The sequence below is a fragment of the Prionailurus viverrinus genome, chromosome F1 (assembly GCF_022837055.1).
Source record: "Prionailurus viverrinus isolate Anna chromosome F1, UM_Priviv_1.0, whole genome shotgun sequence".
In the NCBI taxonomy this organism is placed as follows: domain Eukaryota; kingdom Metazoa; phylum Chordata; class Mammalia; order Carnivora; family Felidae; genus Prionailurus; species Prionailurus viverrinus.
Genome location: NC_062577.1, coordinates 59,823,741 through 59,967,919, shown reverse-complemented (window position 1 = coordinate 59,967,919; position 144,179 = coordinate 59,823,741). Strand labels below are relative to the sequence as shown.

Genomic DNA, 144,179 nt, shown 5'->3' with positions numbered 1-144,179 from the left:
TCCCCAGGAAAGCAAGTGAGCTTGGCTTTCACATTCTCCTAACAATCACTGGAAAAGGCACTTAAACTCCTAGGCGACCCGCACTTTTGAGCTTGTTGCCAAAGCCGCTCCAGTATCCTGAAGGGGTGCTCCCAAGAGAAGAATTAAGGTGCAGGCGGGTGGAAGTGAAGACATTCAGAACTTGGGGGAGAAGCTCACAGAAACAGGAAAAGGGATTCAGGAGAATCTTGTCAGAGCACCAAGGGTATCTGCTATTACTGTGTTCTCTTTTCGTTCTCGATATGCTCATAATGATGTGTTACTTCACATCTGCATTTTGGACTGGATTATAATCTCTGCGAGGTCAGGAATTCTATCTGTCTTGTTCCCTGGGTCCAGCAAAGTTCCCGGAATACAGTAGAAGTTAATTAACTATTTGCTAATTAACTATTTTCTCCATAAAAATGGCCAGAAATCCGCTCTGCTTATATGAACCACATCCAAATAATGTTGCCATTAATAGGAAGATGAGGACATTTAAAGAGACATACATGAGCAAAGCCACCCTCAGCCCGATACGCGTCCCTATAAATCCTTGTGTCGTCCAGCTTCCGCCTGCCTTTCTGTTCCCGAGAGCCGGTAATGGTATTTAGAGCCTGGGTGATGTGGCTGAAGCTTTATTCCATTTACTGCATTCTCACTGCTTCCAGCAGCCTCTTAAGGCAATCAACAATAATAGAAGCTGTCACTTCCTGTATTTCCATCCATGGCCGCAAGAGTTGATTCTCCACTTGTGATACAATAAAGGAACGAACCTAAAGAAATCACTGATCTCATCTGTTTTCTCCCCTTCAAGGGCTCCTGGCTGGTGGGTCAGCTCACGTGGCAAGAGCAGAGCTGCTCCCGTAATCACTGCCTTGTTCCCCCTGGTAGTCTGTTTGCTTTATGACAGAGTGGAAATCAGAAACTGGGCTTCTACATCAAATGACTTCCTTTCAAGTGCCCCTTCTGTCACTCACTAGTGGTGTGATTTTGGACGAGTCATTTAACCTCCTTGTGGTAGGCTTTGTTGTCATTCAAAACAATCCGCCGCCCCTCCTAGGGGCAAGATTACACTTGCCTTCCCCTTTGACATCAAACTTGGTTGTGTGATTTACTTTGATCAATGACATACTGACGGAACTAATGTATATCACTCCCAAGAAAAAGCTTTCAGAGAGAGTGTACAATTTGCTGTTTTCTTTTCCCTGTGCCACGAACACCAGCAATGTTCCAGACAGAGCTCGTGTCTCAGAGTCAAGAACTACAGTGAACCCAGCCACACTTGATGTCAAAGGACACGTGGAAAGGGCAAGAAAGAAGTCTTTGTTCTTTTAAGGGCACTTGGATTCGCGGCTGTATGTTACTTTAGTAGAATCGAAGTTATCTTGACTGACACACCTCTTATCTTTTATTTACTCGCTTGTAAAATGTATAATCGTTCTTACTCCCCAAGATCACAGGGTTATTCCTTCAGCAGCTCTTTACCTTAACCTTGTTAAATGCAAGATAAAGACTAGATACCAGTGAGCTCTGCAAGGATGAAATATGGTCAGCCTTTTATCATCAATGAGTTTATAAGACAGTAAAAGAAAGAACACGTGTGTGTGTGTGTGTGTGTGTGTGTGTAATTGGAATAGAAATTGCTCAATGCCATGATAGGTAGTGATACAAGGAAAGAGATCCCTTTTTAACTGTGGGCTCAAGAAACTTTCTGAAGGGGTATTGAGTTTGAAGATTGGGTAGCGAAAAGCAAGAAGGCTTTTCCTAGATAAAAATGACGTGGGTATAAGAAAGCATGGAGTGGGGCACCTGGGTGGCTCAGTCGGTTAAGCGTCCAACCTTGGCTCAAGCCAGGATCTCACGGTCCATGGGTTCGAGCCCCGCGTAGGGCTCTGTACTGACAGCTTGGAGCCTGCTTCAGATTCTGTGTCTCCCTCTCTCTCTGCCCCTCCCCCGCTCATACTCTTTGTCTCTCTCAAAAATAAATAAACATTAAAAAAATAGAAAGCATGGACCATTTAGAGAGAAAAATCAATATTTCAGAGTGTTTGTGAAGGGACTGGAAATTAATGCAGAAAAGGAACGTGAAGTCATGTTTCTAATAGTCTTGGCTATGAAACTTAAACTTTCTTTCGTAGAAAGTTAGTGAAATAAACTTGTTGAGGCAGGATATGACTATAATTTGTTACATGGATGAATTACAGAAAGAAGAGTTCATACGGAAGCCCGTCTAGTATACTTTTGCTCTACCGTAAGTAGGTCAGCGGCTAGCACACGTTTTGTTTTGTTTTTGTTTTTTGTTTTTCCTGTGAAAGGCCATATAGTCAATATTTTAGCCTTCCCGAGACAGATAGCCTGCATTGCAACCATCCAACTCTGGCACCAGAGAATGAGAGCAGATGTAGACAGAAAGAAATAAGTGAATGGGCGAGGCTATGTTCCAATAAAACTTCGGGGGGTTCCGAAGAAGCTCTGTGGGGGCTGAGAGCTGTGTCTGGCCAGCTGCTTCATGTAACTCTGTTCTATTACTGATGTGCTGCCTAAAGATTTCATTGGAATCAGGAGCACTCTTACTCATAAAAGCAATGAAGTATCTGTTCCAGGGGACACGCGAGGAGGGCCTGAACCAGGTTAATAAGGCCTGGAGAGGAAAGGCAGAGTAAAAACATCACAGGAGTGGACTGACGGGAATAAAGAACACCGAAGAGTGGCTCTCCGAGGGCGAAATTATTTCAATTTCGGACATATTGAGTTTGATGTGGAAAGCAAATGAGATAATGTAGAAAAAAGTGCTTCACAAACTGTGAAGTGTTATAGAAATGGGTTATTTTAAGAGGAAATGGCTGAGGTCATTTTATGACTCAACAAAACCCATCAACGCTCCTCAAAAACAATCAAGGCACATGAACTATATATTGTGGGACAGCCCTTCCGGATTTCTAGGTCAACACCTCGGCCCGATGATGCTATTTCAATTCCGGTTATTTCCTGTGAAGCGAGGGATAGCTGTCCCCGTAGACTGACACGGGGGAACACGTCCTCCTGTTCACACCTGAGCCCGGGTCAGAACTCCCACAAGGGTTGCAAAACCACCTCCCTGAAGACCTTCTGCTGGGTGATTTTGAGCTCAGAAGCGAGGGGTGGAGCTTGATCGCTGCTCCTCGGATGGGTTCTCATGTTAGGGTTTTGTGGCCGTGTCTCCTTAAAACTTGACCTTTCTAGAAACAGATACAATGATTTTTACACCTTAATTGCCAAGTCAAATGATTAATTATAAATATAAAAAAGAGGATACATTAAAAAAAAAAAAAGCCCAACCTTTCAAAATAAGACTTATTCTCAGAGGAATTTATCCTGGCAGGAACGACCACATGAATTTACAAGACCTCCAGAATTGTTCCTTCCTTCTTACCCAGCCTTCACTTAGGTTTTTTAATTATACCAGTGCGAGTGGAGGAGGGAAAATGAAAATCATTCAAGAAATCAGGCAGAGAAAGACAAATGCCATATGATTTTACTTAGATGTGGAATCCGGAAAACAAAACCAAAGCGCAGACAAACAAAAAGCAGAAACTGACTCAGAGACACGGACAGCAAACTGGTGGTCGCCAGAGGGGAGGGGTGGGGGTGGGGGGTGGGCAAAACAGGCAAAGGGGACGACGCGGCACAAACTGCCGGTTATAAAGTAAGTAAGTCACGGAGATGTTAAGTACAGCATGGGGAATACAGTCAATAATACGGTAATAACATCGTACAGTGACAGATGGTGATCACACTCATGGTGGTGGGCACTTCGTAACGTGTGTCATCATCAAACCGCTATGTGATACGCCTGCAACTAACATAATGCCGTATGTCAACTGTACCTTAAAAATGTTTTTAAATAAATAGAGTCGCTGTATTGAAAGTAGACAGGGGAAGTTTAATTCACAGGCGTGAGGGGCTGGCTCCATCTTCCTGGTTCCCTGGAAGAAAGGAAGTGAACACAGACACGTGAAATATCATTGGAACAAGCAAGCACAGGAGGTGAGAAGCTTCTGGTAGCTCGTGGCCAGGCAGAGAAGCCCAGCCAGAAGGAGAGGCAGTACTGCCTAGGGATCAAGAGCATGGCCTCTGGACCCAAGGGGCCTGAGCTTCATCCTGGCTCAGTTACTTCCTAGATGTGTAACCATGAAACATATTTCTTTCGTCTTTGTGGTCAGGTCCCTCGTGTGTGAAAGGGACATGCAATGATACCTACCCTTTGAGGGAGCTGGGCAGCATTTTCCTGCCTGCGAAGTGCTCCCCGGGGATTAGCTGTCATGATGAGTGGCTGAGAGCGACAGTGGGCACAAACCTAGAGGCCGGCCCACAGGTTGGAATGAAGGAGCATGGCCCAGAGGGAGCCGGTGATGTGTAGGTTTGGGGTACAGGACATGTCCGGTTTCAGACATTGCATGCAGTGTGAGAAACACTGAAGTACGAATCAAGAAAGTGCAAAAGCCAAACCTGAGGAAGGAAATAAATAGGCAGCCACCATAGGAAGGACACACAAAGTCTAGAGCTAGAGTGGGTCCCGCATAAATGCCAGTGCCACACGCTGGTACTTTTGAAGGCCATCTCTCTCTTCTCCAGGGGCTTCCTCGTCTGGTGTGGAATTATAGTCATTTAGGGCTGACTTCTGAGATCAACTTAGCTCTCTTCTTTGAGCTGGATCATACATTTTATTTATTTACTTATTCATTCATTCATTCATTCATTCCAGGATAATTAATATACAGTGTTACATTAGTTTCAGGTGCACAATACAGTGATTCAACAATTCTATACGTTACTTAGTGCTCATCACAGTGTACTCTTTTTGTAATCTTTTTTTTAAAGTTTTTAATCTTTTAAAAAAGTTTTATTTACTTATTTTTTTAATGTTTTTAATGTTTAATTTTGAGAGAGAGAGAGACAGAGTGTGAGTAGGGGAGGGGCAGAGAGAGAGAGAGAGGGAGACACAGAATTGGAAGCAGGCTCCAGGTTCTGAGCCGTCAGCACAGAGCCAGATGCGGGGCTCGAACCCACGAACTGTGAGATCGTGACCTGAGCTGAAGTCGGTCGCTTAACCCACTGAGCCATCCAGGTGCTCCATTATTTGCTTATTTATTTATTTTGACAGAGACAGACACAGCACAAGTGGGGGAGGGACACAGAGAGAAGGGGAGAGAGAGAGAGAGGAGGCCAGGCAGGCCCCATGCTGTCAATACAGAGCCAGAAGCGGGGCTTGAACTCACAAACCGTGAGATCATGAGCTGAGCGGAAATCAAGAGTCGGATGCTTAACCGACTGAACCGCCCAAGGGCCCCACAGTGTACTCTTCAGTGTCCTCGTCATCTCCTTCTGGATATCACATTTTAGTGCCTTCTATGCATGCTTAAAAAAGGAGCAGAAAGGTAGAAAAGGACCTGGAGGAGCAAAAGAACTTAGACATTCAATCTAATCCTTCCCCATTGCCAGCCAGAGCTAAACAGAGCCCAGAGCTCCTGCTTTTCAGCCAGTTATCACCATTTCGTGTTGTTAGGGATACTGTTTCTCTTGCTGTTATTTTCCATCAGAACATTCCAAAACCCTTCTTGGATCATACAGATATGAATTGCAGCACCACGACACCCATTGGGTCTGACTGTTGAAAAAAATTAAACGGTTTTATAACACAGATTCTAGAGACAGCTATAGGGAAAGGGCGACAACACCTCAAATTACCTACCAGGGGAAGCGGGTGCCGTTAGGTGGTGTCACCATTGCTAACACGGCCCAGGCCAATCGGTCTGGAGACCCCACTAGGAGCTTAATGCTGTGCAAAGACAGCACCAAGCACGTAAAGGATTCACAAGTTTACCCGAATGGTGAGGCCTAAAAACATAACCCAAAGCGGTGTATCATCTAAATCAGCAGAGATGGCAATTGCATAAAAGAGAAGCTGACATTTAACTGGAAGGCTCAGGGTAGGCGTATGGAAGGAGGTCTTAAGCTGGATGGTAATCGACCTGCCAGTGCTTTGGAAGCTGGCGGAGTGGGGAGCACCAAGGTCAAGTATGTGTGTCTTGCCCAAGCCTCCATGCTGTTTCCATCTTCCCTTTTCCCTGTCTTGTCCTGTCCCTCCATCGTCCGCTGCCTGGATCCCGAATCCCTATGCTGCTTCCTGGCCATCCTTACCAACTCCTCCACCCCACTGAGGAGTCATCTCCGGGCAGTTCCTGTGCTTGGGAACCTTCGTCAGCATTTGCCTGGCGTTCTGGATCCCTGCCTTACTCAAGAAACCAACATCAGGGCAGTGAGAGAGGTTAACTGGGGCGGGAATGGGGGTCTCCTAGCACACCACCCACATAAGCTACACCAAATGCACATGTGCAAGACTCAGTTCCCATCCATGACGATCGCATGCTCCCCTGGCACCCATGATTATCCCTGTTTGTGAATGTTTGGCATTTTCCTGGAATTAATGGTTTCGTGACTTTCTCTGCCACCAGAACACAAGCTCTTCACCGTTAGGGATGGAGTTTTCTCCTGCCTGGTGCAAGCAGGAGACATCCCTTCTCTAGACAATCTCTCCAGTTTCCTTCACAACCTGTTGATACCCTGCAGTCTCTTTTACATACAGGAGCTAGAGAGGTGCGCCTGGGTGGCTCCGTCGGTTAAGCGTCCGAATGCGGCTCAGGTCATGATCTCGCGGTTCGTGAATTCGAGCCCCGCGTCGGGCTCTGTGCTGACAGCTCAGAAACTGGGGCCTGCTTCGGATTCTGTGTCTCCGTCTCTCTCTGCCCCTCCCCTGCTCGCATTCTGTCTCTTTCTCTCAAAAATAAACAACAAAAACAACAACAAACAACCAGAAAGCCGTGAAATGTGAGTCATAAAATGCACATGTCACCCCCCCCCCCCACATTGTAGGGGAAATAAAATTCAAGCCTCTTACCTGGGGACCTCTCAAACTCCTTAACCTTGGCTATACAGTTCCTACTCACTACATCCTAGCCTCTGTGGTTTTCTATGCATTGGACTTTCTGACCTCAGGGCCTGCCTTGGTTTCTTCTGCCTGGGATACCCCATTACTTGCATAACTAGTACCTTTCCCGTATTTTAGCTCTTAGTTTAAATATTACCTTCTTAGAGAAACCTTGCTTCTTCATCCAATATAAAGTGGGATTCCTTACCCTTTTATTTCTTAAGGCATCCTTTGCTCTGTTTTTTTTTTTCCTTAAAAGCATTCATCACAATTCGTAATTCTTTTATTTATTTGCCTATATGCTTATTTTTGCCAGCCATCTCCCCACCAGAACGTAGGATCAAAGAGTGCAGGGTCTGGTTCTGTCCCTACTGCCTACGATGCTACTGAGCACACAGAGGGCATCTGTATGCATTTGTTGGATTAATGTCACCCGCAGTGAGAGCCTTTCCAGACCCGTAGTAGATGTTCAACATAAACGTTCACGTAAACCTTACAAGCTAAGGCAACACAGTCAGACTTAAGGAGGAGTTAAATAGAGGTTAGGTTCCAGCATGGTGCTTGCAGAGCACAAAAGAGGGAGCGATTGATGAGGATTGAGGGCAGAGGAAGACAGTAGGACAGGCAGGGAATTGTGAGGTCATTCCCGGTAGATGGCACAGTATGAGCCCAGGCGTGGAGGAGGGAAAATACACAGATATGTGGGGAAGCCTCGGAAGCCTGGGATGAATATGATGAACAATACAGGGGCAGGGAGGACGAAATCGTCACAGTCCTGGAGGGCCATGCTAAGAAGTTTACGTTTTCATTTGAGAGCCAGTGGGAGCCCAGGCTTGTTTTTTTAAAGAGACAAATAATGATCGTGATGCTAATTCATATAAAATTTGGTACTATAGTTCTGATAATAATTTATAAGTTTTGAGATTCCCAAGTCTTCCTGATCACTGTGGCATTGTATTGTACCACCCGAACATTTCATTCAGCAAGTACTACTGAGTAGGTCTCTCAGATCGTTTATTAGTATCCCGTCTTGCACACCAAGAAGCTGGAATTCAGAACATTTACCTTCGTTTGCAAGACCACCCAGCCAGTACGCAGAGGAGCTAGAATTAGAATCCAAGTCTGCTTGACTGTGAAGTTCAAGCACGTTCCATGACATCTTCTCTTTCCACTAACGCAATGTAAATGAACTCTTATGAAACTACTGTTACTATCTTGGGCTAAGCTCTGCATAAGAAAGATGAAATCTTTGGGATAAGGGTATTTTTGTTCTTCCCTTACTTCTTAGGAAAGAATTTTTTCCCCCAGCTAATGAAGTATGACACCACCCAGGAGACATTGAGTCACCTGGTCGCAGTCCAGGGTCAGGGGGAGGGGCTCTGATTTCCTCCAAGTGACCACCAAGCCTGAGGCAGAGACTGGGACACACTTCCCAGAAGGGAGACACGGGGGAAGTCCCCGTTCATTTTCTGGGTGGACAGCATTGTGCATTCGGTTATATTTGCTCTCTAGCCTCCAAAATCAATAACCTGAACTCTCACTGATGTCCCAGCCATTGTAGTAAACAATTAAGTGGGGGAGGTTTCTAACAGCTGAGGGGAAATTGTGATCTGAGATGTTGTGAATGTTGCCTAAGGCCCAGCTTCAGTCTGCATCCTGCCCTCCAGGACAGAGGTGCCCTTTTTAAAACCTGGGAGAAGGATCCAGTGCCTGGCACAATAGCTTATTTCCTCATATCAGATCCCCTAAGGGCTTAAGCAATGTTTTCTTATGTTTTCCCTGAGCTAACGGGGCATGGGGTGGGGGGGATTAGAAACCTACCTGGGGACCACACACAGCTCACATCCTGTGTGGTTTAATGTCCCTCAGTAGGAAACAATATGTCTACAGCGTTCTGGCCAACAATACCTTCCGGATGCTGAGCGTTTAGTATAAGGAGCACTTTTCATGCGTTACCTCATCGGATGCTCACATCAGTCTTGGGCAGTAGTATTTTTTACCATCATCATCTTTCACAAGGACTGTTGCAGTAGCCTTCAAACTCTCTGCCACTTTGTCTCTATTCCCTGGCAGTGCCTCCCAAATTCTACTTCTAGAACGCTAATATGATCTGTTTGAATACCTTGCCTAGCCCCTCCACAACTACAGGGTAAAGTCTGGTCTTCACTGTGATGAGAAACACCCTTCAGGTCTCAGAGTGTCCACTAGCTTCATTTCTCTCTCCCTCTGCCCCAGAGCCAGGGTTACACGTGACATCTCTGTGGTCACTGAACGGTACACTTTCTTTCATCCTTCGTGGCCATGGTAAGCATAGCAGAGACCCCGGGCTGTCTGAGCTGGCCTGTCACCACTACCTAGGAGGTATGTAACCTCAGGTAAGTTCCTCAAACCTTCTATGTCTCATTTGTAAAATGGGGTCACTGTAGGACCTTCTTTCAAGAAGAATTGTGAGGAATATGTGAGTTCTAATATACAGTGCTTACGACGGTGCCCTGTAAAATTAGTGCCCGATAAAATTAGCTGTTAATATTGTGCTCTCTATTGTAGTGCTCTTCCCTTCTTTATATAGACACCTGTTAAGTCTCTATTCATCTTTTAACATCCTTTGTGTAAACTGTCCCAAATTTCCAACGTTGCATTTACCTGTACCCTCTGTGCTTTCCTTGAATTTTCTAAAAACAAGTTTATAATAATGACACTCAACCTTGGTCTCCCCCATGAGAGTATGAGCTTCTGAAAAATACAGCCCATTTCTGATTCATATTTAGGTTACTATATCCTAGCAGAACGTCTAGCACACTATCTAAAAAGGTAAATGCTCATTTTGAACTCATGAGTTAGGATCCAAACTGCTCATTCTTCTCACTGGTCTACCTGCTCCCATGTTCTTTCCTCAGTCCATACTTCCACAAAAGCCACGGTGACCAGCTCATGCCTGTCATCTGCTTCAATCCCGTGAGTGGATTTCCACTGCATGGCCATAAGGTCCAGTCTCTGGACCAAGTCCTTGCAGGATCTGGCCTCTACGCCTCCACCTCTGTATCATGCTACTCTCCCCTTGTCCTCAATCTTCTAGCCACGCTGGTCCCCTTTCGGCATCTCCCAATTGAGAGAAAGAACATTTTCCTCTGCTCTGATCTCTATTTGGAATGCTGCTTCCTAGGTGTATCTCATTGCTCATTTCTTCTCACCCATCACATCTCATTTCAGATCCCACCTCTTCAAAGAGGGCTTTCTGACCACCTTGGCTACAAGAGTCCTTTGCCATCCAGTTACTCTCTGTCACATCACTTGCTTATTTTCTCCATGGCATGGGTCAAAATCTGGAATTAGCATTTATTTTTTGGCTTCTTCCACCTGGATGAAGACTCCCCTGGGGTGGGGACTTGTTCCTTGTTCACACTAACCACTGCTCTTCAAACAGAACCTGTCACTGAGCAGGTGCTCAAAATACAGGTCTTAAAGAAATGAATAAATGCAAAGTAGATCTTTTGAGAATGAAGCTATTCCGCATCCCAGGAATCATCCAAGAATGACAGATCATAGAATAATAGAATGAGAGGCTTTGTGTATGTCAGAGAAAGAAGGCAGAAAATTGTCAAGGTCTCATGACGTACCCGTTTTCGCCTCCTCAAACACCATCAAGTCCCATATCGTAAAACAAGTGAACTTATATAAAGCTCTCCCAAACATTCTTTAAACCATTAAGGCTCTTAAGAGCTCAAGACATTAAAGACATTAAAGAAGTGAATGAATATGAAATGCCTTGACAGATTAATGGGTAATCACAAAGTTCAAAAGACTTGGTTTTGATAGAGAACCAGAGCAGTGAGGTCTGAAAGCAGCTCCCGCTGTCACAGAGCAAGAGAAAATCAGGCAGAATCTCCTTGAATGAAATGCCTAATACTAATACTGCATTTTGTTATCTACTGTATATAATCTAACAATAAAAAAATATTTGCCTAGCACTTTCCATTTTAGAAATACCTCTGTTGACATAGTTTATCTCATTTGATAAGACAGTGAGAAATACAATAGCACAGTAGACAATCCATATAGCCTGGTTTCAGGAACCAGGTCTATTAGTTAGAAGGCGTGACCCTGGCAAGTCACTTGCCCCCTCTATTTCATTTTTGGTAAAATGAAGGCGTTAGCCTCGATGATCTTGAATCCCATTGAACTCATTGATTGGCACTGTTTGTATTTATGACAAATCAAGCTTCTCTTTGACCTAGGTCCAAGGTATAAGTTCTTATGGGGTCTTCCTTCATGTTCCTAAAATGAAACTATCTGAACAATCACTCTCTTAGGTGCCTAGGTCAACAAAGAAGGGCTTCGTCTACCTTTGGGTGACTTTTCTCCCTGTGAGTTATTCTCTCCTCTTTGATGCCAGTTCTGATCGGTCCATCTCCCTGGGTCTACCTTCCTTGGTCTGATGGCCTCTGTCACTCTGCATTGCACTGTAGTCCCTTCCACAGCACAACCTAGGACAGCCGTCAGCTTCACAAAGAAATTTATGTGTTCTGTGGTACACCCCAAGGAAAAGGTGTCCAGTAGCTAATCTAATTTTTTTCCCATTTGCCTTGGAGAAGGCCAGAGAATTTTTCCTATAATTTTACACACATCTTCTAGATGCATACTTCCATATTTCTCTGGCGTCTCCTTGCTCTACTAGCCACGGGCCAGGGTAAGGGGGTGGGCAGTGCGGGATGTCTAGGGGTTATGTATGTGGTAGGCAGATTGCTCGTTATCACTCCCCCTTCTATTTTCGCAGGTACCTTTGCATCTCACTGGAACCCGTCTATTTTTCACCTTCTCCACTGAAACCATTTGATGTCCCTGCTTCTTATATGTAAAGCACAGCTCACTATATTGCTATGATCAGGAGCCCGTCTACTGAAAAAATGAAAGCTGTTTGGGTCTGACGTAGCAATTAATTCCCTCCTTCCACGCATTGCCTTCCTGCAAGGTGAAGACCCCTCTGTAACTCTGGTGTGGGTACCAGAGCTATGACTACAGGATGCAAAACACCTGCGTGCTCCTTTGAACATTCAGTCTGTCATATTATGTACAGAAGATACTAATTGTCCAGGTGTCAGAACCACCTGTAGGGTCAAATGTTCTTATGTTCACTCAGAAGCCTGGTAATATGCATGCGAATTACATCTTTTCTTGCCCCTTTCTCTCTCTCTCTCTCTCTCTCTCTCTCTCTCTTTCAATATCTTGATACACCAGTTTGGAGACCTGAATTCTGTAAGACATAATAATATATACATCTATTTGCAAATAAGAAAGAGGGTGTCTATAATTGTTCATTCACTCCCTCCTCTGGTCCTCAAGCTGCTGCCTTGCAGCTCTTGGCAGGAGGCATGGACGTATAAGAGACCGTCAGTGCTAGGCTGAGCTCTGTTCCTAGTAAGATTTCTAGAGAAGTACTCCACAGTCAGGCTGATGACAGACGTGGCTAATCCACTTTCCCTAAGGGGAATTTTCTGTGCTGCCGGGCATATAACTGCCTGCCATCCAGCTTTTCCTCTCCACATCCCTGCATGAATGTGACTACCCCCCGGGCAACTTCTGCACATCGCTGCCTGGAAACTGTGCTCCTGCCAAATCCCTTCTGGAAATAGGATGAGCTCTTGGACCACGTGCGATATGCTATTTCTAATGCAAAAAAAAAAAAAAAAAAAAAAAAAGGAAGTGCATTGAGATTCGGTCCCAAAGTGAGCTCACCGAGTCTTGCTGCCAGCTTTCCTTCCAGGAGGCAACTTTTCCTTGACATTGTTTTTATATTAGAATGAATACACCTATGTTTCGTAGCATGTGACACTCTCCCTCCCCCTCCCCCTTTTCTAGGAATTCAAAACCCCATACCGACATCGGTAGGGACACTGAGCACATTTTTCTTCTCCTTCCTCCAGCCTCGCAAAAGGTTTCTCCCGGGCTGTTCACTTAGCACGGTGATGCGTCACGTACCTCCCTGCTCATCTCCTGCAGCCGGGGAGGCGGGCGCTGCGGGGCGGGCGGTTTCAGAGCTGCCGTCTGATTGGCCGAGCGGCGCGGAGGGGAGGGGGCGGTTTCAGAGCTGCCGTCTGAATGGCCGGGCGGTACGGAGGGGGGGGCGGTTCCAGAACTGCCTTCTGATTGGCCGGGCGGCGTCTGCTGGGCTATAAAAGGGACCCCTCCAGCCTCGCTAGCAGCTCGAAGATTTCTGACAGCGTCTTCCGCGAGAGGAGGGCCAGGGAGCTCAAAACAGAAGCCGCAGCGCCTCCTGCCTGCCGCCTTTCCTCCCCAGTTTGAGAATCCCACGCCTAACAAGATGTGCAAAGGACTTGCAGGTCTCCCGGCCTCTTGCCTGAGGAGGTAAGATCATTTTCAGCCACTCCCTGCGTTACACTTTCGGGGAGACTTGCTTAGTTGTTTACCTATACCACATGCCGACCTCGTTCTTTGGAATCAGAAACAGTGTGGTCAGGAGAGCCTTGACCTGCCAGCTTTCCTCCGAGACCAGCTGGACACTGTAACTGGAGGAGTGTGCTCCCCAGATGTTGGCACCTGTGTGTTGTTTTATATTGACCTCGGTTTCGAGGACCGTCCCGATCCTCTCACCAAGCTAGTTCGAAGGAAGAAGTGATCAGAGGGTTTCGGACTCAATGCGGTGGTCTGTGATTGTTGTTATTATACTTAAGCATCGCTGGGGTGTGTGGAATCATGGCTCTGAGCTTTCCCGATGGCGGGGGGGGGGGGGGGGGGGTAGGTCTTGTTTAGGGAAAGATACCCCAGAATGAGGCTTGGCTCCAACATGGGCACACTGTGCTTTCTGTGTGGTGCTGCAGTATCTAACACTCTTTACGCTCTTATAAGCAAGTGTGACAATACAGTATGAGTTTCAATACTGGGTCCCCCTGCTCTGGCTGCCCCTTCCCCCAGCTCCTGAAATACCTTATGTGAATGGTGGTTGAAAAGTATTGATCCTAACAAATCGTTAAGGGTTCTGTAGAAGATCTCATCCTACCTTTGTCAATGTAGTGTCAATATACTGTCTCTTGATTTAAATAAATAAATAAATAAATAAATAAATAAATAAAGCAAGCTACTTCATAGGTCCTTGTATGCCTTTGGCTTTTAAAAAGATAGAAATAAATGCTTTCAGAGAATGCTTGTATATTAGCCAGCTGAAGAAAAAGGCAGAACTGGTGCATATTACATTATTTCATCTTACAGTTAAAGGTAGAAAGTCAGTCTGTAGGTACACCATCCCCTTGTTTCCCTGCAAATACAAATCACCTTAAATTTCAGTTTAGAAGTATCCCAGAAAGCACAGTCTTCTGTGCAGTTCTTAGAAGTTTCCCTTCCGAATATTCAGGAGTGTGAAGGAATATTCTTTGTAAAAATACGCTTTCATGGCTGCTTTTACAATGAAGCACCTATGGGACGAATGCCCCTGACCTCCACCATTCCTATCCTGAGCTGAACGGAGCGAATCGTATAGAGCTACGGTTAGCTCATTTGTAAAATTACCCTCACAGAATACAGGACTGCCAGGAAAGAGTTACGCTCTGGGAAGGATTTTCGGGGACAGATGAAAGATTGCACGAGTCTGCCCGAGGAGCTAAGGGGAGGTAACCTCTGATCAGCAAGGTGGACGGCTCTTCCCCCTCCTCGCTGGTCAACTGCAAGTTAAGTAGTCCAGTGCTCCGCCCTAGCATCAGTGCCTGAGACTGCAGAAGGGCATGAACTGCCCAAGGTCACACAGGCAGTGCGTGGCAGAGTGCTGATCAGATCTGGTTTCCTGACTCCGGTGACCTCTGAAGTCATGCTGGTCTTTCTGCTTATGGTTGCACTGTGTTGGAAGGACAGATGTCACATACCTGCTAAGCCTACTTCCAAGTCTTTATGAGACGACTTGCACTGATTAGGAACGCAGGTCTCACCCTGACCCAGCACACGGAAAGGTGAAATCAGTTCTGTTTGGACCGAATCACAATGTATTTCTGTCTTAGAATCACGTGAGCCTTCGTGATTATATATTGGTATCATTAAGGAGGATTTTTGCATCCCCTGGCCAATTGGAGAAGCAGAGGAGGGGAGAATGGGCTTGTAAAGAAGAGAAAATACCATTTTAGGGGCAGTCCATGAACATAATGGAATTCAAACTTTCTGGGGCAACATGCATAGAGAAGCCACTGATCCATCAGAAGCCTTCCTAAAATGGCTCTTTATCCTTGTGACTTTATTTCTCTCCCTCTCAGGAGGAGCATCTAGCCTCTCACTTCTTTTACAATGACATTTCTCTTTTAACACTAGGTCCTGGTTTTATAATAAAAGAGATCCAAGCCAAAGAATAATTAACAGAGAGAGAAAGTCGAGCTTAAAAACTTATTAAAAGCTTCTTCGTTCTGAGTGAGTCATGCGCCCGGCCGTCCCCTCGCTACCTATTAAACAGGGACAAATAAACTGGAAGCTCGGCTCGAATGAGACAATCACTAGCTGCAGTGATGACTCTGGCTTGCTTCCCTTTACGGTTTTTAAGTCTCGGATGCCCTTTATCGTGTAAATGGCCTTACAGTGTAGATATTAGACAGGAAAGCGGCAGCAGCCCCGGAGGATTGCTCTAGAAGCAAGCCCCGAAGGTGCTCAGGTTTCGCCAGAGCTGCACACCCTCCCCCTGCTGGAGCTGCACACCCCCCTGCGTGGTGTGTATCCCGCTGTGAGAATTGCGGAATTGCTCCGCCCACCTCTTGTAAGGTTGGGACCGCGCAGCCCTTTCCCCTCCGGAGGGGCTTCTGCAGGGCCCTCTGAGGCAGGTGCAAACAAGCGACCCCGGGCCAGAAGGTGGCGTGCCACATTTCACAGTTCCTGCTTGCTTTCTGAGGCCCACAGATCACCTGAAGAGCAGTCACGTTTTCAGCGTGTCTCTATGAGAGGCGCCAAAGCGTTCCATCGGTCAACATGACAGGCGTACAGAAGGGGCTCCTGGCGCCGACTGAGGGTCAGAACTCTTGTCGCAGACAGAGCAGGCTGGGCCGTGACTCGGGCCCCGGGTATTGTAGTGAGTCACGGGCAGAAACAGAAGTGGGATCTCGTTTTCCTGAGAGTTCACGTCACCGTCACCCCCCATCTCCTAAATTAACCGCTCTCCTGTCCCTTTCCTAGTAATGGACTCTTTGAGCTCTGCCACGAGGGCATCTGGTAAAGCAGCTAATTGGCTTTATTCTTTCTCCTCTTCTTCCGTGCAGTGCAAAAGACATGAAACATCGGCTGGGTTTCCTGCTGCAGAAATCTGATTCCTGCGAACATAATTCTTCCCACAGCAAGAAGGACAAAGTGGTGGTTTGTCAGAGGTAAGAGAAAAGGCCTCGGGGAAAACGCATGGGCTATAAACTCTTTAATGTCAGAGATGTTCTATGAGGAAAGAAAGAAGGTATGGTCCTAGTGAAGCGAGATTTGCATTTGAAATGTCCAGGCATTTAGTGGAAAGACTGCCCTCCTCGGCAACAGATCGCATCCTCAAGATGGAAAATAAAATATCCACATTTTTCTCAGGATCTTAAGTTTCTTGCGTAGTTTTGTATCACAGCATTCAAAGTTATTATTATTATTTTTTTGTCTCTGTAATGTCTCCAGGGTGAGCCAAGAGGAAGTAAAAAAATGGGCTGAATCACTGGAAAACCTGATTAGCCATGAATGTAAGTCTGATGACTTTCTTCCCCCCCCGAGAATGAGGACACAAGCTCTCTAGATAGCCAAGTTGTCTCCCACTATATTTGATCTAATAGGAATTGCAGAAAGGGTGGGGTTTCCTCTGACTTCCAGACTCGGGGGAATCAGTCTGTCTAAAATTTTCCCGTGCCCTAGAGCGTCGTGATACGTAATGAGAAGTTCGTCCGGACTCCATCTCTCTCACCACATGGAAAAAGGGTAGAGGGAAAAAATATGCCAAATATTGACGTTTCTTGCAGAGTCGACCTCAGTATCTCCTTCTCCAACTGACTTTGGCAATTGGTAGCTGCATGGGCATTTCAGAAACACCATTTTCTGGAATGAGACTTCACCCCTTGAGCAAAGAGCACTAGGTATAACTGGGATCCAATAGATATCAAACAGATTAGGGTTATCTGACCCCACGTGACGCCCCAGAAAGTGGGGAGAGAGGGGCCTGTTTGAAGTCTCCATGCTTTATTCTCTCAAGCACGTTGGCTTTTCCTGAGATATGCTGTCCAGGAGGCCGGTCAGTGTGGTGATGAGTGTGGGTCTCTCTCCCCCATCACAGGTGGGCTGGCGGCTTTCAAAGCTTTCTTGAAGTCTGAATACAGCGAGGAGAACATTGACTTCTGGATTAGCTGTGAAGAGTACAAGAAAATCAAATCGCCCTCCAAACTGAGTCCCAAGGCGAAAAAGATCTATAATGAATTCATCTCAGTCCAGGCCACTAAAGAGGTAGGTCTTCGTGGCAGGGAACTCCCTGGGTCTTGGTGAAATTGCCTACAAGTGGTATTGAATGGCATGGACCTTTAGATGACCCGAGTTAAAGGAAAAGATAGAGCCGTGGAAGAGGTCATTACGGTCTCGACCACCTCAAGTAAATCATCAAGAGAAAAAGCTCTTTTTTTTATCCGGGTGACTTGGATGACCTCCCTTCACGAGTGTTTTGATAAATCTCCCCAATTTGTGAGAAAGAATGAGGGTCGTGCCCTGCCTGCCCAGAAGCAGATGAACCTTTTATAGTCTGTCACTCGCAGGTGCCAGGGTGGCATGGAATGTTCTGTTTTTCCATTTCTGGGGTATGGAAGCCGCACACTCCTGATTCACTACGAAGCATGCGGCCTCCCGTCCTCCCCAGGGCAGCGTGCCTAATACGTCCCGGCCTTCGCCCTGCAGGTAAACCTGGATTCTTGCACCAGGGAGGAGACAAGCCGGAACATGCTGGAGCCCACGATAACCTGCTTTGATGAGGCCCAGAAGAGGATTTTCAACCTGATGGAAAAGGATTCCTACCGCCGCTTCCTCAAGTCCCGATTCTATCTTGATTTGGCCGACTCCTCCAGCGCTGGCTCGGAGAAGCAGAAAGGAGCCAAGAGTCCCGCAGACTGTCCTTCTCTGGTCCCCCAGTGCGCCTGATTGTCACACGGCGCCGGAGGCTGACGTACCAAGACTTCTGCCTGGAGAACCTGAGGCCGAATATTGATCTGTATTAAGCACGAGGGCTTTTAACCCACCTTGTAGCTTAGTGTTCGTGCTGCCTGCCATGTGTGAGTCACTCCCATGTAAGAAGTAGATTTAGTGTTGGTGTTGCGGTGTCCCATCAGGGCAGGACCTCATTCCCGTCCGGTTTTCCCAGATTTCCTTTAGGGTGCCACGTGAGCAAGTACCCACATAATGGCTTTGTAGGGGTGGCTTTTCAAAGACGTGGAGCTCTCTCCTCCCAACGGCTTGACCTCAGGTGTGTTGGTTGGTACATTTCATGTGACATCCACAAGCACATGTATTCTGTTGGCACTTTCTCTAAACTCTAAGTGTTTAGATGAGGTTGACCTATTATGTGTATATGTGTGTGTGTAAATATATGTATGTAGGCACATATATTTACATTTATGCGTATGCACATATTTACACATATACATATATTGGCACACACATACATACACATTCTATGTATATGTGTCTATGTATATTACATATATATTTCTGCAAGGAGAGAGAGGAAAGACCCTAGGTGCTCATCACTAGAGTGGGTGCACATACTTATATGCACGTTCTGATCCCTGGCCTTTCATCCTGCAATCAAACAGGCAAACGGAACTGGCCGCCACGCAGGCCAAGAAAGGCATGCTAATCTGGGGAAAGTTGATTCTGTAAAACTCCATAGATCTTGCTGGAGAAGCAGCCAAGGGACTTCATGCGTAGTTTACTCACGGAGAGCCTCCCAGATTGAACCGTATTCTAAGGAGCAAGTATCCTAAAGAGTCTTATGCCTGACTGCCGCAGCTCTGTCTTGGGCTGGTTATTACTAACGGCACTTTCCAGCCCCTGAGCCGCTGGCTTCCCCTTCTTTGACTGGGTGCTTGGTGCATAATTGTTGGCAGGGTTGGTACAGAGTTGGGAGAGAAGATGTTTGAACTGAAGGAAGAAACGCAGGTGGGGCCTCGCCAGCTCTACCTGCTGGATGGTACTGGCTGAGCGAGGGCACAGAACTTCGGAGTTACTTTTTCTCCTCGACTCTTTTTCCCTCTCCTGACCAAGGTGCTCTCCTCATTTTGTTTTTGCCTGAGGACTTCAGCCATCAGATGAGGCCCCTTTCTTCCCTGGGTGCCTGGTGGTTTCCCCACCATGGGTCCAGGCTCTGTGCCTGCACCTGGAAACCAGCAGCCAGGGAAGGACTGTATTTTATAAAGGGATACATGTTTGCACAGACTGAAAAGCCCTTGTAAGTTTCTCTTTTGAGCGCAGGATCTTGTTCATTCCATTCCCAAACATCAGGGCTAACAGAGCCTGGGGGTATCTCCTTTTAGGCTCTGAAGACTAAATGAGAGAGAAAGGGGAGAAAAAAGAGAGAGAGAGAGAGAGAGAGATCGATTGTTAGAACTACTGTTCGGAACTTTTCAAGGTACATGAAATACTTGAAAATTTCTCATTTATGTTATTTATGATGTTTTGTACAATGTTTTTATTATTGTATTGTTTTATAAATGGGGGTGCAGGATATCACCTGAATTATTCATGAATGGCCAGGAAGTAATTTTCTTCTCATTCTTGTAAAACCACAGCCTCCGAAGCACACACGCACGCCTGCATGCACAATACCGATTCCTCCAGCATAGACGACACACGTGAGCACCTTGTGGCTCCTAAGCCAACAGGCCGGGTCGCAGAGTGAAGACACCAGAGTGTGTATATGCAGATCTCACTGTATCGAAGATCTAGGTTTTCTCATTGGAGCCCTTCTTGTCTCTCTGGCAGTCCTTGCTTTCAGTGTTCCTAGAGTCCTTCGTCCGTGTCCCTTTTCTCCCACCGTTTTGTCTCTGGTCGACTCCAGGATCCAAACGTGTAACTCCGTTGATCTTGCCCTATTTTAACGGTCATGACTTTCAGATTGTACCTGTGCTCCTGGACTGCTATCTCACACAGGTCCAGAAGGTCGTTCTGAATGAGAAGTAAATTATTTTATGTAATACAATTTTCAAGTGTGTTTTTCAGTTGTATTTTCCTCTCCCTTTATCACCGCTGGCCATGCTGAGCTTACCCGCTCACAGCCCGTGGGCGGAATTCTCCCGTTTGCATGCCTGCTTTTATCATGTGCTTTTAAAGGCCTCAAAGCTGATGCTTCCGGTGAAACCCACGCATCTTAATAACAAGGGTAAATAAATGCTTCAGACAAAACCATGTGCTTGTAAACACATTAATGATCCACAGAGAAGCAGCAGGATGTAGGGTGATGATGGCAGAGGGCTCACATCCAGCCTTTGATTGCTCCCATGCCAACTCTGGAGAAGACAGCAGAAAGTAGATGTTGTCTGTGTGAAGTTCCTGCCGCTGCTCCGCCTACCCCTCATCACGGAGCCGGGGCCGTCTTGGCTCCAGGGACTTTGCTAAGAGACTTGGTGCCGCCCTTCCAGGTCCTCAGTAACTGTTCCAGAGATAGAGCCCATCTTTCAGAGCTCCTCGCCTTCTACCTCCAATTATCTGCCCGATGAGAGAAGGTGGGAGCGGAGGAGACTGACAAGGGTGGAGGGGAGCTGTGGATCCCTGAGGGACAGATTCCTGCCCAAACTGCTCAAAAAGCCCTCCCTCCCCCTTACAGATTCCCTCCCCTCGAAAAGAGGTGTAGACTGTTCACATTCACGGTCACGGGTACTATATCCATTATGTCATGAGACCCCCAGTTCCTGAACTGTACTTCTCCCGTGGCGAGGGTCAGCTGACAGGGTGTTGGGGACCATGGATTTTCAACTATTTTGAGGAACAGATCCTTTTCAGGGGTCTGATGAAAATTATGCACCATCTCCTGAGAAAAACACACAGAGGGATCCGAACTTCTCAGAAATATTTAGAGGAAAGCTTTGCAGCCTTGCCTCAAGACGCCCAGGGCTGCCCTTTCCTGTCTGCCACGTAGACGGGTCAGACTCGCCACAAGGGCCTGGTCGCTGCTCTTGGGTGTAGTGCCATCTACCAAGTGTGGTGGAAGAATTCAAGTCACTGCTGTTAGCAAACGTGAGCAGTGTCCTTTCCTTCAGCCTCTACCTTGCTCATCCTTTCTTTCTTCTTGATGGTCGGCCATGAAATAAACACATACGTGCAAACTCTTGCTGACCGCCATCAAAGAGCACGTTTTAAAAAACCACTCATTGGGGCGCCTGGGTGGCGCAGTCGGTTAAGCGTCCGACTTCAGCCAGATCACGATCTCGCGGTCCGTGAGTTCGAGCCCCGCGTCGGGCTCTGGGCTGATGGCTCGGAGCCTGGAGCCTGTTTCCAATTCTGTGTCTCCCTCTCTCTCTGCCCCTCCCCCGTTCATGCTCTGTCTCTCTCTGTCCCAAAAATAAAAATGTTGAAGAAAAAAAAAAATTAAAAAAATAAAATAAAATAAAAAACCACTCATTATTGCTTATTATGGGCCAGATACTGCCCTAAGCACTTTGCGTAGGTAAATAATTTGATTCTCACTCCAACCCTAAGATACAGACGCCAGTCACGGGCATGGCCTCTGTGAAACATCCACCACCTTTTGCCGAAGAGGAGACTACAGGGAATTATGTCCCTTGTCAAGGTCAAACTGCCATCAAGGAGCAAAGCTGAGATCTGACCTGAGTCATCTTTGCCTCCAGAGAGCGTGGCAGAGACACGAAGCGCTCACCAGATGCCCACACGCCAAGAGATGAGCAGAGGGTCACTTTCAAGCCCACACGCCTGGGCATAGGGCCAAGTGCATTTCCATCTCTCTCTTCTTCTCCTCTGGCAACCGTGGGGGATTATATGTTTCAGATTATATAGCTGCGAGATGAAGGACCCCTTGACTCACTTCAGAATATCAGATGAAGGCCTCCTGGGTGGCTCAGTCAGTTGAGCGTTCGACTTCGGCTCAGGTCATGATCTCAGGATTTGTAAGTTCGAGCCCTGCGTCGGGCTCTGTGCTGACAGCGTGGAGTCTGCTTGGGATTCTCTGTCCTCTCTCTCCCTCTCTCAAAACTGAATAATTAAACTTAAAAAAAAAAAGAGTATCGAAGGAACAAGGAAAGGTCCTTGCTGATTTGAGTCATTTATTTCCGAGGCTGTTGGTTGCCGCGGCAGGGCATTGCTTATCCTGGGAAATACAGAGACTGTGTCCCTCATGATTCCGCCCTGTGGTACCTCCATGTGCTTGTCCTTTTATTGCGGAGGTGAGGGGGCAGGCACATAGGGATGGACTAGGAGACTCATTTATATGAATAGCAGTTTGCAAACTTGACTTTGGAGAAACTTCACGACTCATGTGCCCCAAGCTGCATTCTGGCACTCCATGTTAATAGTGCTTGAATGTTTAAGATTAGACATGAAATCATAGGAGGATAAAAGAGGGGGAAAGAGGAAAGAAGAAAGAAGCATTTAAAAGGCTGCCTCCGGGGCGCCTGGGTGGCTCAGTCGGTTGAGCATCTGACTTCGGCTCAGGTCATGATCTCAGAGTTCGTGGTTTCGAGCCCCGTGTCGGGCTCTGTGCTGACAGCTCAGCTTAGATTCTGTGTCTCCCTCTCTCTCTATGCCCCTTCCCCGCTCATGCTCTATCTCTCTCAAAAATAATAAACATTAAAAAATTAAAAAAAAAAAAAAGCATGAGTTTACTTAGGCCAGTAGACTGCATGATGGCCACTCAACTGTTCATCATTAAAACCGTTTTTTTTTAAGGTTTATTTATTTTTGACAGAGAGGGAGAGACAGAGCATGAATGGGAGGGGCAGAGAGAGAGAGGGAGACACAGAATCCGAAGCAGGTTCCAGGCTCCCAGCTGTCAGCACAGAGCCCGACGTGGGGCTCGAACCCACATACTGTGATATCATGACCTGAGCCAAAGTTGGACGCTTAACCGACTGAGCCACCCAGGCGCCCCAAAAAACTGTTTTTTTTAAATGTTTATTTGTTTATTTTGAGAGAGAGATCTAGAGACTGTGAATGGGGGAGAGGTAGAGAGAGGGAGACAGGGAATCCCAAGCAGTCTCTGTAGCTCTCAGTAAAGAGCCCAACGCAGCATTCCGACTCACGAACCTCGAGATCATGACCTGAGCTGAAACCAAGAGTGGGACGCTTAACCAGCTGAGCCACCTGGGGAAACCTTCCAAACAAACGTTGTTTTAATATGCATTGCTTTCTAGATGTCACACAGAAAAATGACGCGAGAAAGGAAGATAACTGGGTTTTGTCCTTTTTGTGGTGTTAGAATCGAGGCACAGTTGAGTGAGGTGACTGCGGAAGAGCTCACCTAGGAATGGTGAGCAGTCTTTTAGATTTTGTGCCCAACGTGATCGTGGCGGAGCTGAGGCCAAGAACCACTGAATTTCTGAAGCACGTGGATGGAAGTCCGCTTGCCTGGCAACAGGACTGCGCTTCCAAAGCGGAGCAAAAACTGAATAGCGGTAGCGCCTCACATTGATGGCGTGCTTCTTAATCGCCAAGTTTCTGTGGAGTGCTTTCCGTGATCGAATCTCACCCTTGGACCTAAACTCCACAGTAGATGCGGTGATTGTCGCTCCGTTATGGGTGGAGAGCATGTGACACAGGCAAGTTCAGAAATGTACCCAAGATCATACGTCGACGAAGTGACAGGGTGTGGGCCAAACCCAGCAAACCGCTTGCAGCACGAACACGTTTCTGTGCTCTAGTCAAGGAGAAGGGGAGAGGAGTGAAGAGAAGGAAGAAGGACTCAACAGGCGAGGGGGGGACTAACAGGAAGAAAGGGAAGTGGGCGGGAGAAGATGTAAAAAGATGAAAAGAGAAAGAAAAGGGAGGCGAGAAGGGACAGAAAACGTGAAAGGAAGGAACCTGATGGATGGAGCACAAGAAACGAAAATAAGATGCATGTTGTAAGGCAGGACCCATTACCAAACCCTCGCCCGGGCCGGCATCCGGGTGGCTCCCTCCCCAGAGCGTCCTGCGCCCTGTCTGAGCTGGGGCAGGTGGAGGTTCTCTCTGGGACTGGGGAAAAGGGGTTTGGGAAGCAGGAGATAAACGCCGGGTCAGCTTCCTCTCTAAGAATTACTTTCCTGTTTCCTCTTTCTCTTTGTAAATTTCCCAGACCCAGAGCAAGTCTTAAGAAAAAAATACCAAACCCTGAAGGAAGGATTGAAAAGGATAGAAAAACAGCTCCACTCTCTTCTGGCTCCAGCGCACCCCTGCTTTGGGGTGACCTTGCGCAGGGACCACACATCATTTAGCCTTAAGGGTCACACAGCGACAGGACCCCCGACGGAAACAGGCATTTGGCTCATGGTCCTGGTCCCCTGGCTCCTGCCTCCCCCTCTGGGAAGGAAGCCGACGATGACCGCAGGGTCTAGGTTAAAGGCAACTGCCCCCCCCGCAGGAGTCTAGTCAGGACACCGGCAAGTGAAAATTAGCAGTGAGTCCGACCGTGGGAAGTAGGCAGTGGTGACCTCTTGAGAGCGACTCTCCAGGGTGGACTGTGGGGGCGTTGCTTTTGAAGAAAGGCAAGCAAGAGTTTTGTTGATTCTTTAGAAGGATTGTTTGTAAATTTCCCAGATTTTTTCCACCGATCCATCTGGCCTTCGGGTAGCTGTCGTCTCCCAGGACAGTATCGCCCTGAGATGTGCCCTCAAGAGCAACCACAAATCGTGGAAAGTAAATTCTAGCCGTTTCACGTCACAGACAAGGCCGGCTCATTTCTCCTCCGACCGCCATGTCTGTATCCTCTGCCTCCCGCGTCTTTTCCCATCTCTCCTCTGTGGGACTTGGTACTTCCTGCTATCCTTGCCTCGTTGCGAATGACTCCATGCTTTGGAGCACTAGAAAGGACAGCTGTTAGAGCAGTTGGCAAGTTCTAGATCAGGTCTTCTGAAAGAGCAGACCTAGGCCAGTCTATGTCCCCGACATGGCCTAGTAACTATGTCCCCAACATGGCCTCAGAAAGAAGGCTCAAACCTCAGACCACGCCTCCTCCCCTTGAGTAACTTATGTTTCCTAAGAAAGCAGGCTATCGACTCGTGCATTCTTCCGAAGTCTGAGGTGGGAGGAAGGGGAGCGTGAGAGGCGTGGAAAGTGTGAGTAGAAGAGGGAGGGCTTCTCTCAGGTAGGGGCCAGAGGCAGGAGCCCTCAACCCTGTCTGGGCTTAGAATGACCTGGGAGCATTTTACCCCTTCCCAAACCAATTCATCAGAGTCTCTGGGGATGGTGTTTGGTGCTAGGTATTTATATAGCACAGCAAGGCTGACAGCCAATGGTTCATAGGTGACCAGTGAGAAACGTTATGTATACACTGAGGCCAAACATGTTAGAGACCCTCAGACACGGTGGTTCTTAAACTTCAGGTGCATCAGAATCTCCTGGAAGACTTCTTCAAACACAGATTGCTGAGCCCCACCCCCAGAGTTTCTGACTCAGTGGGTCTGTGACCACCAGGCCCAACATTTGCATTTTTAACAAGATCCCGGTGACGCTGATAATTGCTGATCTGGGACCACACCTTGGCAGCCATTGTTCTATCCTTCCCCAGCCAATCGGCTGAGGCCACGACCCTTCCCCAGCCAATCGGCTAAGGCCATGATCCCTATAAAACCTCTGTGCTCTTGAAACCCACTCTCTCTCTCCAGTATCTTACTGCTGCGTTGGTGCAGGTAGGGGATTGAGCTCCAGCTAGCTCGAATAAAGGCTCTTTGCTTTTGCATCAGCCTCGGCTCCTTGGTGGTCTTTGGGGATCACGAATTCCGGGCATAACACTTCTTCCAATTCGTATCTTGGAGACGCCTTCCCTTGCATGGGGTCCTTTGAACTGGAAACTGCAGAATCACCCCCAGTTCTTTCTCACTCCCTCTACATGCCCAGTAGTTCCCCAGCTGTGCAGAATTCTCCTGGGTGAAATGACTCAAAGCCTGCTCCTGCCTCTCCACTGGTGTGACCATGGCAGGCCCTTCATCCAGGTCACCATCCTGCGTGGTCGGGCTGATCGCCTTGGCCTTACTTCTGCCCTCTCCGCCACCAGCCTGATACCCTCTGATTCACTCCACGAAAACCGCCCGTCAGCTCTGAGATGCACATTTGACCTCCCACTCTCCTGCTGAAAATCGGCCGTGGTCTCGACCCAGTAGGCTGGTATTCGAGACTCTGTATGACTTTGAACTCTCTCTCGCCTTCTGGCCTCATCTCTGATGATTCCGCCTCTGATCCGGCCGTGACGATTTGCACTTCCTGATGGGCCATGTTGTTAATTGCCTCTGTCATTTTTTAAGCCAGTCTTTCACCTCTCTCCGTCCAGCAAACTCCTACTGTTTGTTTTAAACTCAGCTCAAGACCTATCCACAGTGAGAAGCCTCTGTTGTCGAGCATTCCCTTTGATATTCTGACATGCTTTCTTTGTTCCTAGCCCAGTGGCTTGTAACCACCGACTTGTGTCTCCTAAACTACACCGCCAATTCCTCAAGGTTACCGACCACGTCTCACGTGATTTGAGAACCCTTGCACCATGTAATGAACCTAGTACATGGAAGGTGACTGTTGACCGAGTGACTGCCTTCGGGTTTACATACTCCCGGATGCAAACAGGGATGTGACCCATCAGACCCTTCCCATGTCCCGAACACTTAGTGCCTACTGAGTGTTTACATGGCCCGATCTTCTCAGGCTTTGCCGCAATCTTGCCATCTCCTCTTGGAAAATGCAGGGGTATTTTCTCTCAGCCTTGTGCTAGGAAGCAACCAGAGTAAGAAGGAGCTGGTTGGAGCTGCTTTACAGAGAAAAGAAGATTTCAAAGAAGAAGCTGCTAGAGTGTGGACAGTGTGTGTCTGTATCTAGTCTGTACCTACAGGTAAATATACGTACATTTTGAATATTTTACATGCAATTGAAACTAGTATGCTTCTTTACGCATACAATCTTCTCATTTATTTTTTTGAGTATTTATTCATTTTTGAAAGAGAAAGCGTGAGTATGCGAGGGGCAGAGAGAGCAGGGGAGGATCTGAAGCGGGCTCTGTGCTGACAGCAGCCAGCCCGATGCGGGACTCGAACTCACCAACCCTGAGATCACGACCTGAGCTGAAGTCAGACACTCAACCGACTGAGCCACCTAAGTGCCCCCAACCTTCTCACTTATATCCACAGCAGAAAATGGCGAACACTTATTCTTTACTGTCTGCTAATATAACTCTCTATGTGTATCAACTTATTTATTGTATGTAACAACCCCATGGTGAAGAGGCACTGAAGTTTATCACTCTCCTTTTCTAGATGATAAACTGAGGCACAGAAAGGCAAGCATCTTGCCTAGGATCACATGGCGCATAAGCCGAGGAGCCAGGAGTTGGTCCCAGAACAATGTGGCCCCAGATCCCATGCTCTTTGCTATGTCTCTCACACCAGCCCGGAACTCTGTCTACTTGGTGATCACCCAGAAAAAGTGGATCCGTAGACCACTCTTCCCTCAGAAAAATGTTTCTCCGAAAGCTTCTTCTTCTAATCTCACTTATTTCGTGGTAGGTTCCTATTTCTGCTTGTTTCTTCTATTACTTATAAAATTTGAATGGCTCGCTTCCAACTAATATCGCATTCCGTGTTTCCTTCAGACCCTTCTCCCCTGACCAGTCAGGATTCTCTTGTCGATGGAGTGAGAGTCAGGACTCCTCCGACCAAACTAAATCTAGACCAGCGCTGTATACGTCCCTGCATAGTTAGCTGGCTCAGCTGCCCCCTTAATTTCTACATCCCCATTGATGTCTGGACTCAGTCCACGGAAGAATTGTAGATGGCAGGTGGAGTGGGGTCCGCACTGATCAGGGAGTGCCGTTCCCTGATGTATGGCTCATTCAGCACACTGAGAGTTGAAAAGTTGGGAACTGTATGACTTCAGCACTAAACATAAGCACTGAAAACAGGCCCCTGGCACTATTTCTTTTTCAGGATGAGATACTATAGGAAATTTGAGTCCAGTGAATAACCTTAAGTAGAAATAGGAAAACCCGTACAAAGCACAGGGAAAAATAAAAGCAAATGGAAGAAAAAGTAAAGGTAAGTGTGTAAGGTCATACATATATATTTTTTTAATTTTTTTAATTTTTGAGAGAGAGAGCTAGAATGTGAGGGAGGGGTAGAGAGAGAGGGAGACTGAGGATCTGATTTGAAGCAGGCTCCATGCTGACAGCCACAAGCCCGATGTGGGGCTTGAACTTATGAATCATGAGATCATGACCTGAGCTGACGTCAGTTAACCGACTGAGCCACACAGGCACCCACATATTTGGAAGTAATAGTAACAGCTTTGACTTAACAAGTGTTGACATTTAACTTAGCACTGGGTTTTGTGCTTTACATGTGTTACCCCACTCAACTCTTCCCATATTTCCACTTTGCAGATTAATAAAGCTATTCAGAGTTGAGTGCACTTGACGCATTCATCCACAATCTCACCGCCAATAAGCAACAAACTCGGGTAAGATAAGGTCAGTTTGAATCCAGAGCTCTTTGGGTCTTAATGATTCAAAAAGACTCTTCCCTCAAATTGTACTATTTTGAATAACCACCTCAGAATGGCTCTCTCATAAAGGGATTCCAGCAGTTGAGGGTGATTTTATGTGAAATTTTACCCAGCTATAGATAACTGATCTGGGGCCAAAGAAAACTCTTGTCTGAAGCAGACATTGGGGAAACTTAATATTAATGACAGATTCCAGGCTCCAACTCCAATGATTTAGTGTTTGGGGGATGGGTACCTTACAAAAATCTACATTTAACACTCCGATAAATAATCAGTTTGGAAATTACTGACCTAGGGGACCCAGCCCAGAACCAGGGATCTGAGGTTGTGTATCGGAGAAGTCAGCTCCTACGACTCTCTGTATCTTAGTTTCCCCATTGGCAAAATGAACTAAATAACACCCCTCCCCCCCATATGACCTGGACACAGAAGCTATGCAGACAGAGCAGCCTGTGTGCAGCCCTCGAGATGAAAGCAAAGGGCCTTCTACTCAGTAACTTACCTTGATAATGACAATCAAACATAAGATATTAAACATAAGCCATGCTGGCTCATTTAACATTCATACCTACCTGCGAACTATATATCATGATAAAAATTAAAATTAAAAAAATTTTTTTGATTTTTTTCTCACACTATATACAAAAATAACTTTTGTATGTTAAATGTAATGCAAAAGTATTAAAATATTAAAATAATATTTATTTATGCCCTCCTCATTTACCTTTTTCTTACCCATATACTATAGATTTGTTTTAAAATATAATTTAAATAGAATTTTTATATCTAGTTGATAATTTTTTTTAACTATTTTAGTAGAATATGCATAGATTCTTTTGCTGATGTGTTTGGATTCATTTTTACCACTTTTTGGGAGTTTTCTGTCTCACTATTTTCTCCCTGCTTACTTTTTCTCATTTTAATTATTTTCCCATTTATTATTTTATAAGTTAAATTTTCTGCTTAATTATTTTAGAAGTTACTCTGTATACTTTAACATGCAACATAACTAAGCCAAACATTAATTAATAGTTTACCCCTTAACTGGATATTACAAAAACCTTAGATTATTTTGACTTTGATGAGGTCTGTCTCAATTTATATGACATTGCTGTCCATTACTTTAATTTTATTTTTTAAATACCTAAAATTTAATATTAGTTTTCCTGAACAACCAATATTTATTGCATGCCAGGATTTTTATTCATCATGCCTTTTGCGGGGGGAGGATTCTTTTCCTTCTGCTTAGTATAAAGGCCTCAGATTTCCTTTAGGGAAAATCTGTGAAAGTCATACTCTAACAAAAAGAAGCTTTTTGGCCTAAAATTGTGTTTATCTTACTCTCATCCTTCCAAGAAAATCTCATTGGGAACATAATTTTAATTGGATGTTTATTTCTCCTTAACTGATGAAAGGTAATACTCCATGAACTTTGAGTCTATTGCTGTGGTTGGAAAGTCAGCTATAAGTGTAAGAACTTTTTCCTTTGTGGATAATCTGTGTTTTCTTTTTTTTTCTGCCTTTAGATTTCCCTTCGTCTTCGACTTTTTCCTCGTTGTAGATTTATTCATTCCATAAGAAATTACCCCATAAAAATACATTCCATGAGAAATAATATAAGACATGCTCACCTATAGATAAAATCTTTAATTAATTTTGGGAAATGCTCAATCGCAATGTATTTGACTATCGATGATTTCCCCATTATCCCTCTCATATTCTTCAGGAACTCCTCAGACATGTTGATCTTTATATCTTATATTCTGTGCCTCAACTCTCCTTGTGGCATTTTGAATAATTTCTTCAGAACTGTCTTCCAGTTTACTCATTATTCCTCTTCCCAGAATTGTTCAATGATTTGTTGAAGCCAATTTGTTCATTTTGCCTTGAAAATTTTATTATTTTAACATATTTGCATTTACATGTAACATACAAGTTTTATTTTTGTATATAGTGTATTGAGAGAAAAATAAGAAAACGATGTAAAATAATCTTTTATCTATGATAAAACTGAATACCCAGAATACCAAAGATGCAATAACAAGTTATTAAAATTAATAAAATTTGGTCAAGTAACTTGCTCTGTATTTCAAATATTGATAACTTTTTCCTCCTCTACCAATGAGTTCTTAAAGATGGAAATAAAAGATATCCCACTTATTATATTATATTTAACAATACATTTAACAATAAAATACACATATATTAATAAAACCATAAACATTTTAATAAGTATGTTAATCAAGAAGCCAAGAACTTAATACCATTTTGAAAGTAAATTTTCCCTATATTCACCTATACATGTAATGTAATCCCAATGAGATGTTTCTGGAATTGCATCAAATGTTCCCGACTGTCATATGGAAGGAGTAATGTCAAGAAAGTGGACCAAAAAAAGTATGAAAAACAAGAACAGTGAGGACAGACTTGTCCTACCAAATAGAAGATATGATGTGACTGTACGCATATCATTAAAAATTAATCTAACTTTAAGAGTGATGAGAAAGAGCAAAAGAACACAAACTACTGAATTATGCCCCAATGTATAGTTCATTTACATAAAAAAACATAGTTCTTATATCTCATTTCAATAGGAAAAAGATGAATTATTTCAATAAATGGTGAAGCTGCAGCAGGCTACTCATTCTGCCATCCATCTTATAGTCAAAAGGGAAACTCAAGGTCTCCAGGGTTTAGAAATGTTCTCAAAAAGAAAGTCAGTTTCAATACTTGCTGATGTTTCTCTGGATTAACACTTTTACTTTGTTTCTTAGCTTTTGAAAATTCCTTATTTTCACAACTCAGTGACGTATTTTGTAAAGCTTATTTCATATGTCGTTCGGCACTTGGCACGGTTCCCATGGCAGATTTGTTCGGGATCTCTGGTCCACCATTGGAGAATACACATTCGGCTTTTTACGGGAGCCTGTGGGCTTAAGAGAGTGTGAGGCAAAACAGTCGAAGACACGGACCTAAAGCAAACGGTGCGTTTACAGCCAGGAGCATTAGTGCGGTGGGGAATGTTGGGTTGAGGTTTTTCTTGATTATAAGTTTATGTAATTGATCTATTAGGACAAAAAGTAAGCTAAAGATGGCTGTGGCCTGTGAGCAGGTTAACACGAGCTGAATGTGCTCCACGTGTCAATGAGGACAGCGGTGAATATGCATATTTCAGGAATAGATAAAGGAGTCTCTGGTCCGAATAAAGAGTGAATGCTACTTGCTATAGTAAAAGTTTGGAAACCTACTCTAAAATGCTACATCCAGAAAGACCCAGAGGTAGAAAGAGATGGCAACTGGAAGTAAACTCGTTCTCTTCTTGTTATCTTCGATATTCTGTTCCCTCTTCTCAACCTGGTTACACCTTCCGTCACCTTCCTTTTTCAAATTCCTATCTGTATTTTCTAGTCCAAGTGAAGTCTTGTCTTTCTAGAAAAATGTGAATGATCCTTACTGTTCTCAGTGATTCCCTTCTTTATCCCCAATGTATACAACTTTGATAAAAGTCAGTGCTATGCTGCCTTATGTTATTCTTCGACATTCTCCTAAATTCTTGGGGTTTTTTTTGTTCCTCTAAAAAAAGAGTAAGGCTTTTGAAGGCAGATCTCACATGGAAGATTTCCTCTATGTATCCCATAACCCTAGAAGAGTGGTAGGCATAGAGACTAGTGATGAGCAAATATTTTATATATGTCACATATTCACAAATAGATAACCTGAAAATGTAGTGTTAATTAAGGTGTTTCTCATGCAAATACCAGAACTCATCTGGGACATATCTGTTTCACTACAGAACTCTTTATTTTTTAATTTAATCTTATTTTTTAATGTTTATTTATTTTTGAGAGAGAGACAGAATGCGAGTGGGTTAGGGGCAGAGAGAGAGGGAGACACAGAAGCAGAAGCAGGCTCCAGGCTCTGAGCTATCAGCACAGAGCCCGACATGGGGCTCGGACTCACGAGCTGTGAGATCATGACCTGAGCTGAAGTCAGACACTCAACTGACTGAGCCACCCAGGTGCCCCTCACTACAGGACTCTTTAAACCTTGCAGCTCTGCCATATTGCCTTCTGGAAAAGCTAACACAGGATCAGAGTAAATGTTCAATAATGTTTGCTTGCTGAATAAAGGAAATTGAATGCAAAAAAAAGAAGAAGAAGAAAAGAAAAATAACAAAAGAGAATGAGAGAGAAAGGAAAAAAATAGAGGAGAAAAAGAAGGAAGGAAAGGAGGAAGGAAGGAAAGAGGGAGGGAAGGATGTGTATAATTCCTTATACACTTGTGAAAATACAATTTCAGAGAAAGGACTGGCATATTAGGGAATAAGGAAACCAATATAAGAAAACAAGACTACATGAGGGGGGTATATTTAAGTCAGAAACATAATGTGCTTGGCAACACTTTGGTGCTCAAATGAACACACTGATTGCCCAGTCAGTTAAATAAACATTAGACACAGTTCAAGTAAGAGATGTTGTCCGAGAGCCAGCTTTACTGGAAAAGGTGAATCGGTCAGCTGAATTTCTCTTTCACAGATCACTGGGAGAAAAGCTGTTCCAGTGGTTCCAATAAAGCAAATGTGCCTTGGTCTCTCTTGCCTTTAGCCATTCTTCACTTGGATTAGCTTCTGCCAGGAACTGGACTGTTCCAGATAATTTTTTAGGCAACATTGGGTAGTTACACCGATTCTTTCAGGTGACAGGTTGTTATTTTTCTGAGCGAGATCTGCTGAGTCTAAGGTGGGGAGAAACCCACTCAGGAACATTGTCTTTATTGGCAAAAAAAAAAAAAAAAAAAACCCTGCTGAATTCATTCTCATGGGTTTTCCTCCTCCCAACAGCATATGACAATGATGGAGCCAATATTGTTACCACAAAGACGTAGGTGTATCCATCATCCAAGACTGTTCTCTTTAAGACCTTGAGGCATTAAAACAAAGCTTTCCTTTCCATCCATCAGCATTCAAGAGGAAATGAGAGCCAGAGAAACAGAGTGAGGAGGGAAACGGAGTTTATTACCTTTACAAGCTAAAATTGGAACTATGCTCTAATAAATCCCTTTTATGGCTTACAGTTCATCAGTTTTAATTTGGAATGGGATGGGGCCAGCGATGGAATGAAGATAAGCAGAACTTGTTTAATCTCCAATGAGTCATTCTTATGAAAAATGGCCGCTACCCCGGGTCATTTAGCCATGAGCAAATTATCATCCTTTCTTGTTAGCGACATTTCCCAATTTCACCTTCAGTTCTTTAAATAGGAACAGAGAGTTCTCGAAGTTCATAGCCACAAAATAATAATTAAAGTGAAAACAATGCTATGGAGGCCCAAGGTGGATAAGTATATTCTTCACCCCCTCCTCCACCAAATGTGAAGAACCCCTTGCCTGCGTTTTAAGGAATTTTTCAAAAATAGCCATCTACCCTGGAATCAAAGAAGGTGAGCTGGAACTTCATGGGGTGCCCTGAAAAAGTATTTATTGGCTGTGAAGCCCGTGAAAAGCACCGGGTGATCTACTTGGGTAAGGTGCTATTGATAGACCTATAAAAAATGGATACCGTGCTGGGTGACCTCAATTGAAAACACTTTGAAGTCTAAGTACAAAGCTCAGAGTGTTATTTCTGGAGTAGACACTAACAATATTCAGTGCACAATGACTTTATGTAGTCATAGGTCATCTTTCACTATGATTAAGAAATAGTTTCTAAAAGAAGATCAGACATCTCCCGATTGGATGCAGCTTTGATGCAAGTTGGAACATGATGTAATGTTTTAATATTGAGATTCTTGGGTAAGTGGCTGATGGAAAGTACTGAGAATAAGAGAATAAGAATTTATCTAGGCCATTTGGGTGTGAGAGAGCTATTAAAGATCAATTGTCCTTCCCCCATTCTGTGTGTTCCTGGTGGGACCACTAGTTACAATAGCATGGCCCTCCTTCCCTCCATGCAACCGGACACGTGGAAAAATCAAGACTAATCAGACTCCGGCCATTTGAATAAAAATGTCCATGAGTTTCTGCTGCTGAGATCTGTCCTGGTCCTGAACTTCTCAAAGCTTGATTATTCAGCTCTTCTGTCAATTTTGTCAACTGTATAGTACTTTTGATACATTCTCTTTGAGTCTTCTTAAGTTGCCGAAGTTGATTTCCATTGTTTAAAGACTGTTGATAACACTGTCACTGGCAGAAATGTGTTTTGGCGGGTGAAATATATTAACTTCCCAAACTCTATTTAGATTTCATATATGTACTTCAAGCAACCTTACTGATTACTCATTTTTGTTTCTCGACCCATGGACATAGCTCCCTAGCGCATTAAAAGTTTCCATGTATTTCTGTATCAGTTAGCTTTTGCTGCATAACAAACCACTCCAAAACTCGAAACTGAATTACTTAAGACAAGAATTACTTTTTCTTTTCTGGATACTTGTGGAATGACTGAGGGTCCTCTGACCCAAACCGTGCACAGTTAGGCTTGTCTTCAAGTTGCGGGTTGTGTTTAGGTCTTTTCCACACACCTACCTCCTATCTTTCTTGGACAGTAGGCAATCCACATCTTGGTGTTCTCATGGGGATGGCAGAAGTACAAGGTGGCAAGACCGATTGTGCGAACATATTTCACGTCTTTCCTAATGTCTCATCCACTAACATCACCTCGGCTAAAAAGTCACAGAGCCAAAGCCATGCTGGGAAGCCATTCTGGGAAGTATACTTGGCCTGTGGCAGAAGGGAAGAAGGACTGAATATTTGCTATAAAGTAATCTAAATTATTACAGTCCACCTTGCATCCACATTTTAATATCCCTTCCACACAAAATATGCTCACTGCGTTCAAAGACCCTCAAAAATCTTATTCAATCCCCGCCTCAAGCTCAAAATTCTGAATCCCTTGATGTACTTCATGTTCAGATGAAGTTTATCTTCTTTCGTTTGTCCAAAATTTACAAGACGACTTATCTCCCTCCCCCTCCCCCCCTCCTCAATATGCAATAGGATACGGGCATAACAATTGCAATGAATACTCCTATTTGGAAAAAGAAGCAATGAGACACCCTTAATAGTCACTGGTCCTGGAGAAACTATGAAAATATGCAGAGCAAATGTTGCCAAGTTTCTCTTGCTGAGGGCAGAAAAGTCCCTTTATTAGATGCTGGTTCCCTGTTTTCTGTAGTTCCTGAGTCCAGGCTCTGGGAAGTTCTCCTTTCCTATTCCATTCTTTGGCTGTTTCTGCAGAAGGCATCAATGAACCTGCCCTCCTGTCCTGAGCCGCTTTCTCTGCTTGCCTTCTGCCTGTAGATAGTTGGGAACATGGAGAATGTTTTAGGTATTAAACACCATGAACCACTTTTTAGTCCGTGGGGAGAGCACTCTTGTCAACACAACTCTTGAAACCTTATGGGTTTTCTATGTACTTGGCTCCAGTCAACTCCATGATGCCAAGACTTCTTTTTAGATGTGCCCTTTTCTAGGCTTAGTTAATGATATTGTAGGCACATCAAACTGAGGTGGCACCATGTTGTTAAGCTTTCTAGCACCCCCATTTTTTCAACGATGTTTTGCCAGACTTTTAAGGGGAGTGATACAAATTCATAAGTAAATATCTACCAGTGCATGCCACACAGGGATGCTTCATAAATATTGTGGAGCACTCCATTCTTTTTTCATCTGCTTTTAAGCCCCTCTCTTATTAGTTTGGTCCAAGGTTAACAGACATGTCCCAAGTAAAATATTAATTAGAGCCTAGTCACCTCAAGAGAAATTTATAAAAATCAAAATTTGGTATCTGCGGAGTTGAGAAATCGATCACTACCTTGGAAGGGCACCAAGGTGCTGTGTTTTCATGGGGAAAGCCCCAAGCTACATCTCCCATCCTTTAAAACACTATTAGAAGCCAGCAAGACATTTATGGGGTAGTTTTCATAGATTTGCATTTTTGTACCTTCTCTGGTTTTACATTTGGAGAAAGGCATCGTGGAACTCTACTTAAACCTAACATGTTTAGCCCTGAGCAGAACAACGGGTGCTGCTTTGGACAACTGAGAAGGGGACTCTGGTAAACTCTACAAAGAAGGTGCAAGAGCCTCTCATTAGACGATCTCTTTGGTGACTCTAGGTGACTCATTAGTGACTAGTGACCTTTTCTGATCCTTCATGTCCTCATGAATTTGGCGGGTGTGATGGTACCCGTGTTATGGAGTTGCTGTGCAGACTGAACAAGACCATGATCTAACAAGTGTCCAGCACAGGGGGGCGCCTGGGTGGCTCAGTTGGTTGGGTGACTGACTTCAGCTCAGGTCATGATCTCACAGATTGTGAGTTCAAGCCCCGCGTCAGGCTGTGTGCTGACCGCTCAGAGCCTGGAGCCTGCTTCAGATTCTGTGTCTCCCCCTCTCTCGACCCCTCCCCTTCTCACGCTCTGTGTCTCTCTGTCTCTCAATAATAAATAAATGTTAAAAAACAAAAACAAAAACAAAAACAAGTGTCCAGCACAGGAAAGTAGATTAGCTCTGTCAGCAACAGTTCTGACCCCCTAGCAACTTACCTTCTAGTCCTTCTAGTTTGAAAAGCTAAAGAATTACACTTCTCAGTTCCCTTTGCAGCAAAATTTCTGAAATGTGACTCGAGCTCCACTAATCAGATGGTCTTGTAGGAGTCTTTGTACAGAGTGGAGTTACACAGAGAGAGAACCAGGATAGAGGGTGGTCATTTTGCTGGCATAATGGTGGCCAATGGTGGTTCTGGATCTAGAACTTAGCGGTGACTTTCCTGAGTCAGCGTCTTCCTGTTTATGGCAGAGGTGGTCTTGCCCTGAAGCCAGAAGGCATGACAACGAATTCCCTGATTCTACAGTTCCTCTAGAGTAGGAGAGGTAAGAGGACCTCCTTGGCAGGCCGGTTCTTTGGTCCGGTGTTGGTAGTCATTTCTGGAAGCTCAGTTCAGGTCTGTTTCTTCAGCTCTGCCAATGAGTCTGTGCGCTGTGCACTCTTGGTAACCATTAACAAATCCATTTTTGCTTAAACCAGCTAGAGTGGATTTGGTCTCTACGGTTCAGAACGCTGGTGAATAGAGGCCACATTAATATGTTAGTTATACCTGAAGATATGTCTCATGGAAAGCATTCCTTTAGGGAATAAAGGTTGGCGTAATGGAAAGATCACAACTCTGGGAGACATTGTGCATTGAAATACAGATGCCCTGTGAGTCATGGAACAGCAGACAAACGATTTCACCTGTCTGAAAGCCAATTTACTCATCTGTAAAATGTTGCCAATAATGCTAGTATAAACGATTTTTTGTGTATTTAAGATATATTTGTTGACCATTTACTGAATGTCAATCTTCTAGGCACTTTATTTATTTCCAGACACAAAATAGACTCATGCCTGCTCTCAAGATGCTTTAGCTCCAGTGAGAGGAGACAGACAATAAAAAATTCTAGCGAATAAACATAGGTGATAAGACAGGTGGGAGTAAGCACTTAGAGAAGAAAAACACATCAGGGAAAGGGTTAGAATATGATTGGGGAGGCTCGGGCGGTCTTGCTTTACGTAGTGTGATTGCAGAAAGCTTCTTTGTGCTGAGCCCTGAAGTGCGTGAGGGAGAGAGACACATGACTCCCTGGAGTGAGAGCGTTCTGGGCAGAGGAAAAGTGGCCTTGGTGCGTTTAAAGACCAGCCAGAAATCTGGGGTGTCAGGAGGGCAAAGCAGGAGGGGATGGGCGGTGGTGGGGAACCAAATTGTGTTTCCCAGCCCACTGAGAAGTCTTCGTATTTTACTAGGATTGAAAACCAGCTGTAATACGTACACCCCCTAGCCAAGCACACGAGTCCCCTTTTTCTCTTTCCACAAAGTTAGTTAGTTTCGTCCCTATGACATACCTCCAAACTCGCAAGGCTTCAAGATATGCTGACGGGTTGTGGGTTTCGTTTTTCTCTTTCATCTGTATTTTTCTCCACTCCAGAAAACTACACACACACACACAAAAGCTACTCATCTCCACAGACTCTCAATCCATTGTCTTTATTTATTTTTTTATTAAAAATTTTGTGACATTTATTTATTTTTGAGAGGCTGAGAGAGACAGGGCATGAGCAGGGGAGGGGCAGAGAGGGAGGGAGACACAGAATCCGAAGCAGGCTCCGGGCTCTGAGCTGTCGGCACAGAGCCCGACGCGGGGCTCGAACCCACGAACCGTGAGATCATGACCTGAGCTGAAACCAAGAGTCGGACGCTTAACCAACCTAGCCACCCAGGTGCCCCCAGTGCATTGTCTTTAGAACGGACCAATCTTCTCAGTGCATAAGAAATCACATCAAGAGAAATAAAAGCAGAAGAAATAACCTGGCAGAAAACTAAAAGAAGAAGTTAATGTCTCCTCTAGTCTCACAGCAAGTGGGCCGACACTTCACAAGAGAAGAGCTTTGACAAGTGTTTGCAGCAGGAGAGAAAAGTGGCTTATCCGCCTTCTCTTTAAAGTCAGCAGACTTGTCTGCACTGCGGCTTAGAATGAGAGCAGACCTGGTTGTCCCCTGTGTTCCCTCTCCTGTCGGACCTTCCTGTGAAGCCATTCTTTGCCCCTGCTGTTCCTTCTGTCTGGGTCGGCCATCCCCCTTTTCACCTAGCAAAGTGTATCTTATTTTATTTTTTAAATAATTAAGGTCTAGCTTCAGTGCCACCTTCTTGGAGAAGCCTCTTTTGGATTCCCCGGGGAGGAGCTGGTTAATTTTTCTTTCTGTTCTAATAGCATTTCCTTCGTGCCTTATTGAAATCCTTAATGATTTCTCTTGTCTCTCGCCCTAGGCTGTGAGCCCCTCACGACACGTTCACGTCTCATTCTTTTGTACTCCCTCATTGTTTAGTCCAGTGCTTGGCACAAATGTTTGTTGATAGAAGGAAGGGAGGAAGGGAGGAAGGGAGAAAGGAAGAAGGGAAGGAAGGAAGAAGGAAGGAAGGGAGGAAGGAAGGAACAAAGGAAGGGAGGGAGGAAGGAAGGGAGGAAGGAAGGGAGGAAGGAAGAAGGGAAGGAACAAAGGAAGGGAGGGAGGAAGGAAGGGAGAGAGGGAGGGGAAGTTATTTACATCCTCGGTTGCATGCCTTTTTTGAAAGAGGCAGAATATATGAAACCTTTAAAAAAAACATGAAATCCCTAGAAAACTCTAAACACAAGTGGGCTTTTTGGTGATGATAAGAAGCAAGGATTCTCACTGGAGACTTAGAAAATTCCCAGTAGGAATCAACATTTTTGAAAAGAAGTGGGGTGCCTGGGTGGTTGAGTGTCCAACTCTTGATTTCTGCTCAGGTCATGATCCCAGGATGGTGGGATAGAACTTGGCATTGGACTCCCTGCTTAGCATAGAGTCTGCTTAGGATTCTCTACCTCTCCCTCTGCCCCTCTTCCTCCCTTGTGCGCGCTCTCTCTCTCTCTCTCTAAAAAAAAAAAAGGGGGGGGAGTATTTGCTTTGGAAAATCTTAACATTCTTAATTCACTCTGGCCGACCTTCGGCTAAATTCCCTACAATGGGAATGAACAGCACATCTGCGTGTTTTCTTAATGATAAGAGGAGGTTTTGTTTTACTTATCCTTATTCAAATAAAACATTGATTTGAGGGAACTGATTTGCCTATTGAGAAATTGAGGCCTGGTTTATCTCATCATTTGATATTCCGGCAAATGTAATGGAAACAATTTCCACTGAAGTATGACTTCTTTTTTCCAAGTTTTGTTGTGTTTGTCTGCTCTGCTCTTTACTCTGACTAAGCCGAACCAAGAGTCCGAAGACAGCCAGAACATTGCTCACAAAATCTAGCTCACATTTATATAGGCTTCTTCGCAGAAGGTTAGTAGATCCTATTTATATATTATTATACCTTTTTGTTTTTAAGGAAACAGGCTCAGAGAGGTTACTTTATTTGCCTAACATACAGTATAGTTCTCTTCGAGGACTGTGAACTTAGGGGTTTGTGGAGCGTTGCTTTGCATTTAAATTTTCCCCTGATTTTATGTGCTAATTTTGTAATAATACAGGGGCGCCTGGGTGGCGCAGTCGGTTGAGCGTCCGACTTCGGCCAGGTCACGATCTCGCGGTCCGTGAGTTCGAGCCCCGCGTCAGGCTCTGGGCTGATGGCTCAGAGCCTGGAGCCTGTTTCCGATTCTGTGTCTCCCTCTCTCTCTGCCCCTCCCCCGTTCATGCTCTGTCTCTCTCTGTCCCAAAAATAAATAAACGTTGTAATAATACAGCCTTCATATCCACACCTATATTATTTTTAGCAGCACGTTTTATTTATTCCTAAATACTACACGGGGTGTGATCTGGCAAGAGGGGAGCTCTGCTCAAAGCTGTATTTTAAGAGAATAGACTGTATAAGAAGGAAGGAAAAGGTAGGCATGGCCAAAGGGCTCACATTTTTGAAAATGGAAATGACTCAAAAGAGGAGGGGAGTTCTCAAAAAAAAATGAAAGCCAACAATGTGGAGGTTTCACAAAATGGTGGATTATAGTTTTTTTTTTTAGGAAAGAATGACTAAATATTAAAATATTGCATGTAATGGCATTTAGAATGCCAATCCAGCATAATTACCCAGCTTAAAGAAATCAACAAGGTGCTTCTACAAAACGGTCCACTTTGCGGTCGCCCTTCTGGCTTGTTTCCACTTATTGCCTCGTATGAATGTCGGCCGACTATTTTCCATAGCCTCATCCTCTACAGATCGTTAAAGGGAGAGGATAAAATTTTTCCCTTCAGAATACTTATTATTCCCACTAAAGTAATTAATAAATTATGAGATTTTCACGGAGAACTGACCCGTGATTTGAGCCAGGGGTCAGAAAGACAGAGGAGAACTTGGCAGAGAAGCATCACTCAGTGAGAAGCCATGGGGCTCGCCATTTCTCACGTTGCCTTGAAAATGATCCCACTTCAGAGGAAACTGCTACCCTGAGGCTCAGAAAGAAAGAACTGGCTGGTGATTAAGTTCATCAAAATTCTTGAATCATAAGACAAGCTGGAATGATTTGAAGCATTTACTAGGTTCCTACAGAAGTGCTAAGGGCTCTGGCAAAAATGATATTGTTTAATTACTGCGGTGTTAATGAGGCTGTTAGTATTTTCTACACTTTTCAGAAGTCGAAACCGAGGCTCAGAAAGACAAAATATCTTGACTGGCAACATAATTTCCTATAATAGTGAAGGAAAATGTCCTGCGATGGCCTGGACTCAACGGGGTAACGATAGAGGTGATGGTCAGATAGGTGGCCAGATTCCGTGTATACAGTGAAACCTTGTTCTGCGAGTGTTCCACAAGAGAAGCAAACATTTCTCATAAATTTTAACTTGATAAACGAGCGATGTCTTGCAATACGCATAGTGCCTGAAGATGAACGTCACACGATCACAACCGGGCCAATGGTTCTTCTCTCTCTCTCTCTCTCTTTCCCTCTCACTGTGGGATTGTGGGTGATCACCTCCCATGCTCAGATGCTTCACCTCAGGCTGTGGCGTTTGGCAGAAATCAGTGATTTTTTGGAACGTTGGAAGGTGCCAACTGGCACTAATGTAATTTTGGTCACTTCAAAGCACCTATGGACAGTCCTTTACTTTTCCATCCAAGAGTAAGCTTAGGAATGCTTTGCTTCATTCCAGGTCAGCCTGTAGATATAGACCCTTTGCTGTCTTATTGCCAGTTACATTCAATACGGTCTATGACAAGAGTTTATTAATACTGTAGTGTAGTCAACATCCGTTAGTGACGGTGAAAGTCGTCCTGCACAGTAACCCTTCTCTCTTGTCTCCCTCCCACCAGCCATGAAGGTTTTCAAAGGTAACTGCAGGTTAATTTGTTTATTTTTCTTTATATTTTGTATTTTCTTTATTATTTTGTATTACATTACAGTATTGTAATAATTTTAGGTGAATATTGTTTGGTTGCGGAACGAATCATCTGAGTTTCCATTATTATGGAGAAATTCACTTTGATATACAAGTGCTTTAGATCGGAAGCACGTTTCTGGCACGCATTATGTGTGTAAACCAAGGTTTTACTGTATTTTTGTAGGTGACCCAGTGGGATTGTAGAAGAAATGAATACAAGATGTAGACAAACAAGGACAAAAGGTGAGTCAGGAGTTTTGGTGTCAGCCAATGAGTAAGTAATGACATTCATTAAAATGGGAACATGCGAGGGGAGGTGAGTTTGAGAAAATATGTCGGACTCCGGTTTTGGTTTTATTTATTTTAAAGCATCAGTTTCGTCTATGGAAAAGCAGCATCTCCAATCAGTAGAAGAAAGCTGATTCTTAAATCATTGGTTTGGGAACAAATGGATAACCATACGGCAAAAAGTAAAGTCTATCTTGAACCTTATGCCAGGGTAAAATCCAAATGAATCAGAGTATTAATGGTAAAGAATGAAACTGCAAAGGTAGAAGAAGAAATCACCGGACCATTATTTTAGGTGAGAGAGCCTTTCTAAAATGTGACACACTTTATTTTAAATTCTCAACGCCGCCACAATCATGGCGTTGGCAGATACATGGAGCTTGGCTTCTTGGGCTCCATTTCATGCACATGTAGTGCAGGAATCCACCACTGACACAGGGGACATGGCATTCTGAATTTTAGGCTCACCTTTCTGAGGTTTTTTTTTTCTCCCTTCATGTCCTGACTGCCTCTAATTTTTACCCCTCAGCCCAGTGACACTGTTGAAAGCACTAGGCGACCACTGTCTTCTAACAACTTATGTGCCATGTTCGGAACCAGCAGCTTCTCAGGGGGAGGAGGTAGGAAGCAATGCATGAAGGTGGGCCCCACCTCAATACATTGTCCCTCACTCTAGAATTTTGTCTTTCCGTTTCTGACTGTTTCTGGGTGCTCTGTGATGATTTCGTATATATTTCTCCCATGTTTCATAGTTGTTTTGGAAAGAAGGGTTAATATGGTATAAGTTACTCTGTCACATACAAATGGCCCTTCTCCAGGGCACCTGGGTGGCTCAGTCAGTTAAGCATCCGACTCTGGTTCAGGTCATGAGCTCGCAGTTCATGGGTTCAAGCCTTGCGTTGGGCTCTGTGCTGACAGCTCGGAGCCTGGAGCCTGCTTCGGATTCTGTGTCTCCCTCTTTGCCCCTCCTCCCACTTGCAGTCTGTCTGTCTCTCTCTCTTGCTCCCAAAAATAACATTAAAAAAATTAAAAAAATAAATAAATGGCCCTTCTACAAGTAGTTAATTGGTCATACAAATAACAAGTAAAGATTTGGTGATTTAAAAAGCATGAGATAAACTTGTGAACTCTTATAAGCTTAGAACACTAAAGCCAAAAGTGGAGGAATATACATCTTTTTAAGCCATCTTGGAAAATCTGCAAAAATTTACTATGTGCTAGGATACAAAGTGAATCCCAACAAATTGCCATACATTATTTTTACGAGGACTACATATAATTATAAGATATAGTTAACGGGTCTCTATCTGAAGGAAGTGAAATCAGTATCTCAGAAAAGAGTATCTTCACTCTCATGTTCATTGAAACATTATCCATAATAGCCAACACATCAAAGCAACCTAAATGTCCACTGGCAGATACATGGACAAAGAAGATGTGCTATATACATACAATGGAATATTTGGTCTTTAGAAAGAAGGACATCCTGCCATTCGCAACAACGTGGATGGATCTTCAGGGCATTGTGCTAAGTGAAACAAACCAGACATCGAAACACAAACACTACACGACGCTACTTGCTTGAGGGATCTAAAACAGACAAACTAATAGAATCAGACAGTAGAATGTGGCTGCCGTGGGCTGGAGAGAGGAGAAAATGGCGAGTATTAGTCAAAGGGTCCCAAGTTTCAGTTATATAAGATAAATGCACCCAAGAGGTCTACAGTATAGCAGAGCGCATACGCTTCACAATGCTGTGTTGTGTACCTTTCCAATCTTCTGGTGGCTGTAGTCGTTTCTGGTTTGGTTACCACTTAACTCTCATCTCTGCAGCTTTACAGGGCTGTCTCCTCCCCCTCCCCCTCCTCCTTCTTGTAAGGACACTAGCTGTATTGGATTAGAGCCTACCTAAATTGAGTTTTACGTATCTTAATTTTATCTGCAGAGCTTCTGTTACCAATAAGGTTATACTCACAGGTATTGGGGTGTGCAATTCAATCCATAACCCAGACATGCATGGACTTTATGTAGAAAATTACAACAGTCTGTTGAAATGCATTAAGAAAGATCTTCAAAGCAAAGAAGGGGCAAGAAACTACAATATTAAAGTGGTACAATGTGATCTCAGAGAAGTAATTGGTTCAATGAAATTCCAATCAAGCAATGATTTTGTTTTATTTTTGTTTTTTGTTTAGGGAAACTTGATAGACTGTATCCAAGATGTGTGGGAAAGAATTAAAAGCCAACAATAGTCAATACAGTCCTAAGGAAACAACAAAGAATGGGAACCTGCTCTCCCAGGCAATAGTACTCATTACTTTATTTCATCAAATCTAAGGTGACCAAGTTGGAAGGTGCACCATCATTTATGTGTCATTGAGAAGAAAAGGCACAAAAACTCTAAGCTATGAGACAATATCCGAATGAGCATCTACATAATACATTAATTAGTCAGACAAGTCACACATTACTTTTACATTTCTTTCATCTATTCTGAAATTAGACCCTTTTATCCTCCCATCAGGTAAATTACTTTGTTGGTGACAAGAACATTTTTGCATGCATCTCAATAAATAGGTGAAAAATAGCATCATATACTGGTGGCTATCTTAATTTATTAGGTCCTATTAAGCATTTGGTGTTGTTTTTTAAAAAATATGAAATTATTGCCATTCCTCCAATAAAGAATACTTCTTCATCAATACCAACTTTATGCCCAACTGCTCTGTTTTCAGGATGTTATGGATACACAATGAATTTTCCTTTCAATGATGAATAATAGTGTATATTAAAAAAAACATGTCAGTGGCAACCGTAAACATGTATTAATAATAATGCTCATAACAGTGTAAGTGACTACACTAGAAATAGCTATGATCAGATTTATATTTGCGCAGAAAAAGAAAATTACATCATGACTGCCACTTGGCCAACAGTGATTATACATCATGGTCCATCATCACATAAATTAAAGTAGATAAATATGCATCTTAGAATTCCTTAAATATAGTGTAAAGTTTTGGTAATTAAGAAAGCAAGAGAGAAATACGGATCTATGTTGACATAATGTACTGTTCAAGATGATATACAGGTAAGTACAAAAAAAGTGTGCAAAATAGCAAGGTAACATTTACGTAAATGGGAAGGGGAAATGTATGTATTTGCTTTAGATGTATAATCTCGCTCTGGAAGTTTAAAGTTATTTATTTATTTTGCTGGTGGGGAGAGGGACGGAGAGAGAGGATCCCAAGCAGACTCTGTGCTGGAACTCACGAACCTGGAGACGATGACCTGAGCCGAAGTCCAATGCTTAACTGACTGAGTCACCCAGGTGCTCCTGGGAATATATTTTAAAAACAACAGCACCAGGGGCACCTGGATGGCTCCGTCAGTTGGGTGTCTGACTTCAGCTCAGGTCATGATCTCACAGTTTGTAGGTTTGAGCCCCATGTCTGGCTCTGTGCTGACAGCTCAGAGCCTGGAGCCTGCTTCGGTTTCTGTCTCTCTCTCTCTCGCTCTCGCTCTCTCTCTGCCCCTCCCCTGCTCATGTTCTCTCTCTCTCTCTCTCTCTCTCAAAAAGAAACCAACATTAAATAAATAAATAAATAAATAAATATGACTGTTTCTTACAAATCCCCCAAGAGAGGGGGACGGAGGTGTTGAAGGATAGAAGGGGGAGAAAAATCTTTCACTTTGGAGCCATATAAATCTAGCTTGGTAGGTTCATGGTTAACAAAATAAAATGGTTATGTCTGTAGATAACTAAAATTTAAAAGCATTTTAAAGTTTCAGGACTTATTACATTACCTAAGTGGAGATAACTAGAACTCACTTGGATGGATGTGTCCTGAAGAGTTCAAGGTTGGGGATAAAACTGGGGGGAGCTGTCCCTATCTGGATAGTATTTAAAGCCGCATGGATAGATTCAATCCCAGAGGTAACAGAAAGAATCCAAGAACTGAGCCCTAGGCCACTCCTTAACTGGAAAGTCAGACGGATCAAGGAGAAGACAGTTGGAAACAAAGAAAGTAATGTGAACTAAAAGCCGAGTCAGCAGAGTGGCCAACGGTGTCAAATGCTGTTGACTTTGAAGATGACAGTATCCAAGAATTTACCACTAGGTATGCAACGCGGGAGTTAAGGGGTGATACTGACAAGAATGATTTCAGTGGAGCCGCTGGGGTGAAAGCCGGATGGGAGCAGGTTTGAGGGAGGATGGAAGTGAGTGTGTGGAGAACAGAAACTTATCCCGAGGAGGATGTAGGTCAAAGGAAGATAGTTGTTTTAAGTTTTGGTGGTTTTGTTTTGAAAAAAAGGGTTTCGTTTTGACTGTCCCTTCATCTTATATTTTTCATAAAACAAATCAGGCAAAATTAAGAAAAGCAACACTCAGAAGAACTTTATTAATGTTGTCTTCAGGAGAGATAAGCATATGAAAAGACACAGAAACCGCAAATTAAAACATCGAATTACCACTATATACCTGTTAGGATGGCTTAAATTGAAAACAAACAAATACCAGAAATACCAAATTCTGGTAACGATGCGGGGAACAGGAACTCATATTTATTGCAAAGTGGAACAGCCATTCTGGGAAACTGTTTCTTACAAAGTTAAATATACACTTATATATGACCCCACAATTCCATTACTGGGTATTTAAAAAAATGAATCGAAAACTCATAGCCGCACAAAAACCTGTACATGAATGTGTATAGCAGTTTTATTCCTAGTCGCCAAAAGTTGGAAACGACCAAGATGACTTTTTTTTTTTAATTTTTTTTTTCAACGTTTATTTATTTTTGGGACAGAGAGAGACAGAGCATGAACGGGGGAGGGGCAGAGAGAGAGGGAGACACGGAATCAGAAGTAGGCTCCAGGCTCTGAGCCATCAGCCCAGAGCCTGACGCGGGGCTCGAACTCACGGACCGCAAGATCGTGACCTGGCTGAAGTCGGAAGCTTAACCGACTGCGCCACCCAGGCGCCCCCCAAGATGACTTTTAAACGGTGAAAAGATAAATCAGCTGTGGCACATCCATGCCGTGAAATAAGACTCAGTAGTAAAAAGGAATAAACTATTGATTCATGCAACAACATAAATAAATCTTCAACTCATTTTGCCAAGTGAAAGAAGCAAGATCCAGAAGGCTACCGTTTTGATGATTTCATGAATTTGATGTTCAGGAAAAGGAAAAATGATAGCAATGGAAAACAGACCAGTGGTTCCCATGGTCTGGGGGAGGGGGGAAAGATCTGACGACGAAGGGCCTTCGTCAGAGAATTTTCTGGGTAGTGTAACTGCTCTGTATGGTGGGGGAACTTTGCCAAAGCCCACCAAATAATACGACACAGCTTGAGCTTTATTATATGCACACTTAAGAAAAAAATCAACCAGGATTTGAAAATACAAACAAAACATAACAGGGGCCTTCCGGTTTACACTATTCTGGAATGGCAGGTGTCAGACCTACTTTTCTGTCATAAGCAAATATAAAACCGGACAGAATGTAGGAAGCAACTATTTTCAGACACTGGATACAGACAGTGACTCTGTGATCCTGGAGAGAACGGAAATACACTAACCGAGCTCCACATTTACCCTAGCTTTCTGCTTCAGGGCATTTTCTGAACGGCAGTTGAGAAAAACAGAATCAAAACAGAATCGTGATTTTGCTAGGTGGGAGAGAGAGAAAATAGAGCTTCAGCCGTCTACAGAGGCTGGAGTTTGCAGGTCAGGGACTCGAGAGGTACTTGCACAAAGAAGGAGCTCCAGGAATCTGCAAAGGAGTCTAAATGGCTCATCAGACTTGCGGTTGAGCGAATTCAAGAAGACACTGCATAGGACTGACTGAGAAGAGCCAGCGGGGAGCTGTGATCCATACAGTTATTGTAAAGCTCACACAGTGCTAGGCTTACCGGAGTTCTGAACACCTAAAAACTCCTAGCAGAACAGGTGACATATACAGCTGAGACCCCAGAAGGGCCATGACTTAGGAATGTTAAGCACCCAACTTCGGCTCAGGTCATGATCTCACGGTTCGTGAGTTCGAGCCCCACAAGGGCTCTCTGCTGTAAGCGCAGAGCCTGCTTCAGATCCTGTGTCTCCCTCTCTCTCTGCCTCTGTCCCTCTCTCTGAAAAACAAACATTTAACAAAAATAAACAAATAAACAAGCCTCAGCAAAAGAAAATCTGACAGCAAATTAGCTGCCTGCCAGTAAAATCTCAACACGCTTAAAAAGAAGACAGCATAATTCAGACTGCCAAAAATGTAGCATTCACAATGATAAGTAAACATCATCGGAAAATAGCTATATATTAATGATCTAAAGAAAAAACAGGCAGTTCATATACAGCAGAACAAAGATAAGATTGACTACTGGCATCTTATAAGAGGTAATTCAAACCAAAAGACAAGGCATAAAACATTTCAATTTCACGTACTTTTTCCAGAGAAAATATCCATCAAAAGTAAGGGCAAAATAAAGGCATTTTGAAACAGGAGCTGACAGACTTATTACTAGCAAATATCCACTAAGAGAAATGCAGACCTAAATTCTTCAGACAACTCATCTAAATCGAGGAATGGAGAGCACCAGACGTGATCAATGTGAGGGCAGTGAAAAGAGGGAAAAGAAATATCCACCCTAATTATAAGGAAGCTGGAGTAGATATAATATAAAGTATATTTCAAGACAAAAAGTTTTACTGTGGAAATCAAGAGGGGCATTTCATCAGCTTTTCTAGAAGGCGTAATAATCCTAAACGTATGGACACCTACTAACGAAGGTTAAAATATGCGAAGCAAAAGATAACAGAACAAAAAGTAGACAAATATCGTTTGAGGTTTTACCATTTATCACTCCGTAATTAGAATAAGTAGACAAATCTGCAAAAGTATAGAAAGCATGAACAACATTATCAAGCGACCGAACGAACCTACTTAACACCGGTGGGATAGAGAACCCTAAAGCCGTTCTTTTTGAGTGCACAGAGGATGTTCACTAGATAGGTCATCTGTTGGGCTAGAACAAAATTTTTATTAAATTTCAAATAATTGATAAGCATAAGGTGTGTTCTCTAACCACAAAGGAATTAATTCAGAAATCAGGAACAAAAAAGATACTTAGGAAATCTCTAAACTTTTGGACATTAATCAATAAACCTCCAAAGGAGACTTGGGTCAAAGAAGAAGATGTAGGGGGAATTAAAAAATACTTTGCTTTAAACATATAAAAGTTTGATGTCAGTAAAGCAGTGAATAGAAAACAGACTAACGCTAGAGGAAATCAAGTAAACCCAAAGCTAGGTCTTTGGAAAGATTTTTTAAAGATGATACACATCTCACTCTGCAAATCGAGAAGAAGAGGAGGAAAACACACACGATCAATATCGGAAACAAAAGAGAAAACATTATATATCCATAACACCAAATAGATATGGAAAATAACTTTATGTCAATAAAATCAAGAGTTGCGATGAGGTGGGCAAAGTCCTTTGACATCAAACCTCAATAAAACTGATCTAAGAAAAAAATAGCAAAGGTAAAAAGAGCTCTTTTTTGCAGGTCCTCGAAGGCGGTGGGCTCTTTGGGATGAAGCTGAACCTCTGTTTCCCAGCCACTGGCTGCCAGAAACTCATTGATGTGGATGATGTTTGCAAACTCCTTACCTTTTCTGAGAAGCGTGTGGCCACAGAAGTTGCTGCTAATGCTCTGGGCGAAGAATGGAAGGGTTCCGTGGTCCGAATTACTGGCGGGAACGACAAGCAAGGTTTCCCCACGAAGCAGGGTGTCTCTACCCACGGCCGTGTCCACCTGCTACTGAGTAAGGGGCCTTCCTGTTCCCGGGCAAGGAGGACCGGAGAAAGGAAACACACATCTGGGTCAAGTGGCACCGTGGATGCCAATCTGAGGGTTCTCAACCTGGTCATTGTGAAAAAAGTGGGGGAAGGATATTCCTGGAGTCAATGGTATTACTTATCTCGTCATCTGGGACCCTAAAGAGCTGGCGGAATCCACAAACCTTTCAGTCTCTCTAAGAAGATGCTGCCACCAGTGTGTTGTGAGACAGCCCCTTGACAAGGAGGGTAAGAAATCTAGGGCTGAAGCGTCCTGGATTCAGGGTCTTACTACTCCCCGTGTCCTGCAACACAAACGTGGATGTATTGCTCTGAAGAAAGAGCGTGCTAAGAAAAATCAGGAAGAGGCTGCAGAATATGCTTAACTTTGACCAAGAGAATGAAGGGGCCCTGCCTAGCCCTGCTAGGAACAGATTGCCAAGAGGCGGAGGCTGTCCTCTGAGTCTGAGTCCAGCCGAAAGGGAGATGTTCTTGGGGCACCTGGGTGGCTCGGTCAATTAAGGGCCTCACTCTTGGTTTCAGCTCAGGTCATGATCTCACAGGTGGTGAGATCGAGCTCCACGTCGGGCTCTATGCTGACAGCATGGAGACTGCTTGGGCTCCTCTCTCTGTCTCTCTCTCTCTGTCCCTGTCCCCCCTCAAAAGAAATAAATAAGTTTTAAAAAAAGTATATGTTCTAAGAGTAACAAAAGAGATCAGCCATCAAAACAACAAGACAACAACAACAGTAAAAATAAACAAGGAAGGAAAGAAAAAAAAAAGGAAAGGCAAAAGGAAGAAAAAATAACCTTATATCTGTCAAAAAAGACTTCAGCCACAGATGGGTTCACTATTGAGTTCTACCAATCATTTGGGGAAAAAATAACACTAATCTCACAAAATTTTTTTTTTTTTAGAAAATAGAGGACAATAAACCTTCCAACTTATTTATGAGACTAAAATAACCCTAATACCAAAACCAGACAAGAGTATTGTGAAGAAAGAAAATTACAGAACATTCGGATGAAAATAGCTACAAAATCCTTAAAATATTAGCAATTCAAAAATAGTAGTATATTAAATAGATAATACATCTGAACTAGGTGAACTTTTACCAGAAATACAAGATTGGTTGAGGATGTCTGACTTAATGTAATTCATGTTAACAGAATAAAGCAAAAAAAAAAAAAAAAAAAAAATCTGACCATCACAATTAATATAAAAAAAAAATTGACAGAAGGGAAAAACTTCATAGCAAAAACTATAAATGAGGAATCGAAGGGAAATTTTTCATCTGGTAAAGTGCATCTTTGAAAATCCTACAGTTAATATCCACATTAAGACTGGGAACAAGGCGGGGGTGGGGCGCCTGGGTGGCTCAGTTAAGTCTCCGACTTCGGCTCAGGTCATGATCTCAAGGTTTGTGAGTTCAAGCCCCGCGTTGGGCTCTGTGCTAATGGCTCAGAGCATGAACACTGCTTCGGATTCTGTCTCCGTCTCACTCTAACCCTCCTCTGTTCATGCTCTATCTCTCTCTCAAAAATAAATAAACATTAAAAAAATTTTAAAAAAAAGTGAGAACAAGGGAAGGAAGACTGGTCTATTTCTATTCAGGACTTTTCTGTGGGTTCTACCCAGCGGAATAAATCAAGGAAAGAGAAGAAATTTGTAAGCCTCAAAAAGGAAAAAGGTAAACTATATTTGTGACAATGTCATTGTGTGCACATAAGGAATCTATTAAAAAGAAACAAAACTATGCAAGTCACAGGATACAAGATGAATATAAAAATTGTCTTTCTAAGTACTAGAAATCAAACTACAGAAATTAAAATTATAAAAAATATTAGGAATACTTAACTAAAAGCCTACTAATTCTTGACACTAAAAATTACAAAATATTTCTGAGAAAAAGTAAAGCAAATCAATATCAGTGAAATGTACCTTTTTCACCAATTGGAAGCATCACTATTCTTAAGATGTCATTTTTCTCCAGTTGGATCTGTGGATCCAAAACAATCTCAATTAAATTCTCAACAGTTTTTATAAAATATAAATTTACATATTTATCCTAAAATTTATATGGATATTCAAAAACCCTAGAGTAATCAAACAAAATTCAAACAATAAGTACAAGTAAGAGGACTTATTTTATCTGCTTTCAGAAATTATTATTATTTTTTTAATGTTTATTTTTGAGACAGAGAGAGAGCATGAGCCTGGGAGGGGCAGAGAGAGAGGGAGCCCCAGAATCCGAAGCAGGCTCCAGGCTCTGAACTGTGAGCACAGAGCCCGATACGGGCTCGAACTCACAAACTGTGAGATCATGACCTGAGCCGAAGTAGGACGCTTAACTGACTGAGCCACCCAGGTACCCCTTTCAGGAGTTATTCTTAAACTACATTAATCAAAGTAGAATGGATTATTAGCCTAGTGACATATGCAAATTGATCAAATTAGAATCCGGAAATAAACGCATGGTCCTGTGGTTAATGATTTTTTACTAAGTCATCAAAGGAATTCAGTGGGAAAAGGAAAGAATTTTCAACAAGTGTTGCTTGAAAGATTGGAAGTTCTCATGGGGAAAATAATGAACCTGACTCCCTACCTCAAACCACACCTGAATTAGATTAATTAGAATTAATTAATCACACTACTCAAACCACACCTGAATTAGATTAATTCTAATCTAGAATTATAACATTTCTGCTATTATGAAAAAAGTGTTTCGCTAGTGAGATTCTTTGGATTTTTGAAGCCACGTATACTTTATTTGGGCATGTTACATAAATCTGTTCACTGAGTAACCCCCAAACCTACCAGTTTTGAATGGAGCCTAAAATAAAAGGCAGTTCTGTAATAAGTCTAGGTTGCTATGAATTCCAGGAATGAAGGTTCAGAGTCATCCCATCTGGCTGAGACCCATAACCAACTGGAGTGCTTGTTGAGGGCAATGGAAATGTGGAGCGGAGAGTGGACGAATGTAGTTACAAAGGCCAACTACAACCATGTGACTATCTTAGCTATCTTGGGTTCCTCTTGGGCCATATGACCCAGCAGCTTTGATGGTACTTGAAATGTCAGCGGTAGATAGAGATGCCGTTCGGAGCATTTGTCAGGCCCTTAGGAGTGAATGGCAGAGAAGATGTCTGGGTTTGGATGCAGTCATGCCATCATCTGCCCATAACATTTTAGTTTGCTGCAGGGCCTTAGTAGACAATGAATGCTTGGCCCTGGCCACAACATTACCATGTGAACTAAGCTTCCCGTCATGACTTGGGAATTATCTGACCCTCCCCCCCCAACCCATAAAGTTAGATGTGGATAGCAGCACTTCATCGCCAAATGGAAGTGATACATGAGCTAGCGCTCGAGCAGACCCTGAAGGCACAAAAAAGGAACATGAGGAAGCAGCCCAAATGCTCAAGGCCCTTCTCCTAATGCATTATCTTCTTGCCCTCTTAGCCCACATCGCTTTTCTCTTGGAGCTCTACCAATGACCAGTTGACGAAGGAAGAAAAAACTTGAGCCCGACTTACAGATGGTTCTGCATAATGTAAAAGTAACCCCCCCACCCCAACATGAGCACGGGCGCTGGAGAATAAATACGACTCAAGGAGATGTGCATGGGAGCCAAGCTGACCAGGGGTGAAATCTGGTGGTTTTGCCATGTCTCACCTTGGTCAGGGTGAGCTACGTTTCTCAGAACTCCCTTCCCTGTGTGTTTCTGGGTAGAGGGGGCTCCGAGAGAGATCCTGTGTGGAAGGGTGGAAGCAGAGAAGCAGCCACAGTGGCTCACACACATGGACGCTTATCTGCCGGCCGCCCTCTTTGGCTGAGGCAGCAGGTGGGCCTGAAATTGCTATGCCAACCCCTGTAACAGGTGAAATAAAATGGAGTCGCTTATGTCAAGAGGCTTTAAAACGGAGCCGAGAGGCCATTAAGGAGGTGCATGTCCTCACCTGATGGAACCGTGAACTTTTGAACTGTGTCAAATGGCAAATATTGCAAGGACTCTACACGGGCATCTGCAACTCGCTAGACTGGCAGACTTTTGCTTAGTGCGAGCCCTGGGGATCAATTACGTTTAGCCAAGATTGGTTTTCTGCCACCAACACCAATCAAAACTCTTTGCAAACAACATATGCAAGCGTTCCCCCTTTGTCTTTAAGAACCCCTGGCTTTTGCTCCCGAGGAGGACACAATTTGGGTTGCTCCCCAAATCTGTGCTCCCCAAATTCTGAGATCCCAAATAGAGTAAAACCTTGGCTTGTGAGTAACTTGTTCTGCTAGTGTTCCACAAGAGGAGCAAACATCTCTGATACATTATAACTTGATAAACTAATGATGTCTTGCAACGCAAGTAGCACATGATGCCGAACGTGACATGATCACAACTGAGCCAATGGTTCTCTCTCTCTCTGTCTCTCTCTCTCTCTCTTTCTCTCGCTGCGGGGTTGTGGGTGGTCGTCTCCATGCTCAGATGCTCCGTCTCAGGCTGCGATGTTTGGCAGAAATCAGTGACTTTTCAGAACGTTGGAAGGTGCCCACAACTGGCACTTGTGTATTTTTTGTCACTTCAGAGCACCTATGGACAGTTCTTTGCTTTTCCATCCAAGAGTAAGCTTAGGAATGCTTTGCTTCCTGCTAGGTCGGGCTGCCTGCAGATATACACCCTTTCCTTTGCTGCCCGATTGCCAGTTACATTAGATAGAGAATATGACAAGAGTTTATTAATACTGTGCTGTAGTCAACACCCGTGCGAGCGTATACAATGGCCCCCACACAGAAAAGGATTCCTCTGAGCCAATAGATAGCAGTGACTCCATTAGCGGTAGTGAAAGTCGTCCTACACAATAATCCTCCTCTCTCGTCTCCCTCACACCAGCCATGAAGATTTTCAAAGGTAAGTGCAGGTTTACTAGTTTGTTTTTCTTTATATTTTGTATTTTTGTTATTATTTTGTATTATATTACACTATTATAATCATTTTTGTGACTATTTTTGGGTCGTGGAACAAATCCTCTGAGTTTCCATTATTTCTTATGGGGAAATTTGCTTTGATGCACAAGTGCTTTAGATTATGAGCATGTTTCTGGAATGAATTATACATTCATGCCAAGGTTTTACTGTAAATGCTTTTGTTTTATTTCAGTCTTCCCGGTTTTCTCCCCGGATCCTCCCTCTGCCTCGCTCCACTTGCTGAGTCAGGTGCTGGTATTTACCCTGTGACGAAAGGGCCTGGCTCCCACGGGACACCCTCACCACCTGGACCAGAGGCACAGGTTCCCGTCTTTCCCTGTGGACTTCTGCTTAAGTGTGTGGGATCAGCTTGATTTCGTTCTCCTCCATTTTACGTCCATGTCTAATCCCTAATACAACAACAAAATCCCCAACTCTGTTCTGTGCCATATATCTTATCTCGTTATAGTGAAAAACCAAAAACTAACACAATCTGCCATCTGAGGTGCCAATTTCCGGGAATGACTGATGTAACCTTATTCCCGAATTACAGGAACATTTTAATTCTCTATAGGAGTTTTTGTCTAACAGGATTCGCCTTATCCAATGACATGGCTTTGAACTTCTAGTGCAACTTGGGGAAAATTTTGCCATAAAATTGGTAGACAATGATACAAATCCTTGAGCCAGTTGTCTGGGAGGAGCGGGATGCCAATTATCACCTTCTCAAAGCCCACAGAAAGTAGTACAAGAGTTTTTAAACCTTCCTTTAGTTGTGACTTCGTGGCCAGAACGGGGTGAGGGGTGGTGTGGGGCAAAAGTGTTTTGATCTGATGCCATTTACTCTGTACCAAGGGAATTCTTCTCAGCCAGGACTGTTTCCTGAAGACCCAGAATTGCGAGCAGTGTGTGACCGCTGAAGGTTTGTGATTAATGAACATAAAACTCCGTGTTCCAGGGGGCAGGAGGTCACAAATCACGAAGTCCTAGAACTCAGCTTGGTTTTTAGCGTTGACACGACCCAGCAGAACTCCACTCTGCACTGGACGTGGGGGAGGCTCGGGAAAGGGCATCCCAGGAGGTGCCGCTTTGAGCAGGGGGCGTGGAAGTGTATGCATCTTGGACCTGGAATCGTGACATGTGTGTGACATGTATCTTCCTTTCCGCTGGTGGGACCTGGGCAGATCACTTAATGTCCCTGGGCTGCTTCCTCAACTGTAACATGGGGATAATTGTGACTCTTTTTCCTGCCTCACTGAGTTGCGGTGGAGATCAAGTGGGCTTCACTTTTGTCATTCACTCGTTCATTCATTCGTTCCACAAATATCTTTCGAGAATACAATTTAGCAGCAGCACTGTCCTGCCCTACATCCTTGGGTTACGTAATTGAACAAGACACGAGTTCATAGTCTAGATGGACGCAAGAAACACCGCCACCTTGGGCAAGTCACTAACTCCCTCTTTTCTCAACAAGTACCTCGTGTTTATTTCTTGGGGTCATTGTGGTAATGGACAGAGAGTATGTGCCAAAACGTGTATCTTTTGGTACAAAGAATTATTATTTTCACGTTATTACTTATGTTTATTGTGACGTTATTATTATTTTAGGGAGAAAGGACGAAGTAAAAGAAATGCATCTTATTTTGGAGGGAGTGTGGTCAGAACGTCTCCGTTCGTGAATGACCCTCCAGCTAAGTCTCGGAGGCTCACGCGGGTCAGAATGAGGCAAGGTTCTGCAGGCACGGAGGAGGGGTGGCGCTTGGTAGTGAGGAGGACTGGTGTGGCTGTCTACGGTGCGGCACGTGGTCGATGAACTCCTTCAGGGAGAAGATGAAAGGGTAGTGTGGCAGCAGAACACGACCACTCTCTCCCACTGTGCTGTACCACACAGAGCTGGGATTCCTTCTGTTAATTTTTTTTAATGTTTACATTTATTTTTAAGAGAGAGAGAGAGGGAGACAGAGCGTGAGCGGGGAAGGTGCAGAGAGAGAGGGAGACACAGAATCTGAAACAGGCTCCAGGCTCGGGGATGTCGGCACAGAGCCAGATGTGGGGCTTGAACTTGTCAACCGCCAGATGGTGACCTGAGCCGAAGTCGGACGCTCAACCGACTGAGCCACCCAGGCGCCCCTCGGGTTCCTTCTAGAGCCCACATTTGTGATGCCTAGCATGCCACTCATCACCTTCTTTTGGAATTCTGTTTATGCAGTGCATCCCCCAACTAGATCCCAAACCCTTTGGGGACCAGGGACTAGGTTTAATTCATGTTTATATTCCTAACAGCAGAGGACTGGCACAGAGGACTCAGTAAATACATGTATCTTGAACAGCTGTCATGACTGCTGCAATCAAGTTCAGAACAAAGTGTTAATGTGCAGAGAACCAGGAAGCCCCTGACTTTGCCTGAAGTGCAACTGAAGGCTTCATAAGCAATGATGTTCGGAAGGATCAGGTCGGGATCTTTGTATTTATCCTATTAGGCTATCATGTTCTTTTATTCTTAAATGTTTTAGTTATTTTTGAGAGAGAGCGTGAGTGGGGGAAGGGCAGGGGGGAGGGGACAGGGGGTCTGAAGCGGGCTCTGCGCTGATAGCAGTGAGCCCGATGCGGGGCTCAAACTCACAAACCGTAGGATCGTGACCTGAGCCTAAGTCGGACACTTAACCGCCTGAGCTACCCAGGCGCCCCGAGACCATCACTTACTAAGAGAAAATTTCTTAGACACTATGTGACTTGTTCGGGTGATCCTTCAGGATCTAGAAAATTCAGCTGTTTGGACTTTGATGCTTAGGAATCAATGTTGCTACAGCGGCTGTCGCATTACTAGGGTTATACAAACCTGGTCTGTCGGCTGAATTACAGCTTAGTTGGAGTACATCTATTTTCTGAGCGCCAAACCAGAACACGTGGTCTGACGAATATACCTTTGGGGAAAGACCAAGTAGGGTATTTTGAATGGCAGCTGTCTTAGAAGATCTCTGTGACCTCGGGTTGCTAGATTCTTCCTTCCTTGTGCTTAAAAAAATATGAATTCTTGGGGCCCCTGGGTGGCTCAGTCGGTTAAGCGGCCGACTTCAGCCCAGGTCATGATCTCGCGGTCTATGATTTCGAGCCCCGCATCGGGCTCTGTGCTGACAGCTCAGAGCCAGGGGCCTGCTTCGGATTCTGTGTCTCCCTCTCTCTCTGACCCTCCCCCATTCATGCCCTGTCTCTGTCTCAAAAATAAATAAATGTAATATATATATATATATATATATATATATATATTCTTCAGGGCCCCAGGGGTGATGGTCTGTGGTTGATAAGAGAGGACTGGGGGCGGACAGGTTCGCTGGGATTCCACAGCAGTGTGGCTTAACAGCACAAACCGGATGTGCCAGGGGAAGGGACACGGAGGCTGTGCCCTGCGCGTGGTGCCCCATGCCTCTGAAGACGTGAAGGAGAAAATCCGGGCCTCCTTTGGGGTAAGACGATCTGAACTGAAGTTGAAGGGAGAAGAAAGAAAATCAAGGGAGGGAAGGAAAAGGAAGACACAAATCCGTAGCCACCTTGCATCCTCTCTTGGCCCCTTTCTGGCTGCGTGGCCTTGAGCTCATCGCTGAATGTCTCTGGGTGTTAGTTCCTCATAAGACCAAATGGAGCAGGGCACCTCCTGGCTCAGTCGGTTAAGCCTCCGATTCCCGATTTCTGCTCAGGTCATGATCTCACAGTTTCATGGGTTCGAGTCCTGCATCAGGCTCCGTGCAGAGTCCGCTTGGGATTCTCTCTCTCTCCCTCTCTCTCTCCCCCTCTCTCTCTCTCTCTGCCCCTCCCATTCACTCATATGCTCTCTCTTTCTCTCAAAATAAATAAACTTAAAAAAGAACCAATGGGGAAGAAATTCTTGCATCATAAAATTACGAAAATTACGTGTGTATCTGCCAAAAATAGAAACAGATTATATTTGGAGTAAGAAGGAAGCTATATTATAAAAATTAGAAAGAAGTAGCAGAAGAGTTACAAGATAGCAAAGAAGAATTTAAAAAATATTTAAGGAATAAATCCAGGCATAAATGGTATAATTTAATCCCAAAATAGGATAGTGAGACACCAGAGACAGAATAGGTACAAAGATTCTGAGGGGAAAGAGATCAGAAGTGAGAAGCTAATGTAATCACACACGTGGAAACGAATCGAAAGTTTAAAGGAAACTTACAGATGGGAGAAGTCACCAAAGCAACCGAACCACACGCAGGACGAGCCAGCATCAGGCTTTCCCTGTGGACACGAAAGTATACAACCTCAGATACCAGTCAAGAATCCCAGGTTGGGGGAAAGGCCACAGAGGACCCAGCTGGCCGTGGCCAAACACCTTTTTCAACAAAGAAACCAGTCAGAGGCTTTGTAAATAGGCCAGACCACAGACTGAAGGAAAACCCTGCATCCTTCTCATCTTCTCAGATAAGCTGTGACTTTATTAGTGTTAATGAAGAAACGAATTTTAAAAGAAAGATCACATTTCCCTGCACATAGATACACATTCCTCCATGAATCTTCAATAAAGAGCCCACAGGCATTATTCAAGGTCATTTGCTCTTTGACCAAACCTGACAAGATGCTTCAGTGCCGAGTTTGTTAACAGCATACTGCAGTCTGGAATTAAAAAAAGGACCTCCAGGGACCAAAGCCAGAAGACCCATATCCTAGGCTCAGCTCTGCTGATGTTAACTGTGTGACCTTGACACGTCCTTTATATCTCATGAGGCTCAGACTTACCATATGTGAAGTGAATGTTTTCATCCTACCTACTTGGACCACCTCATGGAGTTATGAGAACAATCAGGTGAAATAAGGTAAGAAAAAGCTCTACAAACATGAGTTAGTATTAGGTCATCGAGAAGACTGTGGTACTAAAGAAACCAGAAGAGCTCAAGTAGATATTTGGTAGACCAGTTAACTGAACCTGATTCTGTGTCACTTGGCTATAGTCTAGACTCTCAGGACATAAGGACATCAAGGAATGAAAAGGGGCCCAAGACTTTCTCCGTATCACACTTCGAAACTGGCTGGGGAAAGGGCAGGGGGTAGAAATGAGGACATCCTGTCATCTCGCTGTCTCTCTTGGTGATACGGAAGGAAATGCCTACTTTCTCTGATCATGCTCCTGATGATTCACATCAGCAAGATATAACGGGAAACAAATTGACCTGAATGAGGATCTGAGATTTTATTTTACAGGTTACAAAGTCATTTCATACATATGACTTCATTCACTCCTCATTGAGTCTCCGTTGGAAAATCTAGGTAGCCCCAGTTTTGTAGGTGAGCGCACAGAGGCTCCGGGAATTATTCACGCTGCTCAAGATGGACTAGAGGAAGAAACAAAAGCCTACAGCTCAAATTTTGTGACTCTAAGCCACACGTACTGAACCGACTGGAGAGAAATGATGATTGTAACTAGAAAAGCCATTTTCTCCCCCCAGCTCTAAAGCCTAATATTATCTACACATGATTTTCTGAAGTCTGCACTTACAGTTCAAAGGGACATTGATTTAGTTTTTACCAAAATATGCCATCTGTATCTTTGGAATCTCTTATAACCCTGTTTCCTGTTGAGGAGCTAAGATCTGAATAAATGCTTTCATTTGGATTTCAAATGCCTTTATCGTCATGATGCAGACACTTTATAGATAGCTGATAAATAAAATAGAAGGCCCCTCGCACAAGCTAAAAATATACCCTCTTTTTCTTCTTTTATCTATTCTTAGTAATTCTAGAAGGACAGAGCTGGGAAGATTTGTCAAGATAAGAGACATACAATCCCCAAGTGCCGTTAAACCTTTTTACAGGAATAAAGTGCAGTTTCAAAGGGGTAAGATTAGACCCCAGTACCTTCCTATCTCCGAAGGTGAGGCAGAAATTATAGTAAATGGTATTAGGATGGAAAGTCACAAGAGCTATCTGCCATAAAATAATCAAGAATAACTCTTTTTTTTCACCATTTTTTTAATGGTTAGCAGGATGGAGATGTGCCGGGATAAAGAACGTGAGAGGTGCGTGACCTCCTTGTACAGAAAAGGAAGAAAGCCACAGAGCAAAGAAGTTCAGTGGATGGCTACCTTGACGAAGGTAGGGTAGGTGGCCACCTGCCTGGAGGGGTCTGAGGTAGGTGAGGTCCCACCAGCCTCCTGTCTGCCATGGTGCCAGTCTGCCCCCCTTTCCGACTTGGCATTTATCACATTGGACAGCAAAAGTTTTGGGATGTGGGAGGGAGATTGTTTCCTGCCACAAGAATTTAAATCTCCAGTTAACTCACCCTAACCCTGGGCCTACCCTAGGAACTTGGGAGAAGAGGGGTGTCTGGAAGTTTTCACGTCCAGACTTTTTCAGAAGTTACAGTAACAGAACTTTTTGCTTTTGCAACACTCTTCAAAGAAGAGAAGTCCCTAAGTCTTCCACACAATCATCTTATCCAATTGGTAGGGACGCGTCTTTAGTGGAAGCATGCCAGATCAGAGGGATGTCACCCCCTTTAGTTAAGTGGGATCTGATGGGTATGAAGAAAGCCTCCCTGGGGAAGATGATGTCTGTGCTCTAATTCTTAAATGCGTAGGTGTTAGCTAGGTGAGATAGAGCGGATATTGTAAGAGGGATTGCCTCGCTGAGGTCTAGAGCATGAGACGGCACGGTGCTCTTGGAGTTCTGCAAGATGGTGTGAAAGGCTGGTTCAGAGACCTTTATGTATTAGGCTGAGGATCTAGGATGCCAGCCTCTAGGGCAGCGGCAGTCAAAATCTTAGAGTTCAAAGAAACTTCTAAGATTAAGAGTAATTTTTGAGGGCATCCCATATAAGAGTAGTGGTTATGTTATTATCTGTCATTTAATTAATTAGTTATTTTTTTTAAGTGTATTTATTTAATTTGAGAGGGATGGGGAGCACGCATGAGCTGGGGAGGGGCAGAAAGAGAGGGAGAGAGAGAATCCCAAGCTGGCTCTACGTTGTCAGCGCGGAACCCAACGTGGGGCTCAATCCCACAAAACCGTGAGATTAGGACCTGAGCTGAAATCAAGAGTCGGACGCTTAACTGACTTAAATTTTTTAATGTAGAATATTGGAAATGACAAGCTGATAGACATCGAGGGATGCTTTAAGTGAAATTTGTACTTTGCCTTTCAAGACTCAAGTATTGAAATAATACATAGAAATATGAGATGTAAATCAATGGATGGTGAAGGGTGCACATAAGTCTGTACAAGCTCTACTCTTGGGCCAGGCATTCTGGGAGGCCGAAGAGCATGAAAGGCCATTGAAAGGTTTTAAACAGAGAAATGACACGACCAGATAAATCCTAAGAGGAGTGACGTGATCAGATAAGCTGTGTTCTCCCTTGCTGTTAAAGCTGTTAAAGATTTGGTGTGTTATTCCTCGTGGGAGAATTCGCATTTAAGGGAGATCACTCACAGGATGGACAAAGCTCAACAAAATGGAATAAACGCAAAATGGTAGTTGAGATCTATAGCATGATGACCTTGCCAGTTCTTCAAATCCAGGTAAAGAGTAAAACAATACATAATAGCTGCTAGAATATTTGGATAAAAGACTGTTTTGCGTTCGTAAATCTTGGCTTATTACCTCGAGCTGTCAGGGAATGGGGCCATGTAGAACATGGAGGGTTGGGCAGATTTCAAAAAATAAGATTATAAAAGATAGATCTCCTCCCTCAATCAAAACACTCTTTCCCTCTGGCTGTGTTCAGGAAGGTTTTGAGAAATTAGTAATGTGTCTCACCCCATTGGATTCATTCACATTAGCATTGAATAGCTGGTAACTTTCTAAGAGGGCATTTTGCCTTTTGATGAGAACTTTGTTAACCCAAAAGGACATTTGATTGAGAAAATTATTATAGAGATAGAGGAAAGCTGGATACTTTTGAAAAGCACAGCTTTTCTGGGCCAGCCCTACCTTCGCATTTCACTAGTTTCTTACAGTTCTTTGATTTCAACTTTAAGAACACTCACTCTTATAGATACGTGAAGGAGGCATACCATGAATTTCACTCCATAGGAAAAATACCCCAGACTGGGAATCAGCGCATCCGTAAGATGCATGCTATTTATCCAGATGTGTAACTTCGGGAAAATCATTTCACCTCCATGGGCCTCAATTTCCTCATCTTTAAAATGAAGATTGGGAAGCACAATTCCTTAGGATGGCAGGGCAGTTTTTCGTGTGTGACAGCTGGACTGGACTCATCACCCAGGGCAATCCGACTTCCTTAGGCAAGTGAACGCCCCCTTTGCTCTCAAGGGTTGTCTCCCAGCTGCTGGCATCTTAGCTGAAGAAGAACTTTGCAGAGTGGGGAAGACTACGCTCTCATCCTGAACATAAGACGACATTTGTAATGTCTATTCCAAGGCTGACATTTCCTGAATCTGGATTCTTCCTTCATCACTCTCTGCTCATTCTCAGCAGAATTGTTGGAGAAACGCAAGTAGATATAAAAGTGATGGCTTTAGCTGCTAAATGAAAAGCGGTCAAAATAAATATTCACTTATAAGAAATAAGGGAACATCAATGGGCCCTGGCTACCAAAGATTAAGCAATGGCGGCCTCCTCATAAGCTTTGCTTTCTAATAACATTTTCATCCACAGTTTTTAACAAGTTATAACATTGAGAGGGTGGGACTTGACCACAAAATGGAAAAGCCTGGAAATTGGACCAGGAATTCACTCGATGAGACTCATTCAAATGAAAAGTGCACGGAGGCATTGGGAAGCTATCTGAGAAGGTGTAAGGTAAGATTTGGAAAGTGGTTTATGAGCAAAATGGTTTTCAAGATATTACTGATTTAAAAATGCAAAAGTAGCAAAATGTGCTTGAGAGCTCATATAGCTTGGAGAACTTGGCTTATCTCACTGACGGATAAGAGCATGGACTCGCACTTGGGCAGTATTGGTATAGTCTGTTCTACTCAAGTAAGAACTAGTAACCTAATGCTGTGAGGGATCGCACGTGGTTCCTTTGGTCTAGTAAAACAAACAGGAGCCTGAGAGGCAGTCAGCCTGTTCTGCCACTAATTCGTAGTGATCTTGAGAACATCACTTCTTCTCCACGGGGGAAAAAACGTATCAACGGTCTTTCCTCTAGTAATACTTCTTGATGGAAACTCCCAGAAACGCATCCCAGATAATTAAAGAGGAGATTAGGTGGTAATGAAATGACTCGGGGCCATTGCATCTACAGTAAATGGAGTTAGGCTTCGTGGGGACTTGGAAGGAGACCGAGGAAACTGTCAGAGACCAGGGCAGACATTCTCTTCAGTTTCTCTCCCAATCGCTCTCATTCCCACACACACGGACTCTCATCATTGTCTCTCCCTGCAAATCTTCTCCCGTTTATGCTTCTTTCTGTACGCAAACTTTCCCCATTCCCCAGTCCCCACCCCTCTAGTTGATTAATTTCAGCCCATTACCTACACCATCCGAACACCAAGTCTAAGGTCATAGAATTGAGCTGCTTGCAAAGGCACTGGGATCTCAGCTCTTTCACGAGTGCAAGGGGAGAAAAGAATGATGTTACTCACCCCAAACTGCAGGATCCAAACGGTATCATGGGCTTTGTTCTAACAGTGAACAGCAAGGTCAAGAAGTTGTCATTCGAATGCAAGGGAAAGTGGTCAACGGAGTGCATGAGGCTGGGTCACTTTGTATCTCCCTTTCTGAGTTTTGCTGGCAGGCTATATTAGAATCGATGCTTGTTTGGATAAGGATCATCCCAATGGAAGCTGTACTCACCTGGTGTCAGGAGGATAGTGAACAAAGAAGCCTATCTTAAGGGGCAGGCTCACAGCAAACGTACGCAGGAGTCAAGAAGGACTCACAGGAGGTTGTGATACAGATATGTGTTTAATAAAATGTAGGTGATCATGGTTACAGACACATATTGGGTGCTTTATTTATCAAGAAGTGTGAGTCGCATAGTACACAACATATTGCATACAAAATCAGAATATAAACACAACCGTTTCTACATGAAAAACCTATGGGATAAATGCTGACAGATGCATTTCCAGCCTTTCATTTCTCCTCCTCTCGGTCTCTCCTGGAGACGAGTTGTAAGCTCCAGCAGTTTTTAAAAATTCAGTTCTCCCATGCCCTGATACTATATTATATATATACATATATATATACATATATATATATATGTATATATATATATATATATATATAAAACTTTTGGCAAAAAATGATCCAGATAATTTCCCTCCATTGGAAAATTTCTCAGCATATCCCTTTGCTCACACATTTCCTTAGACAGGAAATTAAATGCTTTTAACGTATCGGTTATTACACGATTGTGGTTACACTCACCTATTTTAAATGTTTCCTCTTACGGAGGAAGAGAAGAAGGGAAGGTATAGGTGTGAGGTGGGGAGGGAAAATACCTCAGGAGACAACTAGTACCTTGCAAGAGGCTTCTTAAACCGGATATGAAAAAGTTTGATGCGTATCTTCTCTACTAGAAAAATCAGATAAGAAGATTATTATTGTTATTCAGCTGTGAGGTGAGGATAATATTCCAAAGATTTTTCCCCCCTTCACTCTCTGCTCTGAGTCTCCATTCAAAGCTGCAAATGTCCCCTCAGTTGGAAGAATCTTTTCAGTTCCAGGATGGCTCATTGAGGCTGGGGAAAGCCTTTGTTTGGGTATCGATTACTCTGGTCTACCAGACGCCCCATTTGCATGAAAGTATGTTTGACACAAGCAGCAGTTTGGCCTCCTCCAAGAAAACCGTTAGGTACATACTTGTCTCATAGAATGAGGAGACCAGACAACCAGAGAAGTGTAATGACGATCCAGTCGGGCTGTAGTGAAGACCTCACGTCTGGAACCTACATAGAGTTGCCTGGCTCTTGGGTTTAGACGTTTGGATGTTAGAAACCCAGTTCTCCACTCTCTGCTCCCTGGCGCGGGTGAGCCAAGTGGGGACAGCAGATCCACCATATTGATTCTTCCCTCTAATCAAGACTGCCTCGGATTTGATTTTATTGTTTTAAAATTTCTTTTAATATTTATTTATTTTTGAGAAAGAGAGAGAGAGAGAGCACGCGAGTATGAGCTGGGGAGGGGCAGAGAGAGAGAGGGAGACGCAGAATCCGATGCGGGGCTCAAACCCACAAACCATGAGATCATGACCTGAGTCCGAGTCGGAAACTCAACAGACTGAGCCACCCAGGCGCCCCGTGAGACTCCCTAGGATTTTAAGAGGAAGTTTCTCATTGAGCTGCACTGTGAGTCAAGAAATGCCTTTCCGCAATCGTGTTGATGACAGAAAGAAATGGTTTGGTTTTGGTCAAGAGGAGCTATTCTTAAATGTTTCCTAGGAAATGGATTAACTTTATAGGCCTGGGCACTTATCGCTAACCCTCTGTCCTCTCTCCCTTTTCTTCTCCTGGGCCTTTATCTCCCAGACTTGCTAAATTCCCAGGAAACAGGAAATGTTTGGATTGCTGGAGGGAATGATTTCAGGGATTAAAAAAAACCTTTTCCCTGAAATAGAGAATTTCCCTTTAAACACTTTTTATTATCTAATCTGTGATGGGACAGATGACAAAGCCCTGGCAGAGAATTATTGTTGGTGGATCGGTTGATCTGCTGATGCTGAAGGTTTTATGGAAACTTCCAAACATTCCAAACACTTGTTATTCTTTGGGAGGCAGTTGGTAACGCCATCCTACCCAAAGGGAGTAGAGAGAGAGCACACGGCAACCAAGCAAAGCTACATATTTGTAGAGGATAAAAATAAAAACAGTTCCTTTCACCAATTTTTTCTCATTAGGCACAAAACACTGAAATCTACGGAGAGGAGAGCAGAGAGCTCATTCGCTACAGAACTGGAGTCCCTCCCTCCCCCACCCTCCCTGGGTGTGGGGGGTGAGGCACAGAACATTTCCATACAATTGATGCTATTGATGTGAAAGCACAGTGATTGAAATGTCTCAGTTCTGCATTTCAGAAGGTCTAGCCAGGAGAAGGCAAGGGTGTGTGTGTGTGTGTGTGTGTGTGTAGGGGGTCGCTTGCGTGAACAAGTACTGCTTTGGTAGATAAACACAGCCTCCTAATTTCCTCTAGAATCAACAGTCTATGTCTTTTTTCTGGTCCAGTTGGGACCGTAATCTGACACCAAGCCCAAACTGTATCAAACCCAGGCAGAGAAAGTTAGGTTGCGGGCTATTCCCTGGCCTCGTCTTAGGTTTCCTTCAAGAAGGAGAGGCGTAGCTCCCTCTTCGCATTGACCACAATTTGATTCCGCTACCTCTGTACATCCCAGATCACTTACAACTGTAGCTACATTTTCACAAGGGAGGGAGAACCGAAGCACCACAGGACTCCTGCATTAAGTTTCACGCTTTCCCAGCAATTTACTCAAGAAAAAGTGGGGAGGAGGGGGGAGGAGGGGGAGGCAGTGAGACACAGACATTACACAGGTTTTTATTTTCCTGGAAGGATCATCCCAGTTTTTCTAAGTTCCCAGAATTAAACGAATGTTATTTTCTTTGTGTTACCATGGAAACTTCCAGTAACACTGTGGGTTTTTTTTAAATTTTCTTTTGTCTAAGTTTAAAAACCCTTTTCAAAGATTTCAAAGAACTTTTTTAGGGCAATTTTGATATGTTTGCTTTTCTCATTTGGGGCTGTGATACTTGCTTTCCTTTCAATTTTTTCATTTCATAGGTTAGAATAGTTTCTATTGTGTGTGTATACTACTTTAAATTTAAAATAGTATATACAGATGTCTCTATTACAGGTCGTTGTTTGGCTGGGAAGCATTCATTTTTATTTCCCTTCACAGCCCTGCCCTCATGGTGCTTTTCCTGCCCTCTGCCTCCTGAGTTCAGCCTATGGAAGGGTGAAGGCCTCCCTTTTACCGTCCACAGACAAGTCCTCCCCACCGCCAGAGGGCGTGCAGTTTGTGAATCCAGTTGATCTGGGTCTGTGCAACAGCAACCATCTGGGTGAGCTCTGGAACATCTAGTAGATTCTCTGAGTGTTGGCAACCATTTGGCTCTTTCAAATAATGCGAATCAAAAATTTTGAATTTTTAATTCAACGAACATTTTTCTGAAAAATGTTTTGGCATTCAAGGACAGTAACTCCCCTAGATCCTTGTGTTCTTACCCTTTCTAGCTGCATGAGAAACTCAAGGGCTGGAGATTTGATGCTAATCTGGACAGTGTAGCCGGATGCGGAGGAAGGCAGTACCAGGAATTTTTGATCTGAGTCGCCTGTCACTTCTACACAAACGCACACGGCGAGGATGTCTCCATGCTCACGGTGAGAGCTGTCGACTGCTTATGACAAGCTTCTCTGCAGTGAGCAATGTCTACACCTATAAGTGGACTCTTACTACACTGGCAACTGTTGACAGTGGACCCACTTAGTCCAGCCCACTTTCAGAATGTGAGATAAATAGCAAGTATTCAGAAGTGCATGGTATCCTTTGAAATAGCAAAATTAGAGAAAAGCCAACAAAAACAGCCAGTGTTCGCCTGAAGGATATGGTAACGATATTCTCAGGAAGTAATTGAATAAACAGGCTACAAACATGGAAAACTAGGAGTGTGTGGAAGAGAAAGGGAAATAAAAGGAGTAAATACAAGACTAAATGTAATCTTCTCCTTAAACACTTCAGAATTTTATTAATCCTTAACAAGTTCTTTTCAAATTAACTCAATATCTTCTTCCTGGTTAGCTTCAAATATAGTTTAGCTTGATTCTCCTTATTACTAAATTATGTAAATCATTACTTAAATCTACTAGAGATAAGAAAAAAATCTAGCGAGACTTATAATAATGAAAGACGGAATTAAAAGTTTAAAACTACTAAAAAATACCACGGCCTATCGATCAGCTGTGTGCAAGTCACGTTAGGATATACATGTGCACTTTGAAGACGAGTACAACCCACTAACATGGGCAGCAAAACAGGGCAGGGAGAGATGGAGTTGGTAAAAAATCACATTGTTTCGCAAAACGTGGGGTCCTTCGGAATGCTATCTCAGAAAGCCTCCGCAGTCGAATTAATTTTTCTAAAGATAATTTGTTCTTTTGAAGATAATCGCCATTCCCTAAATAAACAGATGGCATCATAGGGTAATTAGCCATTTGTAGGCCTGACAAAGTTTTCCCATTTTAGTGGATAGCTCTCCTGATGTGGCGGTAAGAGAAATCGCGCTGGACGGCATCTGTTGTATTTTACGTGAGTGGAGTTGCAAAGTTTGGAATTTCATACTCACGGGGACTTAAAATAATTTGAAAATGGAAACTTTGGGCCTACGTACTTAGATGCATATATATATACATTTATTAAATACTCCATTGTCAGGTTGTTGATTTAATACAAGATTTGGTAACTTGGTGGGGGGTATGAGAGAGGTATAAGGAAAGAACCCATATGGATTGTGTTCAGCTTGACTTTGTATAAACATAACATATTTATGGTTATATCTCTGGCTAGTGATCTCCAGCCAATGCAAAGAGGCTCTAAAGGGAAGATTGATATTTTAAATAATGTATTTGCTTAGAAATCAAATAATGGCTGCCTCATAAAATTCTTACCACCTTTTAGTAACCAAGGTCAGAAATGGAGGGATAATTCCCCCTGGGTCAGAATGAAAACAACAAATGAGATCAATGGATCTCATTTGAAATCGGTCTTTCCACATCCACATTCTTTTTCGTACCAATCTGGGTGGATAGAGATCCATTACCTAAACCAAATGGACCCACATTCTACGGTATCATATTCTTTTCTTATGTTTCCTTGCCATAAGCAGAATTTTCCTGTGACTGTGATTAGCGTTGACAACAACATCCTTAAGAATGGGGCAGGAAGAAGAAAATGGGAGAGGAAGGCATTCAGACACTAGATAAACATCCAAAATAATGTGCACAAAAAGAGTCAACAACACCACCCGGGATTTTCCCCTGTTTGGGTATCTTCGAACGAAGCAGCTATGGGAAGCTAATGTAGATTAGATTGCTGGAAAATGCAGGGTTATTACAGAGGAAATAACTCACTGGATGATCCACACAGCCCGACTAAATTACTACTTGATTAATTCCTGATAAAACTCCGAGCGCACAAAGCGAGGCAGTGAATCCTTTTCCATCAGGGCATAGATTCTTTTCTGGGCCACATCGAAGCTGCTCGGGGACGGTTCCACCAGGTTCTTCGTTGTGATGTCCTTTGTGAAGTGATCGATATTCACCTGCGGGCCAGGAAACAGGGTCACGAGTCAGCCCAGGTGGCAGGATTTGATGGGGGGGTGGGGGGGGGGGTGGGGAGGGACAGGAACTGGTCACCAATAAAGTCATGAGGGGAAGAGGCTCCTAAGAAGTGAGAAGAAATGTCATTTCTGTTGTATAGGCAGTGGGGTGAAGCAAGAGATACTCTAAAAAACGCACGAGTCGGCTTAAGATCCAAATAACGCACGTGTCGGAATTCCACCGGCAGCTACCGTGCTTACGGCTTTTAATCCTCACAAGAACCCCAAGAACATGTGTAGGCAAAGCTTAAGTGGTTTTCTCCAGGGCACCGAGCTAAGGCGTGCATATGAGTCAGAGACTCAGAGTTTGAATCCGCGTGTCCTGACGCCTCATCCCTCAACCTTCCTTCGGCCGCGTGTGCTTTCACGCCTGATGGAGACAGAGAAGAGGAGAAGGGAATTCTGACCCGATCCAGAAGCTTTTTTTACGGATCTGGAAGAGCGAGGAAATGGGGTCTTTCCCGGAACAAACCAGGCAACAGTGTTTTTGACAGACAAATGATAAGAATAGCGGCTAGTGTTCATCGGGCGCTTCGTCTACACAGCCTCTTTGCCGGGAACGTTAGTTTTACGGGCTCTGGGTTGAGGCTCCCGTTGAACCTCACCACTCTGAGCGGGACGCCCACATGTCCATCTTGCAACCGAGGGGCAGAATGCGAGGGATTCGCTCCAGGTCACGAGTGGGAGAGAGAAGATTAAAAAGCCAGGCAGTGTCGCCCTTCACTAATAGACTGCAGCCTTGGAAGGCGTTGCGGCTTGATGTCCTGCGTGCAGTTAGCGACACATCGCCCAAGTCCCCGGGGGGACACCGTTCGTATTAGGGGCCAGATGGATGGTCCCCCGGATTGTGCAGGGCACAGCCCTGCACGGGCCTGCCTGAGTGTGACTTGGGAGGATTCGCTGCTCATCATCTCGTGGGCTTTAAGGACCCTTAAGCTATCTGGCTGTAAAAGAGAAAGAAACAAAACCCAAATTGGCCAGTGGTTCTGAATTGGAAGGTCGCAAAATGTCCTAGATCGCTCCTGGGCTGCTAGAGGTCCTCGACACTGGAAAAGCTCTCTGCGCTCAGAGGATGTGGGTGTGGCTGCAGGCAGAGTCAGGGACAAAAGCCTGGCGGAGAGTGCCAGGCCAGGATGGGCCGGACAGTGGGCGTGAGCTGGGCTCCAAGCTCCAAGATAAAAGGAGTTGAGACTGTGGTAAGATTTTCCATGGTGAGAGGGGCCGGAGTGCTTTCTGCAGGAGGAAACGATGCAGCACAGCCTCAGAGCTGAGGTCCAGGGCCTGACTCTGCATGTGGGGACCCCAGCCCGGTGAGGTCAAGTTACATGCCCGCTAACGCTCAGGAGGGACAGGATGGAGGCGACGCTGTAACGTATACCTCTCTGTTCCCAGTCTTTTCTTCTTCTTTTTTTTAATTAAAAAAAAAAAACTGTTTACTTATTTTGAGAGAGAGAGTGCGATCAGGAGAGGGGCAGAGAGAGAGAGAGAGAGAGAGAATCCCAAGCAGGCTCTACACTGTGAGCATAGAGCCCGATGCGGAGCTCGAACCCACGAACTGTGAGATCATGACCGGAGTCAAAATTGAGAGTCCGATGTTTTCTGTTTTTCGTGTTTATTTGTATTCAGAGAGAGAGAGAATGAGCAGGGGAGTGGCAAAGAGAGAGGGAGACACAGAACCCGCAGCAGGCTCCAGGCTCTGAGCTGTCAGCACAGAGCCTAACTAACACCAGGGCTCGAACTCCCAAACTGCGAGATCATGACCTGAGCCGAAGTCAGAGGCTTAACTGACTGGGACACCCAGATGCCCCTCGTTTTATTCTTCTTGCCACACTAAAGCAATGCTTCTTCCTCTCTCACCGTGAATATATACTGAGCTAGGTAGGCAACCCTACACAGAATGGTTGAATTTCAAAAAAGTATAAAACACTCTCCTAGTCTTAATGTTTAAAAGAAGGGATGCCTTTACTTCTCTCTAACACATTGTATCCAGCGGCGTGCAGCTTCTACTGGTTTTATTACTTTTATGTGCGCAGGCCCCCTCTAATGAATCGTTCCCATACACGTTCACATGTTTGCTGAGCCAGGAAAATACTATCACAGTAACCAGGTATGATCGCCTGACGATCGGCAATGTCCACATCATCCACGCATTCAACTATGCATGGCCATTTCTCTTTTTAAAATCTTAGTGCCAGGGGCGCCTGGGTGGCTCAGTCGGCTAAGCGTCCGACTCTTGGTTTTGGCTCACGTCCTGATCTCACAGTTCGTGGGATGGAGCCCCGAGTCGGGCTCTGCGCTGACAGCACGGAGCCTGCTTGGGATTCTCTCTCTCTCCCTTTCTCTCTGCCCCTCGCCCGCCCCCCCCCCCCCGCCAAATAAATAAACATTGAAGCATGCTCTAGGTACACACACACATACACGTACGTGAGATGTTTACGGCGAAGGGTACCGAGGATGGGAGAACCCGTCCAAAGTCACACGTGGAAGAAAGCCTGGGATTGGAATGTCCACATCCATTCGCCTCGCAAATGTTTGCTGACCACCGCCCATGAGCCCGGGGCAGGGTTCCCATCCTCCCTGACGTGCAGCTCAGCCCACGGTGACCACCCTCACTCACCCATCAAGACCTACCTCTTTAGGAGCCTCCGTTTGGATGAATTCTTCATAAATTTTCTTCGCCTTCTCGGCCATCTTGGCAGGGGACTTGATCTTCTTGTAGTCCTCACAGGCCAGCCAGAACTCGAGGTTTTCCTCACTGAATTCAGACTTCAGGAAACTTTTGAAGCTGGCAAGCCCATCTAGCCAGGGGAAAGTTTGGTTGGATGGATAAATACATGCGTCCTTCATATTATCCATACATTTTTTAGAAGTTTATCCAAAATAGATTGTAAATTATAAATTTGTAAACTATAAAATTGGAAACTATAAATTATAAATCTGCCCGCTTGCTTACCAACACTGTATCCTGTTGTATCGCCTGGATTTATTTACTACATATTTCTGTCACTCATGTAAGAACCTTACACGTATTAACTCTCATTTATTCCCCTTATGAACCATGAGGCAGGTGCTATTCGTGTCCTATTTTTACAAAATGACATGAGAGAGATCAAGGGGCGCCTGGGTGGCTCAGTCGGTTGAGCGTCCGACTTCGGCTCGGGTCGTGGTCACACGCTCGTGAGTTCGAGCCCCTGGTCGGGCTCCGTGCTGACGGCTCAGAGCCTGGAGCCTGCTTCGGAGTCTGTGTCTGCCTCTCTCTCTGCCCGTCTCCCATCCACCCACACAAGAATAAATAAACATTTAAAAAATGAAAAAAAATAAAAGAGAGATCAAGTAACTTGCTCTTAGGTAACCAGCTGGTCGGTGGCAGAGGTAGGATTCAAATCCAGGAACCTGCATTTGGTGACAAAGGTTTACCTGTAAGACCATCTAGGAATATTAGGAACACTAACGCCACTCTGGATACTCTTCAATCACCGAAAAGAAAAAGATATATTTGGAACCTGATTTGGCACTGTAATACTGACGTTGATTATCGTGTGCGTGACAATTTTTTTTTTTTTATTCTACCGATGATTTGGGGGCTGTTATTAGACTCCAGGCAGTACGATAAGTCACAACGGTAAGTAAAGCTGTCAAGGTTCCTGCCCTAATGGAGCTTCCAGATTCTGGGGGAAGTAGGAAGAAAGTGAAGAAACACAAGAAACATTGACACACAAAAAAGGAAAAACCATATGAAAGATAGTAACGGAGTAACAGGAGGGACTTAACTTTATTTTAAGGTGGCGGAAAGCCCCATGAGAAAGGGACGCTCTGTTTGAGACCTGAAGACAGGAAGGGACTGAATGAAGTTACCACGCGCCGAGGAGTTACTATACCTGTCAATCATACATATGTCAGTGGTTTTTTTTTTTTTCATTGTATTTATTTTTGAGAGGGGTGGGGGCAGAGGGAAAAAGAGAGAGAGAATCCTAAGCAGATTCCACACTCAGTGCAGAGCCCGATGCAGGGCTCGATCCCATGACCCTGAGGATCGTGATCTGAGCCGAAATCAAGAGTCAACGCTCAACCTCCTGAGCCACCGAGGTGCCCCAATACGTCAGTTTTTTAAAACACGTTAGCTTTAATATAATTACAACTACTGTGTTTTCGGTGTGCTGTTGCTCATGTGGACTCCAGCTTGTTTCAAAATAGGTATCCATCCATGTAATATATATGTATACATTCATCTGTTACAAATGTGTATATGAGAAGCTCTTAGGCCTGATGCTGTGTTTCTTTTTCCTCCCTACCCTCCATAGGGGGTGATATTCGGGAATTCACTGATTTCATAGAACACGCACCCAGCACGGGTGCCGATTGAACCAGGATACATAGTTGTCTTTTTTTTTTTTCAATTTACCTTCAATACATTTTTATTGTCTGCACGCCCCTTACCATCCCCTGCAGCCACATTCAATTCTAAAGAAACAGAATGGTTAGGTGATAAGTAACTTGGATTAGAGTCCTCAGCAATTTCTGGGTGCAAACAAAAACACTTTGCATTTTAGTCCCCTCTTTTTATATTTCACCTAAGATTTTTTTTGTAATTTATTTACTTATTCTGAGACACAGAGAGAGAAAAAGAGAACATGAGCAAGGGAGGGGAAAAGAGAGAGGGGGAAAGAGAAGCCCAAGCAGGCTCCACACTGTCAGCGCGGAGCCCGACACGAGGCTCGAACTCCCAAACCGGGAGATCATGACATGAGCCAAAACCAAGAGTTGGATGCTTAAGCGACTGAGCCACCCAGGTGCCCCAGACTTTTTCTTTTTTTATTGATCGACATCTAAAAATAAGCTGGGAGCAATGGTAAGCATGATGAACAATTTGCTCTGGAAACCTCGCTAGGAGAGTTACTGTAAAACCATTTGGTAACACATATCTAGATAAAATCGGGTGTGTTTTCCTTCTCTCCCTTTCCATATTTTGCACTCTATTTCTAGCACCATTTGTTATAATTTAGTGACACAGGAGTCACCATATATGCTGAAAGAAGAAATAAAGCCTAGAGCTCTCTCTCTGTCATAGCTAAAGTTTTCACTGTTTCTTAAACAAAATGTGTCAGGTAGCCTCTGTTGAAATGGAAAAACGCCCAGGACTTTCTAGGGGCCGGGAAATGATAGCAGGAGTGAAGTCTTATGAACACCCATGCAAGACTTTGGAGGAAACTATAACTTCACAGAATTAAGTCTGTGGCCATTGTATTCTCATCAGGCCCCTGTCCCCACAACCTATCCGTCTCTCTGAATCACCCATTCCAAGTCTTTATAAAAGATACAGATAAAATCCCAGTCCTCCCAAGCATTGGTATTTATGACCTGAGGACGCACGCCAGGACTCCAGAACAATATTAACATTTACCAGGCATCCGGGGGCTGAGCTCGGAAAATAACTTTCCAGTGAAGTCAGTCCATTTCCTGGGCACTGGTTTTATCACTCTCACTGAATTCTACGACACTATTTCAGGGCTTTTTATCAATGCACACACTTTGATCAGAGACTCATAACCGGCTTTAAACTCACTCTATTGTCCGGGGAGATGCTTAAAGCTATTCTTTCTCTCACCTGGCTTTTGAGAATTCTCTGGATGGCCCCTTAGTAGGACCTTCAAATCATTCCCCAGATACCTTCTCCTCCTTCGCCTCTGGTTTTCCAGTGGGCCATTCCTTGACTCTCTGTTCAATTCCCATCAGCCCTGAGGAAGTCCTCTTGGGTCAGAGCCAAAGAGACTCCAGGAGAAACTTGTCTAGTCTTCAAGTAACGCACACATCATCTCTGGCCCACACCACTGCCCTCGCACTCCACGCCCACCCCACGGGGCCCTCAGCACACATCCCTGAGAAATCCCTGCGTCCTCCCCTGCTGAGCCTGCACAGAACCCCAGGATACTTCTCAACACACCTCTTCGGGCATCCCCTACTAGGAAGCAGATGAAACCTCCTGATCGCCGGTCTTGTGGGAACAGTCTGGGTTTTGACCGACATTACGGCCCCAGAGCTGGCCCTAAGGAATGGTGTCGCTTTTGACATCTAAGCAAAAGAACGTAGCAGCCCTACCAAAGGACGAAATGAAGCCAGCTCTAAAACCACTTGGAAAATAAAAGGAGTGTGAGACAAATCCAAGTCAGTTGGGTATATAAAGGAAAACTATTAAGGGCGAGGGGCGCCTGGGTGGCTCAGTCGGTTAAGCGTCCGACTTCAGCTCAGGTCAGGGTCTTACGGTTTAGGGGTTTGAGCCCCATGTTGGGCTCTGTGCTGACAGCTCAGAGCCTGGAGCCTGCTTTGGATTCTGTGGCTCCCTCTCTCTCTGCCCTTCCCCCCACTCATGATCCGTCTGTCTCTCAAAAATAAATAAACATTAAAAAAATATTAAAGGGGGGAGATTAGAATAAATCTCCCCTCCTAGAGGAAAAATGGTGGAATGTCATGAGTGGAGAGGTGACAGGTATCATTACATAGCTTGCCCGTTCCGAGCACGGGCTCTGGAGTCAAGGTACCCTCGGGTGGGTCCTGTTTCACCACATCACCACTCAGAAATGTCACTATTCGGTAACTGGGGCAAGTGACCCACCCTCTCTGAGCCTCAACTGCCTCCTCTGTTACACGGATATAATCATGGAACCCACGTGAACCCACGTGATAAGGTTGTTGTGAGGACTCAGCAATTCACGTCAAGCTCTTACCTGGTGTCGAACATAATGAGAGCTCAGGAAGTACTGTCTTTCATCATTTTGATTCATGCCTAATTTAAAATCAGTGTTTGCCATCATTCAAAAGCCAGCTCCCAGGTTGCCTCAGATGGGAGGTACACTGCCTTCTTGCTCTTGAAGATTTTTGGATGGTGATGGGAGAAGAGCTTTCTTTATCCTTTTGTTGCTGCTGTTCCCTGACATGCCTGTCTTCTCCAGGAGGCCGTTCAGGCTTCGCGTTCAAGGTCTGAGTTTCACATACCTTCGCCTCTCCTTCCCACCCACCTCACATCTGTGCCTCACATCGAATAGACAGACGCTGAGCCAAATAAGACCCACTAAGGGACGCCATTCCTCCCACATCGCAGAGCCGAAGGACGGAGAGCTAAAAGAAAAATAAATCTACCACGGTAGTGTTTTATTTCATGAGCACGTTACCTAACCTCACTTTCCTTTTCTGAAAAGTAGAGATTGTTATCGTATCGAAGCCCTAAAATTATTACGCTCCTTAAATAAAGCACTACACGCAAAGCGCGTTGGGCAACGCCGGACACGTGAACAAACAGTACAAGTAACCTATGGCTGATACTATTGTTATTATTGCTTTGAAGGGATTTGTGGCTGCCAGTGAGTCAGAGGAGGGCATAGATGAGCCAGACAAAAAAGGAGGGAGAATATTGGAAACCAAAGAGAGAGAAGCAGGAGGAGAAGGCAAAGATAGGGAAAAGAGACACAGAGAGAGAGAGAAGGCTAGATCTGGGCTGTTCCGTTCCCCACGGACGAGTCCAAATCTCAAGGGTGTCTCAGGAAATGCTCTGACCTTTTGGAGCTCCTGGGAAAAAAAGAATTCACATATAAACTTTCCCGCTGCTACTGGATTGTGTTTCATTCTTCCTTGGCTCTTTTTTAAAAGAATTTTTTTTTTTTAATGTGTGTTTTTTATTTTTGAGAGAGAGAGAGACAGAGTATGAGAGGGGCAGAGAGAGAGAGGGAGATGCAGAATCCAAAGCAGGGTCCAGGCTCTGAGCTGACAGCACAGACACAGGGCTCGAACTCACAAGCTGCGAGATCATGACCTGAGCCGAAGTCCAGGCTTAACCAACTGAGCCACCCAGGAGCCCCCTTCCTTGGCTCTTAAAGACAGTCAGGTGGAGGAATTTAATGTCACGGTCTTTTTTTTTTTAATTTTATTTTAATTTTATTTATTTTCAGAGAGAGAGAGAGCGAGAGATAAAAGAGTGAGCAGAGGAGGGACAGAGAGAGAGAGAGAGAGAGAGAGAGAGAATCCCAAGCAGGCTCTGCACTGTCAGCATGGAGCCCGAATCAGAGCTCGAACGCATGAACCGTGAGATCACGACCTGAGCCGAAACCAAGAATCAGACGCTTAATGGACTGAGCCACCCAGGCGCCCCTAATGTCACTGTTTTATTTAGACTTTCGCGTGCAATCCGTGTTTGTGTTTAATGAGCAGCACACTGGTCATTTGTCCCACAGACCTAATGAATACAGGTGTCATCACCTGCAGAGTTGAACACAAAACAGGTAAGAAATTGACGTACTGTCAAAACAGAGTTAAATACACTGGAGGCTTAAAAGTGATTTCTTAAATGAGGAAAAGCAAGAGAAAGCTTGTTAGTTGGGAAAGATTGAATAGCACCTTAATTGTCTAATTTTTAAGAGGTTAGGTACCAATTGACTTCATTTCCGCTCAAGAAAAATGTGGATTTAAGGAATACTGGGGAACTATATCAATTGTGAGGCAACCTCCTGCATGAGCAGAACAGAATGCCAAATGTTCTCTGTAAATCAACGAAGATTCCACTCCTCGAGGTGAAATGGTTTAGTTTATCCAATCAAACATCCAAGCAGAGATTGTGGCATTTCAAACGCATAGATTTCTCAAACGTATCTTTCTTGGTTACCTATTTTGCATCATTCACAGCTAATGTTAGCTATTTTTGATCCCAGACCATGAGTTTTAGCAGATTCAAATAACATTTCCTGAGAGTTGAGTTGCTAAAGTTTGGCTTAAAGTTATTCACGAGGCACAACAGCGGGTGTTCGGGAGAATAGGTCAAATGTCTCTTCAGGTTTCTGGTGCCTGGTGTTCTGTTAGTCCTTCTCTGGGGAGAACGAGACAGTGAGAAGTGGAGAGCAGAGACAACATGGCAAGAGGGACACACAGAGCAAAAAGGGAGCCATAGAGAGAAGCCGGGGGAGAGGGTGGAATGGAAAAATAAAGAGGAAGAGAGAGACACGGAGAGTAAGGGCAGAGGAATAAACTTCGAGAGAGAGGCAGTCTTATTTACTAATGGCACCCCCCTCCCTTTAGGGCATGGGTCTCCACTCTTCGTGGGAGATCTCTATATTCATACCAGAACCTCTCTTTTTCACCTGAGCTTCTTTGAATATAAAGAAAGACCCTTTCAGAGGAAGAATTTTGACCTGAATGGTTATCAAGTGCTTTTCCATTTATCACTAGGGGAAGTTAATTTCCCCAGTCTTCAAATGTTAATTCCTGGGGTGCCTGGGTGGCTCAGTTGGTTGAGCCTCCGACTCTTGGTTTCGGCTCTGGTCATGATCTCAGGGTTGTGGGATCGAGCCCCGAGATGGGCTCTGCACTAAGCATGGAGCCTGCTCAAGCTTCTTTCTCTCTCTCCCTCTGCCCCCCTCCCCTGCTCTCTCTCTCTCTCTCACACACACACACACGTTAAAAGAACGAAAAAACAGAAGTGACAAAACACATTTAAAGAAAAACGTTAATTACTTAGGAGGATAATTACGTAGAACTTAAGATTATACGTACACACACGTATACACAGATACATACTGTGGAACACATCTATATGCATATGTAATTTTGAAACGTATATAATTAAATGAAATGTGAATATTATATATACATATTTACACAACACTGACGTGAATGTATATTTTCTCCACTGAGAAGTAGCAAATATTACTGTGTGAGTCTCAGGCCTCAAGCTGAAAGGCTTCAGACCCTCAACAAATGCTAAGGTGTTAACACTAATTGCCTCTGATTTAACTTCTGCCCCTATCTTTCTTATAGCAAATAGCTCCCCGTCCCTAAAAGCCTGAAATATATGAACACGTGCCCCTAAGGATTAGCGGGACTGAAAAAGATTGGATATGGGCACACAAATATATATCCTTCTCCTTCATGGTTTTGTAAACATGAAAAAAGGTCTGCTAATTCTCAGGTTTCTTGACACTAGCAATAAATACCTGGACCCAGGGTACTTAGTATTCTTAATGTAGCAATATATCATCTGTCTGGTTGCAATTGGCCCCAAAACCATTGTGTAAGACAATAAATCAGTCAATTGAGAAGCATAAATATTTTTCTCTTAATCAACCTCGTGGAATTTCTGGATCCAAGAAGCAAAATGAATGAACTCATTCACCCGTTAGGTTAACAAACATGTACTGAACACTTTATATGTGTCAGGGCATGGTATTCTGTTTAGCCGAAAGGATAAAAAGAGACTCAAAGTGGATAAGATTAAGAAAGTTACAAAGAGGTAATGATTCTACATCAGGTAAGCAGAAGCTTGCCCTACTCAAAACAAGACATCATTTTTTTAGGTTTATTTATTTACTTTGAGAGAGAGAGAGAGAGAGAGAGCCCGCGCGCATGTGCGAGTGGGGAAGGGGCAGAGGGAGAAGGAGAGAGAGAATCCCCAGCAGGACCCCACTGTCAGTGCAGAGCCCCACGTGGGGCTCCAATCCATGAAACGTGAGAGTGTGACCTGAGCCAAAACGAAGAGTCAGAAGCTTAGCCAACTGAGCCATAAAAAATTTTTCATACCTGATTCGACGCATGTTCTTTGTTATCTATGCTGTGCTTATTAATAATGATGCACCTGCAAGAAGCATTTTTTAAATCCTTATTTTTGCAAAGCATCCAACAGTTTCATATGCCATTCTTGGGGCAAAGATGAAGAAATACAGGTTGGATACGTTAAATTGAATCATATTCTCAAAATGAACTATTCCATAAATACTTATTCTCCCCATATCGTGCACTTCTTATTGGGAAGTTGTTCAGATCAAAAGGCTAAGCCTTGGCTGTCCCTGATTATAAACTAGGACGTACCTACCCGATCTTGGTTCCTAATCCACTGTTCTTCATGCTGTTGTAACCAGTCCTTACCAAGCCATGATGAGGCTAAGCTGGAAAGGGCAGTGTCTCTCTTTTACTGATGAAAATATTGAGGGGCGCCTGGGTGGCTCCGTCGGTTAAGGGTCCAACTTTGGCTCAGGTCATGATCTCATGGTTCGTGGGTTCGAGCCCCGCGTCGCGCTGTGCTGACAGCTCGGAGCCTGGAGCCTGCTTCCGATTCTGTGTCTCCCTCTCTCTCTGCCCCTCCCCCCACTCGTGCTCTGTCTGTGTCTCTCAAAAATAAATAAATGTTTAAAAAACTTTAAAAATATATTGAGAAACACACAGGTCAAGCCACTTGCTCTGGCTCATACAAATAAGGAGGATAGATGGGAAAATAATCTGCAATCATGAGTCCTTAAGCCACTTTCTTTTCACATTCTCTCACAGTACAGTAGAACTTTGTCTTCTTGTGATCTGGGTAACCACACTCCCTGGGCATCCTTCCCTTGTTGAGTCCACATGGAAAAATTGAAGCGGGCACCTGGGTGGCTCTGTTGGTTAGGCATCTGACATTGGCTCAGGTCATGATCTCTCAGTACGTGGGTTCGAGCCCCACGTCGGGCTCCGGGCTGACAGCTCAGAGCCCGGAGCCTGCTTCGGATTCTGTCTCTCCCTCTGTCTCTGCCCCTCCCCAGCTTGTGCTCTGTCTCTCTCTCTCTCTCTTTTTATCTCTCTCTCAAGAATAAACAAAATAAATAAATAAAAGAAAAAAAGAAAAATTGAAGAAGTGTCAAAATTGGAGAAGGACACCGGCAACACAAAGGCGATTTTTGCCTCTGTTTCCTCCCCTGACCTTTGATAAAAGACGATTCCAACTTACAGTTGTTCTGCAGGATCTTGTCCAGGGAGTCACGCCATTGCAGAGCCTCATCCAGTGGGGGTCTTCATCAAGAATTAAGGGGGAGAAAAAAAAAAAAGGTGACCACCATGAGAAGAGTACTAACAACACCCACTGACCATGTCCTGGATCTGCTTTTCGCAGAAAAGCTACAACCAGTGACCCATCCTCAGGACAAGGGAGTGTGAGTTATTTTCTTTCTAGCAATTGGGTTTGGTGGGCTGGGTTTGCTGTCCCTCATCTGTATCGTGTATTTTCATCTCTTTTTGAGCAATTTGTTTAGGTCTGTCTCTTTTTGGAAGTAAAGTCCATTCATCATGAAGCTGTGTCTTGATATTCTCGTATATCCGATGACAGTACCTCCAATTGTGCACTTTGTGACCCGAATGCAACAGAACGAAATCCAGTGGCCCCGTTATAGGGATTGAACTCATGTTCTCTGCCTCCCCCATGCTTCACTTTAACCACATAATTTAATCAGCAAAGGCCATTTGATTCCACATCCACATCCCATTGCCATCATTAAGGCTGAAAGATGAAAGGTGTAATGCTGCCTCACACGGGAAATGGGATCAGAGTAAGTCTATGTTTTTAAAAACCTGGGTGCATTTTTCCTGCCCTGTTAGGACAGATAGTGATTTTTGCAAGATTTCTTCCTGAGAAGAAAAGTGGTCTACATCGTGACTAGGAATGTTGTCCATAAACGCTCCAGATGCTGACTCAAAAGGAGAAGGTGATAGCTAACATATAATTTCCCCTCGGGCTGTTTTTATTTTAACATTTATATATGCAGCAACCCTGCAGCTATTTCATTATAACCACTAATTCCCCTCGCCCCGCAGGATTGTGTCGAGTCAGGCTGGTGCAGTCTGGGAAAAATGGCTGACTGTGCTCTCCCCGGGGCTCCCCTGCTCTCGCTCCTGCACCGTGATGGGAGTCCTTCCCCATCAAATCAAAAGAGAGTAACAAGGCATTTGTTAGAATAGCAAGGCCAGTGAAGGTATTTTTCCTAAATTGGAACTTCCTTAGCTCTTCACTATTTTTATCTACTGTTCAGACAGTCCAGGACTGTTCCTGCTTCTGTTTTTTTGTTTTTTTTTTTTTATATTATCTTGGGGTTTCAAGTATTAAGATTAGCAGCTGAGCTTGATAAGACACTTGCTAATTCCACTCTTCATTTTGCTGCCCAGGCTTTGCTATATAGATACACTTTATTTATGTAGGGAGTCCAATATGGCAGTAGATTTTTTTGGCTAACGTGCTGTATTTCCTTCACTTCATTTTTTTTTAAGTTTATTTATTCATTTGGAGAGAGACATAGAGAGCGAATGGGGGAAGGGCAGAGAGAGAGGGAGAGGGAGAGAATCCCAAGCAGGCTCTGCACTGTCAGCACAGAGCCCGACGTGGGGCTTGAACTCACGAACCGCAAGACCATGACCTAAGTCGAAACCAAGAGTCCGACGCTGAACCGACGGAGCCCCACAGGTGCCCCTCCTTCACTTCTTTACTTTTCATCATGGAATATGGGCAGATTTGGGGTCTTAATTATTCAATTCTCCATAATGTTTTCTGTTTTTACTATTTGAAGATTAAACATGCCAAAAATAAGAATAACAAACCTGGTGAAACGATCTTAGGTGGTTTCTTTTTTTCCTGGCTAAGAACACAGGTGTCACAGATCAAGAACGCCACACTAATCCCTCGGAAATTTACTTTTAAGATGTGAACAGCCTTCCTTCCTCCCATTTTCTTCTGGTTAGTGTAAAGGAGCTCAGGAAAGAGAAATCATGAAAAAGGGATTGCAAGTATGTCCCTATGTTTTGCTGCCTCGTTTTATTTCTAACCAGAAAAGGACCTGCTTTCTAGAGGTCGTAACTCCTTTTGGCCCTTCTCTATTACCCCCTACTGAGAACGTTTCCTATGTATATGTTATTTCATACCTACATTTTTACCATAAGGCTTTCTGCATCTTAATTCACTACAGTGGGTGTGATGTTCTGAAAATAAAAGACTCCCCTTCAAGTCTCTACTGATTGTTGACAGAAAGAGCAGGACATTAAATAATTGGACAAAAGAAAGAGAGCAAGGGAAAGGCCTGGTTCCCTCACTGAACCTCTTTCTCATTTCATAAACATTCTCCTAAAATGAAATCACCTTCCTCTCCCCACTTTTCCTCTGGTTAGCATAGAGGAACACAGGCAGAAGAAATCACATAAGCAGGTGCACCTGACTTAAGCGTGCTACCCGATCCAATTTGTCCCAAATGGTCTTGTTAGAACCAGACTAATGACCAGTATGAGCGGTACATCACAGCCAAGATTAAATTCCTGAAAAGGACATGTGCAGAGTCCGCCTGGGGGTTAAATTAGTCCAAATTGATTCAAGGACACAGTTGAGCAGGACACATACCCCACAGCATACAGCCCAGTGTTCTGATTACCAGCCTAGGAGGTAAAGGAGGTTCATCCTGTCCCGATTCTCAGAATTTGCCAGCCCTCATTAAGTCTGACTTCTTTGGAAACAAGATAGATGCAGATCTAAATGGCCAATAAGTGCCCCGGTTTGCAAGGTCATAGCTGACCACAGAGAGTGGGCATGGTCTCGGAGTGTGGGTGTGGAGGAAAGGGAGGGAGCCAGTTCACATGAAAGGCAAAACAAACATTTACAGAGATGATGAACTGTGTGTTTTCTAACGCCCAGTATAAATGCCACCTGGTCCAGGAAGTGACCATCTCGACCGGAAGCGTTCTCTCTCTTTTACTGTCCTCTTAGCCACTTACTCGTTGAGTCGCTTATGTGGCAACTCACTGCCTAAATGTAGAGTCGGTGAGTCATGGAGAACTTTTCCCATTCCACCTGTCCGATGGTGCATCCCCTGCAGCATTAATCTACCCTGCAATAAGTGTGCATCAAATGAATGCAAACATTAGCAATGATTCAGCGTGCCCATAGTCAGTCTGGTTGATGAAAGCAGTAAATAACACCGAACCTTCGATTTCAAAAATGTTATCCCCGTGAACCATTGCTACGACTGTTGGCAACTCTGACACGTCCTGGCTGTAACCATGGGAAAGTATTTTGACCTCTCTAAACACTGTGGGTTCCTCTTTCCTCGTTTTTTAATCCACACGGTCCCTGGCCTGTATTGGAACACTCCTGGCAATGTTCTCACATCCTCTTCTTCTTGACAAGGGACATGAAATCCCAGTTATTTATCGGCCCTGATGTGCCTGCTCTGTTCTCCCTTCCTTCGCCGCAGGGCATTGTGCTCACGACTCAGCTCAGGTCCTTTCACGGACATTTGTTGAGCCCTTACCCCATGGCCAACAGTGACCTGGGCGCCTATGATGGGGATGTAGATGAAAACATCTGGGGGGCGCCTGGGTGGCACAGTCGGTTGAGCCTCCGACTTCGGCTCAGGTCATGATCTCATGGTTCACGAGTTCCAGCCCCACGTCAGGCTCTGCTGACAGCTCGGAGCCTGGAGCCTGCTTCGGATTCTGTGTCTCCCCCTCTCTCTCTCTCTGCCCCTCCCCTGCTCATGCTCTTTCGTTGTCTAGCTTTGGCCCAAACATCGTACATACGGCCGTAATCCTGGCCATGATGTTCACTCAGCAGCTCACCAGGTCAGAGTCTGCATATGGGAACACTTGGTAACTGTTCACAGCTAGAGCCTGCTTCTGTGTGGTCATTCTAGAGTTATAAAGTGGTCAAACAACAACAGCAAAGTGTAGTTTAAAATTAGTGGCAGAGGGAAGGAGAAAAGGAACATCTAGAGTATAAAATGAACTATAAGAATGTCTGTATCGCATAAGGGAAGGGAAGCAAAAATAAGATAAGAACAGAGAGGGAAGCAAACCCTAAGAGACCCTTAAATACAGAGAACAAACTGAAGGTTGCTTTGCGGGGTGTTGGATGGGGGGATGGGCTAAATGGGCGGTGGATATTAAGGAGGGCATTTGTTGGGATGAGCACTGGATGTCGTATGTCAATGATGAATCACTAAATTCTATTTCTGAAATCATTATTACACTACATGTTAACTAACTTGGATTTAAATTAAATTTAAAAAGAAGACTATCGGGGCGCCTGGGTGGCTCAGTCGGTTGAGCGTCCGACTTCAGCTCAGGTCACGATCTCACGGACCGTGAGTTCGAGCCCCGCGTCGGACTCTGGGCTGATGGCTCGGAGCCTGGAGCCTGCTTCCGGTTCTGTGTCTCCCTCTCTCTCTGCCCCTCCCCCGTTCATGCTCTGTCTCTCTCTGTCTCAAAAATAAATAAACGTTAAAAAAAAAAATTTTTTTTTTAAAAATAAAGACTATCTGTATCAGCTGCTAAGCATTTTACAATTGATTATATGACAAGCCATGATAACAGTTATTGCAAACTAAATTTATGTGTTGTGCTAATTTGTTTACTATTCATTATGAGGACCTACGGCACAGCCTGGGGAAATGCTCGCGTATGGACAGGATGAACAAAAGTGGGAGTCCTCAGAGAGAGAGAAGACCGTTGAGCAGAGTCAACCCCCGGTGATGACTCAAAGGCGAGGACTTCAAGAGGGTTCCTGTGGGTAGTAAGGTTTCAACCTGACCAGAAAGAGTGAAGAGAAGATCCTGGAAGCGGCGACTTTTGTGAAAGAAGATTCAAAACCAAGTAAGCATTGTAAGGAGTGACCCAGAATGGAGTCGAGAAGACGCTGAGGAAGCAGGTACATCTCCCGACACCATAAATGTGTGACTTTGGTCAGTGCACCTGGACCACCTCCCAGGACACATCCTTCTACTTTGGACCGAAACAGAGCTAAGGTAACACCTGTTAGCTGATCAGCCACTTGTGTGTTAGTTAAAACCGTGCCGGCGCCAATCACAATTCTTTCAAAACAAATTACGTTAACTTGTGGTTTTTGACTTCATAAGCTTGCACTTCACGTTGGCGATCGGGAGCACATTTTCAATTTGGGTAGGCTCTGTATCTCCCAGATTGCCATCCCTAAGACCCCAAATAAATGCTTTGGTTGTTTTACGGGCTTGATGATCAACCCTTTCTGTTTCTAGAATTACCCCCATGAAAGCATTGAAAGGGATAGGAGTGGGAGTGGGGGACTGAGAGAGTTTTTTCAGAGTGGAACACGCATGGCCCCAGAAGGAAAAGAGCAATTAAGAACACGAAAATGGTAACAGACGCCAGCAATGGGTGGCAGGGATGTGGGCAGCTCTTGTCTATTTTTCTTTTTCATTTCTATGTTTTTCGATTTCTGTTTTCTTAATGAGAAAAATAAAAACCTTGTGGGGCGCCTGGGTGGCTCAGTCGGTTAAGCGTCTGGCTTAGGCTCAGGTCATGATCTCACAGCTCTTGAGTTTGAGCCCCGAGTCAGGCTCTGTGCTGACAGCTCAGAGCCTGGAGCCTGCTTCAGATTCAGTGTCTCCCTCTCTCTCTGCCCTGCCTCCCCTTGTCCTCTGTCTCTCTCTCTCAAAAATGAATAAATGTTAAAAAAAAAAATGAAAAAGAAAAAAAGAAAAGAAAAAACATTGAAAAAGTAGACATGCTTTTTTAAAAAGGGATTGCTTTTTTTTTAAAGATGAGGGGGTTAAAAATATCTTCAGTCTGGAGAAGGTTTATTTTCTTCTCTGAGAGAGGAACATGGGTACAAAAAGGCAGAGAAATTTCAAGTGGCGAGAAGAGAGATCGATCAAGCTCATGCAGAACACAGTCTTTTCATGATAATTAAAAGGCAAGGAAATTGGCCAAACATGAAGAGGTGGAAGGCGTTGAGGGGTTTGACAGAGGGTGAGAAAGCCTTGCAATGGTCACCGTGAAAAATGCAAGAGAGACACAATAGTCTCTAGGGATATGAAGGATTCCCGCCCCCCCCCCCCCCCTAAAAACAATTTAAACTCCCGGAAGAAGAAAGGCGACAGAAGACAAAAGAGGAAAATCATCCAATAAATATCGACCCCGGGTTTTCTTCCAAAACTGCTTCTCTCTGAATCCCTGTTAAGCCAAACAGCTCGAGTGTCTGTGTGCAAGATTAAAACAGAGAATCAAAGCAGGAAATGTAGTACTATATTTATTTCCGAAAGTGAATTCCTACAGATCCATAACCACTACATTGTTTTCTTCAAAATAGATGGCTTTTTTGATCTGTCGCTGCTATGAAATGTGTTTCTCATTCCCTGCCAGTGCCTGGTGCGAGCCACTCCACCCTGAATTAGCTTCCCCTTTCTAAATGCAGAAAACCCAATTACGCCTCACTTCCGGTGTGGAATCACTTTGAAGTAATAAGAGGAGAATGGAAATATCCACTTAGGTTGAAGGAAAAAGATTGAAGAGGAATAACCCGTCTCTTCCTCTCCCAACCCACCCGGCTATCTTAGCTTGAAGGGCATTTGGACAAAGAAATGATTGGCCAATTTATATGTATGTTACGTTTAAGAAGAAATTCAGGTATAAAGGGGTGCCTGTGTTTCCACCACGCTTCTGCGATCTCCTCAGAGCTTTTAGATGGCAGAGTGAAGGAATTCGACTGCGTCTGTTTTCTCTCCTACCCACTTGCCCTTCTTGATTTTCATGCCCGTGAAAATGTTCGAGGGGGTGGATGGAGATGAAAACGACGTGTGTGCTGTGAGGACAGTTCCTCCAGTGGTCAGCTGGACTCTGCCATGACAGCTTGAATCTTTAGAATTCTAGTTTCTCTCCATGCCTGAATCGATGGAAGTGGGGAGGTGGGGGGAAAGGAGAGAGAAGTCCAGTCAAGAATATTAATTTACAGATCGGGGTTAAAAACTCTTAATGTATGTTAGAGTCGGCTGGTCGAGTGTTCCTTCCTTCCTCTGGCAGGGAACAGAGTCTTCTGTTCCTCTGTTGGACCCTGAAGGAATAGTATTTTAGAGAAGGAGCTAGTTGGCTGAAATTGGCTGCCTTGGTATTGTCCGCCTCTCCAACAGGGTCCCAAGGCAGGGCCTTATCTTTATTTTTTTAAGTCACCTGCCAATACCCAATATGATGCTCCAGACATGGAAGGGTACAAATACGCTTATTTATAAACCACCTCTTCTCTGAGGGATCTTATGACCTTCGGCGAGTGATCGAAGGTGGGGAGCTGTACACGGGAGGGCTGGTCCTGGACACCTGAGAAATAGCCATCCTCTGGAGGAAAAGGAGCAGAACCCACGTTTGTGACTCACTTCTGGGTCTTGGCTGGTTTCTCCGGCTTCTCATTGTATGGGATGACAAGGTCAACCGCTGAGTCTGGCTTCTGGAGGAGAATTCCCAACTTGGTCTTAATCTCCTTGGCCCTAGAAAAGATATAAGGGGCAATGGAAACACCATATGAGCACACAGATCTGGCACATAGATTTCTTTCTGTGTCAGAGAAACAAGAATGAACGAAAGCCCATTGTACTGTTGTGGCAGAAAGAATACTGGTGAAGAAACCGGGACACGTGAGTTCTAATAATTAACATTTATCAAGCTCTTATTATGTTCCTGGTTAATACGCATAATCTAATTTTTAGAGAGAGAGAGAGACAGAGAGAGAGAGAGAGCTCAAGCAGGGGAGGGACAGAGGAAGAGGGAGAGAGGGAATCTCAAGCAGCTCCATGCCTAACGTGGAGCTTGACATGGGGCTCCAAGTGACAGCGAGATCATGACCCAAGCCGAAATCAACACCTGACGCTCAACCAACTGAGCCACCCAGGCATCCCCTCATTTTATTCTTAATTACTGCTTTATATGTATCCTTTCATTTTTATATAAGACAGATACTATGGTATTATTCCTTTTTACAGATGAAGACACTGAAAGTCAGAGTGTTTAAAAACTTAAGATAACCCAGCCAGTCTGGAGATGGGACAGGAGCCCACACGGTCTGGCTCTAGAGTTCACAGGTGAGCTACTCACTGCATTGCCTATCTGTCCTCCGAGGACGCTGGTCCCAGATCTGTCGTTAATTAGATGTAGAATATTTGAAAAACTTATCATTTTTTACCACCAGGCCTCAGTTCCCTCATCTGTAAAATGACAGAGTTAACCTAGATGTTTTCTTCAGCTATCTCGAGCTATATAATTAAATGATTCTGCCTGAAGATGTATTCTCTATAAAGTGTTCTTTATTTAGATGGATTTCGTTTTTCCCCAGCCACTTGCCCATTGTTCTATAATGGCTACTGGAGTATCTTACATGCAGTAAGCCTTCAGTAGATGATTATTAATTGCCAATGGGCCAACCATAGCATTGGTTTCTATCCAATGGTTTCTATCAACCAAACCATTGCTTTCTATCCTCAACATTTCAGTGAGTCGATGAAGTCAGAATTCTGGGCATTCCACGACCATAGGACGCAACTGTTTTCATGCCGAGTTTCAAAACTAACCTTCTAAGTTATCGATTATCATGGCAAGTGTGAACTCCAAGAGCACCAGCAAATTGTAAGCATTAATCCGTAAGGCAAGCTGTTGTATATTGATAGACCCAAAAAAACTGTTCTTTCACTGCTGTCTTGGTGCTTTGCACAGGCTCTGAAGATAGGATTGATCACATTGCATTATGGTTATTGATTCATGTGTCTGTTTTCCCAGCTGGAAGGTGAAGGTAAGCTCTGAGTCCTGAATACCTGTCAGTCCTGTGGGAGCTTATTGCCCGGCCACCCAGTCAACACTCAAAAACATTACCCACAGTGAACTGAAGAGATCTTGACTTTGTTCCCGACAAATCTGCTAACATTTCTCTCCCCATCAATGCTAGTCCTAACAAAGTCTTCAAGAGCTATGATGGGATTCATCTTGTGGCCAGATGGGCTTTGGCTGCTCTAAATAAACTTTCTTCATCCATTCACGTGGAGACAGTGATGAGACAATTTAAGTAAAGAAAATGTGTGAGCCACCTGGGTGGCTCAGTTGATTAAGCAACCGACTCTTGATTTCGGGTCAGGTCATGATCTTGAGGTTCGTGAGTTTGAGCCCTGCATCTGGCTCTGTGCTGATGGTACAGAGCCTGCTTGGGATTCTATCTTTCCCTCTCTCTCTGCTGCTCATGCTGGTGTGTGTGCTTCCTTCCTCTCTCTCAAAATAAATAAATAAACTTAAATTTGTTTTGGAAAAAAAAATGTGTGAGATTAACAATCATGGATATTAGATAGGAAAAATTAAAGAAATCTGTAACCATTACCAAAAAAACCTATAAATATTGAATCATATCATAGTTTCCTTTAGTATAATAAATACAATTTTGAAACTGTGGTTTAGATTTAGTCACTTCAATGTCCTTTCCTTTTCATTTCTTTCTGCTTCCATTCTTTCCCTAGGGCCCTTTCTCTGGCTGAAGCCAGCTCAGATCCCACAGCCCAGCACCCAGAACAGCAGTTTGGTTGAAACCGGAAAGTTCCACGGGGGGAGCTTATATAAACCATGAGAATAAGTGTCATTTCGATTCCAAGCTCTTCACGTTGCTTAAATTAACCAATGTTTTGGATTTTTTGCCCAGAAAATGGGACCGATAAAATAGTACATCCTCTTTTTCGTGATGATTAAATATGCTAATGCATGTGAATCACTTAGCACAGTGTTTGGCATGTAATACTGCTTCTTCAAAGTTAGTTCTAACTGCATAATCATTTTTCCAACTAAGCTCATCCATGTTCCCTAGCTTCACGTACCAAATTAAAACATCCAAAAAGATTCCCACCCGTTACTAAGAATTACTACACCCACCACTTGCCATATTCTAGCTCTGGAGACAAGAATCACCAATTTAATATTTATCTGGAAAAGAAAGAAAATATTACGAAGGCAGGGGCAGGGGCGATGCATGCTGTATTTGTGGCTACCCTCTGCTGGCTGGTGTGCCAGAAACACCAGGTCCATTTTTGGGGTCGGGTCATAATATCCCACCGAGTTCTTGAAGAACTTCACCCGTAATATGCTCTCCTTCTGGCCCCATATCCCCTGACTCCCCACCCTTAAGTAAACTGGTGCATGAAGCAGCTGTTTTCAGTCTCAACCTTGACTCAGTAGTTCACCCACCAACATTTAGAACGTTTCTCATATGCTTGTTTTTTTTGTTTGGAAGGTTCTTGAAGTTTGGGGGTTGTTTTTTTTTTCCCCTTTCAGTTTCTGTTTCTTTTTTTTCTCCCTGTGTCTTTTGCTCCATTTGAGCCATTGCTTTTTGTATAAGGAAGAGAGATATTTGTATGTGATTGCTGGCCAAAGAGCAGGTTGGACACGAAGGGGTAAGTTACAAGGAGTGGAGTTCTGTTAAATTTCATTTTTTTATTTCCTCCTTTTTAAAAAAAAAAAAAATTTAACGTGTATTTATTTTTGAGAGAGACAGAGACAGAGCATGAGTTGGGGAGGGGTAGACGAGGGGGAGACACAGAATCCGAAGCAGGCTGCAGGCTCTGGGCTGTCAGCACAGAGCCCGACGCGGGGCTCGAGCCCACGAACTGGGAGATCATGACCTGAGCCGAAGTCAAGAGCCGGACGCTTAACCGACTGAGCCACCCGGCGCCCCGTTAATTTCCTCCTTGGTCATGTTGACTGTGTCAGCAGCTCGCCGCACACATACAGAGTTTGGTCCTTGCCTTCAAGGTGCTTCTAGCCCACTGAAGCCCCAAACTTGTAAGCGATCACAAGCAGCTTTTCAAGGAGAGGCTCCAGAGGGCAGCAGATCTCTGGCCCACAAGGGCAAGTCGGGGCGAGGGGGGGGCTTCTCCAAGGAGGCGAAGCGGGAGCAGCAAAGGTGGGCCCTTCCAGGCAAAACGAGGGGGGTGTGCCCGTCCTTCGGAGGGAGGCCCAAGTGGGTCTGCGCTGCTGAGTGTCAAGGGTGAGTAGGGAGAGCAGACAGGCGGGTTAGACGAAGCCGGCTCGCTCTGCCTCCCCTTCCTGATGAAGACAGGGATAGCAGAGGAGCCTCTGGTCGGCGCTCAGCCTGCCGCAGTTTGGGTAGGAAAACCAAAAGAGGTGATGTGATTGAAATGTGCCTTCAAAGACTGGGTGTAGACAGGTGGCATCCCATCTTACAAACTCAATCTGTCTCGGGTTTTTCTTTTGTTAACTCTTTCAGGATGTACTTTCCCATAAAAATACATGGTTTTTTATAAAGGTGGTCAAATTTTTAAGATGTCCCACAAAAGCCTTTTAAAACCAGAACCAATGGGGGGGGGGAGGGGCTGGGTGGCTCAGTCAGTTGAGCATCCGACTTCGGCCCACGTCATGATCTCACGGTTCGTGGGTTCCAGCACAAGTCAGGCTCTGTGCTGACAGCTCCGAGCCTGGAGCCTGCTTTGAATTCTGTGTCTCCCTCTCTCTCTGTGCTTCCCCCGCTTGCACTCTGTTTCTCTCTCTCTCTCTCAAAAATAAACACATGTAAAGATGAAATAAAATAAAAAATAAATTTAAAAACCAGAATCAATCAGAACCCTAGTACAATTTCACCTGCATCACTGCTTAAATAAGCTTTTCACCGGATGTTCTAGAAATCAATGGCCATTTATAACATTGCCTATAGAAAATTATATTCCATTTCCTCAGAGTTGATAAACATATACCAGAACGTCAGGTTACTCTTTTCCTCATATTTGCCCTGGGGATGTAAAGGAGAAAGGAAATGCAGGGCTTTGGGAGATACTTCTTCCCATAGCTTCAACTCTTGGCGTAATGTGTGTTCAAATATCAGACGTTAAAGACAGTCCTTAAGTCAGGAAGTCCATTTGGTTTAATTAGGAGTTTGCAGGAATATGGAGAATGAATAATACGATTGCATCTCTTACAAAACACTAAGAGTTTAAGGATGAAGCCGTTGGCAGATTGCTGCAGTCGAAGCTATTTGAAACCTTCTATGTTTTTTTGCAAGAATAAACAATGTTACTACATTTGTTTTTCTCCCCAGGAGTTCCTGGAACAGACCGGACACATTCCCCCTTGCCTCTTCCTCCCCACCATAGCTACACACACGTCTGTGATCAACATAAACCGAGTGGAAAATCAAACAAAACAAAAGCTCAACCTTATCATTTTACTCCCCCTCTTAAAAATCAACTTGAATGTATCTGACATTAACTCAATGTCAAAAACAACTCCATCTAGAGAAGAAGACATTCTAACACGTTTATGATTTCTACTCATTCTCCGCTCGGTTTGACCGCCCTGGCTACATTACATTAATGCTGATGAACAGGAAGCAGTTTTTATCTCCTCCCATCTCACCCCCCTCTTGGTACGCTTTTGTTTTACAAAGAAAACCTTGTTTTGAAATAAAATCAATTGGAAATGCCTGGGTGAGATTTTAATTAAAGGCTCAGAGGGAGATAATTCTTTTTGTAGATGACTCATGTTAGCGATTTCAAACTGAAAAGGGTTGGAATAGTTGTAGCGTTTGTGGTTTTAAATCTGTGCCTTCTGTGGGTATACTGGCCAGGAAATCAAATTTCCAAAGGCCCTGGGCCACCTAGGTCTTTCCTTCTTATGGGTGAATTGAGTCAGAGATACTACCTTAAGGTGCACACGTATGAAAAACAGTTGAAGCAATCAAAACAGAACTATAGCTGGGTTTTTAAAAATACAATTACAGGGGTGCCAGGGTGGTTTAGTCGGTTAAGTGTCCAACTTTGACTCAGGCCATGATCTCGCAGTTCGTGGGTTCGAGCCCCACGTCGGGCTCTGTGCTGACAGCTCGGAGCCTGGAGCCCGCTTCGGATTCTATGTCTCCCTCTCTCTCTGCCCCTCCCCTACTCGCTCACACTCTCTCTCTTTCTCTCTCAAAAATAAACATTAAAAAAATCTTTTTAATCAAAAATAATAAAATGAAATAAAAATGCAATTATACTCAAGTAGAATATAGGATATAGAACAGCCAACTATATATAAAGTCCTGTGCAAGGTGTTTCAAGGGTTACAGAGATGGTTCTTTGCTTTGGAGACACTTGGAATAGGTGAATGTAGGGCACATACGTGTAAATTATATGGTCGATAATTTTCTAGTCACTGACCGCAGTGCCTGGGATATACCAATTAATGGACACAGGCCCTAACTTCAAGGAGCTCAAATGGCTACTCATGTGACAACATGAAGACAGTGCAAAGGGAGACGAAACTCTAACAGCTGCCCCTATTGTATTAGTAGAGCCTTCTGTATTTTTCCTTCTTGGCCCTTGTCAATTTGCACATACATTTCTGTATGTTTATTTGGGTCTTGTCTCCGTCTCCCCCTGGAGTGACAGGTCTCCAAGAGCAGGGTCAGTATCTGTTTTGTTCACGATTCCAATGCCAGCACGTCATTGCTCAGGGCCTGGCACTTAATAGGTGCTCAAAAAAGAGGTGCCTGGGTGGCTCAGACGGTTAAGCGTCAGACTCTGGCTCTGGCCACGACCTCGTGGTTCCCAAGTTCAAGCCCCCACTCTGGGCTCTGTGCTGACAGCTCAGAGCCTGGAGCCTGCTTCAGATTCCAGGTCTCCCTCTCTCTCTCGCGCTCTCTCTCTCTCTGTCTCTCTCTCTCAAAAGTAAACAAAATTCAAACAAATTAAATTAAAGTAAAATTAAAAATAAAATTAAAACAAATAGGTGCTCAAAAAAAAAAAATCTGCTTTGAAAATTGAAGACCCAGTAAATGAATTCATGAATTGCTCACTTAGAGTAAAACTGCATTTTGGGGTAGGGCGAGTGAAATACCGGGGTGTGGCGTAGAATATATCCCTGAAACTAGAATTTTTTTTTTAATTTGCTTATTTATTTATTTTGAAAACGAGAGACTACGAGCAGGGGCGGGGCAGAGAGACAGGGAGAATCCTAAGCGGGCTCCGTGTGGTCAGCACACAGAGCCTGACCTGGGGCTCGAGCCCACAAAACCGTGAGATCATGACTTGAGCCAAAATCCAGGGGTGGTCGCTTAACCGACTAAACCACCTCAGGTGCCCAAGACTCGGGTGTTTTTTAATTTGGTTAACGGGGAGAGGTGAAAAGCCACTGAATGACTACAAGGACTCTAAAGGAACGAAATTCCGTTTCTAGCTGTTAAAGAGGATGAAAGGCAAGTAAGGCTCAAACTAAGCATGCTCAGTCAGTTCTTAAGCCAGGTAGGGCCTACTCCTGGGAGAAGAGGTGGGGGAGGCAATCACAACCCCTAAGGGTCTGATCAGAATCTATTGTGAGGCCGGAATTTATCAGGACTTAAAAACAGAAGTAGCCCGGAGGCAAAGACCAGTCTTGCGGTTGGAAGACATGTGGTAACCACAGCTTTCATTCCAGACTCCAGACGTATGTTGGGAACGGTCAAGAGGAAAGCCAAGATGGGGAAGCATAGAACAGGGATTTTACATTTCCGAAAGAGGTGTCCCCAAACCGTGCCCTCTCAGGGACAATCCAATGTAAAGTCAATTCAGTTTAAATCTGTGTCGTAGATGCCCCCTGCTGGCTGTGGGAAAGTGTGCGCATCAGTGGAGAATCCTCTAGAGAGCAGACCTGTTAGATGATCGGAAGGCAGTGTTCCAGGCTGCTGCTTGCTGAAGAAACACCACAGAGCTTGGTGGCACAGAAGTAAAAAGGACATGCGTTTTCTTGCCTCCTGAAAGTGTCGTAAATACCCAGAAAAGATAAGCAACAGTTTCGAAAACACTTGTTCGCAGCCAGTCTCCACAGCCTGAGAGTACTGCCTCCAGAGCCATCAGCTAATCTGAGATGCAGGGGAAGAAGTGGGGTCCTCTGAGCTCCTGTGGTCAAGGTGGGAATCACACAGACAGAACCCAAGCCGAGGCTGACAGAGAAAAGGGAGCCCGGAGGGTGTGTGTTCACGAGGCAAGACCCATCTGGAAAGCCTCATCTGGCTGGAAAAGCCTTCCTGTTGGCGGCTCTTGTAGAGCTTGAGATGAATGGAGTTTGTTACTCATCGATGGCTCATGAGAGGCAGGGGTTAGTAAATGACCTTGAAAACCCTTAGCGGAATAGAAAGAAATACAGTGGAAAATCAGGCCAGTGCAGGAACTAAAATTCTGAACTCCCCAGGATGCTCGGAACATGGCCTCTTAAAATCAAGATCCACGGTGCCGGGTCATTCCAGTAGAGAGAAAATGTATCAGTTTCGAATCTACCATTTTCCTGAATTAACCTACTTCGATATGAACTACAGACAGTTCATGCCTTGCTTGTGTTCAAGCTCCTACCTCAACTACCCCGGACTGACTTGTTGCTTTCGGGTCCCGCACAGGCAACGCACAGTAAAGGCTAGGGAGTCGACACGGGTGCTTATTCAAATAAGCTGACCTTATTTCCGAGGATCATAGTTGAGATAGAAAAGACAGGCCTCCGTAGAATTCGCCTTTTGCTCACTTATTTATTCAACAGATTATTAAATGCTTGTCCTATGCCATACACTATTACCGGTTTTGAAATCCCCAGTGAAACAAAAAGACAAGGTCCTCTCATGGAGTCTGTATGTTAGTTGAATAGGACAAACACAAAACAAGGAATCAAAACAATGAAATTAAAAATCCCAGCCGGTTGTAATTGCTACGATGTGACATTGTGTGTGTAGGCTTTCGCCTCAGCTGCATGCCCCAATAAGGAACTCACATTATCCTGGCGGTCAGCAAGCTTTTTACCAAGACCGTGCTGCAGAAGTGACCTCTGTAAGTGTTTCAGCCGTCCTTCCTGAGATCAACATCAGCTGCTTTGCCAGTTAGCAGAATATGTTAGCAATGCGTTTTTACATGCAGGTTCGTTCAGTAGATAATTGGCTCTCCCGGGCACAATAATGGCATTCAAGTCATTTGGACAGGTGACTCATTGTGGGAACCCGCACCCATTTCATAGAAAGGTTATACAAATGTAATGATCTCTTCACTCTTAGAGACGGCACCCATAGCTTGATCCCTAAAATAGTCTTGCGTTCAAGCCTTGATTTGGAGATTTCTTGTTGCCTGATATCACCCACAAGGGCCTCAGGATATTGTCTGGCTGAATCTTTCCCGCCAGTTGTGGTCAGAGCACAAAGAATGAGGACTTTACTGAGACTGGAGAACAAGTTATAGAAACTTTTTCGCACCAGCTCGTTAATATTTATTCGCACAAATAAGTATGGCCCGTTTGGGTTTCACGTTACGTATGGTGGTCTTGATTTCATAAGCTGGTAGCAAAGTCGTAGGGAAGCAGGTGGCCGTCACCCATGGCTCACCATTAGTGGCTATGTTTAGCTCCCAAAACGAACCTGAGAGTTGGATATGAATAAACTGATTTAGGCTAGTTTTCAACAGTCGCTTACTCTCTGTGTGACCTTATACAAGTTCCGTGACATCTCCCGGCCTCGGTTCCATCGTCTGTTAAAAAAGGACAACATTAGTGCTGCCCGTGCAAAGCCTTCTGCGAAGAGTGCATGAGATAATATATGTGAAAGTTAGCATAGTGCCTGGAACATAAATGTCATCCAATACATGGTGGTGGTGGTCGTCCTTCTCCTCATCACCACTACCACCATCATCACCACCATCACCATCACCATCACCTTCATCATCGCCATCATCACCACCATCCTGAGTAGGGAAAGGGTTAACATTAGGCAGGGATAGATAAGGGACCTCGGGGAAGCAGGCTGCAGCTGCAAGTGGGAGGCTGAAGCTGCTGGCAGGGGTTTGGGGAGAAAAAAAGGAGAGATACATCCCAGACCTGCCTGGGCTAAGCGCCGTGAGTGGAGTCTCACAGGCCTTCTGGTAAGGTCCGGCTAAAAAGTCAGAGACAAAAATCTTTGGCGGCAACCCAGTCGGGATCCCTCTCATGCTCGAGAGCTTTGTACTTGCCCTCGACAAACTCTCTCGCTTGGCTCACCCTCTGTTGTCCACGAGCTTCCTTCTTGGACTCCGTGAGACGAGGACCAGTGTCTCTCCCACCCTCCTGTAACGATCATTACCATCATCGTCGCCACCATCATCACCACGGCCTTCATTACCTCTACTCAGGAAACTTCACCTTATACCACCTAGGATTATGGTTTGTAGCAGTTTCCTTTAACTTCGGGGATATTAGTATTTGATCACATTAAGCTCATTTTCTCTTGGTCGGACGAATGAACTTCATGCTGTGAAAGGTGAAATGGAAAGGAATTACTTCTGTCCAGGGCTTTGAAAATGGAGCGGTGGACGCCATTAAAGTATTGGGCCTTATGCACGTTCACACAGGGTGAAATCATAAACCTTGAACTAGCTGCAAATATTCCAAGGACTCAGCCTGAACACCTGCTACTTGCGATAGTAAGAGGTTTTGCTTAGTGATTGCCTTAGCAACCAATTATATTTGGCCAAGATTTGTTTCCTGCCACCAACACCAATCGAAATTCTTTGTAAACAACATATACAAGCATTGCCTTCCCTTTTGTCTTTAAAAACCCCTGACTTTTGTTCCCTGGCAGAAGGGTGGGGGGGGGGGGGAGGAGGAAATGACAATCTGAGTTGCTACCCGAATCTTTACCTTCTGAGCCGCAATTCTGAGACCCCAAATAGATGCTTTCGTTTTATTTTAGCCCTGCCTCTTTTCTTGGTACCTTCAACATGACTTTCTTGGCGAGATGACAAAGATAGAACTGAGAGAATTAGGAAAAGTCAGAAGCAATTTCTGGTGGCCCTACTCTGGGGAAGACAGGAGGGTCTTAGCAGTGACCAAAAACAGAAGGGAGGGCCTGACTCACCTACAGGTGGTGTGGAAGGCTCTATCTTTGTGGCACCCTCGTTTGCTTCCTACTGATCAAAAGCAGACTGGACGTGGGCAGGTTGATAGAGTCCGGCCCTATCTGGTGATGCATCTTCTTCCTCAGTCACATGGGGGAGAGACACTCTGTCTCCCCAGATCCCTGATACATATGGGTGTGGAAGACCACGCGAGGTCACCGGACTTTCCTTATAATCACGCAATCTAGGTGTAAGCGCTCTACCTGGTCGAGAGCTCACTCCTCCCCACAGCAAACGGGCAGAAAGCAACTGATCTATAGCAAGTTTTAAAGATAATAACAGTGATTTACACAAAATATTAATTTACCGAGGTGTTAGTTCATGTTTTCCTCTCCATAGAGTTTTTCCTCTTACTTTTAAGAATCTGTATTCCCTCAATCATAGTTCTGAGACAATGCTTGAGGTACTCAGGCATTTGTGCATTCTTACCTCTGACAAAGCTGTGCTGTAAGGCCAAAAGCAGATATTAATTGAAGGCAGTACTCCATTTCTGGCCTTTGTTTTCCAAGACCCTAAACTCATCAGGGAAATAGGGTGGCATCTTCTCAGAGAAGAGAATTGCTTTTAATGAATAGTAAAGGAAGAGACCGAAAAACAGAGGGACAAGAGGGCATTCCTGAGGCAAGTCAGAGGACGGTTGTCCAGTGTTCTCCAACTCATCAAACCACCACCCTTGTCTAGCCCACACCGCAGGACTCCGGGGGGGTTGGTAGGACCATAGAAGGGCAAAGAAATAAGGTGCCCATGAGACTTGCCCTTAGCACCAGAGCTCCTAGCTTATCCAAAATGGTATCCAGACCCAAGCAAGGGCCCCAAAGCATTATAAAGCTTCAAATAAGAAATATAAATAATGATGTATCCATTTTAAAATTGTTCAAAACCAGTCACCTGTAAGTGTGAAAAAGTACCCCCCACACAAACACGGGATTGCTTAAATTAAAACAGTAAATGTTCGGGAGAACTCAGTAACCATATGGTGATGAAACCATGGGAATAGTGAACTATATGTGGCAAAGTTTCCATTGCTGGAAAAAAAAAAAATAAGAATCATCAAGAAAAGAAAAGCAACCAGTTGTTTTGGATAACTTAAGTCATATATAACCACCTGGGTCTGTCCAGAGGATCTCAGAAGACACTTTCCAGATCTCAATTCCATGATTACAGTGACAAATAGCATGTTGAATTGTGTTAAATCTCTTCTCTGCCCTTGGCAAAGAAAATGTCCGCCTCCCAACTGTGGTAAAAGCCCGTCTCAGGTTATATAACTGCCAAGAGTTTGCAGAGCAAAGCGGAACGTTGAGCCCTTACCCATAGAATCAAATTAATACCAGAACTAAAAGGCAGGAGAAAGAATAGCATGGTGGTTAGGGGCATGGATGTTGGAGCCAAACCATCCAGATTTACCCAACCACCTCTGTGACTTTTGGCAAGTTTTTAAACCTTACTTCTCCTCCGTTTTCTCATCTGTAAGATGGAAAATGGAGACAATAATGGCACCTACCTCAAAAGGTTCTTATGCTGATAAACTGAGTTACTCCATATGAAGCACTTGGATTAATGCCTGAAATATTTACCACGCACTCTGCACATGGCAGGGATGAGGACAGTGACCATGATGATGATTTGCTAACACTCCTATGCCAGTGACGAAAAATGTCTATCTCATTCCTGCTGGTCTCCCCATTATCTCCCACGCACATGGTCTTGCTCTCCCACTGTCGAAATGGCAATTTACAGCTGTTCTACTACTTGAAGAGGCAAACAAATCTCACTCCTTTCCTGAAAAGTAACTACCCCAGCCTACACTTCTTTCTGCCTTCTCTGGTAACAAGTCACAAAATCGAGGCATAGTTAAGGGGCCTTAGAGGGCTTTTAATTTACCCCCCCCCTTACTTTTTTGTTTGTTTATTTATTTTAAGAGAGGGTGGGAGGGGCAGAGAGAGACACAGAGAGAGAGAGAGAGAGAGAGAGAGAGAGCAAAGCAGGCTCTGAGCGGTCAGTGCAGAGTTCGACGTGGGGCTCGACTTCATGAACCAGGAGATCGTGACCCGAGTCGAAATCAAGAGTTGGTTGCTTAACTGACTAAGCCACCCAGGCACATCACCCTCCTCTTATTTTAAAAGAAAACACAAAACACCAAGGCTTATGGAAATTAAAAGGTTTTTTATAAGATCTCACAAGAACTTATCCCAAGATCTCTAAGAAGTTCTGGAGCAAGGGATAGAACACATTGTAGTTTTGTTTTGTTTTTTAAATTTTTTAAATGTTTTATTTATTTTTGAGAGAGAGAGAGAGAGTGGGGAAGGGGCAGAGAGAGAGGGAGACACAGAATCTGAAGCAAGCTCCAGGCTCCGAGCTGTCAGCACAGAGCCAGATACAGGCCTCGAACTCACAAACCATGAGATCTTGACCTGAGCCACCCAGGCACCCCAGAACACATTGTTTTCTGCAAAGTTGCAGGCGGCCCATTTTCACTCACTCTAGTCCCTCACGAATGTACGTCTTAGCTCCATATGTATGTACTTCCGGCGAGATAGCCGGTTTCTGGCGGGTGAGTACCGAATCTTGTGTCCTTGGTCTCCCAGAGCACCTTGAAATTAACTGAGTACTTTAAAGTTGCTTTACCTCCTAAGCGCACAAGCCCACGTTGCTTGGGTTTATGTTCCAACTCTTTCTCACCAGCTGGGTGACTTTGGGCACGTTGCTTAATTTCTGAGCCTCCATTTTTCTATGTAAAATGGTGATAATATAGCCTCAATCTCATATCTATGATACGAAGCTAAATAAATTAATGCATTGAAATGTTTAGAATAGCACTTGGAGCATAGCAAATATTCTGTAAGTGTTACCTATTCTTATTGCTGCCTAATTATATTTGCCCTCCTATCTCTATCACAGCATCTTGCACATGTTACTAAATGTTTATTGAATGGATGAATGGAATGGAATGGAACAGAATAAAATATGTTCAACAAAGATCTGGGTGACTAATATGCCAGATGAGCCCCTTTCAGAAGGCTTCTACCTTGGAATAGTGCAGCTAATTCTGAGGGTACAGCAAGGGCACACAGCTGGAGGACACTTCTATGGGGTAACAAGGAAAGCCAATCCAGAGACGTCTGCTGCTGCCTGGTGAGGCTCAGAGCTACGTGGCAATATCACCTCCCTTGTGCTATTTAAAAATGGAAGAGGGGTGCCTGGGTGGCTCAGTCGGTTGAGCGTCCGACTTCAGCTCAGGTCATGATCTCACGGTTCGTGGGTTCGAGCCCTGCACCGGGCTCTGTGCTGATAGCTCAGAGCCCGGAGCCTGCTTTGGATTCTGTGTCTCCCTCTCTGTCTCTCTGCCCCTCCCCTGCTCGCAGCCTGTGTCTCTCTCTGTCTCTCAAAAATAAATAAGCATCAAAAAAAATATATTGTTTTTCCCAAGCACTGGCTATTCCGTACCAAGGGTTCCCGTGGAAATTGAGACATTTCCCATGCTTTCATGGCCTGTGCCTGACACACCCATCATGCGGAGCAGGTTATTGGGGGTGATGAAAGAGGCCGTGGGGGGACGAGACAGACAAGATAGAAGCAGATTATTTCCCTTTGACCTTCAATTCCCTGTCTTATTCGAAATATTGTTGGCAGGATTTCTGGACTTTTGGTAATTCAGTTGGGAAGCCAGATAATAAGTAGTGGGAACATTGTCTTCAAGTTGAGGACGACAGAAATTTATGGTTTATTTTAATTCCCCAAGTAGAAGGGCCAGCGACCTTCCCACGAGAGCTTCTCGGAACACTAGTGTGAGCCGTAGCCTTCGAACATCTCCGTGCCATTCTGCTTTAAACTTTTATAATTTAAGGGACTTTACAGACTGAACGTTTCTAGGTGCACATGGCCCCTGCCTTATTTAACTTGTTTTATATATTACAAAAGAAGGACATAAGATGAGTCATAAAGAATATTGAAGAAGGAAGAAAGGAAACAGAGTGAAATTCTATTTATTGAGACCTTACTCAACAGCAACATGTGTCACATCACTTAATAAAATTATGGTTCCCGCAATGTAACGTGTCTTCTCCCCGTGAATTTATGTATTGGATCCAAATGCATTACCTCAAATAATCAAAACCAGTTGGTTAACATTTATCTTTGGCAAATTATTAGGAGGGTTCGTTGAGCAAAATAATAACATAACTGTGAGGAACAGGACTATTTCTTTGTCTGAGGCCCGGAATTTGATTTCACGCCATTTCTTCTCTCCTGCCGCCAACATCCTGCTAACAGCCCCTTAATCTTCTCAAGATTTCTGTTTTCAGGAACGGTCTGCTCATGGATTCCCACATTCGTTTCTATATTCATTCACTTCTCAGACTCTAATAGAGTTAACCCCAGTCTGTCGGGCACTGTACTAGAGCACAGGGGAATGTTCCACGCAATTGCTAAGAGATTGTTCCTCACCTTTCATCTGATGAAGCAGATGTGTCTGTAGGATGCGGCTGTGATAAGCTGGGATAAGCTCTAGATGTGAAATTAGCACGTTGGGACTCACGCATGCAGAGTGTATTGTCTGCCCTTGGGCCCGACACCTAAATTGCCATGCCTCTTCATTGGTAAAACAGTGATGTTGATAACACCTCCCTTGCAGGGTTGGGATGAGAATTAAAGTAGGTGCTGTTAAATACCCCAAAGTGGGGTAAAAAGTGGCATGAGCCACAAGGAAGATGCGAAAGTTCCGTGAGAGCTCAGAGGCTGGAGGGCCACCCTTCCCCTGAGGGAGAAACAGAGAAAGTCTCCCCAAGGGGTTGATGGGTGGGGGGGGCGGAGGTGTATGATTTGGCTGTGACCCTGTGTGATAGGGGGTCTGTGATAGACCCTGTGACAGTATTGCTTTGCGTCCCCAAACAGATACTCACTCCCTGTGCTTCCTCCAGCTCCCCAGGGATCCTTCCCCAAGTTTACTACAGACGTCCTCGTCTTCCTAAGACGTTTTCCAAAAATTCCAAAGAAGCTTTCGAAGCGTATAGGGTGTGTTGTGGGGTCGCGATGCTGGAAACTTCTCTCCAGCGTGCTTATGGCGCTCCTTCATTTTCCTTCAAAGAGCCACGCAGTCTGCCTTGTGGGGCCCACACACCGGGAACCGAAGAATGGGATGCCCCACATTGTGTGGTTGCTGGGACTGGATGGGAGTGACTAAGTTGGAGACCTGGGCTCAGGATAGACACAGGTCCAGGAACCGAGCAGATGGTCACCAGCGAGAGGCAAAGCGGGCGCCCCTGGGCTGAGCACCCTCCTCTAGACAGAAGGCACAAGGGATCTTAGACAAATGCACCTGTCATTTCACGTATCGCAAATGCAAGTCACGGCTGATAGGAGACCGTCGGATATAAAACACAGCAAGGGACAAAAGACCCGAGGAAGCGGGGCCAGAGAGGGGCTAGGGCCATGCCACAGAAAGTAGATGGGAAGGACAGTGTCTTCTAAATGGTTGAGTATCTAGTTAAACCCTTGAGATATGGCCTGAGAAATGTTCACTGAAGATGGCAGAACATTCTGCAATGCAACGAAAGAGGCACAGACGGAGAAGGGGAACTGGCAATGGGAGTTGTCTCGTTTAACTTTGGATGCTTCGCGGTTCCCTGTCGTAGCCCCATCTTGATACTTGGCGGCAAAGCTTTCCCAAAGTGAAGGTGACTAAGAAAAATCGCGCACTAAGACAAAGCACGTGCATGTCCACTAATTAAGTGGGTTGACTCAACGCATCTAATGCATAACCTTGCCTAGTGCTTATAACAACCCCGCGAAGGAAGTATCGATATTATCGCCACCTTACAGACGAGAAAACTGAGTTACAGAGAAGCTTGTCCAAAATCACCCGATCAATGACAATGGTAGGAGTCAAACTCAATCTCCTTACAGCCCCTGGGCCCTTAATCACTATGTGATAAGCCTGACTTGTCCTGTTCGGTTATTCTCGTTGGCAGCTATAGGCATCTGGCAAGTTGACATGGGGAGACACATTTTTTTTTCTTAAAGACGACAGTTTATTTGGTAGCCAAAATCTTTTGAAGGATGGTGTCTAGGGAAGAAGAAGTATTTTAAAAGTGGAGGCGTACAAAACTCATACATTAAAGTCCACCAGATAAAACAAAGGTGAAAAGTCAAGCTGCAGACCTTGAATTAGCTCCAACTCCAACCAGCTCTGTGATCTTGGACAAGTCGTCACAAGGTCTGGACCTGTCTTCTCATCTATAAAAGAAGGGGTTTGTCTGTGACTCTGCTCCTATTCTCAGCCTCTGATTCTGAGTTGGTGGTAATAGAGGAGAGAGAAAAACATACCACACTCCCCTCAAGGAGAAGAATCCATCAATTCTGGGCACTTGGCTTTACTGCGTGCATCTGAGCAATGAAGATTGTACAAGGCACTCATTTCTAGACGGTCATAACCATCTGTTGTCTCTGCTATTCTTGCCTTTTTCTTGCTCTTAAGCCTGTATGCATTTACTAAAACGTGTTCTATGAGTGGCCGACGAAAGTCACGTATTCCTTCCCTCCCTACCCTTCCAGCCTTTGGTACTCATTCTGGCTTAATTACGAAGGGCCCTGTATGGCTCAGGAAGAGAGACAAAGGTTAAGCTATTCTCAGTGAATCTGGAAAATAAAAGTTAGAGGGCAATTCAAAAAAAAAAATCTAAAGGCTTTCGAACCCTCTGTTGAGAATTTGGGGAAAATCCCAACTTACAGAGGTGTTTTCCCTTCAATACTGCCAGCTAAAGGAGGAAGTGTAAACGCTAACTATGAAGGTAGGAGACATGTTTGCTGGAAAAGGAAAAAGTCCCCATCAATCTACACCCATCTTGGCAAACAGCTTTGCTTTTGATTTATCTGTGTGGATCTCTGATTTGAACAAACAATCCGTCTCTTTGCCAAGTTGTAGAAAATATCAGAGGTGTGTGTATGTGTGTGTGTGTGCGCACACAGGTGCACACGTATAAATGTGCATGTTCAAATTGACATACGTGTTTTTAGATTAGGGGGATTGGGAAACTAAGTCTAAGCTTCTGGAAGCTTGTCATTCAGAAAGCACCAGCACCAGATCTTAGACGGTGGGCTCTTTGGAGAAAGTCTTCAGTGTGACCTGCACCGTTGACCTTGTCCCAAAGTGCATAGGTCATTCGGTCCCACGGTCTTGACTCAGGTATCTCTTGCTAACTGTCACTTCAATACGTTGCCAAACACAACAAATGACTTTGTTAGTGGAACATCTTGATCCTTTCCAACCTTCCCGAATCCCCATAGACAAGGGCCTCCTCCCGAAACAGATGTTCTGCACAAGAAGATGTCAAAAAGTAGCAGCTTGACCAAAACAGCTCCACTTTGCTACCGATAATAAGCACTTACAGAGGAGAGAGCACTTTACATTTTTCAAGTATTTTACTTCATGCTGCGGCTCCTCATCTGACTTGAGTGTGGTGGTTCCAACATCTTTCTGGAAGGCAGAGTTTGAGGATCTGAGTGAGATTCTGTCCAGACGGGCTAGGTGTCGTTTGAGAAGTGTCCCGGGAAGCAGTCCGATAGGAGAGAGAAGAACGGGTAGAATATAGACCGATGGCCTTGGCCTCTTTTACTATTCAGAGAGCCATTGGGATGATCAGATGTTGACTGCCCAAAGCATTTAGAGACTGCTTGGCTGAATCCTTTCAACCCTGCACTATTTCCTTGTTGAAGGAGAAAAAAAAGAATGTCAGGCCAAGTTCTTTTATCCTGACCTGGGAACTGGATAGAATGCTTTGCAAAGAAACAGCCTGTCTGAGCTTTCCAGGAGCCCTCTGGTCAGAGCCAATAAACCCAGTCCCATGTGCATCAGCTGTGCTGATGACACAGGCATCCTATGATTAGGTTGACTGCACCTTCAGATTTTCCAGGAAAGACCCAATTTCTAATGCCTGGGGTAGAGGCAAGCTGTATGTCCTCATGGAGGCAGAAATTGCAGCCATCGTGCACTGTATGCCTGGCATGGATTCTTGGGGTCCAAAGCAGTCCCCAAGAACTGTGAGGACTCCAGGATCTACTCGGCTGGTAGATGAGAACTGGTGACAGATATAAAGGCCTAGAAATCCCGATTCAACCCTTCTCGTTCTAGCCTCAAGGATGGCACCTATTTCACTGTTAAGGCAAAGGATGAGTCTTGCTCTGGGCGGCATTTGGAAGGGCATGGGTAGGGCCACTCTCTCCACTGACTGGAGAAAAACATGACACTGTGTGAAGGCAATCGACGGAACCACACCCCCAAGGCCTGGTGGGTCTGTGACTTCACATCACATTCCCCTCCCTGCCCTCCGGGAGCTTACACTCCTTAGGTTAGCTGTAAACAAAGTACCAAAATCACAGACTGTTAGAATCCGTGACCTTTGAACCTACATTACCCCTGGATCTGACAAGAGACTGAAACCATCTTTTCCTTTCATGGAATTCACCAAAATAAAAGAATCACATTCCACTGCACATAAATACAGATTTTTCACAAACCGAAAGTTTATTCTGGATGTGTCACGAGTATTTTTAAGAAATATGGGGTTCTTAATTTAGTCCATTGAGATCCAGAGTGGGTGGAAGAAAACTCACATTTTAATTGATTGCTGCTTTCAAGCTACATCCCGAAGTTACTTCCCTGGCCTTCCTGCAGGACTTGGGAGGAGATGCAAAATTAGAATAAAAGTACACTCTTTCCTCAAAATACATGGTGTCCAAATCAAGCACAACAAAGTGATAAAGCTGGAAGAAAGGAAGAGGGTCATGTTAATTGCCTCATCACCATTCCAAGAGGCACCTGACTCACAACTCACCCTCTGCTACTTATTGGAAGTGAAGGTTACAGCTCAGGACCCCTGTATTCCCCACCCGGTACCCTCTCCAGGAGGTGTAGAGCCTTTTGCACGTGCATCTAAAAATTCTTGTGTTCCACAAATAATTGCAAGAAAAAGAGAAGTAAAAGCCAGGAAGCCTATTCCTATGACTCCTATGACTAAGGAGTGAGGTAAGGGTCTCTCAATCCATCCCAACGTGTGAGCCTGGGGTTTATGTGTCATCCGTGCCTGGGGGGAGATTTAGGGGTATCTGTTCCGTCTTGGGGCAACTGCACGTGAGCTACTGGAGCAGCCCATGGGGGAGAGGGCTCCTCACCCCGCCCCCCACCCCCCGCAACTGACAAGTAAAAGAGTAGAAAAAAGATCCAGCTTCCAGGTCTTGGCATGATGTGCTGCGCGCAGTAGGCGCTTAGTTAACGTGATCTGAGCCCGGCAGGCTCTGTGACAAGGTTTCTGCAGTCCGTAAAGGGACAGGAAGGGTGGGCGAAAGGGCGCCGGACACAAACCCCTCACGTCAACGTTGTTTGTGAACCGTGCACCCCACCTCGCCACACCTGCTCTGTCAGATCGCTTCAAAATAGGATTTCTGGGGCGCCTCGGTGGCTCAGTCGGTTGACGTCGGACTTCAGCTCAGGACACGATCTCATGGTTTGCGAGTTCGAGCCCCACATCGGGCTCACTGCCTTTAGCGCGGATCCCATTTTGGATCCTCTGTCCCTCCCCTCTCTCTGCCCCTCCCCTGCTCATGCTCGCGCGCGCGCGCTCTCTCTCTCAAAAATAAAACATTAATCCCCACCAGCCCCCCCAACAATTGCTAATGTCTCTCCACCAGATAAAAGCGCTGGCCTCTCAGTCTCTAGGTGCTTCTGTGAGAAGTGCTTTTACATAACTGAGCCTGGTTAATTGCAGAAGGAACACTAGATCCATGGCTAGTGCTTATCCACCTAATAATATAATTCAGTAATAGCGATACAAAAGTATGATCTTTGTTTGATCCCGATTCACACAACCCAACTGCAAAAAGACCGTTGAGGATATTTGGATGCTTACTGGATATTTACAAATATTCAAGAGTTGTTCATGTTTAAGTATGCTCCTGGTTTTTAATGTCTTTTAATGTTCTATGGAGAGCCGGTCTGTTCTTAAAGGAGACACCTGCTGAAGGAATTGTAGATGGAATGGTAAAAATACCGTACTAACTGACAAATTCGTCTTTACTATTAAAACAAAAAAGAGATGAGGTTACGATGAGGAAGGATGAAAGTCAATAAGTTTTGTCAAAAGCGTTGGCCCATAATTGAGACTTAACTCCCGATCACCCACGAAGAGGGGAAGAAGGATGGAAGGCAATGAAGTCTTTCATAGGGGTTATAGCATCTCTCCCCAACAAGAAAAGTAGCCTCATTTACAGATGAGGAAATGAAGCTCGGAGAGGTTTAGCGACTTTCTCGAGTTCACACAGCTAGGAAATAACAGAGGTAGAGTTACGAGCGTGGTGTTCTTTTTACTCCACCTCACCACTAATGTGGAGGCAGGGAACAGACTGTGAGCTTGTGTCCTTCTCTGGGTTTACTTGACTCTGGGTTTTTTTCAGCATTCCTAAAATGTGTAATCTCAGGCAGTCAAAAACAGGCTTTCACTGTCTTTATCCTCTGGGTGACTCAGCCTTTAAAATACAGTGCAGGCTCAATGTTATCTGAGAACTGATTGGAACTTTAAAGAAAGAGATAGGAACCTGCTATCTTCTGGCCTCCAGCCAGAGTCTGGTTCCTGTTACTAAGGATTGGTTCTGACGGAACTAATTAAAGTTTAGTTCCTTTGCTTTCTGGCCAGCAGGACAGACAAAAGCCATGAACAGAGAGCCGGAGAAACATTAACCCCATCCCTAGATATCAGCTATCCCATAACAGTGGGTGGTGTTTGCGAAAGAAGGAAAAATTAGATAATTTTTAAAAATTTTTTAATGTTTGTTTACTTTTAAGAAAGAGAGACAGAGCATGAGCAGGAGAGGGGCAGAGAGACAAGGAGACACAGAATCCGAAGCAGGCTCCAGGCTCCGAGCTGTCAGCAGAGACCCCAATACGGGGCTCGAACCCACAAACTGTGAGATCATGACCTGAGCTGATGTTGGATGCTTAACCAGCTGAGCCACCCAGGTGCCCCAGAAAAATTAGATGACCTTTCAAGGATCCTTCCACACTGAAGGTTCCGGGATCCAAGCGTGTTTTGAGTTGATATCTGGTGTTTCAACATAGGCCAGGCTGACCGAAAGACGAGGAAGAGGTGCCTCCTTTAGGGAAGGAAGCTTTTCATCAGAAAAGCTGGCGTAGTAACTGCTCGAGAAAGAGCTGAAGTCATAGGGTGTTAGAAGCTTCACCAACAGCTGCACCTACCCTCACTAGAAACAAGAACACTCACCTCTTTAACACAGTTTTCCTATGGAAGTTGCAGAAATGCTGGAGGGAGTCTCCTCCCCACCCTCCTCCCTCTCCTACTCCTCCCCTCCCGCTCCCCCCAGCTCTCCGTCACCCCGGAAATCCCTCTTTGTTTTGGAACATGCATACTCTGTCCCCTGGCAGCCCCCGAATATCACTGTTGTTCTTCCCGATCCCTTTGGAAGCAGAGGAAGCACCAGGCCACCCTGGGAGCAAGTCTGTCTCCACTTGTAAATTTATTCATGCGTTCTCTAGACAAAAATATTTATTAAGTACCTACTATATGCCAATGGCAGATTGTCTTTTTTGTAAATAAACTCTTTAGGCAAAGGGGTGGGGATATCTTTCCTCCTGAGCAGATCTCTTCAATCTTCACAGACAGGAGGGGATGGGAAATTGACAGGTCCCCAGGAGACAGTAAAAAAGGACATGCTGCACAGGAGGGTAACTGATTAGAAATTCAAAGTTCCCTCTGTGCTTGTCTCAGGGGGATAACACCAAGAGTACAAAGGAGTCTGAACAGCAGTCACACTCCCTGGGCCCTCTCCCCTCCTTGACTTTGCCCAGGTAGGTTCCGCAGATGGCCTTGGAACACCTTCTTCCTCTGGGCTCTTCCCATATAGGCCTGGCTAACTCCTTCCTGAGACTCAGTTCATGAGCCTGGCCTAAGTATCGTTTCTGGCAACTTCCTGCAAATTTTCCCTGACCACCGAAAGCTGTTGTGGGGTTGGGGGGGGAAGGGCTAGGGGGGTGCTCAGAGAGCTTTTGGTGGTCAGGGAAACTCCGTGCAGTTACTCCCTCATAGTGGATCTCAGCTAATTTCCATACGCTTTCTTGTTTCTTTCCCTAACTGGGCTGCAGTTTCCTTGAGAGCAGGGTCTGGGTCCTCTGTCCTTATGCCTAAGGCAAGTATGGAGGTTTGAAAGGCAATCCAGAGAACTGATCAATACTGTGGCATCAATAAGAATCAAAACGAAGGTATTCTTAGTGATTCCCCACCCCTCAACTTTATTGAACTATTTAGTTTATTGAAATTTATGAACAATTTAGTTCATTTACTTCTGTAACATTATAGTGTTTCAATTGGCGATTGATATTGGTGATTATATCACAAGATGATGAGCTACAACAGGGTTCAAATTCATACTTATTTGCAGAAAGCATGATCCTAACATCAACTGGAGGCTCCACCCCTATCTCTGTAGGCTTCTTTGGTGATCTCTTACTGGTTCTATGACTTGTTCAATTTCACTGCTACAGTGTTCTTTCCACGGTTGGCCCAAGGGTGTGTTCATGCCTTTGAAAAAGCTGGGTTTACTTAATCCTGCAGACCCAGGAGCCTTGGCCCACTCAGCAAGGTGTTTCCACGTGGTTTAACAACCTTAAAAGATTAGTTGATTAATGGCCCTGCTTATTAGATGCCTTTCTATTCTAAATTATCCACACCTAGACCCATATAAATCAAAGAGGAGGAAAAAATGGAATGTGTAGTAAAAATAAATATAAACGGAAAGTACCAAAATATCACCTTTGTTATTAACCCTGCACAGCTCCTGAAATTCCCACAAACTGGAGATGACCAGAAGCTTCCCTGTGAACTGTGGATTGAAAATATTTTCACCACCTTAAACAGAAATCAGGGGCGCCCAGGTGGCTCAGTTGGTCAAGCGTCTAACTTCAGCTCAGGTCATGATCTCCCGTTTCGTGAGTTTGAGCCCTGCATCGGCCTCTGTGCTGATGGCTCGGAGCCTAGTGCCTGCTTTGGATTCTGTGTCTCGCTCTCTCTCTCTGCCCCTCCCCTGCTTGCACTCAGTATCTCAGTCTCTCTGTCTCTCTCTCAAATATAAACATTAAAAAAATTTAAAAAGAAATAAAAAAAGAAATCAGATCTACAGCAGACACTGGCAGAGGTAAGTTCATGACACTTCACTAATATCCCAGGGAAAAACTCTCTGTCAGAAGCCAAGTCTTCATTATTTGGTTCCTCCCCTCTTGGGTTGGTGTGAACCGTGAACGTGGTGACAGGACTAGTCAGCACTGGGGGAGAACAATTATAATAATCACACCGGCTGCTTATATTACACTAACAACTTTTTGGGAATCATCATAACACCTTTCATTTTAGAATATTTTTGTCTTCTCCCAAAGAGCCATATTTTTAAAAAAAAAATTTTTAAGTTTATTTATTTTGACAGAGAAAGAGAGTGGGAGCAGGGGACGGGGAGGGAGAGACAGAAACAACGTATGCATGGCCAGCATGGAGCCTGATGCAGGGCTCAAACTCATGAACTATGAGATCATGACCTGAGCTGAAGTCAGACGCTTAACCTACTGAGCCACCCAGGCACCCCACTGGTCTCGTTAAATATATAAAAATACGTGAGGTCAACTTTGAGTTTTAATAAGCAGTGATCTTAAAGATCTAAAGAAAGAAAGAATAGCTTCTATCATTATGTAAAAGTTGACTCTGGTGTAATGCTTCCCTCCACGTTGAAAAAAGAAATATGTTCTGGGATTAAATCTCCTGGTACACGAAGTAAAGTTTGCTTTCTTATGAGCAGGTGGCTTCTGCCACAGCCATGATTTCAGCACAGGGTTCGGTTCTTGATGATTTTTCATTAATTGAGTCTTTTCGGCTCCCAAATGTTTAGAGAGAAATCAATTTGATAAATTTCCCTTTAATTGCATCTCTTGCTAGCCACAGAATTCAACTGTGCTTTGAACATATTGAAACTATGTTAGAATGGAAAAGGATGTTAGAGAATGGCAAATCCAAGTCTCCTTGATTCAATAAGAAGATAGAATCCCCGGGCAGTGAAAGAACTTGCTCATGGGTGCAAATGTAGATAATGACAAGCCTGAATCTGCTCCTAACTCCTTCACGGGTCCTCTTTCCGCCAGGATAAGTCACAACACGCTAATCTGGTTTCGGTAAACTGAATTTTATTTCCAAAGCAACTGAAAGTTGCAATTTCACTCTTCAGCAGAGCTTTGCATTATAAACAGATTAGTTTTGTATGCATGTATGTTGTCCTAATTTCTTATGTATGAGTCTTCAGATATCTTTATCTAAGCATTGAGACCTACCCACGTTCCTCTTGTAATGTGGAGAGAAATGGGGGGGGGCATCTGGTGAAGAGGGAGGTGAGAGACAGAGGAGAGCAAAGATGATGGGTTTGGATGCATTCATTCAAGCAACATGCTTCCCTTAGAATAGTCTCAGGCTCTTTTTTTTTTTTTTTTTGACATTTATTTATTTTTGAGAGAGAGAGAGAGAGAGACAGAGCATGAGCCAGGGCGGGTCAGAGAGAGAGAGACACACACACACACAGAATCTGAAACAGGCTCCAGGCTCTGAGCTGTCAGCACAGAGCCCGACGCGGGGCTCGAACCCATGGACCGCAAGATCATGACCTGAGCTGAAGTCGGACGCTTCACCGGCTGAGCCACCCAGGAGCCCCAATAGTCTCAGACTCTTTCCACGAACGTGTGCTAACAGTTGCACAATCCCATTCCTCTAAAAACTCCTCTCAGCATTGTCCTTGGAAATCAGACTCTATTTGCAATGGAAATGGACCACGAAAAACAAGAATGAGTAGGACACAATTCGAAGATTCTACCACATGCCAGTGAATCAAAAGGTGCAGGCAATCCAGGAAAACATGCTTGCTCCTTGGCCACCCTCAAGCATCCCACGTGCACATTAGTTACATCCTGGAGCATAGGATGTCACTGTGCACTCAAAGATACAAAAAGGGATTCAATATTAAGGTTGATCATGAATCAGATATAAAACAGTAATAGGGGTCAGACCTGAGCTTGTAAGAGACGAGAGAAATCATAAATAGCCCATGGAACACAACCTTCTTAGGCAAACACTGCCAGAGCCTTTAGAGATGGAGTTAGGTTGCACACAGATCACTTTATTTCCTTTAAATAATGAAGCCTCGCACCAAAGGTGATCAAATCCATGCTTAAGAAATAAGAGGAAAATACACATCCCTACTTCTGTGCGTCAGGTAGCGTTGTTGGGTTAACTTTTCTAACAAGTCCGATATTTGTTTTCTTCTATTTACTTGGCCCAGATGCTTAGGGTTCCCTCCAGAATATTGTCTACCTTAAGGATAACCAGAGAACCTCAAAGGTATTTTCCCATTTATCTAAAAAGGAAGGCTAGCTAATAAATAACCTCTGTGTCCCAACCGCCTTCTTCTCGCCAGGGTTCCGGCTAACTTTATCCAGTGGGATCAAGATACACAGCACAATGAGAAATCCCCTCTTCCTCCTGGCAAACCTGCCTCTCTCTCTGTCCACGCACATTAATCAATGAAGGTTAACATTTACACAGTTCCCCTAGGTGCCAGGAGTGGGCTGAGGGTTTAATATACAGTAACTCATTCAGTCCTCGTAAGCAGCCCCCGAGGTAGGTTACTGGCATCTCCGTTTCAGAGAAGGAAACTGAGATACGGAGAGTAAATAAATTGCCCGACCCCACAAAACAGTAGGACCGGGATTCAAACACAGGCGATTCGATATTGTATTTCTTGCTCTTAACCATACACTTCTGACTCTGAGCAAGCACCCTATGGACGAGGCATCTCCTTGGAGGAAATGAAGTTCGAGATCTTAAATGGTGCACGAAATACCCCATGGTGCATCTATCTGTCTCCTATTGCTCAGATCTTACAAGCCTCTCTGCTGCTAGCAGAGAGGAGGCGAGCCCCAATCTCTAATCCCACACCTGTTTCCGCACAAACAACAACAGCTCTCTCTCGCCTCTGGATATCCACCCCTGCGCAAAGATTCTCCGTATCTCCATCTCTTAAGCCCAAATAACTTGGTTCTCACCTTTCCAGGCACGAATGGGGCAAAGCCGCGAGTCCTTTGCACATTGTGGCAAGCGGCTCAGCGTCTCTGTTTTGAACACGAGATTCTGCACAGCAGAGCGAGTCTTTGAGAACTCCTTAACTGTCTGGGACTGCCTTTCCCTCCGAGGAATATATAGAGGCTCTTTGCCAGCCCTCTGCTGCTCCCTGGACCAATCCAGACCTCAGAGGAAATCGCTGGCTGGGGCACAGCCGTTGGAGGAGGAGGCTGGAATCCTGTCTCTGCAGCATTAGCCTCCGGCTGCTCCAGCAGGGGCCTCCCCTGTGCACTGGTCATTCAGGTTTTAACACATGAATGTGAGCCCACCTCGGAGCAGAGTGCCAGGGGCCACCCCAGATCTGCCCAAATCATAGCCTGTTCGGACTGCAAGGGCCCTGGAGAGCAGTTCGCCCAACTCCGTGTCACGGTGCAGAAGGCGAGACTTCGAAAAGCCCAGGGGACGCGTCCTGAGTATCTCCGTGTGCCAGGCTGCCAGGCGCTTAGCGGGATGCTAGGGGTTCAAAGAAAGGCCCCCCCCCTGCTCTCGAGACCCCAAAACATCACATCAATGCAACGTAAGCGAGCCATGGAGGAACGACCAAAATGTGCAAGCTCTCCAGGGCAGCCAGACAAGATGTGGGGGAGGAAATGAGCCTCGAGCTTAGTGACATAAGAGATAAAACACCCCACGCCGTTCTATCCGCCAGGTGTTACCCCCAAGTCCCCCTGATTCTGTAGTTGGTCTTCTGATTGTTCTTTACTTTGATAACGTCTTCAGGTAATTCCGTGGACCCAGCCCCCACTACCCGTCCCGAGCCCGGCTGCCTTCCCTTGCCCAACCTTTCCCTGCCTCCTTTCAGTCCAGGATTATTTCCACCAAAAGTTACCTTACTTGTGTTTCGTCCGGTCAGGACCCAGGGGGTTGATAAATGAACACAATGCCCTGAGGGTTGGGCAGGCGTCCAAGCTAAAAATAAACAGCACCATTAGCATCTGGAAGAAAAGCTCTACATTTAGAGCTCAAGATGATTCTCACAGTGTTCCCTGTTGTCTGAAATCATTTGTTTTACGCTGTTGGTCAGGGCCCGTTGTTGGCTTGTAAAATCAACATAAGCGTATTGTGATCTAACGTTCTAAATTAAATAAATAGATTATAGCAGACCCATATGCAAGTACATTGCATGAAGAAACTTAAACATTGTTTCCTGAAATTTTTGCTTTAATTATCAATGTGGGTGTATGAACAAGGTCGTTAGATGAGCTGTGTTTCTGACTATACTTTGTAATCAAAAAGGCTTGAGGACCACAGCTCTACACCATATATTTTATTAGCGAGGAACCCTGTCACCTTCACCTTTGTAACCCCAGCACTTAGCACAACATCAGGCACGTTGGCATTTACAGATATTGCTTCCGCTAAATGCAACTGTCCGGATTCTGCCATTTCCTGGCTGCCCAAACACCTGCAGGTCAACTCATGTGCGCGATGGAACGCAGTGTTCGTAGAGATTATGCACGGTGCTGTTGACCTTGAGTCTCAGGTTGGGAGTATCTAGACTAGCAGAGGAGACTCTTTGGGGCAAGAGCTTAAGTTACCGCTTGCTATTTAAGGATCCTCGAGGAGAGCATAATACGAAAAACAAGCGATGTAGAGCAATGGAGGGTGATGTCTTAAAATTAACCATTACACTCATGTAAAATAAGTTTGGAGTTCCTTGTAAAACAAATAAAACAATGTTTTTCTCCTCTCCCTCCTGAACATCCCTCAAAATGATAGTAAATGTAGTAAATGTAGTAAATATATAAAGCTATATAATACCACAGGGAAAGGGAAACAGGGGGTCACATTCGGAGTGGTTTTGATGTCTTTGTAAAAGGCCAAAAGGGGCGGTTAGGAGTGGTTACTAAAGAAGCAGGGAATAGAATTCAGAGAACAACTCCAAAAGGTATCCGTGTGTTTTGCAGGATGCCACAGAGGTACAGACCGCAAAGCGCTAGGTACCACAGAGGGAGGAATTGGCTACGGAACCGGAAGTAGTGGGGATAATGGAAAGTTTTCCCGCCCACCCCACAGAACGGCCGTGATTCATTTTCTTAACTAAATCATGCATCTGGCTATTGAACTATTATGATTATTATTTTTTAGAGGTGCATCTTTTTTTTATTTTCGAAAGAGAGTGGGTGAATGAAGGAGAGGGGTGGAGGGAAAAAGAGAGAGAGAAAAAGAGAGAGAGAGAGAGAGAGAGAGAGAGAGCATCTTAAGCAGACTCCACGCTCAGCACAGAGCCCTCTTCAGGGCAGGATTCTGTGACCCCGGGATCCTGACTCGAGCCGAAATCAAGAGTCTGACACTCAACGGTTTGAGCCACCCAGGTGCTCCTGTGTAACTATTATTGATAACACATTTATTGAGATGCCTTTTTTTTTAATTTTTAAAAAACATTTATTTATTTTTGAGAGACAGAGAGTGTGCAGGGGAGAGGCAGAGAAGAGAGGGAGCCAGAGGATCCGAGGCGGGCTCTGTTCTTACAACGCAGAGCCTGTTGTGGGGCTTGAACTCAAGAACTGTGACATCATGACCTGAACTGAAGTTCGATGCTTCACTGACTGAGCCACCCACGTGTCCCGAGATGCCTTTTGTAACCCATGATGGCGCTTGGTGGGGAGGATCTCTGATCTGGAAACCTCTGGGCTCCTGTGGACGGTGAACAGACATCCACCCACTGATCCCCCTCTTCTGGCTTCTGAGTTTCTCCCTAAGGGCAGCTAAGAGCGCCCATAAGAGCTGTTTGATTTCTTTCTTTCTGACGAATTTTTTAATTGATATACTGGTTCAATTTGTAAATCTGCCACCCAGAAGTACGCCCTGTCAACAGGTTGTTATTTTTTTTTAATTTTTTTTAATGTTTATTTATTTTTGACAGAGACAGAGAGACAGAGCATGAGTGGGGGAGGGGCAGAGAGAGAGGGAGACACAGAATCCGAAGCAGGCTCCCGGCTCTGAGCCGTCAGCACAGAATCCAATGCGGGGCTCGAACTCATGAACCGTGAGATCATGACCCTAGATGAAGTCGAACGCTCAACCAACTGAGCCCCCCAGGTGCCCCCACTCTGATCTTTTAAATGAATATGAAGTTGTTGAGGGTTAAAAAGCATCAATACTAACACAGCAAGCAGGAGCTCAGCTCTACCTCCAGTTTATCTCTTACAATTGCTGGAGAGAATTTATTATATGCGTACGTAGTTGCATTTCTCTGCAGACCTACTATTGAACACTTGGGCCATTTCCAAGTGTTTGCTTCTGGCAAAAGGACTTCAATTAATATTCCTGACTATGTCTCCTGGAGGAGTCGCTCTACGATGTATTCTACAAAGTGTAATTGGTGGATGTTCTACTACAAAACTATAAAGCGGTCAGACCAATTTGGACCCCCACAGGGAATGCATGGAAGCATCATTTTCCCCTCACTTTCCCCAATATACGACATTTGCCAGGCTTTAGTTTCCTCCCCCCCCCCCCTTTTTTTTTTTGGCTAGGCAAAACCAAAAAACAAACAAAAACCCCATACCATTCTAATTTGTACCTTTCTAATGCCTCGTGGATTTGAGCTTCTGTTCATACTTGTGGCTGCAACACTTGTTTTCTTCCTGTAGTTTATCCTCGGTTTTAAAACAATCTGTTCTGGGGCGCCTGGGTAGCGCAGTCGGTTAAGCGTCCGACTTCCGCCAGGTCACGATCTCGCGGTCCGTGAGTTCGAGCCCCGCGTCGGGCTCTGGGCTGATGGCTCGGAGCCTGGAGCCTGTTTCCGATTCTGTGTCTCCCTCTCTCTCTGCCCCTCCCCCGTTCATGCTCCGTCTCTCTCTGTCCCCAAAATAAATAAACGTTGAAAAAAGTAAAAAAATAAAATAAATAAGTAAAACAATCTGTTCTTTCGCCGATTGTCTTTTCCATATTGCTATGCAAAACGTCTTTATACAAATGATGAAACTGGAAATGGGAGAAAGGAGACGAAAGAGAAAAGTAGAATTGGGTCACTGACTGTTGGCGAGGCAACGGGTCAGTGGTGAAGGATCCCCACAAAATCTGGTAAGCGAGATAGGAACAGGGGAAATAAAGAAACGGAATGAAAGCACCAAGAACAGTACACTTACAAAGGTAACCATTAGGACAAAAATTCCAAATCCTTTTACATACCAAAATGAAAAGAAAGGTGATAGAGTAAAGAGCAGAGAATAGACATTTCACAGAGAACGAAAAATAGAAAATGCTACAAAATACACATCAGCATACAATATCATGACAGAGTTAAGACCAAAAATTTAAGTTGTATCAGTAAATGTGAGTGGGTGTCAATCTCCTATTAAAAGGAAAGTTCTCATTAGACTTACAGAGTAAAACCCAACTATACTCTGTAGTTGAGGAACACACAAAGTTATTGAGAAAAGTTAAAAACAAAGAGAAGGACCAAGGCCTAAAGGGAGGTACGAAAACAGGAAAGTAGAAGTGATTCTGATCTAATACAAAGAATTCAAGCCAAAAAGTATCAAACGTGGCAATGGAAAATACTCTTTAAGGCTTAACAGCCACAATTCATGATGGAAATGCTAAAATTATAGATTTTTTATACCAAATAACAAACTCAGCAACCACCCTTCTGCTTGATAGAAACACCTTAATCATCAGAGACTAATACACCATTCTTAGCACAGGAGACAGAGAAAAATAAATACAAAGATAGAGGTCCACATCTGTTCTGTAAAAATGTAGTAAACAAAACTTGAAGAGCTACTTGGACTTCGGGTTTTTTGAAAGAGTATATTTTACATTGCCATTTTAGTTTTACTAACAGCCACAAATTTAATTTAGTCTTCTATTTCTTCTTGGGTCAATTTTGGCAATTGGCATTTTTCTGGAAAATTGTCCATTTCATCTAGGTGTCCAAGTTTATTTGTACCACGTCTTAATTTTTAGAAAATCTCTACTTTGTGTTTTTATGCCTCTCCACCCTGGTATTCTTTGTTTCTTTGTTTTTCCTCTCTTCCTTTCTTTCCAGAAGTTTATTCTATCTGTTAGCCTCTCAAACAACCAATTTTTGTTATGTTTTTTGTTATGTCTTTTGTTTCCTATTTTATTACTCGGTGTTCGTATCTTTATTGTTTCCTATCTTCTATTTTTTAAATGTTTGTTCTATTGAGTATGTTTTATTTATTTTTTTAAGTTTATTTATTTTGAGAGAGAGAGAGCATGCGAGTGGGGTAGGGGCAGAGAGAGAGGGGAGAGAGAAAATCCCAAGCAGGCTCTGCACTGTCAGCACAGAGCCTGACGCAGGGCTTGAACTCACGAACTTCAAGATCGTGACCTGAGCTGAAATGAAATCAGGAGTCAGATGCTTGACCTGGGCACCCCTATCATGTACGTTTTAAAAATTAGTTTATAATTTAAACACTTGGCTAGATTGTACTCAGTTTTTTTTTTTTCTACTCAAAGGCATAAATTGTCTGATCTTTAATATTATTTCAGTTGCACTATGCAATGTTGATATATTATTTAGTTCAAGTATTTTATATTTTTAAGTATACTATCCTTTTAACCAGGATTACAAAAAAAAAAAGTGTGGGTTCTTAGTTATTGTATTCTACTTTCTTTCTTTTTTCTTTTTTTCAAAAAATTTATTTATTTTGAGAGAGAAAGAGAGTTTGGAGGAGGGGTACAGAGAGAGGGAGAGAGAGAATCCCAAGCAGGCTCCTTGCTCAGCAAAGAGCCTGACACAGGGCTCAATCTCACGACTGTGAGATCATAGCCTGAGCCACAATTAAGAGTCAGATGCTCAACCGACTGAGCCACCCAGGTGCCCCCTACTGCATTTTACTTTCTAAAAGTACAATTTTTAACATAAAATTTTTTATTATGGACTTTGATGACATGGCAGTTGAGATAATATGGTCTTTGATTTTTAATTCTGTTAAAATCTGTTGCGTATAGGTCAAGTTTTAGTAAATATTCCTCATATGCTTAGAAAAATATATGTGCTCTTTTTATTGGGTGTACAAGGTTCTACACATCTTTCTTATAATTATCCCTTTTATTCAAACTTTATCCATGCTTACTCATTATGTCTCTTTATCAGTTCCTGATGGAGATATTTTAATACTTCCCAATTGAACATGGATTTTTCGATTTCTTCCGGTGACTAAGATAGTATTTGTTTTGTATGTTATGCAACTATATTGTTAAATGCCTACCAGATCATTAGCACTATACCTTTTAACTAAAAAAAAATCTGTTTGTAAATCTGTCACTGTCTCTCCCAATTAATTTTGCTCTAAAATCTGTATTGTTTGATATTAACATTTCTACCTCACCTTTGTTTTGGTTACTACTTGCCTTTGTTCGCCATTTCTGGGTCTTTATTAATTTATTTGAAATTAAATAGCATATCTCTTTATGTTTCAAATCTGATAACCTATGTCCCTTAATAATTGGTAAGTATAGTTTTTTTCCATTTGATCAATAATATATTTGAATGTGTTTTTACAATCTTATTTTGCATTAACACTTTCCTTTTTTCTAACCTTCTATTTGAGACAGAGTTTCTTTATTCCTTTTATTATGCTTTGCTCATTTGATAATTATACATTTTATTATTTAATGGCCACTCATAGATTTTTAATACACAGTCAATTAATTTTAACAGTCTCAACATTACTCATTGTCTCTATCCTCCCTCCAAATAAAACAAAAACCTTACTTGGGTATAATTCTTCCTTCTCACCTGTTGGTATTTTCCAGCTAAAGGAAAAAAAAAACATGAAAAGATGCTCAACATCGCTCATCATCAGGGAAATACAAATCAAAATACATTGAGATACCACCTGACACCAGCCAGAGTGGCTAAAATTAACAACTCAGGCAACAACAGATGCTGGCGAGGATGTGGAGAAATGGGAACCCTCTTGCACTGTTGGTGGGAATGCAAACTGTTGCAGCCGCTCTGGAAAACAGTGTGGAGGTTCCTCAGAACATTAACAATAGAATTACCCTACGACCCAGCAATAGCTCTACTAGGAATTTATCCAAAGGATACAGGAGTGCTGATGCATAGGGGCACTTGTACCCCCATGTTAATAGTAAAGCTATGAACAATAGCCAAATTATGGAAAGAGCCCAAATGTCCATTGACTGATGAATGGATAAAGAAATTGTGGTTTATATACACAATGGAGTACTACATGGCAATGAGAAAGAATGAAATCTGGCCATTTGTAGCAACGTGGATGGAACTGGAGAGTGTGATGCTACGTGAAATAAGTCAGGCAGAGAAAGACAGATACCATATGTTCTCACTCATGTGTGGAATTTGAGAAACTTAACAGAAGACTATGGAGGAAGGGAAGGAAAAAAAAAGTTACACCATAAAAGACTCTGAAATATAGAGAACAAACTGAGGGTTGATAGGGGGAGGCAGTGGGGGAGGGGAAAATGGGTGATGGGCATTGAGGAGGGCACTTGTTGGGATGAGCACTGCGTGTCGTATGTAAGTGATGAATCATGGGATCTACTCCCGAAGCCAAGAGCACACTGGATACACTGTATGTTAGCTGTCTTGACAATAAATTATACTAAAAAAAATCCATGAATTAGTAAGTTAATGGAAGTTTACCCTTCCAGTACATTCTTATATCACACTGATTTTCTGTTGTTGTTGTTGCTTATGTTGCTTTTTGTCTCCCACTCTTTGTCAGCTCATTTTCCTTCTTGTTTTAGTAGTTTTTTTCAGCAAAGATCTATGGGAGTACATTTTACAAATTTTTATATTTCTTAAAAAAAAAGTTGGGCTGGTTATAGAATTTAGTTCTTTTGTAGAATAACCTCCCGTGGAAACTTACAACGAATTTTTTTCATGTTTATTTTTGAGAGAGAGCGAGCGAGCATGAGTGGGGAATGGGTGGGGGGGGGGGGAGACACAGAATCCGAAGCAGGCTCCAGGCTCTGAGCTGTCAGCACAGAGCCTGACGTGGGGCTCAAACCCATGAAGTGCGAGATCATGACCTGAGCCAAAGTCAGATGCTTAACCGACTGAGCTACCCAGGTGCCCCCTGTGGGAATTTTTAACCAGGTATCCTGGGTTTCAGAGGCCGTAGGATGGACAGGGTCCTCTGTTGTCTGCCAGGCTATGCTAGATGCACTAGTCTTCAACCACGTCTTGTCTTGTGTTGATGGAACATGGTGGATGAGATGGGGAATAGTTTAAATCTGCATTGTGCATATGGAAGGCCTACAGAAAGAGCACTAGGATTCCTGGCCTGAGCTGGGACGAAGCGGGAGGAAGTGGGGTGCACTTTGTCACACGTTTTATCCCCGCTGGTAGCCTGATCCTGAAGATCACAATGTCTGAGAAGTTGTGTGTGCAGAACTCCACTTTTAAGAAATTTGCTCACGAATGGGAGTTGAGGGAGTTGAAGCCAGGAGTAAAGCCTATTCTTTCAAGAGGTTTGGGGGTGATTGGAAGGAGCGAAGTGTCTGTAACTTGAGCAGCACTAAGGATAAGAATTATCTTTAAAAGGATGAATGAGGTATGAGAATGTCTACAGGGTGAGTGGGGTGGGCCGGCTGAGGTTGGGCAAGGAGGCAGATCCGGCTGAGACAGAGTGGAAGGAAAATGAAAGAACAATTCTAGGAAAATGTGTGATGAAGGGAACAGAAGATGAGCAGGTGTCTTTGGAGCCCTAGTCTTCTCAGTTAAGGAGGAGGTGGGAGCACAGATGCTTTGGAAATATTCCCATTCACTCTTTCTACTTGGTTCATGGAAGAATTGGAACTGGCAACCCCGTCTTTTATTAAATTATTAAATATTTTGATGGCTAGACCTCTCTGTTCAGATACGGGAATGCCTCACCGTATCTGAACAGCACTCAGCGGCAGAACAGGATAATTCCCATGGAAGTTGCAGGGGTCTCTCCCTGCATATATTAAATCAGAAGAAGGATGGAATTGGGTCCAGACTCCATGCTTTTTTGCTTCTAGAAGACACTGAAAACGAGAAGCCTTGTTCTGTCTCTAAAGGGCACAGACAGCCAACATAATTCTGTGAGAGCTGCTTTTCTGGTATCATTACCCTGATGTAGTATTTATCCTCAAGGTCAGCCGTGGCTGTTGAAAAGGCTGTCCTTTCCCTGGAGAACAGCATCCTCCCCTGACAAATCATTTCTGTTGGGAGAACGTTCTGTAAGTCCACGTTCTCACTACAAATATTATCCAAATTAGCACCGGAGGACATTTTAAAAACAAGGCCTTTCTTGAACTTCCTGAGCCAAAATGTCTGGACTTAATTCCCTCTTCTACGAAATAAACAGGAGCTTTTGGGAGAAGGGTGTATCTTCCAATCTTTTACCTCCGTCTTCCTGGCAAGAATTTTTTTTTTTTTTTTTGTGGTTTTGTGGGGTTTTTTGTTTGTTTACTTGTTTGCTTTGTTTGGGTTCCCACATCTGAGTGAGGGATTTGGAGAGAAGGCCTCCAAGTGCTCGTCTGTTTCTAGCATGCTGCGCTTCTGAATCTGGGAGGGTACAGCCATTTGTGCCCTAGGTCGGAAGCAGAATGTCAGCTCCCTGAGGCTAAACAGTGAGCGTGTCTTGTCTCCGAGTCCCCCAAAGCATGTAGAATGGAGTACCTGTATCAGTAAATATCTGTGACTGAAAATACAAAGTGAGTCAATTAAATAAATGGCAATACCTCCGAATATTATAGCATCGCCCAGGGCTAGCGCCTTCGTGACGACTGGAAAAGAGAGGCCATTCTGGGGGGCTGGGGGAGAAACATCTAACTGCACAGCTTCATTGGTGGGGATCTGGCAGAGTCTCATCCCCAGCCTCCTTTCTTGCCGTGTGCTCTTGTGCAGAGGGCAACCCCCACAGCTGTACTAGGCGGCCCTGCTGTTGTCATAGATCGCCAGACCCTCTGTGAAGACTGAACAGCAACGTGCTCATCACTCCCCCAAAGGTCTGCATGTAACCTGAGGGGATGCCTGTCCTGGGAACCGGTATGCCACCCAACCTAAGCAACCAGAACTCAGCCACAGACCCCACGCCCCCTCCTCTTAGATACGACCAGGCTTTAACATCACCACGTTTCACATCCTCTCGACTTCAGGCACGTCCAGAAGTAAAGCCTTCCTGTTCGTCAACTATTAACCTCGTGCTATTCTGACCCTTTCTTCCGTTCATATTGCTGGCTCTTCTGTCGCACTTTACACATTCATGTGCTTGCCTTATCTTTAGCTTCCTCTCTTATCCTTCCTGCCACTTCCTGGGCTTAACTGAAATGGAGCTGTTCCTCGAATTTGAGGATTTTCTTTTCTTCTTTTCTTTTCTTTTCTTTTCTTTTCTTTTCTTTTCTTTGTTCTTCTCTTCTCTTCTCTTCTCTTCTCTTCTCTTCCCTTCCCTTCCCCTTCCTTCTTGTCTTGCCTTGTCTTGTCTTGTCTTGTCTTGTCTGTCTTCACATTCGGTGCATTTCAGGATTAGGAGGTAATTTCATTTTCTCCCTTGCTTTATACACCGTGGCTTCATAGACCTCCCTGCCCTCACAAGACCAACTCATCCTCTAAGATTGGCAGACACTGAACGCTACTCATTCTCTTTGTCTCTCCAGGACACAAAACGGATTTCGTGTGGAACAGCAGTATTCCCAGCCCTAAAAAAAGAAAGAAAGAAAGAAAGAAAGAAAGAAAATGAAAATTTCTGGCATGCCACCATCTCTTCTTCTACAAGATTAATTAACAGAGTAACCCCCTTATTTTTTTGCTTCCAATCTTTTATTTACATTCTAGTTAGTTAACGTACAGTGCAATGTTGGTTTCAGGAATAGAATTCAGGGATTCGTCTCTTACATACAACACTCAGTGCTCATCCCGACAAGTGCCCTTTTTAATACTTAATACCCATCTAGCCCATCCCCCACCCACCTCCCTCCATCAACCCTCAGTTTGTTCTCTACGTTTAAGAGTTTCTCATGGCTTGTTTCCCTCTCTCTTCCCCTCCCCATCCCATATGTTCATCTGGTTTGTTTCTTAATTCCACGTATGAGTGGAATCACGTGGCATTTGTCTTTCTCTGACTGACTTATTTCGCTTTGCATGATACACTCTAGCTCCATCCATGTTGTTGCAAATGGCCAGATTTCATTCTCTTTGATTGGAGCAACCCCATTAAAACAATCTTTTGACCTCATCCAATCACCAGTCTATTGGACTCTCTACTTCCTCACTAGCCTGCCCTCCTCCTCTCTCAGGTGAGACCTCAGGAAACTAAAGTATGATCGCTCTTTGGCAAACACTGCCCACACTGTTGACACCTGCTCCCTCCTATTTGTTCATATGGAAAAACCCAAGTCCAATTTCACTGAGCAATCGCACATCCTTGAGAATTGTATAGGTTTTCACATGGGGAGACAGGTTTCATGTCAATTTCGTGATCCACGCCTTCCAATGGTACTCAGCTCTCCCCAGCAAGTCTCCTCGCTTGTTCTAGTAAGTTCCTTTTCCCACTTGCTGAAAGAACCGTCTGACCCCTTCTCCTCAAGGTGGGCATCATATTTTATTTGAGAACAAAATAGAAGTTGAAACTTTCAAAAATGAACTCCTTTGTATTCCCGTCCCCAAATACCTCCTTCCTTGAAGCTACCAGGGGCCTTGCTCCCTTGGATAATCCGCCTCTTGTTTTCTCCATCATCTGTCTTTCCCTTTCTCTGGCTCACTCTCCATTACCATTCAACCTGCTCTAGTGTCCCTCGTCTTCGAGGACTTACCCTTGATCTCAGCTCCCTGTGCACAACCACCTCTACCTCTCCTCCCCTTGTGATCAAAACTCTCTAAAGAATTTTTTCCACATTCAATCTCCATACCTTCGCCTCTTATTTGCTATTCACATTTGTATATCTATACAACAACGTTTGTATATTGCTGTTTGTTTTTTGACATTGGGCTTTTATAAAGGTTTGTTTTAGTGTGATGGATAACATAGCAACACTCGTCTACTGGGTCATCTACTCATGACCTAGAATCAAAACTTGCTAACATTTTGTCTTATTTTTTCAGGTTCTTTAATGTTTTGGTTTTTTTTAAACAAATAAATCGTCACAGGTGAAGTGGAAATCCCCTTTCTTTTCTTCTTTAGACACATTCCCTTGCGCTACCAAGAAAATCATTATGATACATTTAGTTTGTATCTAAATCACTTTTTTAAACATTTATTTATTATTGAGAGACAGAGACAGAGCATGAGCAGGGGAGGGGCAGAGAGAGGAGGAGACACAGAATCTGAAGCAGGCTCCAGGCCGTGAGCTGTCAGCACAGAGCCCGACGCGGGGCTCGAACTCAAAAACCACGAGATCGTGACCTGAGCCGAAGTCGGACGCTTCACCGACTGAGCCACCCAGGCGTCCCATATCTAAATCATTTTTTATGCTCTGCTGCATATAAATATATATCATTTTTATTTCATATACTTTATATAAGCGTATCTATACACATATATCCGTAAACACTCTAAATCTAGTTCTGTACATTTTTTAAAAACACGCATAAGAAGGAAAGATTCTGAAACTTTCTTTTTTCCTCAACTATAGACTTTTGAGATCTCTCATAATGATTCCCATTTGTCTATGTCATTCATTGTAAATGCTGTATTGTATCCCATCACATGGATCCAAAATCATTTACTTGAGAGGCAGCATTGTATGGTGACTAAGAGCAGGGGCTCTCGAGCTGAGCTGCTTGGGTTTAATCCAAGCACCTGTCATGTACTGGCGATGTGACTTTAGGCAAGTTATTTAAACTCTCTGACGTCAGTTACTTCGTCTATGGAAATCGAGTTAAATAACTGTAGCTAGTTTTTGGATTCAATGAGGATTAAACAAGTTTACTTATGCGAAGTCCCTAGGAGCTTCCTGGCCTATATCAAGCACGCAATACTAGTGTGTCAGTAGGAAAGCAGATGGCACACTCAAATTGGGATCATTGGAAGAGGGCTTGCTTGTCAGAAGGACTAATTACAAAAGTGTAGGCAGAGTTTCGATAAACCGTAAGGAATAGGACAGTAACCCGTAGCAGCGGGGGATAGAGGAAGCTGTTACCACTCCTAGGCCCACGTGGGGGTTGGGGCGCCTCAGTTGAAAACTCAGGTATAGCTCTTGATTCCCCCGTCACCTAAGAGCCTACTGTAGAACGGGAGACTTGCCAATAACATAAAGAATTGATGAACACATATTTGGTACGTCATGTGGATTACTAACTGTATTCTCACAACAAAGTAGCCTAGGGTGAAGAAAACGTTACGAAGGAAATCGTAAGGAGGAGAAAATACACTCGCAGCACTGTACCATGTTGGTTGGAAGCAATCTGCGTGTGAGTGGACCCGTGCGGCTCAAACGTGTGTTGCCCAAGAGTCAGTTGTACTTGAAAGTGCGCACTTCAAAATGCCGTCTCACCTCCTCTGTCCGTTTGACCTGTAAACTCTCAGACAAATTTTGAAAGAGGAACAACTGATGGATTGTACTGTTTGTATCATCTGACCAAAAGACGTGTAAGTAACCTATAAAAAGGTGTAAAGTAAGGGCCCTTCTCTCTATACTTAGGCCCAAACTTTAACTCTTCTTTTCTTTAGTTTGTTTCTCACCAGAGGAGAAGATTTTAATCCGATTGGTGAGGCTCCGGGGTGTGGATCGGTATGGGTGGCTGTGGTCAGGGGCTTCGTGTGTGGCCTGCCTTCATGTGCTAAGCTGACTCAAGCAAGACATGATCTTTTAGTGTGTGGTCCTCTTGTTCCCTCTCATAGCCCCCCTTCCTGGTGGGATTTGGGACACACTACCCCAAAATATAGCACGTAGGCATATTGAATACCTTAAACTAAAGGATTAGAGTAAAATGGCAGAGGCAGGAAAGTCTCTCTGACCTTCCCCTTGCCTGTTCTCCTCAAGCAGCCATAAGACCCTCACATGAGACGTGCCCTTCCTAAACCCGGAGGAAAGGACCATCCGTCTCTCCGAGATGAAGGCGCCCAGAAAGAATTGGAAGGAACAGGTCTTGCCAGGTTCCCCCATTTGCCACATTTTGCTCCTTGTTTTATATCTGTCTGCGGCTTTCCACTCTTCAGCAAACCCAGCATCAAAATACTCGGGCCTCCCCAAATCTTCACGTCTTCATTTCCTTAGGAAGGCCCCTGTGTCACATAAAACGTATATGAAATAAATGTGCATGCTTTTCTCCCGTTAATCTGTTTTTGTCAGTTAAATTTTCAGACCCAGCCAGGGGTCCCAAGAAGGTAGAGAACTTCCCTCTTCCCCCCATCTTCCTCCCTCCTCCTCCATGTGACCTCATGACAGATGGTGTCCTCGGGACCCCCTGCTGGCTGCTTCTCTTCTGTGCTTTCCTCTCTGCTATATATCCCTGTGGATAAACTTTTCAAAACCCCAATTCTTTCTTCTTAACTTACTTTCTCCATGTGGCCGGCCAAAGAATGGTAAAACCCCGATATTTTAAAAGTTTGTCACAAGACCCTTAACAAAGTTTTCATTGAGGAACCAAGCACTTGCAAAGTTGTTAACAACACCAGCACCAACACCAACAAAACTACTCTTGGTTTCCTTTCTGCTAGCGAAGCTTAAAACCTGGCCAGAATAGGAACACGTGTTAGAGTATTTTCAGGCAACATTGGGTCTTCTGACCGTAATAGCCCTAAATTCCCACTTTAATCCCACACAATTTTCAACATGGATAAATACCAATCATTTACACCTTCCTACTGGTACCAGTTTCTTCTTTCAGAAATTTATATATATAAATTTTTTTTCAACGTTTTTTTAATTTATTTTTGGGACAGAGAGAGACAGAGCATGAACGGGGGAGGGGCAGAGAGAGAGGGAGACACAGAATCGGAAACAGGCTCCAGGCGCCGAGCCATCAGCCCAGAGCCCGACGCCGGGCTCGAACTCACGGACCGTGAGATCGTGACCTGGCTGAAGTCGGACACTTAACCGACTGCGCCACCCAGGCGCCCCTAGAAATTTATATATTAAACCCACCTGCTGGAGGAAATCATGCATTAGGGACCGTGTAAGAAGCTTTCTGGAGACGATAGTATGAGATCTTAGAAGACTGTGAGTAGGGCCACTTTGTCACTGATGGGATGTCAGACAAGTTCTTCACTGTCGCCACCGGGAGTGAAAGAGTAGGGAAACTATTTCTCTAAATGAAAATCACTGGATTTTACCCTGATCCCACCAGTAGCTCTTCAGCAACACCCCTGTCTCCCACCTGGTCCACTGGGGTCAGAACATACAACTGTTCAGAGGAAACAACTTAGTTTTACTGTAACATAGGAGCGTTTCAAAGCCCAAACCTGCTTTAGTTCTCTTAAGTCATTTGGGAACATTACATTCTCACAGGGATGTCCCTGAAATCGTGCCAGGTGGATCTCTGTCCAGGTGACAGATAATTCAAGCTGTAAAAAAGGTTCCTTCTAGAACCTTCTAGAAAGGCAGGATGCCTGGATCGATCTAGTGCAGTTTCTGAAATTACTGTGTTTGTCACAGGAGGCCAGATATCACAGCGGGTAAGGAGTGCAGACCCTCCCGCCATCTCCAAAACTATAAAATTAGGATAATAATAATTTCCACTTCACAGGGTTCTTGTGTGGCTTCAAGGCAATAATGCATGTTAAATATAATATGAAGGATTATAAGACAACACTATGAAAAATCGTATGCCAACAAACTGAACAACCCAGAAGAAACAGATAAATTCCTAGAAACGTACAATCTTAACTGAACCAGGAAGAGAGAAAAAATCTGAATAGACCAATTACATACCAAAGGGATTGTAATCAAAAAACTCCCGAAAAATAAAAGTCCGAGACCAGATGGATTCACAAGTGATTTCGACCAGATACTTAAAGAAGAGTTAATATCTATTTTCTTCAAACTATTCCAAAAAATAGAAGAGGAAGAAAAACTTCCAAATTCATTCAATGAGGCCAGCAGTACCCTGACACCAAAAACATACAAAGACATCACAAAAAAAGAAAACTACAGGCCAATATCCCTGATGAACATAGATGCAAAAATCCTTAACAAAATATTAGCAAGCTGTATACAACAATACACTAAAAAGATCATTCGCCATGATCAGGTGGGATTTATTCCTGGGAGGTAAGGATGGTTCAATATTCTCAAATCAATCAATGTGATAGATACACCACATCTACAAAATGAAAGGTAAAAATCATGATCATCTCAATTGAAGCAGAAAAAGCATTCGACAAGATTCAGTATCTATTCATGGTAAAAAAAACTCTCAACAAAATGCAGTTAGAGGGCACATACCTCAACATAATCACAGCCATATATGAAAAACCCACAGCTAACATCATCCTCAATGGTGAAAAACTGAGAGCTTTCCTTTTAAGGTCAGGAAGGAGACAAGGATATTCACTCATGCCACTTTTCTTTTTTTTTTAATTAAAAATTGTTTTAAGTTTATTTATTTTGAAAGAGAGAGGGCAAGCAGAGGAGAGGCAGAGAGAGAAGGAGAGAGAGAGAATCTCAAGCAGACTCTGCACTGTTAGAGTAGAATCCAATGCGGGGCTTGAATTCACGAACTGTGAGATCATGACCTGAGCTGACACCAAGAGTCAGACGCTCAACTGACTGAGCCAGCCAGGTGCCCCTCACTTTTATTCAACATATTACTGGAAGTCCTAGCCACAGCAATCAGACAAGAAAAAGAAATAATTGGCATTCATATTGGTAAAGAAGTTAAGGGGCGCCTGGGTGGCGCAGTCGGTTAAGCCTCCGACTTCAGCCAGGTCACAATCTCGCGGTCCGTGAGTTCGAGCCCCGCGTCAGGCTCTGGGCTGATGGCTCAGAGCCTGGAGCCTGTTTCTGATTCTGTGTCTCCCTCTCTCTCTGCCCCTCCCCCGTTCATGCTCTGTCTCTCTCTGTCCCAAAAATAAATTAAAAAAAAATATATATATATAAAAGAAGTTAAACTGTCACTATTCACAGATTACGTGACACTACACTTAGAAAATTGTAGATTCCACCAAAATTTTACAAGAAGTGATAAATGAATTCAGTAAAGTGTCAGGATACAAAATTAATACCCAGAAATCAGTAGCATGCCTAAACACAACAATGAAGTCACAGAGAGAGAGATTAAAATAACAACACCATTTACGATTGCACGAAAGAGAATAAAATACCTAGGAATAAACTTAACCAAGGAGGTAAAATACCTGTACTCTAAAAACTATAAAACACTGATGAAAGAAACTGAGGATGCCACAAACAAGTGGGAAGATATTTCACGATCATGGATTGGAAGAATTCATATTGTCAAAATGTTCATATTACCCAAAGCGGTCTATAGATTCAATGCGCTCCCTACCAAAATACCAACAGTATTTTTCCCAAAACTAGAACAAATAATGCTGCAATTTGTATGGAACCACAGCAGACCCCCAATAGCCAAAAGAATTCTAAGAAAGAAAACCAATGTTGGAGGTATCACAATTCCATATTTTCAGACATACTACAAAGCTGTAGTAATCAAAACAGTATGGTAGTGGCACAAAGATATAAACAGATCAACAGAACAGGATAGAGACTCCAGAAATAAATCTACATTCATATAGACAATAAATCTATGACAAGGGAGGCAAGAATATACAATGGGAGAAAAGACAGTTTTTTCAATAAATGGTGCTGGGAAAATGGACAGCTACACATAAAGGAATTAAACTGGATTGCTTCTAACACCATACACAAGAGTAAGCTCAAAATGACTTTGAGTTTATCACTAAACATGATACCTGAAACCATAACAATCTTAGAAGAGAGTACAGGCAGTAATCTCTCTGACATTGGCCATAGCAACATTTTTCTAGATATATCTCCTAAGGCAAGGGAAACAAATACAAAAACAAACTATTGGGACTTCATATAATCAAAATAAAAAGGTTTTACACTGTAAAGGAAACCATCAACAAAACAAAAAGACAACCTACTGAATGGGAGAAGATATTTGCAAATGATATATCGGATAAATGATATATCGGATAAAGGGTTAATATCCAAAATATATAACAAACTCGTACAACTCGACACCAAAAAGACAAAAAAATTGGTTAAAAAATGGGCAGAGGACCTGAATAGACATTTTTCCAAAGAAGACATACACATGGCCAACGGACACATGAAAAAATGCTCAACATAACTAATCATCAGGGAAATGCAAATCAAAACCAAAATGAGATATCATCCCATGCCTTTTAGAATAGCTAAAATCAACAAGGCACGGAAACGGCAAGTGTTGGCGAGGACATGGAGAAAAAAGAATGCTTGTGCACTTTTGGTGGGAATGGAAGTTGGTTAAGCCACTGTGGAAAATAGTATGGAGGTTCCTCAAAAATTTAAAAATAAAAATACCATATGATACAATAATTCAATTATTGAGTATTTACCCAGAGAAAACAAAAAACACGAGTTCAAAAGATATATGCTCTTATGTGTATTGCAGTATTATTTTTTTAATTTTTTTTAACATTTATTTATTTTTGAGACAGAGAGACAGAACGTGAGTGGGAGAGGGACAGAGAGAGAGGGAGACAGAGAATCTGAAGCAGGCTCCAGGCTCTGAGCTGTCAGCATAGAGCTCGATGAGGGGCTTGAACCCATGAACCACAAGATTATGACCTGAACTGCGAGGTCATGACCTAAGCGGAAGTCAGATGGGCCACCCAGGCACCCCTATTGCAGCATTATTTACACTAGCTAAGGCATGGAAATAACCTAAGTGTCCATCAATAGACAAATGGATAAGGAAAATGTATATATACACAGTGGAATATTACACAGCCATAGAAAAGGTTGAGATTGTGCCATTTGAGACAACATGGATGGACCTAGAGGGTATTATGCTAAGTGAAATAAGTCAGACTAAGAAAGACAAATGCCATATGATGCCACTCATAAGTGGCGTCTAAAAAATTAATAAATAAACAAAAAGAATAAGAACTATAAATAGAGAACAAACTAATGTTGGCCAGAGGGGAGGCTGGGGGTTGGGCAAAATGGATGACAGGGAGATACAGGCCTCCATTTATAGAATGAGTAAGTCACAGGAATAAAAAGCAAAGCGTGAGAAATATAGTCAATGATATTTTAACAGTGACGTAATGGGACGGAGGGTGGCTACGCTTGTGATGAACATAGCATAATGTATAAACTTGTCAAATCACTAAGTTGTATACCTGAAATTAATGTAACATTGTGTGTCAACGGTACCCAAATAAAAAATTCAAAAGAAATAATCCTGAACCTGAATGCTAACATTAAGACTCCCAATATGTGATTAATTAAATCTTAGTGTTTAAAAGTGTTTGAATCAGGGATTATGTTACTTGTAATGCAAACCAACAGATACAGAAATTGGTACCCCTCCCATAGGCTACTATGAATAACATGCAAAATAAAACCCAACATAGGACGTAGGAGGTTGGACAGGGGGAGTGAGGAACCCACCATTTACCATGTTGGTTTGTGTCGACCATGCATCGTGGCCTTACACAAGACGGAGACAAGCTTACTCTAAAAGTGGCCATTCTAAAAAGAGAGGTGGGAAATAGGCTTAGCTATAATCTGCAAACCCTCTGGACTAAAAGTCTGATAATTTGGAGCTATGCAAGGCCAGAAGAGCTGAATCTGAGGCACGAGTTCTTAATCTGGTTTCCATCTATTTGGGGTACCTTGCAGGCCTAGGAATAAAATTCAGAGCATTGGTGTGTACTTGGACAGCATAACAAAATTACCTTTCTTTTCACTGACCCCTAAGTGAAATTCAGCATTTCCATTAATTATAAATATAGACCAAATCAACAAGGCAATCTGTAGTTGGATCTGTGAGTCTATTTGTCAGTGATAGAATGCACAGATATTTTCAGATCATGTTATAGTTATTACAGATGTCTCCAACATCTGTATTATTACAGATGTCTCCAACATCTCCATATTATTTAAATTCATAACTACTTTGAAATGTCAGTAGACCCCATAGCTAGATATGGAATTAATTTTTAATATCTTCAGCATTAATTTTCTAGAATTAATAAACAACTATGATATCAGAAATGTGCTTTTAATGATTTTCACAATTGTATTTCCATCTAATTTTTTCTGTAATCCCGTGCATTTTATTTTATTCACTTAAAGACATTGCCCTGTGTCTATAAACTTCACCAAAATTCCAAAGGGGTTTGTGGCATAAAGAAGGTTAAGAACATTTACCTGCAGTAAAAATAGCTTAGCAAGAGAGGAGGAGACAGAAGTTTTAGGAACAGGATTGTGTCGCGAAAGGCGTAAAAGCATTGCCTCCGGCCACTCCCTAAATTCTCTGCCCTACTGACGGGACAAAGGTACTTATCCTGAAGGTTCATCTGGGAAACAAGCTGGGGACCAAGAAGTGGATTGTGGTGGTGCTTCCACGCCCCAAACTATTGTTCATAATCTTCTTAAACTGAAATGGTTTGGTGTGAAGGCCGGAGGGATGAGCTAAAGTCAAAAGCTTGTTGCTGGAGGCCTAGAATTCCAGACTCAGAGACTCCGCGGGGACAGAATTTATGGCTCTGGAGTGGAGGTAAATAGATTAGCAGCTTGTCAAGCTTAAAAAAAAATTTTTTTAAAGTTTATTTATTTATTTCGAGACAGAGAGAGCATGAGCTGAGGAGGGGTAGAAGTTTTACAACATTTTTGCTCCTTTGTTTTACTCTTATTGAAGTTTACTATGTATACAGAGGAGTGTTACAAAGGCACCGATCTGTAAGTTTCTACAAACCCAGCACACCTCTAAAAGCAGCACCCAAAGGAAGGAATGGAGAATTAAGAGCACCCAGAAGCAACCCCCCCGCCCCAGGCTCCCTTCTGGTCAAGCTCCTCCATTCTGACTTCTAATAGGGGAGCTTGGTTTTGCCTCCTGTGGTAATTTCTGTCTAAACAGGATCATACAGTATCTGCCCTGGTGTCAGTCTTCTTCATTACGTTTGGGAAACTAATCCATGTTTTTGCAAGCTGTAGTTTTTTGGATTCCACTGCTGTGTAAGCAGAGGTTCTCAGAGTGTGACCTAGGGACTCCTAGGTCCCTGGGAACTTTGCAAGATGTCCACAAGGCCTAAAGCACTTCATCTGCCTTTTCTCTCTCATTCTCGAATGCGTGTACGGTGGAGTTTTCCGGAAGCTACATGGTACGTGATGTGATTCATGCATTCCCGTTTAAAAATAATTTTTTTTTCAGTTTTAATTTCCACTATGGTAACTATTAATAAATATAACCCACATAAAACCTCCTTGGGTGGTCAGTCGGTTGGAACCTTGGACTCCGGCTCAAGTCATGATCTCACGGTTTTTGAGTTCGAGCCCCACATCGGGCTCTCTACTGTCAGCACAGAACCAGCTTGGGATCCTCTGTCCCCCTCTCTCTGCCCCTCCCCACCCTGTCCTCTCTCTTTAAAAAATGGATGAACATTAAAAAAACAGAACAGAAAACAAAAACCTCTTTGGGTTCTGCAATCATATTTTAGAAAGCAAAGAGATTCTGAGAGCAAAAAGCTTTGAGAACCATGACCGTAATTGTTGAACCATCTGGTGATTTATTTTTCTGGGGCAGTGATGAGCATTTACATCTTTTCCAGTTTGGGGGGCAATTATGAATACTGAACCTCTATGGACATGTGTTGTGACAAACATATAGACCCATTTCTGTTGGCTATATATACCTAGCAGTGAGATTGCTGGAGCACAGTGTCTGTTTAGTTCCTAGTAGATGCCCCCAGAGAGTTTTCCGGAATGTCTGCACCAATTTATAGCCCACCAGCCATTGCTAAGTTTCAGCTGGTCTACATTCTCACCAACAGGAGGCACTGTTTATCATTTCAGCTCTTCTATAGATCACGTAGTTGTATTATATCAAGGTTTTAATTTGCATTTCTTGGATGACAGATGAAGTTGAACGCTTTTATGTATGTATGTTAACTATTTAAAAATTGTTTTGTAACTTGTTCACTTGTGTATTTTTCTACTGGGTTGTCTATCACCTATATTGATGTATAGGTGTTCTTTTCCTTTTTAAATGTTTGTTTTCTAAATCTAGTGAAATATGTTTCTCTCTCTCTCTCTCTTTGTCAATGTGCATTACATCGATTGATTTTTAAGAATTAAACCACCCTTGAAAATCTGGATTTATTCTATTTGCTTCTAATATATATCCATTTTTATATATTGCTGGATTTGATTTGCTAATTCTTCAAAAGGCTTTTGTATCTGTGTTCATGAGAGAAGAGAGAAAGTACAGAGATTTTCCTTTTTTTTTTTTTTTTGTAATGTTCTTTGCAATCAAGGTTATGCTGGCTTCTTAAAATGACTTGTAAAATGTTCCCTTTTTTCTCTTCTCCAGAAAATGTTGTGCAACATTGGTGTTATTTCTTCCTTAAGAATCAGAAAGAATTTACTCATTAAATCATCCAAATTAGGGTTTTCTTTTTTCCCCCAGTTATATGGAGATATAATCAACATGTGATATTGTATTATTTAAGATGTACAACATAATAATTGGACCTATGTATATATTGTAAAATAATTGCCACAGTGAATTTAATTAAAATCCATCACTTCACATGGTTACGCGTATCTTACGGTGAAAACTGAAGATCTGCTCTATTAGCACGTTTCAAACACACAGCCAAACATTGTTAATTGTGGTTATCACGTTGTACATAATATTCCTGGAACTTATTTATTTTCTAACTGGAAGTTTGTACCTTTTGACCACCTTCACCCAGTTCTCTACCCCCCATTTTCACCTCTGGCGACCATCGATCTGTTGTCTCCTATGGGTTTGGTTTTTTAGATGCCACATATAAGTGAGATTATGTAGTCTTTGTCTTTCTTTGCCTGACTCATTTCACTTACCATAATGCCTTCCAAGTCCATCCATGTGGTCACAAATAGCAGAATTTCCTCGTTTATGGATGAATACTATTCCATTGTGTATATGTACCACATCTTCTTTATCCAGTCATCTGTTGTTGGGCACTTAGGTTGTTTCCATGTCTTGGGTGTTGTGAATATTACTGCAGTGAACATGGGGTGCAAATATCACTTCAAGATATTGATTTCATTTCCTTCAGATATATACCTAGAAATAGAATTGCTGGGTCACATTATAGTACAATTTGTTAATTTTTTGAGGAACCTCCATTCTGTTTTCCATAATGGCTGCACCAATTTATAACTAACCCCCCCCCCCCCAGTGTACAAGACCTACGTTTTGTTCACATCCTCACCAACAGGTGTTATCGCTAGTCTTTTTGATCTTAGCCATTATGACAGGTGTGAGGTGACATCTCATTGTGGTTTTGATCTGCATTTCCCGTCTGATGAGTGACGTTGAGCACCCTCTCACGTACGTGTTGGCCATGTGTATGTCTTCTTTGGGAAATTATCTACTCAGAGCCTCTGCCCATTTTTTAAATTGGATTTTTGGTCTTCAATTATACAAGTTCTTAATATATTTTGGATATAAACCCCTTATAAGATATCTGACCTACAAATATTTTCCCCCATTCTGTAGTTTTCTTTAAGGGAAGATTTTAAATAACAGATTCAATATTTTAGTAGATATCAGGCTACTCATAATCTATTTCTTCATCTGTCTGTTTTAGCAAAGTGTCTCTTTGAGGAAATTATTTCATCAACATTATCAAGTGTATTTGTATAAAATTCTTCATAATATCCTCCTTTTCATCTTTTTGATGTTTATGGAATCTGTAGTGATATTGTCTTTTTATTGGTAATTTATATTTTTTATTTATAATTTCACACTGATAATTTGGATTTTTTTTACCTTAATATATTTTCAGTTTGAAATGTTTCAAGCCTACAAAAAGTTACAATAATAATGAAAGAATTCCCTTATCTTCTTCACTCAGATTCCTTGTTATCTGTCCACATTTGTCCTCCCCCAGTCTCTCCCTCTACACACACACATATACTTACACACCCCTTTTCTCTGAAATGACGCCCCATCAGTAAAAATACTTCAGGATGAGGCCACCCAAAGTAAGACACTTTCCACTTTACCCCCACACCACCTCCCCAATCAGGACATCAATATCAATATGGCACGATAGTCCAATTATGGACAAACTCCGTCCAGATTTTTCTACCTCTCCAAACCGAATCCCCTGTGTTCCAGAACGTTCTGCACGTGTGTGTGTGCCTTGTATTCAGTCAGCTTGTCTTATCAAGCTCCTTCAGTCTGCAACAGTTCCTTTATTCCCATCCTCCTACCTTTGACACTTTCCAAGAGTTCAGCTCTTTCATTCTACCTGGTGACTTTCAAACCTGGTCTAGCTGATAGTTTCACATGGCCAGTTCTATGCAAAGCCCACTGAGTTGATGCGGTGCTCTTGTAGCTGCCTGAATCATGTGCCCCCAAAGATGTCCTTACCCCAATCCCCAGAACCTGGGAACACGGAACTCTACAGGGGAATGTGCAGACGGGTCCAGACACTTGGTACGCCGAGGCACCTACCTCAATAGGCACATCGGTGCAATCCATCACAGGTTATTTGAGGGAGCATGATACCACCACATTCCACAAATTACTAGTATCCCATTTACCATGGCCAGAGGCTCAGCACTGAGTTCAACCCCAAGGACGTGACCAAATCAGTCCCAAAATTTCATCTTTGAGGGACCATTTCCGGCGAGCGTCCTCGTTTCAATTTCTGATGTAATCAGGGTCCAGGAAGGAAAAACAATCACAAGTATTTTTTTTATTGTTTTTTTGAATGTTTATTGAGCTTTGAAGGAGAGAGAGAGAGACAGAGCGTGAGCAGCGGAGGAGCAGAGAGAAAGGGAGACAGAACCCAAAGCCGGCTTCAGGCTCTGAGCTGTCAGCATAGAGCCTGACACGAGGCTCGAACTCAAGGCTTGAACTCACAAACCGGGAGATCATGACCTGAGCCGAAGTCAGACGCTTAACCGACTGAGCCACCCAGGAGCCCCACAAGTCCTTTTCAAAGTATGACTGTAAGGTGCCTGGATGGCTCAGTCGGTTAAGCGTCCGACTGGGACTCAGTTCTGATCTCACCGCTTGTGAGTTCGAGCCCCACGTCGGGCTCTGTGCTGACAGCTCGGAGCCTGGAGCCTGGAGCCTGCTTCGGATCCTGTGTCTCCCCCTCTCTCTACCCTTCCCCCCCACACTCTCTATCTCTCTCAAAAATGAAAATAAACATTAAACAAGTTTAAAAGTATGACTATAATATGAAGAACTATTCATTAGGTATCAAAATTGTTTACTGGGCATATTTAAAGGCAAAAAAAAAAAAAAAAAATTACCACCAAGGTAGAAACTGCAGGAAGCAGCTACTTCCTCCAGGAGAGGGATAAGGAAGGAATACGGTGGGGACAATTAAACATAAAATCTTGGGTAAACAGTGCCAAGGGCTGCAGCCCATACCTCAGGAGGGACACGGCCCCCTGGGTGCTGGTGTCTCTGGGCTGCAGGGAGGGGCACCTGGGGCTCCGATCGAGACCCCTGAGGAGCAAGCTCTACTGGTGCATCCATCCTGCTTTCCGAGCCCCGCTTGCACCCGGCTAAACAGACACGGTGTATCAGCCACAGAATGTTCTGTGACTTGACTTTCCCGGTAAGCAAACACCAATCATGTGTCCGGAGAACAGCTAAACTGCAGAATTACCGTCTTCCTATCCACAGCAGAAAGATGACTGCAGGTGGCGTGGAGCCCTACGCCTTGGGTGACCCTCTGAGGATGGTTGCCGACGCACCCAGCTGAAGACAGGGTTTCCAGCAATTAGGGTTGTATCGTTGTCATCGGCGTTTGACGCTCCTGGGAGAGAACACGAAATAAACCGCTCGCTTCCCCGTAACTGCCCTTTCAGGCCATTGTTTTGCCTTCTGCCTCCACTCAGGTGTTTTGTTTTGTGTTTGTGTTTTTAAACCCTCATCATAAACGCCGGGCCTTTATGTAAGTGATGTGAGTGGTAGGCTCGCCCGCACGACAGTCCTAAGCCATAACCAGAATACGTCACTCCCTGCCTCCACCAGCGTCTCGCTTGAATGGATGATTTAGGCTAAATGGTCTCCATTTCCACACATTTCCGGGGTAGAATTTTAATCTGTTGTTAACGCGGCCACCCGAGTGATCGTGTGTTAAAAGCTAGGTCAGAGTACAGTCTCTTCTCTGCGCGAAACATCCTGCTGACTTCCCGTCTTTCTGAAGGGCAGGCAATGCTGGGGTCATAGCCTTCAGGCCAACGGGAGACTTAGCGTCTTCCTGCCATCCCACCTTTGTGCCCTCGTTGTCAGCTCTTCTGTCCTCACTCCCTCTGTCCTAGCCACAGAGCCTCCTCTGTCCGCAAAGCCAGGCAGGCTTGTACCTGCGAGCCTCTGGCCTTGCAGCTGTCTGTCTTGGAATGTTCTTTCCATCCACATGGCTTTCCTCTACAACCTCCTCAGACTTCTACTGAAATGTTACCTTAGTGAGACTGTCTCTGCCATTCTTTTTTTTTCTGATTTTTTAAAATGTTTATTTACTTTTGAGAGAGAGAGAAAGAGAGCACAAGCAGGGGAGGGGTAGAGAGAGAGAGAGAGAGGGAGACACAGAATCCAAGGCAGATTCTAGGCTCTGAGCTGTCAGCACAGAGCCTGACGCGGGGCTCGAACTCAGGAGCCGCAAAATCATGACCTCAGCCGAAGTCGGATGCTTAGCCAGCTGAGGCACTGAGGCCCCACGTCTCTGACATTCTTATTAAAATTCAACACCTGCACAGACCTCCGATCCTTACCGGCGTTCTCATCTGATGCCTCCCACGAAGATCTGGGCTCCATGAAGGCAGAGATTTTTCTCTCTTCGTTCACTGCTGAATCCCCAGCCTCTTCCTGATACTGGGCTCAGAGGTCATTGACAAATATTTATCAAATTAATAGTTTGATGGATGAAGGATGTGTGATAAACCTGGGCTTCTCATCTAATCGTCGGCTGGTTAGAAGGAAGTCTTTTGTGTCTTTGTACCTGAACTCATTCTTCCACAAAATAAAGGTCATGATATTCCTGTCTAACTCACTGTTCTTTTACCATTGATAGGGAATTTTCCTGTTTACGAAGGCTTTTGGATGTCTGAATAAAAAGCATTGAAACATGAGACGTTCGTTTTTATTTTTTTTCCTTTTTTTAGAAATTTTTTTTAACCTTTATTTATTTTTTTTGAGACAGAGAGAGACAGAGCTTGAACGGGGGAGGGTCAGAGAGAGAGGGAGACACAGAATCCGAAAGCTGTCTTGAACTCACAGACCCTGAGATCATGACCTGAGCCGAAGTCGGATGCTCAACCGACTGAGCCACCCAGGCGCCCCGAGGCGTTCGTTTTTAGAGGTAAAATTGAAAACAGCTTTTGTCTGGGGGTCAGAAGACGGGGCTTTAAGGCATGGGTGAGTCATTTCAGCCACCACTTTGTACCTGGGATTAACCTAACCGTGACTTCCTTTTCTACCGCATAGGATTGCTGTGAACCCTGACGGACAGCATGAAACGTAA

General features: G+C 43.9%; 2 protein-coding genes, 1 long non-coding RNA gene and 1 pseudogene across 4 annotated transcripts; 3 read left to right on the top strand and 1 right to left on the bottom strand.

Annotated features, from left to right (window-relative positions):
• Positions 1 to 13,137: 13,137 nt before the first annotated feature.
• On the top strand, positions 13,138 to 20,165 carry RGS4 (regulator of G protein signaling 4). Of its 2 annotated transcripts, XM_047841394.1 has the most exons (5): positions 13,153 to 13,351; positions 16,228 to 16,332; positions 16,616 to 16,677; positions 17,262 to 17,428; positions 17,870 to 20,165. In XM_047841394.1, exons 1-5 carry the CDS (start codon positions 13,308 to 13,310, stop codon positions 18,107 to 18,109), a joined length of 618 nt encoding a protein of 205 aa, XP_047697350.1. In that variant the 5' UTR covers positions 13,153 to 13,307; the 3' UTR covers positions 18,110 to 20,165. The 2 variants fall into 2 exon arrangements, with proteins under 2 accessions (XP_047697351.1, XP_047697350.1); XM_047841395.1 differs by lacking the exon at positions 17,262 to 17,428 and having other exon boundaries at positions 13,138 to 13,351; positions 17,870 to 18,077.
• A 20,234-nt stretch (positions 20,166 to 40,399) lies between these two features.
• Positions 40,400 to 45,183, top strand: LOC125155017 (uncharacterized). The gene is made up of 4 exons (XR_007148028.1): positions 40,400 to 40,488; positions 42,704 to 42,762; positions 43,337 to 43,427; positions 45,003 to 45,183. It is a non-coding gene; the product is annotated as an uncharacterized LOC125155017 (long non-coding RNA).
• Positions 45,184 to 50,400: 5,217 nt separating this feature from the next.
• Positions 50,401 to 51,031, top strand: LOC125155564 (40S ribosomal protein S6-like; annotated as a pseudogene).
• A 14,440-nt stretch (positions 51,032 to 65,471) lies between these two features.
• On the bottom strand, positions 65,472 to 116,635 carry RGS5 (regulator of G protein signaling 5). The gene is made up of 5 exons (XM_047840929.1): positions 116,502 to 116,635; positions 89,852 to 89,962; positions 82,648 to 82,709; positions 73,545 to 73,711; positions 65,472 to 70,856 (listed from the first exon to the last, which is right to left on the bottom strand). The coding sequence occupies exons 1-5, from the start codon at positions 116,543 to 116,545 to the stop codon at positions 70,695 to 70,697; spliced, it is 546 nt and encodes a 181-aa protein (XP_047696885.1). The 5' UTR covers positions 116,546 to 116,635; the 3' UTR covers positions 65,472 to 70,694.
• Positions 116,636 to 144,179: the final 27,544 nt, after the last annotated feature.

Coding starts and splice junctions, on each gene's coding strand:
- RGS4 (XM_047841394.1), top strand. CDS start 13,308: ATGTGCAAAGGACTTGCAGGTCTCCCGGCCTCTTGCCTGAGGAG. Junction 13,352..16,227: donor CCGGCCTCTTGCCTGAGGAG/GTAAGATCATTT, acceptor TCTTCCGTGCAG/TGCAAAAGACATGAAACATC. Junction 16,333..16,615: donor AAAGTGGTGGTTTGTCAGAG/GTAAGAGAAAAG, acceptor TAATGTCTCCAG/GGTGAGCCAAGAGGAAGTAA.
- RGS5 (XM_047840929.1), bottom strand. CDS start 116,545: ATGTGCAAAGGACTCGCGGCTTTGCCCCATTCGTGCCTGGAAAG. Junction 89,963..116,501: donor CCCCATTCGTGCCTGGAAAG/GTGAGAACCAAG, acceptor TATCTTTTCTAG/GGCCAAGGAGATTAAGACCA. Junction 73,712..82,647: donor CAAGATCCTGCAGAACAACT/GTAAGTTGGAAT, acceptor TCCCCTGGCTAG/ATGGGCTTGCCAGCTTCAAA.